General features: G+C 38.3%; 3 protein-coding genes and 1 long non-coding RNA gene across 5 annotated transcripts; all 4 read right to left on the reverse strand.

Annotated features, from left to right (window-relative positions):
- Positions 1-16333: 16333 nt before the first annotated feature.
- Positions 16334-73848, reverse strand: LOC135480203 (tyrosine-protein phosphatase 10D-like). Of its 2 annotated transcripts, XM_064759977.1 has the most exons (19): positions 35518-35631; positions 33863-33994; positions 33582-33718; positions 32602-32706; positions 32149-32215; positions 31585-31761; positions 30694-30816; positions 30318-30441; positions 29383-29456; positions 28440-28581; positions 27615-27704; positions 26821-26902; positions 26375-26465; positions 25798-25874; positions 24701-24835; positions 24345-24473; positions 20346-20494; positions 19625-19775; positions 16334-18683 (listed from the first exon to the last, which is right to left on the reverse strand). In XM_064759977.1, the coding sequence occupies exons 2-19, from the start codon at positions 33990-33992 to the stop codon at positions 18570-18572; spliced, it is 2097 nt and encodes a 698-aa protein (XP_064616047.1). In that variant the 5' UTR covers positions 33993-33994; positions 35518-35631; the 3' UTR covers positions 16334-18569. The 2 variants fall into 2 exon arrangements, with proteins under 2 accessions (XP_064616047.1, XP_064616055.1); XM_064759985.1 differs by lacking the exons at positions 33863-33994; positions 35518-35631 and adding an exon at positions 73792-73848.
- On the reverse strand, positions 35677-45609 carry LOC135479078 (uncharacterized). Its single transcript, XM_064758835.1, has 9 exons — positions 45512-45609; positions 44980-45031; positions 41649-41957; positions 41033-41086; positions 38430-38708; positions 37749-38027; positions 36643-36800; positions 36193-36370; positions 35677-35846 (listed from the first exon to the last, which is right to left on the reverse strand). The coding sequence occupies exons 1-9, from the start codon at positions 45575-45577 to the stop codon at positions 35677-35679; spliced, it is 1545 nt and encodes a 514-aa protein (XP_064614905.1). The 5' UTR covers positions 45578-45609.
- On the reverse strand, positions 58452-63634 carry LOC135462109 (tyrosine-protein kinase receptor Tie-1-like). The gene is made up of 8 exons (XM_064739468.1): positions 63464-63634; positions 62211-62312; positions 61523-61686; positions 61079-61195; positions 60787-60860; positions 60062-60199; positions 59502-59601; positions 58452-58608 (listed from the first exon to the last, which is right to left on the reverse strand). Exons 1-8 carry the CDS (start codon positions 63606-63608, stop codon positions 58534-58536), a joined length of 915 nt encoding a protein of 304 aa, XP_064595538.1. The 5' UTR covers positions 63609-63634; the 3' UTR covers positions 58452-58533.
- A 1877-nt stretch (positions 73849-75725) lies between the features above and the next one.
- Positions 75726-77544, reverse strand: LOC135467933 (uncharacterized). The gene is made up of 3 exons (XR_010444200.1): positions 77453-77544; positions 76772-77050; positions 75726-75839 (listed from the first exon to the last, which is right to left on the reverse strand). It is a non-coding gene; the product is annotated as an uncharacterized LOC135467933 (long non-coding RNA).
- Positions 77545-113457: the final 35913 nt, after the last annotated feature.

Below are 113457 nucleotides of genomic sequence, written 5' to 3' on the forward strand. Positions count from 1 at the left end.
ACAGACAGGCAAAAAAGGCTGTTGAATGCAAGGTTTTATGCCCAAGGTAACCGTATGCAAAATCTGAGACTTTGAAAGTTTCATGGCAACACCATTAAAATTTCCTAGTACATTTACACACAGTGACGTGCCATCAATGACATCAGTCTAACAAGCTAGCTGGAGGGAGGTACATGTAGGTAGAAACAAGCTATGCATGGTTAATGTACATTTACCAACACTATTTAACAGTATGGGAGTAAAATAATGGAGTATTTTGATTGTTCCTGTTACATTTGGGCATGAGACCAGGAGTGTGGAAACTCTGCACCTGTGAACCTAAGAGTGGCACTCTGGATCTAGGGGCAAATGTGCTCTGAATCTGTGAACAAAGAGCAGACGTGGATCTGTGAAAATAACTGTGGGACTCAGATCTGTGAGGGTAAGTGTGTCATGACAGATAGGAGAAGAAATGAAATGTGAGGAGCTTTCTGGTGCCTATAATTTTAGTGGAGTTATGGGTATGTTCAAGAATTGTTCACCGATGCAATCCCATAGAAAAGCCACATCAAAAAGAAAAACACATAAAAGAAAAACACAAAAAAAACACACCCCTCCCCCCCCCCATCCCCCCTCAGTAATGACACTACCACAGTGGTCCTGAGAAGACATTGTAACACTGGAATATTCAAGAGGAGTATAGAAGTGTGATCCATGTACATGTAATACAAGTATAAACAAATCATTATACTCACTACAATAATGGAATTACAACTTGACAAGACATGAGAATTCTTCACATTCATTATTGTCACATTGGAGACACCATCATCTTCTGTTAGTCGACAAGGCAAAAGTCAGAGAAGACGTGCAAATCTGACAAGACAACAGAAGACCAGCTAGCCTGGTAAACCTTAGGGCGCAAGTACAAGTGAGAAGGTGAGCAGGGCAATAATATTCACTGTAAAGGCTCGACATGGTGTAACATCAGGACTGTGTATGTTTTTTGGATGGGCTTGGAAAGGTCGACTCTGGATGGTCTTGGAGAGACATGCTGGCAAGCCAGCAAGCTGCACACACATGCTACAACCAATGCCTCTCCTTCCTGATTAAGCATAAACATGGGTCAAGGTTCCCATTTCAACACATGTACTCCTTACAGAACAATTAACGCAATCAAAGAATCACAGTAGGTCGCTTGAAGGTTAGTAAAACTGCAAAGATTACAAGTGATGATTAAAATTTTGACGCAGAAAGGCTTAATAAACCTTTGCAATCACTTATGCTTAGGATCTGAACAGAAAAACGTAATCGGTAGTTAACTATATATATATACCAAACAGATACATGTTGGAGGTAATAAAAGCCTTTTATCTGCATTCTGCATGTAAGCCCTCCCTCATATCCAAGACCTGTACAGAAAAGCTCAAATACGGTATACTTTCCCCATACATTTACATATACAGAAAACCTTAACCAGAGCTGAAAAGAAAAACCTTAACCTTTGTCATATATGGTATCCCTAAAGTCTGCATCTCAGAGTAGGTTCTCCCGTAGGCTGTTCGAGAACATGGCCACCGCCAACAATTGATCGCCAGTGGACATGCAACGTGACAAGAAATATGAGAATCCTGACAAGTTACAGTTCATAATTTCACACTGGTGATCACGTCCACAGCCTAATAGGAATGGTGGTGGGGAGACAAGACAATGCAAATCCTTCCCTGGGTAACTTCAGGACACTATAAGTCAGGAGATGAACATTCAGGGCAATCGTACATTCGGTTTAGCCACTTTGTACAAGCCCCAGCATCAAGTGTTTTGGGAGACTCCAGATGCTGTTGGACTGTCATGTTGGCGCAAGTCGCGCACATATGGATTTAAAGAATTGTACCTGCATTGCCTTTGCAATGATTTGGAAGACCTCTTAACATAACGATGTGTATAGCTGTAATGCTACGTTTTGCTGGCGAAAGGCAATTTCTGTAGTGATACAAATTTTACGGCCACGTGGAGAAAGAAAGAAAATTACAAAGCCAACAGGTCGAGGAGATATATGCACATGTAAATGTGTCCCAGACAGCAGAGGCATTTGCTTTTTAACGTTGCTTATGTCATTTTCCCTCAGGAAGGCGGTTGCTAGGGGAAACTAGTACCATGTGAGCTTGGCTTACGATGGTAAAAACCAAGGGTGTTTATACGCTTTACGAAACATAAGATGAATTATAAGGTAACAGAGTGTATGCGTGCATGTGGAAATGAGCAAAAATGAAACCCTCTGTATTATGTACTAACAATTAACAAAACCAAAGAAATACGTGTACATCCACACGTACATGTATTTATGTCATTTTTTTGGTCACTGATCATCATGGGCCAAGTTCTGCCAGCAACCTGGAGATGAGCACGTGGGTGTTCCTCGTGCTCTGCCCGGTTCCCTCCCACTATAATGCTGGCCGCCGTCGTGCGTGAAATATTCTTGAGTACGGAGTAAAACCCCAATCAAATGCTCTCAAATAAATAAATCATGGGCTCAAGCTCTGGTGTCAGTCAAATCTGTTATAACTCCTTCCAAAGCTAATTTACATACATGTTATAATCAGGCCGGGCTCTTGCCAAATGTTATGAGAGTAGAGGACTATTTTACGTAAAAGACTGTGGCATGGAGCGACGACAGGGTGTTAGTTGACAAATGGCGATATGTAACCGATGAAATCCGGCCTCTGGTCAATTTAAAGTTTAATTTTAACTGTTCATGTATATGCTTAAATAGTAGCAAATTTCACTGCCATGTACCAAGTGTTAAGCAGAATTACGCTAAAAACGCACTGACATTAATTTCAAATTATGACCTAATCCCCAGAAGGTGGTGTGAGGTGGTAAGGGAGGGGTCAGGTCTGGTACTGTAGATTTGCTACTGATTATCGTTAACTGGCAAAGAATGTTGTATCATATAGACATATGAAGCATTAGTTCAACGTCACAGATAACAGGATTAGGCAGAAAAAATATTTTAGTCTTACTTGGTGCTGGTGCCATATTGTGCACAAATCCATTTAGGGATATCTGAAAACCAGGAAAGTCAGTGAAGTTTACTTTGGTACATGTATATGGAGCAATCAGATAGATAAAATAACTGATATTATTTAAATGCATATGAATGCCTTCTGCAAAATATATTGTTTAGCCATACTTAACTTCTAATCTTTTAGAGTCAAAACAATGCACGTTCATTAAAAACAAACCCTGACAGCTTACCTTTCAATATCGTTTGGTCATTTATCATAGCCATTTTTTGTAATTCAGAAGCAATACATGGTCTGGAGTTCATACAATACATAGCTTCGCTATCTACAGTAACATCAACTTTTATTTGTTGGCAATGCGTGGTTGACTTCACCTTTCAACCTGTTTCGACTGAGTCTTCATTTTGATCGTGTATTTATTTAAATGGGAGGGGGCCGCCGTCATATAAGCGAAAAACATTTCAGTACAAAATAAAGAGGTATGTCGTGCTGGTGCTAGGCAATTAATCTATCTGTGGAGAAAAGACATAAAAATGATTACAAACATTCAGATACAAGAGCGTGCAAACTTATTTGGCCTAAAACTTGAAAAGATTCAGAACTCCAATGCAAATATATTTATTAAACATGTGATACATTAGATTTATATCATAGCCACGCGGGACAATATATACCAAGAGGTGATCATATGAGACACACTTGTGAGACATATACTGGTATGCACAGCTCATGTAAGACATATGCTGGTATGTACAGGTCATGTGAGACATACATGTGAGACATGCTGGTATGTACAGGTCAAGTGAGATATACATGTGAGACATGCACTGTTATGTACAGGTCATGTGAGACATACAAGTGAGACGTGCTGGTATGTACAGGTCATGTGAGACGTGCTGGTATGTACAGGTCAAGTGAGACATACATGCGAGACGTGCTGGTATGTATAGGTCATGTGAGACATACATGTGACACATGTGCTAGTATGTACAGGTCATGTGAGACATACATGTGAGACATGTGCTGGTATGTACAGGTCATGTGAGACATACATGTGAGACGTGCTGGTGAGACAAGTGCTGGTATGTACATGTCATGTCAGACATACCTGTTAGGCGTGCTTTTATGAAGAGGTCATGTAAGGCATACATATGAGACGTGTTGGTATGTACAGGTCATGTGAGACATACATGTGAGACATGTGTTGGTATGTAGAGGTCATGTGAGACATGCATGTGAGACGTGCTGGTATGTGAGACATACATGTAAGACAGGCTGGTATGTACAGGTCATGTGAGACATACATGTGAGACATGTGCTGGTATGTGAGACATACATGTGAGGCGAGCTGGTATGAACTGGTCATGTGAAACATATGTGAGACATGTGCTGGTATGTATAGGTCATGTGAGACATACAGGTGAGACATGTGATGAAATGTACAGGTCATATGAGACATACATGTGAGACATGTGCTGGTATTTGAGACATACATGTGAGACGAGCTGTTATGTACAGGCCATGTGAGACATACATGTTAAACGTGCTGGTATGTAGAGGTAATGTGAGACATACAGGTGAGACGTGATGAAATGTACAGGTCATGTGAGACATACATATGAGACTTGCTGGTATGTAGAGATCATGTGAGACATACATGTGAGACATGTGCTAGTATATAGAGGTCATGTGAGACATAGATGTGAGATATGTGCTGGTATATTAGACATACATGTGAGATGTGCTGGTATATACTGGTCATGTGAGATATACATGTGAGACAAATGCTGGTATGTAGAGTTCATGCGAGACATACATGTGAGACAAATGCTGGTATGTACAGGTCATGTGAGGCATACATTTGACACATGTGCTGTTATGTACAGGTCATGTGAAACATACATGTGAGACGTGTTGGTATGTACAGGTCATGCAAGACATACACGTGAGACTTGTGCTGGTATGTACAGGTCATGTGAGAGATACATGGGGGACATGTGCTGGTATGTGAGACATACATGTGGGACGGGCTGGTATGTACAGGTCATGTGAGACATACATGTGAGACATGTGCTGGTATGTACAGGTCATGTGAGACATAGATGTGAGACGTGCTGGTGAGACACGTGCTGGTATGTACATGTCATGTCAGACATACCTGTTAGACGTGCTTTTATGAAGAGGTCATGTAAGGCATACATATGAGACGTGTTGGTATGTACAGGTCATGTGAGACATACAGGTGAGACATGTGTTGATATGTAGAGGTCATGTGAGACATGCATGTGAGACGTGCTGGTATGTGAGACATACATGTAAGACAGGCTGGTATGTACAGGTCATGTGAGACATACATGTGAGACATGTGCTGGTATGTGAGACATACATGTGAGACGAGCTGGTATGAACTGGTCATGTGAAACATACATGTGAGACATGTGCTGGTATGTATAGGTCATGTGAGACATACAGGTGAGACATGTGATGAAATGTATAGGTCATATGAGACATACATGTGAGACATGTGCTGGTATTTGAGACATACATGTGAGACGAGCTGGTATGTACAGGTCATGTGAGACATACATGTGAAACGTTCTGGTATGTACAGGTAATGTGAAACATACAGGTGAGACGTGATGAAATGTATAGGTCATGTGAGACATACATGTGAGACATGTGCTGGTATGTACAGGTCATGTGAGACGTGCTGGTATGTAAACTTCATGTGAGACATACATATGAGACGTGCTGGTATGTACAGGTCATGTAAGACATACATGTGAGACGTGCTGGTATGTAAAGGTTATGTGAGACATATATATATATGAGACATGCTGGTATGTACAGGTCATGTAAGACATATATGTGAGGCATATGCAGGTATGTACAAGTCATATGAGACATACATGTGAGACGTGCTGGTATGTACAGGTCATGTGAGACATACATATGAGATGTGCTGGTATGTACAGGTCATGTAAGACATACATGTGAGGCATATGCAGGTATGTACAAGTCATATGAGACATACATGTGAGACGTGCTGGTATGTACAGGTCATGTGAGACATACATGTGAGACGTGCTGGTATGTACAGGTCATATGAGACATGCATGTAAGACATGTGCTAGTATGTACAGGTCATGTGAGGCATACATGTCATTAAATGCTTTATTTAATTAAATACTTTCTATGTGCAGTCAGGATATATTAATATCTGTTTTGAATGATCTCACCAGTATTGCCAGTGTCCTCAGAGTGAGCCACCACTTGTCACAGGACATGATCAGTGAGGCTGATCTCTCCTAGACTCATTCCACAACAAAACCTGGAAGTTCTACAGGCACCACCTGTGGGACAAAGAAGTGTTTAAAGGTCAACACATTCAACATTATGAAGAAATGTTAAGTATGAGTACATAATTTTTAACAGATTCTTCACCACTGTCAGATGCCGTTCTTTCTATCAGCGAATGTGCGGAAAAAGTTATGCATGGTGCACGGATTTTGACGGAAACTGGTGCACATACTGGCCTTGGCACAACATCTAATCTATTGCATTTTGGTGCTGATCCGAAACTGGATTCGGAAGTCTTAAAGCGATTCTTCACCACTGCGTTATACGACCCAAATGTACGGTATTACCTTTTTGTCTTCAGTGTATTGTACATTTAGCTGTTTCGGGGGTTTGCGCTCTCTCAGTGCCGTCTAGTGAGTTTGTGGTTGGCCATGAGCTACGGCCCAATACCCTCAACTGGATGCGTTTCAGGGAGTACAAAAACGCAGAGTATTGTAAATTTATGTCTACATTTGTCTAGAACAAAAGTTTGTACAATCGAAATGACATCTATTATTTTTACATACGCCGTACTGGAGAATTTTTAACTCATATACCAGCGGTGAGGTTTATGGAGGACCAGGAGGAAACCGTCTCTTTTCGCAATGTATTCTCAATTTACCTGAGAAAACTATACTGATTTCAAACCGTATAGCAGAAGCAGCGAGAGTTGCGTTCGCAAATGAGCAAAGGCATGACAGTCGCGGATATCCAGCGCTTTAGCCTTCTGAACAAGCGACAGCCCATTCACCTAATACTGAGGGGAACTTGAATACAGTGCGATGTAAAATGAGAGAGAGAGAGAGAGAGAGAGAGAGAGAGAGAGAGAGAGAGAGAGAGAGAGAGAGAGAGAGAGAGAGAGAGAGAGAGAGACTTCAGCCACTGCAGCACTTGTGTTTCATGGCCACTCATACTCCTAAAGATGTGAGGGACTACATGAGAGAACAAAAGAGTATATACTACTGAATCGCCGTGTTAACGGTCGAGCTTTCTTCAGAATGATAGGACTGACACATGAAATCTATACGCAAATCTACATGTAGCTCAAATACAAGATTTTACCTGACATGAAATTCATGCCCAAAAATTTATTAAACTTACAATAGGTTTGAACTTGGCCCTTTGCTTTAACTGTAATATACAACTGATTCAATCTTTTGCTGAATGGGATATGTAGCTACCAAGAACAGTCCTATTTGAAAATTTGTTCACATAAATGTTAACTTTAGGGAAAAGCTACAACCTTATAAACAAACAGGCTGGTCAACTCTACCTGACCAAAAGCTCGGTGTAAGCTTGAGTGTATATTTATTTATTTGGTGTATGTTCTACTCTGTACTCACGGATATTTTCACTTATACGATGTGATGTTATCATATCTACATGAAAACCAATTACGCTCAACGTAGGCCTATATGTATTTAGTATAACCCTGATCTGCGTCACGTGACTACGGTCAAATGAGCAGCTTCCGTATAGACATGAATAAGAATTATAGCTTGCGCAATCACAGACTTCGTATTATGGCGTCCTACAGCTGCACATGTACCTACCAGCACCTGTAACACATAAGGCTACCTTGTTGAGATCAAATTGTGATATTTCCAGTCAGGTTCTGATATATATAAAAAAGACCCTGATTGACAGTTCAGTCATTGTGTCAGTTCAAATTGGAATTACCCTGATTTGTTGAAGACAGAATCTTTTGTTCTAATCAGATTTTAAGTAATTCTTAATCGAGAAATAAATATCTAGGCTGTATCCCTTTTCTTTCATGTCTCCGTCGTCAGTGTCTAAAGTTTTTAGGTAAGACATTGTCTCGCTTTTTTAAAGTGAAATGTCATGAAACAGTTTGCCTTACCCTTCCTTGCACTCCTTAAGTATGCATATTAAACTCTCGCCGTAGGCCCTTGTGTGTCCATTACTTACCTTAAACCGTATGGTATTGTAAATAGGTCAGCAGAGACTCTGATCCACTTCCTGACTGTCTGGTTTTGGAAACGTAAAATTGTACAGGGCGTATTTACAGAAGCCTGATAAAGACATCTCGTCCTGCGCCTCGCCAGGATTCCGGCACAATCACCGTTCGGGCGACAGCCGTAGTGTCCTCCTTACACCACCTCGCGCCTCAGGTGTCTCCACATGTGACGGGCCACGCAAGGCGAAGACGCTACGGTTCTCATGTTGAATGAGTGAGTGCTTGGGGCTTAACGTCGCGCTCAACAATTTTTCAGTCATATGACGACGATTCTCATGTTGCGGGATAAATAGCTAGGGCATCACAGTTGGGTGATCGCATGCATCCGTTTGACGGAATTGGGCACGTATTTTGGGGGAAGCATTCTTAATCATACCATCAAGATGACCACCTGGTGATGGCACGAAGCACGGTGATGTGAAGTGAGGGCAAATAGCTTCGTGCCATAGTGCCATCATTTCGCACCATCGTGCCATCACTTCACATTACCGTGCTTCGTGCCATCACCTGACGATGGGACGATGGTACGATGGTACTATGATGGCCTTATTCGGCTTCCGTAGTTGACCCGTATAAACGCTGGTATTTGTTATCAGCATACACTGTAATAGTTGGCAATTGGTCCCACGTAACCCGTAAAATCTGGCTTCTTTTCAGTTTAGCTTTAAGTTAAGAGCTTTATAATAACTATTCATGTAAGTGCATAAACAGTAGCCTCTAACACACACATCCACCCCTATCACCATGTCGTGGGTAAACTTAAATAAACAAGTAATGCGGTGATGGTACATGCAATATATTAGACGGCGCAGGGCCCAGTTTCACGAAGATGTCGTACATGTATGATAATAGCACATATAGGACAATGGTACGGTAATAGTGACGTACAAAATAGCATACGACACATGTACGATAATAAAACGTCGCACGCCGCTTTGTAAAGCTAGGCCCTGGTTAGAGTGAATCAAGAATCTTACAATACATGGTTTCCTCATGGTCTGTCATAGACATCATAATACTTTCTCGTACAAACGCCCTTTCCGGCTTCAAATACAGGCTGATTAGTACCCGGGGTTATAAAATGCGTAAATCAATCAAACAGTGCTTTAACGGATTGCGCCATCATGCTCTGATTGTTTTCGGAGTTATCAACTGACGTCACAGCTTTTAAGCTCTGGTGATCTTATACAGTTTAATTTTTAAACGGGTTTAATCCTACCAATATCGGACGTCGACGTCTAGATTAAAGCAGTAGGAACTGGAATTGTACTCTGTGTCATCAAACTGATATACTGATGAGGACAGCGTATGTTAGATGCCATTCTACTGCTTGTCTTGTACTGTGGCTTATAGTGATATGACTGAAATAATCAAATGTTAGCGCATTAAAGCACTAAAAGTAACTATCAAAAGAATCATTGTTTTTCTTCAGACAAATATTTTTTGTTGCAGTACACGAATGTATTAACAGTTGCACAAGGTGGTATTTTCTGGTTCGTTTTCTAGTTCAGAACAAGTTATATGTTCCTTTGTTGATGTAGTCTCTTTCGGATCAGTATAAAATATTCAGATTCAGTTAAATGTATAGGTCTACTTTATACATATACATTACATCGTTGTTTAGATGCTGCATTTGAGCCTATTATTTATTTGAAACTGTAGGAAATTCTCGTGTTTTGGCCTAAAGAAAACACTATCCTCCTACATTGAGGAGCGGTTTAAAAATCTACCACCCTAGGATTGTTTACCGGTTTGTTTTATTCCCACGAGATTTAATATAATGCTTTTTAAACACTTAGGATCGTTGCCACCTTTTATATGTCACCCTAGGTTTGTTAGTCAGTTTGTTATGTTTGTTATTTTTTTGGGGATATCCAAAAAGTTAAGTATTCAGCTAAAATCTAGTGTCGGTGAAGGGCACAGCCTTTTGCGTTGATCAGTCAAATTGTTCACCGATTCGGGACGTATATATTTCATTTGTGGTGTAACGACGTGGGATAGCTTTATGGTAGGAGATAACCGGACTGTCCGGAGTGAGCCACTTTTGTCAGCTACCATACAAACCTCTTGAATCGAAACCACAGCAGAAGCAGTGGTAGCACAATGTAACATTTTAAGGCCTCTAGCTTAATCACTATAGACATCTCTCTTATGCCGTGTAGACTTTAGTAATGTAAAGACACCAGGCATGCCTGCGCTTTACAAGATAAAGAAACCTGTGTCAGTGTTTGAGATGGCATCACGCAGAGAGATAAAAGGAGGGAGTTCCCTGTTTCATACATCTATTAACACCGGCTTAGGTACATACACGTTCCTTTTACGATACTTTTCCAAGGTGAACAAAGGACGTCAGCAAGTATGTGATGTGTAGGGGAAAAAAGAGACGGAGCGAAAGGGGCCCGCATAGGGGGCACTGACATAGCACATATCATCGAATTATTATTATTTCATCGAATACTGGCAGAACATTTTTTTATCTCACGCACTACACGAACTATTGGTATCTGTAGACTGGTGTTTAAAACCGTGCTCAGAAACATTTCACTAACAGGACAGTGGTTTATGAATTTAAGAAATCGGAGTGCTTGGAGTCATCTACGGATGTAAACCCCCTTGCTGCGGATGGATTCGAACGCACGATATCATTGTGAAAGGGCCTCATAGTCAGGAGGGCGACAGCGTTAAGTATTTAGACATTTGCAACGATCGCTGATTTCAGTGCATAAGCATGACCTTGCCTGCCGTCCGTTAATCACTATACAGCAAATATTACATTACATCCTTTCATGTTTAAAACTCTGGCATTAGTTAGATCTAAACAGTGTTGAAGAGGCCTTTAGACCCAACGCTTTCTGAACTATTCTGGTTTCATTAGTCTACAGTCGATTTCTTTTGGCCAATCGCCTATTTTCAGCTGTCTGCAAAGTCAGTCATACTGGCTACCAAAAATGCTTTTCCTCAGTGACACCTCACACCACAAGCTCTACACCTTGAAATGTTCTAGGTCTACATTATTGCAAGGAAAATGCAGTTAGAATTCTTTTTCTAATTCATGGTGTTGAACTGCATTAGCCTTGTTTCAAAAGCAGGAACTCATCGCCTCTGGTGACGTCATAATTATTCAAAAAAAGTGGCATGCTGGACAATGAAAGTGGAGAGATCAGGGGAGGTAATACGGGTCTAGGTAGTTGACTATTGGCGCGGGGAGTAACCTGTTTGACAATAAAACGCAGGAACACAGCCCACACTTCTGTCTCAGCGAATAGACAACCTTGTTTTATTATAACAGAATTTCTTAACATCCAAGTCTTTAATCATATTACCATGAGATCATATACTACAAAAGATAAGATTCATTTATGAGTGTAATATTATACTATGCGAATAAGGTCAAATATGGCATTGTCAGAAAGAATGTTTAAATTAAGTCGAGAACAGTTTAGGTGTGGAAATTCGTAAAAAAATATGAAACTCTACCCAATATATCCAGCATGCCACTTATTTTAGAGTAATCATAACGTCACCTGAGTTCTTGCCGTCGAAACCGAGCTTGTGCAGTTTAACATTATTAATTAGATGAAGTCTTCTGATTTCATTTTCTGTGCAAGAATTTGGACTTCCAACGTATCCATGCGTAGAGTTTGTTTAGTTACGTGTCACTGACTAAAATTTTGGTAGCTAATGTGACTGATTTTACACGCAGCTGAATATAGGCATCTGACTAAAAAAAGTAGACTATAGTGCAGGCAATGAAATTAATTTGTGGATGAACAGCCCGTGTCAGCTTGTGAACTCAAGATATATTAGTGCGCAGTGATAAGTAACTCGGATATACTGATTTTTGTGGACTGATGTTTAGCTTCGTGTTTTGTTCCACCCAGAGTCTTTATGAGGAACTATGTGCCTGTGAATGTATATGACGTATATTTGAGAACGAAATATTCGGCGAAATAATTTTATTTATTTATTTGACTATAGCTTAACTGATTTGGAAATTGAAATTTTCCTGTTTTCGGGCAGTACCTGTTGTGTCGGCCAATTGCAAAACATAATCTCATTCTACAACACTGAATATATGACCTGTGTCCAGCCGTGGTTTGAGTCGGTGAGTATATATTCAGGAGGACTGAAAAATAAAGGAGAACTGAAATAGGCAGAGACCCGTGATTATAAACGTCATAACCTTATGTGCTGTATGAAGTTTTGTATGTTTTTGAATGTACTGCTAAATCAATAGGATTAAAATTTTATTTCTTTAATACATTGCTTTAAACGGAATCATTTGGTGCTAGTTTCTTTGACCACTTATTTAGTCATCGATCGCACCTGATTTTATCAAACACTCCAGGAGATCGCATGTGAGAACCTTTTATGTCTAGTGTTCCGGGATCGTAATACGACACACCGGTTATTGACGACAGCTTAGGTGGCATAACGAAGTCTTTGTCATTTAACCTGACGTATCATATAGCTGGGATGACCTTTTGGACGCGACATAACAGACACTGAAATAGACGCTCTTGCATATACTTCATCCTCAAGAAGTTTTTGTTAACCTTGTGTTGCTGTGCGAAGATACCTAACAGCACTACACACATCGATGTGTGACGGACAGCACGTAAAGTAGGTGCGGTTATCTGACATGTAGAATTGTTGGTATCAGAGCCGCTATCCTTTAGGATGAAGAGACGGCCCATCAGAGCTAGATGACGACGTACATATGTGGTAAAAAAGGCAAACTCAAGGCTTGATTTTCAGACATCGTACAACGTTATTGAATGCTGAATTGTTCTACAAACAACAAACAGTAAGAGCGTTCTAAATTAAAAAATCTACCATGGAAACCCGCCTCGAAGTAGTGACACGGGGATCAAACCCGGATCGCGTCATGCACAAAGACTTCAAAAGGTGGTGCTTGTTGCTTGACCTTCAACACTGACAGGTTACAGGAAGAAAACAAAGCCGGATGGCCCGGTATCAGTGTAATGTTATGGCGTTATTTCTGAAGTCGTCGGCAAAGGACAAATAACTTTTGGCAAATCTTCAGATTCCATCCATCAGACAAATTTACAATGGAACTTCGATTAACGTTCATCGGGTTAATTATTGTGATGAAACATGCTGAGAGACGATCAAACATGTGACCTTTCTGAAAGATTGGAGATTATATCTCATTAATGTTACTGTCAGAGCAACTCTTCTGACCTTGAACCAACCTCTAGCTCTAGATCCACATCTAGCGATAGGTCAAGGAGAAATACCAATGCATGTAGCTATCACTTTAATGGTATTGTCGGAGCAACTCTTCTGGCCTTGACCTGTTAGGGTATCGGTCTAATAAGCCAAAATCAATTCCCGATAACGAGCCTAACCTGGGTCAAACAGAATAACATTCTCAAACACTCAACTGGTTGGTTTAACAATTTAATAAATCAAAAAGGAAAATAATGAGTTAAACTACAAATAGCAATGCACAGGATATATATATTAAGTGTTACAATAAATGGCGGCAGCTTACTAGTATGTATAAAAACTTCAGGCCTGAGTTACGCTACAGTCCTTAACTTGACTTTCCGTCATTGTCCTTTCCCGCCCTGGAATATTCCAGTCCTGTCTATGGACGTCCGTTTCTTCTTTTATGGCGCAGTTTGTTGATCTCCCCCAAACATAACACGGTTAAATCCTTCGACTCGTCTTACCAAGGGGGGTCGATTCTCTTCTGGTATCGAGACCACAAATCCTCCAGCAGTCATACACGATGATCACAGTTCGCAAATAGCAGAATGTCCGCCAACAATCATCCGTTAGTCCTAGTCCGGCTAATCCAAATTACACCGGCTTTTCCACTCCACAGGTACTAACGATTTCTTCTGACAATAGCTGTGATGTATCGCCCGTAACTCCGTCAAAGAAGCCTTGTAGCGCTCCAAATCTCTGTTGATAACTATCACTGACTCTCCACTGACTCTCTCACTGACTGACTCTCTCAAAACCTACAAATCTGCCCCCTTATATACTGTCATCGAAGCTTCGAGAAAGAACAAAGAAAAAGATAAACACGGTCATTTTCCAGAAGCATCGGTCAGTCGAAACTGACTGGCTAGAAATTTACACGATGTTCTATATTTAGACTACCCGGCTGCGACTGAAATGAACACGTCACGTGACTAAGCCGCTCTAGAAAATCTACAGTTATAAACATGCAATGTATTGTTGCATGACAGACCTAACCTCTAGCGCTAGATCCACCTCTAGCAATAGGTCAAGGGAAAATACCAATACATGTACAACTGTGTATCCGTAACCATATATCCTTAAATGTTTTAATGTTTTGTTTGACTACCCAGCTTCCAGTGTTCTAAATCCAGTCGAATCTGTTGGTGGTTCATTCCCAGCCTCTGTTGAAACCAGTTAGAATGGGAATATTCAGTCTAAAATTAATATGAGGTCACAATTATGGGTAAGGGACACTAGAGGTCCTATGGTAGACCACCGACCTTGGACAAATTACTGACAAAGTTTTCTAAGTGTGAAGCACAGATCTGAAAACGTGGTCTTCATTAAAAAGTTAGTTATAAAGCTGTTTATATATCGTCACAAGGACCCATGAACAAAGAGAATGGGATTGAATGAACCCTCAACTCGTGTTCCTAGTGAAGTAGCTTACCGTGAGGAGCGGCTATGGTACCAAAGTAGACAGTAGTTTCCCCCAAGCGTATTCACAGAGAAAAGGTTCAGAAAACCCATGCCAAAGGCCGTCGCAGTCAGGATGTAATTTGACAAAGCTCTGCTTCAGAAAGCCAAGACACAGGGTAGAAGGCTTGACATAGTTTCTGCCGTGCTTTCTTGACATACTCATGGTGGCGTTGGCTAAATTCATTTAGTGTCTTACAGCGAATTTCAGTTTATAGGTTTGTAGCATGTGTGCCGTCTGGCTGACACATCATTTGCATCCGTTTACCGTTGCGGCGTCATATGACTAAAGTTAGATTTTACCAGTTATGGTTTTTAACATTCACAGCCTAACATGGTCTGGTTCAAGTGATGTAGACAATTAAAAAAAAGCAATATAAATCACTTGTATTCTTAGGTGTAATATTACAGGTTATTAAGTTCTAAAAAAATGCTATCATTATGGTCAATAACGTCAAACTTTCTTACAAATACCAGTCAAAATCCAACACTGTACATGAAATGTCTTAGTTGACCGTTCCCACCCTCAATGATTTATTTATTTATCTGACTGGTGTTGTACGCCGTACTCAAGAATATTTCGCTTATACGACGGCGGCCAGCAGTATGGTGGGAGGAAACCCTCACCCTCAATGATGAATGAAGGACGATATCGTGTCTAATGAGCTCCGAGTTATATCATGACTCTCACAGTAATCCTCTTCGGGTTGATGGATTCTTTCCACATCGCGGATAATTCCAACACTACAGGCGGAATAAGACTCACAGGACACCAAGAAGAATAAATGAGTGTAAAACTAACGGAGAAATTATTTATTTCTAAAATCGTTAAAACTTTGTTTCCGACTTTCTCCTTGTTATCATATATACAGTACACATATAGTTGTAAAAGTGTATTTGCGATCCTTAATTACTGAACTAACTTACCAGCGATAACCAGCCGTCTGTGAGAATCTGCACGATTCTCTTCTAAATCCATCAGTCAGTGTGTAGTTTGTAGGACCAGAGTAAGGTTCTCAGTGAGTGAGTGAGTGAGAGCTTGGGGTTCAACGTCGTACTTAACAAATTTTCAGTCACATGACGACGAAGGAATCCTTAGAATGCATGTAATGTGCCTCTTTGTGGCAGGACGGATTTCCATCGCTCTTTTATCTAGTGCTACTTCAATGAGACGCCTTACCGAAGGCAAGTAAGCCGCCCCGCCCGTTAGTGGGGCCGGTCAAGGCACAGGGGGAAAGTCATTGTAGCAAACTACCGTCAAAATAGACCATTAAGTACAAGCACGAAAAATAATAAACGAAAACAAATCAACGCAGTTTACTAGCTTTATTTAGGTAAAAGAAGACTTTCAGCGGACCTACCGATACATTAACACAAAAACGCAAAAAAGCAAATATCAAAACCACATACATTATAGAACAAGTCTAAAAACATGTAAGGTTGAATTGACATGACCATGTAACAAAGCCATCTCGGATTTGCCAGTTAAAAGTTTACATTTTGTCATTCTTATGAACTCTGCACTGATATGATTTTTCAAAATGGTGGAATACGTCGAAAACTACAGGGGGGCAAAATTAACATTTAATCTCTGACTCTTTATCGATATCGTTAATTTATTTACCAATATCGATAAATCATTTATCGACATCGATAAATAGATTAGCGATATCGACATAAAGTGTTCCCTGCTGGTTTCAGTGGAAATGACTGCTCCGTCTATGTTGCTACAAGAGGAAGGCTGAGAAAAATGCATGTATTTGCAATAGTCGACTAAGGAGAGTCCACGAATTAAGGCAGTAGAATCAAGGCTGTGTCACCTATATCCGTGATCCAATTCAACAGAACCACGGGAAACACGAGTGATGCGGGTACTCGTGTAATACCTGTACACATTTTGAAAATTTCCTTCGATTTACTCGGTTTAGCAAATTTTTTTAAAATCCGGCTTAATATATTACGAGATTTCAGGAAGAAGCAATCATTATAAGAAATACTCGTAGGCCTATTTATCGATATCATTAATTCATTTATGAATTGATATGTATTATTCATTTATCGATATCGATAAATACCAATAAAATTGTATATTGTTTATTATCGATAAATTGTTTTTTGTTTTATTGACATGAATAATTCCTTTACGAATATAGATATATCGTTTATTCTGCCCCTCATAGAAAACATGTCGTGCTAATCACGTAATCACGCTTCTGTTAGTTAGATGTTACAAAATATGTAACAAGTAATTTGGTGGATTCCGATTCAGCTTAAAAGCTGATTCGCCTTTAAGTTTCATTCGAACAATAAATATTTACCAGGGGCGAACTGAGGGCAGTCTTTTTGTGTATTTATACTTCAAACAATTTCTCTGGTAAACTGTCACAGTGACAACCACACTTTCCAACACCAAACAATAAAATAGCACTGAGAAACATTACATTTAGGAAACAGTGTTCTAAAGAAACAAAACAAAGCAAAAACAGTCACTAAACATTATGTAAGGTGATATACAATGATTACATCTATATAATAAAGCATAAAAGATTGAAACAGACTCGGTCAGTTGTATGTAACGAGTTTGGGCAAAGTCCGGGTTTTGAGAATATTTGAATATCAATAGGTGTCTTTAAAATTACACAAAAACGAAGAATGCCTTTTCTTCTGCGGAACTTCACCTAAAAAAAACCTATCCGAGCGTGCAAAATTTTGTGAACTACCATAAAAGCATTGTTTATAAAACCATATAAATTTATATATTCTTACAAACCATTCATTTCTGTAATATTACACGAATGTCTATCGCCACAAAAACTTAGAATATACAGATGCAAAGCAAAACTTCGTCTCAATGGTCACTTGTGTCAAAATTTGCGAGCGTATTTAGGATAATGGTCAGAAACTGAAAATATATACAGTAAAAAAGTAAACAAATTTCTAAATGATTTATGGCCAACAGTAACAATTTTTTTTATCAAAAATGCTAGGCCTACATGTATTATTGATTTTTTCCGATGTGTCAAATAGAATATTTCAATCTGTTCAATGCTATATAAAATAGTTTTCAACCATACCGTCGTAACGTTAAAATGTGTAAGAACTGAACGACGGGAGACAACTCCCATTAAAAACTACCAATAAAGCCCTGTTGGAACGTACCTCAATACGATTTCATTGCTTCTCTCCGTTAGCGCGGGTAGCGATTTCTACCTGCAAAGCTTAGTTTATCTTAAAAATGTAACAAGTTCATTCGTATGAAGTGTGACATTTGTCATCCAGTCAGAAGGATTACATTTTTCAAAACATGCTTCAGTTAAAAAAAAAAACATGGTTAATTTCAACAATGACACACATGGAGAATAATTATTTGCGTGTTTGCTTAATTCTAATATCTATGTCAAGAAAAGCATATACAGGTGAAAACCAGCAACCCTTGGCTTAAACGTCGTGTCAAAGACAAAATGAAGTAAATCTTAGAATTTTGACCTTTGTTGACGGCATCGGAACCCAACTTAAGCCAACAGGTCGTTTCTTTTGCCTTTGTCACAGAAATATCATTTTATTTGAAAACCTTGATTATAGTAAACGTGTTCGTCATCCGGGCAATCATCCAGCATTACCCGTTTGATGATTTCACACACACAGTCATGGATGAAGATGTACTGAGCCTGCAAAAGGGAAACATACACGGTAGAAAACAAGCCGCAAGCATTTTGTAAGTACTTTTTTCTAACCATTAAGTTTAATGAGCAGTCCAACAGTCTCATGGTTTGCAGGATGGTATTTTCCCAAAATGAGAGTCTACAGCAACTACAACTCATTTGTGCAATGTAAAGTTTGAGTTACGAGCATTAGTAAACTTAGACATCTGGAATTATTTTACATTCACTTGTTGAAACTGCTATCCAACAAAATCGTCTTCTTTAAGGTATTAAAATATCTGATTTGACTATGTGTGTCTTCTGAGGGCCCTCTTTGCGGTGTTGCCTGCTAGTGTGTTTGAGCTCAGGGCACGCGGCTAATTTCACAGGCATGACAGGGTCGAATCATGGTTCTGTTGCATTTCATACCTTTGGCAATGCTTGTCTTCCCGGCCAGTGAAGTATATATTGCTTGGTTTGTCCGCCAAAGATTTTGTCAGCGTTTATTTGTTATGCCTGTCTGCCATCGGCTTTGTAGAAACAATTATTGACTGAATTACCATGGCGCTACTAATTTTAAAGTATTCGTAAGGACAATTAGAATAAAATCCTAACTGGGATAAACTGACAAAAGACTGGATTGCACCGGTTACACCATTAAACAACTATCACACCATCGTGAGTGTGATGTCCTCCATGCTGTGGCTTTGTACTGGATGGAATTTTGGCCACAGCAATGGGTACCTGACCACTGTTTTATAGGTGTAATACTCTTGAGATCAGTGTAAAGGACCACCTCAAAAAATTAATACATAGCAGTAATTCACTACATGGTCCACAAAGACGAAAATGTTATTTTTCGTATGAGTTTTCGAAGTAATATCTTCATGCCTTAATAAACCGAGAAACTCAGTTTTAAACGCTCAGTGCACTGCTTGCAACCAAACCGCAGTAAGTATAGTGCTTACCTCAGTCTGTACCATGCGTGGGCGGTGACCTCTCATGTTCAGAACGATGCCATAGATGTCAATGGAGGGATCAGAGTCAGCTGTAGGGTCATACATGTTCTCACGAATCTGATCGACAGCGATGAATGTTCCGGATCGTCCAACGCCAGCACTGTGTATCAAATACATGTGTATTAAATTCATATAAATGTGATATTAATGCTAATTGTGGTTAATGTTACTACCAGTGGTAAGGGTAATGATAGTTAATGTTACTACCAATGTTTATGGTAATGGTAGTTAATGTTACTACCAATGTTAATGGTAATGGTAGTTAATGCTATTACCAATGTAGTGGTAACGGCAGTTAATGCTACTACCAACGTTAATGGCAATGGTAGTTAATGTTACTGCCAATGTTAAAGGTAATGGTAGTTAATGTGACTACCAATGTTAATGGTAGACCAAACGTGTTTCTACGGTGAGCTGTTTTGGCTGTTCTTTCATTCATACGGTGATACGAGACTCAACACAATCATATCATTACATATGCATTCACACACATTTGTTAAAATCTTAATATCTAATACTATTCTTGAGTACGGCGTAAAACACCAATCAACCGAATAAATAAATAAATAATATCTAACAACATGTGCTCTGTGAATGTCTTATTATTATTTTTTCGGGTGGGGGTGGCAAATCCGAATATAAACTGCTGAAGACATGAGTATGTTATTACCTGCAGTGTACGAGGAGAGGTCCACTCATGTTCGGTCTGACATGGCTTCTGACATCCTGAAGGAAGTTCACCATATCTTCACAGTTTGACACTCCAAAGTCTGGCCACGTCAAAAACTGAAAGTGTTTGATTTTGCGGACAGTTGTATCCTACAAACACAAAACGGAATACGAAACTCGAAAAGCATACATTTATTCGTTTGTATAAATGCGGTAAACGTAATAGGTAATGTAATGGTACCACTATCGGAGAGAAAAGATGAGAAACAACTGGTTTGTTTACCCCTGAGGACAGCGATAGGCCTTACAAAATATCACACAAAGGCACACGAAGACGCTTGAATAAGTTCAATACTTTATTTTATTTATTTATTTGATTGGTGTTTTACGCCGTACTCAATAATATTTCACTTATGCAACGGCGGCCAGCATTATGGTGGGAGGAAACCGGGCAGAGCCCTGGGGAAACCCACGACCATCCGCAGGTTGTTGGCAGACCTTCACACTTACGGCCGGAGAGGAAGCCAGCATGAACTGGACTTGAACTCACAGCGACCACATTGGTGAGAAACTCCTGGGTCATTACGCTGCGTTAGCGCGCTAACCAACTGAGCCACAGAGGCCCCTACTTATATTTTAACAAAACAGGCAAATAATACAAAACAATACAAATAATTACCAAATCTGTAGTCTCTTACTGATGAAAGTGTTGAAATGCGAATGGAATATTCCGGCTTCCAAAAGCGTGTAAGTAAACATAAATATGAATCCACACCTAACAGATATTTCTCAATCGAGGGATGACAGTCCGATAAGTGACAAGCTTTAGTGGCGGACAATGGTTTATTCCTCAACTGCCTGTGACGATGTATCTTCTCAGAACAGTAGCGTTCGTGATGCTGAGCTGTCGATGTATGTTTCACGCATAGGAAATATACATAATGTCACTTTTGGGGTAGACTGTGGTGAAATGTACGTAATCGCACAAAGAGACAATCAGCGATACGAGCTCCAAAATAATATCTCAAAAAATAGCAAGTGGCGACTGCTTTCACGTGAACTTGATTAAATGACTGAGACCTTCACAATTTCAACGCTCATATTTATAGACTAACGTAAAGAAAATTCTGGAAGGTTTGATCGTAAACATGTTTACAACACCAATACATATTTCCAGAATGTATACCGTGTGCACAGTGACAGTAAACTTATCAACACCGAAACCTGGCGAACACTCGACTCTATCATAGTGCTGGCTATAACATACACAAAGGGGAAAATGTAGGTCAGGCGATAACAAATAAAAAAAAATAATAATAATACAATGTTTAAAGACGGGGCTCGTAACAATTCTCCAACTAAAGAAAAGATAACTGTACAGTATGGTGATCTTTGTATCACTAAGTATAACATATATACAATATTAACAAAATGATGTTATAAGGGATACACAAATGTCAATCAAGCTCTGGATAGCAGGTCAGCCACAATGTTATCCTTACCAGTCATATGTACAATTCCAGAACATAAGGCTGTAAGGTCAAACACCATCGTAATAATCTCTGATTTTTTGTTCTTTAACTTCTCTAAGGACACCAAAGGGTTGTGATCAGTAAACACAGTGACATTACCAGAACAACTGGTCAAATACACATCAAACTGTTGTAAAGCCAACCACGAGGCCTAATGCCTCCTTCTCTATGGTGGAATAATTCTTTTGAAGTCCATTTAACTTCCTAGAGAAGTGACTCACAGGCTGTTCTATCCCATCCTCTCCTTCTTGGAACAAAACAACTCCTACTCCGATGTTACTAGCGTCCACAGCTATCTTAAAAGGACGGGTAAAATTTGGACCAGTCAACATAGGAGGGTTAGATAGAATGTTTTTTTTACCCATCAAAAGCTGACTGACAACTATCCGACCATACAAACCTGACATTCTTTTTAAGCAACTGAGTCAATGGTGCAGCAACATCGCTGAGATTGGGTACAAATTTGCGGCAAAAACCACACACTCCAAACACTCTAAGAATGTCTTTCTAAGAAGTAGGCACTGGTAAATCAGGTATGGCCTGGACTTTAGCTGAACGAGGGACTACTTGTCCATTACCAACCCTATGGCCAAGGTATGTCACTTCTCCTTTGGCATATTCTGTCTTCTTAAGACTACTCACTAAACTTAATGCAAACAATCTATAGAATATTTTCTCCCCGTGTTAGCAATGATTTTCCCACGTGTCACTCACAACAAGAATGTCATCTATATACGCTGCAGAGAATTCCATCCCTTCTACAACGTTATTGGCTAACCTCTGAAACGTTACCGCACTATTTTTCATGCCAAATGGTGTGACACGAAAGTGATAAAACCCCAAAAGAGTAGCAAAGGCAAATGTCTCTTTAGCCCTATCTGTTAATACCACCTGTCAGTAACCCTTAAGAAGATCAATCTTAGCAATAAACTTGGCATTTCCTACCATATCAATACAATTTGCAATACGGGAAATAGGATAAGAATCCTTCTTGGTCACAGTATTGGCCTTTCTGTAATCCATACATCGAGCTTAGGGAAAACCAGTCACTCTGGCTAGGCTCTATAATGCCGTTGTCTAACATGTACTGTATTTTCCAAGATCAGATGAGACCGAAGTAGCCAAAGTCATCCATACATTTACCAGTGTGAAATCAGTCCTATACCAGCAACGAGCCTGGACAGAAACAAAAGCTAGGAATCCTTTTCTTCTGGCGAATGATGGTAGAACCAGCAATTTTCAGCATCTGAAAATCGATACATTTATCGACGGACATATGTTACCGCTTGTTTTCGGATTGCCTCCCAATAAGACCCAGGACACATATGGGAGGATGTTCCAGTTTCTGATAGATGCAGCTATCCAGCACGGCCATGTTTTCAATCCGCCTTCCACTTCGAGGCAGCCATGTACAGAGCAGCTATAGAAGCTTTCCCAGGTATAACAGTTAAGGGCTGTTTTTTTTCCTCTATACCCAGTGTATCTGGAGACGAGTACAGCATTTAGGTTTGGCCAGTCTGGACCAGACTGGTGACGACCTGCACCTATTTGTGAGAGGAGCGGCAGTTTTACCATTAATGCCCAGAGACCTAGTTGAAGATGTTTGGCTTCAAGCTTTGGCAGATTCCCCAAACACTGCACCAGCTGAACTCTTTGCGCACTATGTCACTGAAACTTTGATAGAGGGAGCCTTCAGTCAAGAGACATGGAACCAATATGACACAAACGGACCAAGAACTAAAGGCCATTTGGAAAGACCATCGACTATCGAAAAGCTGAATCTCATGATGAAGAAAGCCCATCCGAACATTTTTTGAATTCATCACCATTATCAAGACCGAACAAGCAGCAAAATGAGGTGAAGATTTTGCAACTTGAAGGTCGGGCAGCTCCAGCCATTGTAGACCTACTACCCCCACTAAGTATCCGCATGCGGCGATAATCGAAGTTAATCATACCAGCTTATAGCACATCGGGGATCGTAGGCGTTAGCGGAATAAACCAAAACACCAATCAAGTAATTAAATAAACTCTGCTGTGAAGTGTTCGTCATGGACGCTCTTACACTAAGTAACTTCTAATATGCAAACATAGCGACAACAAATGGATTTGTATGTTTTTAACAGACTCATCGGACCCGGAGCATATATAAGGACAGGTTGTCAAGCTTGTATATTATAAACTCATTTATATGGTAATACCAGTCGCTTTCTAATAGATAAAGAAATGATGACTGATACGCAAGACAAAAGTTAATACCAGCCTGAATGTGCAATTCAGCAACTCGGCTGTGCATCATTAGACTGTGTTATAGGAATACTCGAGGCTGACATTCAGATATTTAACTATCTGCACTGTCAGTGGTATTAACTTACCAAATTTAGTGCCTGTGGGCTCGGTATTATTCACGCCAGACCATCTCACATTTGAAAACACATTCCCATTTGCAATAATGAGGCGATACTTACATGTATATTGGTTATGGTGAATTCCCGTAGCTCATAGGTGTTGAGGTTGGAGTACGACAAGCGTTCAACAGCAATATTTCCATACTCATGATTTCCGTCTTCATCTTGCCAGTACTGCACGCACTTCACCTGTAACACGCCAACACATAAAATATATACATGTATCACCTTTCATGGTTGGTTAATTCAAGTCTCCCGAATGGAATGATCTACTATTTCATGCAAACAATGGCGTTTTAATAATGGTCTACCGAACAATTACATTAGATATATGGTGTCTTCGGGAAAACTTTAGATTTTGTCATGCCTCATATTCCTTTGATGGATATTGATTATAAATAGCTTATTATCTCTACCATTCCTTTCTCTTTCACTTTCGTTAACATGACGATGATGGTGACTTTCTGTTCCCAGATCATTCTCCAGAAATCCTCCACCGTCGTCTCCAAAGGACCTTGGGCAGCAATGTACTCTCTCTGGGAATGGTAACCCTGTAATGGAAGTCATATCATGGCTATTACAGAGTTAGGCAGCTTACGGCACACAACAACCTACGTACACATCAAAGCACTCTTTGTAGAAACCTTAAATCATACCTGTACTCAAATATTTTGTTCAGATCAAAAATGGTGCAGATTAATTACATAATTCATTTATTTGATTGGTGTTTTATACCATATTCAAGAATATTTCATTTATACAACGTCGCCCAACATTATGAATGGAGGAGATCGGCTACAACCCGTGGGAATCCACAACCATTCGAAGGTTGCTGGAAGAAATCAGTTTAACCAGGCAACAGCCAAGTGAGAATTTCAGTGATTTGTCAACACCTGACTTTTAATTACTAAACACCATGGACTGAGATAAAGGTGATGCATTTTGAACTGTAATAAGGCAGTATACCGAATGTGATCCACGAAAGCACATTAGCAATATCTATATTTGATGACCTCCCAGCATAATGTCATCGTATAGGTGAAATACCGTTGAGAAGGGCGTTAAATGCCAATCAAATAAATAAATAAATACATAAATACATAAACAAATATGTTTGATGTCTGTACAAATCGTGACCGCGTCCTCTTAAAACAATGTTTTATTCTAGCGGACTTACATCAGAGGCGATCTGATACAGTTTATAATTCTGCAAAACTTAGTAAAACACATTAACAGTGAAAGTACAGGTTTCTGAGGCGACTGATGCGTGCAGGATCTCCATAAAACTCGAAAACAAAATGTGGTAGACGAAGATCAAACTGTAACTACACAGGTTTATTGATTAATTGATTGACTGACTTAAGAAGTTTTGCGGTTAACCTGGTATCAAATTCGAACACAACAGAGAATGGGAGTCATTGCTATATGCAAATGAAGCAAACAGGAGGAGATGGTTAACGCTAATAAATAAGATTTCGGATTGAATGTCTTCTAAGTAAAACATAAGCCTTACCGGAATGTAGTTAGCATTGATATAATCTGACGCCTCGTCGTCTTCCACCGGTAGCAGTTTTACCCTGGTATCGTCAACTACATGTAGCCAAAAACGGTGATTGTGAATAAATATATGAGAAAAAGGGCAAACATACATCCTAGAGTTTTTGGCATCAAAGTTTCGCGTCTAGACAATTTCGGTGGCTTTCAATAAAGTAACAATTTTAATTTACACGTAGATATTGGGTCAGTGAATGTTTGAACTAAAGCACAACCTGAAGTCTTATTATCGATATCAACTGGTTAACTTATTGGCATCACAATCGACATTGAGGTCATGTCATGTTAATCTGTGTAGAAACAATTTTTATGGAAGTTCTTGGAACTATATGGCAGTAAAAAGGCTTGATTGCGCCTGTCAAGCCGAAAAAAATTTTGAAGTTTTTCCAATTGGAAATCCAGGGTGGTTGTGTAATGACTAACCATCTTTGATTTTACAATTAATAATATATGAAATAAGATGCGGGTCAATCCCTTCTTAATAGATCACCGTGACTTCATACATCATCTTTGTAAATCTAATACGAATTTCTTACATGGCAGGACGTCTATGTAGCGATTCTTCAACATATTATCGTTCAGAACCGCAGCAGTGACAGGTAACTTGGGACTTCTTTCTTTCAACCACTATGTAAACCAAGCAGTAAGGAAAGACACCATGGAACCATTATATAGAAGAATTCATATTCATGTGCACATCAGTTGTACATAAAAATACGGACCATTGAATAATGACGCTGTAAATCGTTTCCCCTTTTCCATTCATCTTTAACATATGTAATCTTAACTTATTTAGAAAGATCGAACCTATTCCGAGAGATTGTGTACCACTGAAAACTGATTTAACTTATGATGGTAGAATGGGAGAAATTAAAACACAGCGGAGTAGTATCAAAAGTTACAAACCTACAGGATAAAGTGAGGCAAGGACTGCACGTACTCGAAATGTACATGTACGTTTACTAAAAAGGTTACATCTTACCAAATATTGTCTGGAATAGGCTAAGTTTGAATCCTTGTGTAACTCTTCTACAGTCTGAAAGAGCTTAGCCAAGGGAATTGGGCTGCAAAAGGCAACGTGTCGACAAAATTAATTTTTTTATATATATCCTAGAGACAACTTGTTTATACGTGTCAGTGAAATTCCAAATATACGAATTGGGTATGCTCTTCGATGGCAAAGGCATACTTCAGAAAAAACCCACAAATATCCTTATTCAATCTAATTTCACGACACGATGTATGTTAAACAAAATGATCAGTTTCATCGATTCGCTATCTTTATTCATCCGTTTTCCATGAAGACTAAGACAAGTCACAAGAACTGGGGCCGATTTCACATAGCCAGTTCTGACACAGGTCAAAATTTGAAGTATGATTTTAAAGCTTTATCTTAGGCATACAACATAAAGTTTGACCACCTCATCAATGTTGTCTTAAGACGTATGGGTGAAAATTTCAACTTTCATAACAAAAACTAAGTTTTGTGAAAACGTTTTAAATTTTGATTTAAGACTGAAATGTCTTTGTGGAATCGGCCTTTGTGGAATTGTGGTGCTTATCTTTAGTGCTCCGGAACATATATTACCTTTGCTGCGTTTAAGAATTTACACAAAGAGTTAAAATAAAACCCTAACTCAGGTAAAATGGCATGAGACCGGAGTACGTGTGAACATTTGCCTACTGTCACACAGTCGTTGGTGCTCTGCTGCTCTAGTCGTTTGGCATTTGATGAATATGACTCAGTAAAAACTCTGAGAGCTTGACAAGTCTTACTTTGATGTCTGGAGATCGTTGAGTGGTTGTTTGACTATCGGAGTGAACGGGATTGGGCAGTCACTGTCTGAACCAGAATCACTGGGGGTCCTAAACAGAAATACCATTGTGTAAATTATGTTGGCACCTATCTTACCTTTATGTACGCTTATTTTCTTTTAAGGGATTATGGATTTGCAATATAAAAATACACCAATTAGTTTTGGGATCTTCGTGAGAAACGCACACAAACAGTATCGATGACCTCTACAGTACCAACAAAAGCACACATTCATCTCACGCTCACATCAAAGTTATCTCCCCTGCGTATAATGGTACCATATTCCTTACAGCACATATGCCGCTCTAAACGCTCGTTTTACATCACCGATATTCCGAAATCTCGAAAAGCACCGAGGTCACTGGGGTCACACTGATAAGGTAGGAAGTAATTTCAGAAAACACAAAATCTTTGTCTTAGCTTTTGTTTATATTAACACTTTATGCACCTGCATTCTCTTTATCTCGAGTATGTTCAACATCATACTAACAACCACCTGACGCAATTTTATTGATGTAAAGCGTGCATCAAGAGCGGCACATGCGCTGTAAGGAGTATACAATGGCACCTTCTTAGTTCTATAAAGGGTTTCATGTTAAATAATGTCAAACACTTTCAACTTATTAAATGTCTTGTTTTGTGAAAACATAAAACGGAAATAAATGGGATTCTTGTAGATTTATCGTTTCTCTATCAACTGAAATATGTGTGGACCTAAAACGTCCCACACTTTAAAATCAAATAATGAGCAAACACACAATGAGGAACATGATTTTAAGCTTTACCTCCCTCTGTTTTTCTGACGACGAGCTCGCTTGAAGAGGACAACGACGACAACAATGGTGACGATAACAAGCACTGCACAAGATGCACTCACGGCTGCTACTACTGATACATAGGACTGGCTTGCTGCTGCAATAAGTCTGGCTAAAAATAAGATCATTTTTAAGATTTATTTATGTATTTGATTGGCGTTTTACGCCGCACTCAGGAATATTACACTTATATGATGGCGGCCAGTATTCTGGTGGGAGGAAATCGAGCAGAGCCCGGAGGAAACCCACGATCATCCGCAGGTATTTGAGAGACCTTCCCACTTACGGCCACTAGTTTAAGAGGCAACGGCGGATGTACATGTATGTATGCATTCGTGTATGTATCCCAGGCCCAGTCGCTATGCTGTATACGACTTCAATTCTGTTCTGCAAAATCAATTCTGTTAGCTTTAAAAAATATTTGTTGTAAAACTGTTTTACTTACATAATTTCCATGGTGCTAATTAAGAGGTGTACACATAGGGGTAATTACGGATTAAGTCATATCATGGCTTCTGGAAAAGTGGTTAAACCTAATGCAACAATTTTGTGACGTGACGTCACCTAACCAGCGCTTCGCGGCCGACAAGATAGGCAGGCGGTCCAACTTTAATATTTTTGTTTAAAGGGAACTAGGCTGCTAAAACAGTCCAACATAGCATAAATATTGTCCCTATCAAACACTTAGTATGAAAAGTCGTTAGGCATCTCTTTTAAAAAAATTTCGGTCATATGACGACGAGGAGTCATTAGCACGACGGATTGAACATTAGATTGTAAATCTACTCATACATGAGGCTATGTAACTGCTCTAAGCAGCTAATTATTTAGGTAAACATAGGTAAGACACGCAACCGTTTTACAATGGTAAACATTATGAAATCGTTACTGATGTGTATTACAAGAATAGTACCTTCAGAAGTTTGATAGCCAGATGTGTACTCCGTTTCGGTGCAGCCGCCATGAGTGCAGGAAAATGCCTTTACACTGTTCATATAAGTAAAACAGCTAATATCAAACTACATGTCCATCAGTTAAAATGAATTTTGTGATGACTGCAATCTACGTAAAAAGAAATTTAGAAATTGCAAAAGCTTCTTCAACAGTCCGGGTATAAGTCTGATTAATAATACATGTTAACCGAAATATAACAAATATCAGTCACATATGGAATCAATTACAACAACGGCTTTAATGCATTCTTCGGGAACGCTCGGAGAAAAAACAATGGAAGCGGAAACACATTTCATCCTGAACGCAGTTACAGAATGCTTTCATTAGACTTTCATACTCTCGGCTAAAACCAATGTGGAACCTGATCAAGGACGAAGAATAAATTTCGAAGAATAAATACGAAGAATATATTCCTTTTACGAGTCGAACCGCTATGTGATACTTTACTTCATTTGATACAGTTAACATTTAATATCAGCAAAAATTCTAATTTGTATAACAGATACTTGTTAAAGTTTCTTGAAGATAATTTTGTGCAGATGACCTCAAACACTCTAGGATAAAATATGACAAATTTAAACATTCTTCATGTACATCTTCTTTTCCTTGTGCATAAGTTAAAGCAAAATCCTTGCTTCCGTATGAAATGTTCTTTTCCAACTTGACAATAACATTATGTGGTTTTCTTCTTACGGTTACCATAGTAACCCATAACCAGGGTACTAAGAAAAAGGCCTCCCTCTGGAACAATTCGTTGAAAATACACTATCTTTTAAATACAAAGACAAAACAGTATGCTCTATTATTCAAGCCTTTTTAAAGACAAAAGATAACACAATCTCACCATCTTTCGTCATCATATCACAGCTTTATGATTCATGGAAAATGACATACCTATATTTCGTTGCTGGCTTCAATGGACCATTACAAAACGTGTCAATATATTCAGTACAATTTCCATCATTTCCAACTGTATACCGGAAAGAACCTGTTTCCCCTTCTGACCTGCTCATTATATCTAAAACAAAAGTCAACAAGTAGGCATAACAGCGAACGTGTTGGATGCGTAAAACTTAAAATAATGAACATGACTACGAAACAGTGGCTTTGGAATCGTTATAATGTTTGCATGATACACAATGTTATAAAAATTGACTCAACAATGCTCACAATTGCATAACAACCTCTGAGCTAGGTATTAGAGATGCAGATTTGCTGACTCATTAGCCTAAAACACGTTTAAAAAGGAATGTTCAAAGAGAAAAGTTACCACGTCGAAAATACCAATCAACCGGAGTAGCTCTGTAAGGAATGGTGAAATCTTTGCTATTCGCTTCGTGCCATTTCGCATAGTTCATGTAGAATGTATCCGCCAAGCTCTTGGAGGTAGACTCTGGAAGTAGAGTATATGGAATGAATCGTCCGCTTCTGGCAAGTCACTGGAGAGCTTTTTCCACATATCACACACATTGCTTCACCCCACATCGGGACCAAGTTTCTGAAGCTGTACTATATTAACATAATTTGTTTCGCCATGATAATGAATGAAAACTAAGTTTTGCACTCGCTGTGAGTTTAAGTCCAACTCATGTTGGCTTCCTCTCTGGCCGTAAGTGGGAAGGTCTGTCAGCCTCTGCCCGGTTTCCTCCCACCATAATGCTGGCCGCCGTCGTATAAGTGAAATATTCTTGAGAACGGCGTAAAACACAAATCAAATAAATAAATAAATATGTTTTGCACAGACTGTGTCATAAGGGAAGTGTTTTATGAGCATATCAATTTATATTCAACAACGAGGGGCCTTCGTGGCCGAGGAGGATTAGCACGCCAGCGCGGCGCAATGACCCAGTTGTCTCCCATCAATACAGTCGCTGTGAGTTCAAGTCCAGCTCTTGCTGGTTTTCTCTCAGCCCGTACGTGGAAAGGTCTACCAGTAACTTGCGGATTGTCGTGGTTATCTCTGGGCTCTGCCTGGTTTCCTCCCATCATAATGCTGGTAAGATAGTAGTGTAATATTTCCAGTAAAGTCAACATCTGCCGTGACCATGTTAAAATATGGAGTTTTTAATTATGTATGATGTAGTATCTAGCATAATACTCTTGTATCTATCTTCAAACGCGTTTGTTAATAGTAAACAGTTAATATTTCAGCGTAACTTACCTTCTTCAACAGAACTCGTCTGGATTACGATTAACCCGGAATCGACGATTTTCCCATTGGTGTCATCAGTGAAGAAGTCCATCCTGAGATTCAGCTGAAAGATTTGGACGGATTGGGGGACAGTTTTTTTGGTGGAGACGTCCGGGCAAATAACGCACTCAGTAGGCACAGGAGGCGCTGTGTCAAGGTGAAAACATCGTCGGTTTACTCAATAAAAATTTACAAGATTTACAGTTAAGGAGTACATCTGCGTGGCTGATTACTGACTGAATTAACTGAGAAAAATGTATTGGTATGTTAACATGATACAAGACTTACATCATCGACAGCAAAACCAGAAGCAGTGAAGCAGTGAAAACTCTCGTGAATTTTATTCTAACTGTTCGTGTAAATGTTTACAATTAGCAGCAAATTACACGCGCACCATGGCTTAAGCAGATAGGAAAACACTGCAAATTATTAGGAACCATTAGCCACTTGGACAAAAAATAACAAGGTTTGATTTTCTCCATTTGTGAAAAATGTCGTGAAGAGCGATATGACAAATTGTACGTATGTACTAACGTCCACGAGGTGCTAAGTACTCGACGTAAAGTATCTCTCCCATAAATCTTTTGCTAACGGCCACCAGCTGTCAGAAAAAAAGAAAAATATATTTCAAATTCAAATGGAACATTCATATTTATTTGATTTCTGTTTAACGCCATACTCTCCGGCGGTACGTGGGAAGGTCTGACAGCAACCTGCGGATGGTTGTGGGTTTCCCCGGGCTCTGCATGGTTTCCTCCCACAATAATGCTGGCCACTGTCGTATAAGTGAAATATTCTTGAGTACGGTGTAAATAACGCCATACTCTAGAATTAATTCCAGGAATAACAGATGGATTATTTCTATCCGGAACTACATTATTCAGCATCTACGTGCAAACAACAGTCCTCCCAATGTCTGACCCTACCAATTGTTCAACACAGAATCAGTTTAACTTCACATGAACTTCCGACTCGTTCTCGACTTACCGAAACGTTGTACTCTTCACCTGGTTCAACCTTCACTACTTTAGAATACACTTCATTGTCTGACTGTGACCAAGGGATGGTGAATGACGTCACATTATCGGAGACCTTGGAAAGAAGCAAATCTTGTTTTACATAACACCCATCATTATTTTTACTTTATCTAGCCTCATAAAATTATACAAATAATATCTGAGCAGGACACAAAGGCAGCTTAAAACTTCGTACATTTTTACTTTCTTATTTCACCAGTGCATTTCGGAACGTGCATAGGGCGAACACGTCTCTTTCACAGCTGATGAACTGTGGTTTAAACCGGTCTCTCCGGTGTTCAAATGCCGAATCTGACCGTCCTCACATAACTGACAAATTCTGAACAAGGAGTAAAGTTCTTATTAGTCAATCAGTCACCCTCTTCAAAAAAATTAAGTATTGTAAACCAGCAATATTCCCAAATGTCGTACATATGTATGCATTCTTATCTCACATATATAGTCGCCTGTACTACTTGTTAGCTGTATGTAAATGACAACGATGTAATCCACAAATCAGTTTAAAGAAATCTCTGTCAAATGCCTTGTTTCTGTCTTGATTGAATTTAAGGAAATGAAATTCTTTTACTGTTGGACAAGGACCCAAATATTGTCTTCACAACCCTGATTTACATTCTATTATCTATGTGCTATTTACACCTAAATAATTATAGTGGAAGGAAACCGGCCAAAGTCCGGGAAAAATTCATGACCATCCGCAAGTTGCTTGCAGACCTTCCCACATACCTTCGGAGAGGAAGTCAGCATGACAACCTTGTGTACACTGCACTAGTGTCTCCAGTAACAATTATTCCATTCCAGTTGCTCTCCACACGATATTTTTAAAGGTGGAATTGTTCGTCTAAAATTATTTAATAACTCGTCAGATGCTTTAACACATTATAAACAACATTTGTTAAACAGGATTCCATGCGGAACAACATACACTACCTTTTTCCGGTATTCGAGTACAAAACTTGTGATATTGGCATTTCTGTCTCTCAGCTTTGGAGGCTCCCAAGTTACATTCACGCTGGTTAGTAAGCCGTCCGGTACAATGAAATGAAGGTTTGTCACACGGCCCGGGGCTGTTAAACAAGAGATTACATGGTTGATGTAGAAATGTAAATGACAGTCATGGCAATATATCCCTTCATGTACCCTGGTGTAGCGTGAGATCTCATACCAGGAAAATACAGTACAGATATATATGTAGCAGAAACAATACGAACCTGCCTCTAGGGTCCTGAATTCCTCTGAGTCAGAAGTAGGTCCATCCCCAGCCTTTGTTGACGCCCGCACCCTTATTCTGTAGGGCCAGTATTCCTCCAAATCAGTAAACTCACCACAAAGGGGATCCATGTCTGAAGTGAATACACCGGTGACTACATTATTGAAAATTCCAGATTAAACAATATTTCAAATTTTAAAATCATACATCCGCCAAACTGATTTTAAAATTTACATGGAAAGAGAGAGAGAGAAAGAAAAACAAACAAACGAAGAACAAAAACATACAGATTATCAGTACACTGTGCTGAACTGCATCGTCGTATCGCGCGATAAAGTATAGTCTAGATTTGTATGTGTCAAAAATTGATCTACTTTACAAGTGAAGATGTAACTTGAAAAATTTACAAAATTAGTGAGTTGTACGCCGGTGTGGATGACAGAAAATCTTTCAAAACTTCTGAAATTTTTGCATAGGAAAGTTTGTCATCAAAGGTAATGGCTGTCGAAACTGTCGGTCAAAAATTCAAGTGGAATTTGCAGTTTGAGAAGGATGCTCCCAGGAAAATCCCTGCAGTTGTAGTCTATTTCTTTGGCGGTACTGCTCTGGTGCATTTGAAATGATGTGGCTCCTGCATACCTATACTATGAGAGACGACAGCGTAACTTTTGACGCTTGTAACATTTTTGTGACCAGTGAGATGCTATACCAGCACGAAGGAGTCGGGTACACGTAGTTTTACTAGCACTAGCACAATTCCAGTTTAGAAAGACAGGGCTTTCTCAGCCATAGGTCACCCGGTGCGAAAGTAGTTCAGCACTTGCGAATGTTCAGAGGATGGTGATACGGAAAACTACCGCACGGTTCTGTACCAGGCGGGTAATATGCACATGTATATGATAAAATCGTTTACAATTTACAAATACCATACGCTTTTCAAGCATATTAAACAGATGACGATCAGATTACACACAATTACATGTACGCTACCTTACCTACAATGACCAATGGTACAAGTGCGTGTAGCACTGTCGGTCACTCATAGAAAAGCTATCGTTTTTACACCCATGACTTAATTAGGGAGTATATAAATACCGCTCAAACTCGTGACATGTGAAATGACTGTCGTTACAATAGGTCACTCTAGCTGACTGAACAAAGTAAGAAGTAGGCGATCATTGCCATAGATGGTGCCAACAGAAGTCCCCGGAGCAGACCCTCCGAATTTGGTAAATAACTGACGGACTTTCTCACGCTTGACAGAAATATTTTCACCACAAATATCATGTGATTTCAAAATACGCTGAGGTGTCAGGTGACATAGAGCAAGATGCTTTGTTTGCTGTCTTTCCCAGCTGACCTATGAATTTCCCATCACATTACAATACGGAAAACAAGAAAAAAAGAATACAAAGAAAAAAATATTTGGGATGAATGATATGTTAGATGGCAACTACAGGCTGTTCCATCATCTGAACATATTCTAACCGACCTTGGATTACCTGTCTATCTAGCCATAGTTCCTCTCCCAAATCCACCAGAGTCAGTGTTTAGGATGCAGGACCAGGGAAAGGCTCTGGCGGACTCCAACATACGCTCACATTCTTAGCTCCGACGAACATCACACTTGTATTCTTTACTACTGAGCTCACTTACCAGCGATAACTTGCTCTCTATCTTGCTGTAGCTCCTCTCCCAAATCCACTAGAGTCAGTGTGTAGCTTGTAGGACCAGGGAAAGGCTCTGGCGGACTCCAACATACGCTCACATTCTTAGCTCCGACGAACATCACACTTGTATTCTTTATTACTGAGCTCACTTACCAGCGATAACTTGCTCTCTATCTTGCTGTAGCTCCTCTCCCAGATCCACTAGGGTCAGTGTGTAGCTTGTAGGACCAGGGAAAGGCTCTGGCGGCTTCCAGCATACACTCACATTCTTAGTTTCTTTCACTGTTACGCGAATATCATACACCTCAGCTGGCACTGTAGAAAACAATTGAGTTTGTTTCGTGCGAAAACCACCACATTCAGTGGATATGTGAACACTGAAATGACTCTCACATTCTATCAAACATAAACTTCAGTTCTCCCTATATTATTGAGACTTGTTATTTTTCTCTCACAATTTTGGTTAAAAGCTGCTGAATCACTGGGCACTGAGAGTAATCCGTTGATTTACGCAATACTTCAAATGTATTTAGGCCTATTGATATATACAGTATATAAATGAAATGACACTTGCCTGTAACGGTTACATTAATTTATTATTATTATGGATAGTTCGCTTTATATTAAATATGTGTTATATTAAATACCCATTTGTCTTTACCTCCCACTTCTGTCATAACGTTAAGCCGGCTAGGTTCGTTTCCCGACAGAAATGTGACATAGAGGGCTAACTGATATTCAGTGTAGGGAAGCAGTCCAGTGATGTTGTAGGTGATATCAGCATTGTTAACATCGAAGACCTCTGTTCTCACGGATACGCAGGGAGAGGTAGGATTTGGCTTAGAAAAAAAACAAAAATTCCACGCCATTTAAACGATTTTATTCACCGATATTTGGTGGAATTGTGCCAAAATAAAATATCCCACTTTTATCATCCAGGAGAGAACTGCTATGATACTGTATTTGGTTGAGGTTGCACAATGCGATAATTTACATTTTAAAAGTTTAATAGTTACTTTAATTCAGGAGAGTTTTATACAACTACTCGTTATGTCGTCTGTCAGCTCAAAGGTCTGTGTCCAGTTTTCCGCAGACCTGCATATAAACTTACGAAAAGAAGCTCATCAGCAAAATACACGGTCTGAACACAGCTTCCACCCCAAGACACCACCATTTTGTAACTTCTTATGTTGTTATCTGTCCTCTGCCAGTTCAGCTGTATACTCCGGGAAGTTTTAGACTGGACTGAGATGTTGACAGGGGAAGGGTCTGTTTGAAAGAGACATGTACATGTATAAAGTACAAGTGAAAATTCTCCGCCACAGCGAAATTTGTAAACTCCATTACTACAGACAAATGCATAATTCATTTGTGTGGTATCTATCTGTGGTGATCCATTTTCCCTCGAAATCGGATTGAGATTCCGATAGCTTTTTGGTCTTTAGCAAGTGAAAAACAGCTTTATTTAAAGTTAATGTATTGTAATTATTTCTTTTTTAAATATATTTATTGTTTACAGATAAAGGTTTCCGCGTGAGGATCGAAAACCAGAATAAACAGGTAAAAATGCCGAGAAGATGCCTTTACTCCATCATTTTTCATAAAATATAAGAAAATGAAACCATAAAAATAAGCAAATGTTAGGCCTACGTACTTGATACTGTCTAGCGCCGGACTAGCCTCAACGATGTTAACAATCCTTAAAGCCATAGTTTTCTCTATTAGAGCAAATAAAATAATATTACCCGACACAGGCTTACGCTTCTAGGTAGAGCAAATGCGTATCAAGTGATCTTGGTGCTTGGTGCTTACGCGCCTACTACATGTACAAGATTACACCTACAACTTTATACCGAAATGTTTTTCATGTATTTTTCATTCGTTTTCTTGTTTTGTCTATTCAGTGATCATGCTCCCGGTACAATAGTGCTCATGATGAGCAGTGTGAACGTCCTTTAAAGGTTAATATGCAAAGAGTTTGTCAGTAACAAACGCCCCAGGTACAAAATACCGCTATTTTGAACTATGCGGAATGAAAAATGTCCTTGGCAGAATAAAGAAAAATACAAATGTCACATATATTGCAGCGGCCAACCTTGTACATGTAGGATATACCAAGCAGATGTAATGATTTATATTTATATGATTTATTGTGATTATCAGTTCGCCCACTATTTGTATACGTAAGCTAGAGGACGCCAAAAATTATATACTTACTTAACGTTACGCTTGGAAATTCCACGTACGATGAGTTTAATTGTCCAGAATGTGACTTCACCAGCATGTTGTATACCCCAGGCATTGGAGCTTTGAATACATGACAATATTTATCAGTGGTATTCCGGTAGGGAACTTCATCTTCTTTTGACCAGCCCAAAGTGTCATGTATTCTCACATAGAATCTGTCTACAATGCCTCCTCCATTCCGCCATCTCACAGCAATAGTCTGATCTCCTGAAGAGGGAGTGATGGACAGAAGAACCGGCCGGGAAGGGGCTGGAATATAGAAACACAGTATATACAGTTTGTGATATTACAGTGGACACTGAGTTCATACTCATTAATATTGCACTTATACGATGGCGGTCAGTGTTATTGGCGGAGGAAGCCGGAGTTCCCGGTCAAAAGCACCGACCTTTGACAAGTTACTGAAGAACTTTTTCACATGTGAGGTACACATGTACTTGTAATTTATTAGACCTCACGTCTCAAATCTCTCAAAATCCTGTTTCGTCATGACATTTAATAAAGAATATCGGGATACATTAATCCTCGAGAACTGGTCAACTTTTAGCAACGCCAGGTCCTTCTAAGTGTGTACATGCAGTTGTGTCATCAAGTATCAGTTGTCTCAGCATAGAAAAGAAGTGGATTTTTATGGTATGCACGTGTACTCACTCAGTGTGACCGTGAGTGGTGAAGACCTGGAAGACTGGACACCTCTAGACTCTGCTATCAGCCATAGAGTGTAGGTCTGACCTTTGACCAACCTATCTGTAGGAATTGTGGTACTCTGTGGCTGGTTACCAAATACCGACACCTCCTTAGTGACAGGAGCACCACTTGAAGGCTGGGCAGTCACAATGATGTTGTAAAGCTGACCTGTGTCTGTTGTCCACGTGACCCGGATACCACCAGACTCTTCCACGGCACTGGCTAACGTGGGTGTTGATGGAACTAGAAATAAAAGAAAGTGTTGCACGTGTTTCATGTATTGGATCAAGCTACTGCATGTCTTGTTCAACTGATATTATGGATATTACCTGACTATTGAGAATAAGTTTGCATACCCGTATAGTTTTGGACACAGTCAATGGTTAGAATGGACAGTCACTTTGTAATTTTTGCAAAACCTATTGTTGTTGAAATGTGTGTTAAGTTAATATTATATTTAAAGATAAACAAATAAACCTGAGGTTTAGCTTCACAAAAAAATCTTTGAGGACAAAAACTTTATGAGGATCCTTGAAGAAGGTGGCGTCCTTAGCCATTAAAGTGGTGAACTTTTGTTAATATTATTTCGATAAAAGGGTAGAATTGTTTCAAATGTAAACATTCAAATAACTTGACTGTTGAGTCTGTAAGGGTACCACTATCGGAGAGTATAGATGAGAAACAACTGACTTGTTCATCTCCCAGATAACCGATAGGCCTTACACAAGATCAAACAAAGAAACACAAAGACAATTGAATATGTTCAATACATATATTTGAACAAAATAGACAAATAATACAACTGACACTGATATACAAAACAATACAAATTATTACAAAAAAGTATGGTCTCTTACTGATGACAGCGTCTATAACCAGATGGAATATTCCGGCTTTCAAAGGCGAGTCAATTCACGTAAGTATAAAATTCACAGTCAAGATGAATTCCTCAATATACTGATGATAGTCCGATAAGTGTTGTATTCTTCAACTGCCAGTGAATGTGTATCTTCTCGGCTTTTGATAGTAGCGTCCGTGATGCTGAGCTGTCGGTATATGTTTTCTCCGAAATATACACAAAGTCACCTTTAAGGTAAGCTGTGATGAAATGTATGTAATGTCACAAAGAGATGATGAGTGATACAAGCTCCAAAATAACGTCTCCAAAAATAGCAAGTGACGAAACACTAGCTCACAACGTGCAGAAAATGGAGGACAAATGACACCATTACATATTTCCAGAATGTACACTATATTTACAGTGACACTAAACATCGAAGCATCGAGAATGATGGACTGAATTTATTATGCAGGCTATAGCGTACAAAGAGAGAAAAACGTAGGTCAGACACTGACAAATATAAAAAATGAAAAAATATAATTCAATGTTTACAGGCGTGGTTGGTAACAAGTCATAACTGCAACTGACTAGTGTTTAATGCGGTAAACCAGATCATTCTATCAATCCACGGAGATCAGTTTCATGTGTGGAGGAAAACTGAGTGTACAGTGTTTAAGCCATCGGCTTGTGGCAGGCAAGTAATGTGGCACAAACTTTATGTAAGACTATCCTAGGCGACCCGAGAGATTAAATCTATCGGCCGCTCAAAAATTTCTATAACATGGCTGCGACCTAACTAACACCTCATGCTTCCAAGAGTTTGACAGTAAGCATTAAGCACAACGCCCTTTAAACAGAAGATAACCATATTTATGGTACGTTCACACTACGGTGCGGTCCGATACGATAGTCATTCTCCTCATGCGGTACTTATTCGGCTCATGCGAATTCCGCGTCAAGTCGTTCAACGCGTAAGGATTTCGATCAAAGAATTCACTTGGTGACGTGATTTTGCTTGATCTGAGTTGCCTTTTTTCCATGCATCAGATACAAGTTAAGGTGTTAGACATCACAGTGAAAAATCATTCGTTTTTCCATGAAACTATTTGACAGTGTGGTTTACCCACACTTGTGTATTAAGTGACCACACATAAAATGTCAAATAGCTAAGGGCCATTTATGAGCAAGCCATTAAAGCATGTGAAATCTCAAGAGATAAAGCAAAACCAGAAAACTTTATTAAGTAAACATGCACATAAATGACACATCTATGTGCAGGTGCAAATAAAACGAAAACTGTATCTATTTATTTACTTACTTATTTTTCTGGGGGAGGGAGAGTAATCTACACTTTTCAACGTGTGACGTCCATACATGCCTACATGTGTCACAATGGTGGAAACAAGTCGTCTCTTTTGTTGTGCAGGCTCTGTATTTGTTTGTACGAATACTCTTCTGAGCTTCGTCTGTTTATGCTGTGACGAACTTTCATCATACTTCTACTGTATTCTTCACGGCGACTTAATACTTTGCCGTTAATCAGTTTTCAAGGGAAATATCGACGTCTATATTTCACCACGTGTTCCCAAATACGTGTTTTCACTTTCAATTTAACATCTCAGAAACTGTCATATTCCTGAAGTAGATGGCAAGTCTTTTACTATATGTGGGAGCAGGCTTGTTAACATTCAACCAAATAAGAACAAGTTATACTACCCAGTCTTACCGTATACCGGAGTTGTTGTCTGCAGAGGGGCTGGAGTGGTGACGACGACAGAGCCTGTGAAGGAGAGTAGGAGAGTCAGACAATCAATGATACAGTCAGTTCAATTATTAGATGAGCAATGGTGTTCATTGGTTGTGAATTACACATAAGAATGCCTGAATAGTCACGAATTACGCCCTGTTTATTCTTCTCCCACAGATATTCAAACCCGGCTAAAAAGCACTTCTGCTTCATTCAAACTAAGTAACTAAATTGTCATGGGTACAATCATTATATTCTTGAGAACGGCGTAAAACTCCAATAAAATAAATAAATAAATAAATAAGTAAATCTAACAAATTTTCATCGAACAAAACTACTCAAAATCAAGTGAGTCGTCAATAATTTACAAATTTATCTCCGGAATGATAAAAGCGTCTTCCATTTATTTCCACCCAAGTTAAAAGTTAGCAATCTTTCTTTTACGAAAAGCTGTTTTTGTACATATATTTATCAATTGCTCAAAAATTGTCTTGTTGCTTGTTACTTGTCTAACCTCCATCCTATGAAAATCACAGCTTGTTTAAATGAGGCTGTAGGCTATCAAAAATGAGAGTAAACGAAATCCAAAGTGTACCTTGTTGCTCTATGACAGTAGCTTGCACAGATTTAGCAGAATAGCTGCACACAGATCCAGTTCTTGTTCTGGCGGTGACATCGTGGGTTTCGCCAACGGTTAGCGGATTGGTCAGATTGACTAAAAGGATTCCTGGTCCGAACGTGTGACGACTGAGGTTCACTGATCCTGACGACAGCTCATTTCCTCCGTCGTATATATACACATTAATTCCGTCATAGTAACCAGCTGACAGGATGACAGATGCGGCAACTTTGTGTGTAGTCAGCAGCGTAACGTTGAGAGCAATAAATGGTAAGAGTGATGTATCTGTGGTGGAAATAAAGCACACTTTCAAAATTCGGATCTGGCTGTATGCAAAAGCTATTACCAGCAGACATTCCGTAACATAAAATCCAGCATTGTCTCCGGGTAATCCGATTTAATTCAGATCTACATTCTGCCCCTTTGGTCTAAGTTAAAAGTCTTTAAGCCCGACGTTATAAGTACCAAAAATAAAAAAAAATGAATGCAAACTAGTTTTAAACAACACCATCCGTTCCAATGACTATAGGGTTCAACTTCACATCGGCAGTGTTTCAGTCATATTGTAGCGCGAATATGTTAGAACGAAACAGTTGTATGCCGACAGGAGAACATCACATCAGAACTAAAAGTAAATAGAACAACATAAAATAAATTCGTATAAAATTTGAAAATAACATAAAATCTACTTTTGTATACTTACCTTCAAAATGTGTTTTGAATATTTAACTGCATCATCGACAGCAATCCAGTCAAATAAAACCAATATAGTCAACTGTCACACGGAACAGTCAATTGTGGTTTAATAGATATGGACCTATTCTGTCTACAAAGCCCACGTGAGATCTTTGTGGATCATTAAGAAATCACCGATGGGGCGAGGCCCTTTAAGTCAGGAACAGAAGGATAAACCGAGGACGACGAACGGCAGTCGCAAGGAATCGGAAGAGAGAAGTAATATATCAGTAGGAGTTTTATATATAGGATGGGGCTTGTGAGGAACTCGCAAGGACATCATGTGATAGTCTTAAAATCTGTGATAATCTTAAAATTAGTACAGTAACGTACTACTTGATGAACCCGAAATACCGTCCCCAAAGCGTCTATGGGCTCACGTAGCTAGTAAAACATTTGTCCGTGCTAAATGCTCCCGATACGCCCTATGACGGGAAAAGATCGCCATGCCATCGTTATATTTGGCCAGTTTTCCAAGAAATTTGGATCTGTACAGGCGCCTTGTCATGTGGCCGAAATGACCGCCTTTTACGTCAAACTTGCAGAGGGCTCGTGTCCTGTTCAGGTTCCGTAACCTCGATGTAGGAAGTTAAACCTATCTGTAATTGGAAGGCACTATATAAGCTGCATTCACCTGTGTCTTTTACACAAAGATAAATCAACTTACCGACATCTCCGGTATTTTTCTAGTATTGTAGTAAAATGTGTTTAGTGATTGGTAATGCAATGTTTGCGCTGTCAACCCTAATTAATATCGATGATTTCTTGTGGAACGGTGTATAACATTGAGCTGTTTACATCGATAATTGAACCAATATCAAAGTCAAAGTACCCCATTATGTATGGCTGGAAGTAAGCGCCCTATGTTTAAGAATAGTTCATAAATACGAGTAAACCATCGGCTTCAGCCAAGTGACTGGCTTGTGATGCATATGTTTGCCTGTATAACTGACTGTCTGCCACGCCAGTTGGAAGGCATTCGTCAAAGTTCTGAATTGTTCTTTCCTCTTAGGGGAGGTTGGTGGGGGGATTCATGTATGGATATTTGTAAAGGTTATATTAAGAAAAGTTGCTTAAAAACAAGGCACATAATTATGTCCAAATGAACCATCTCTTAGTCATGAAATATTGAATGCTTCACGAGAAATGGAAATTTAAACATCAAATTTTCTATCCTTGTCTGGCGTGAAGCCATAGTCATTCATTCAGTCTATCCTAAACATTGCGTTTTGTGGAAACATGAAAGAAACAAAACTATGCGATGCCAGTCAACTTCTTTTTAATAATTCGCAAAATACAAAAAGAAAAAAAAATCAATTAAAACAAAAACAACAGCACACGTTTCGCAAAACATTAAAAAATAAGAAAATATTTTTACCGATAAAATTGTTTGAATACATCTCATTGTTTAAACCAAGGCAAACTGGTATGAAAATGTGGTAAGTTGGCACCAGATTCGTTTGTCTTTATTTGTTAATTGAATAAGAAATATCGTGCTGACACCAGATTCGAAATTCATGCAGATCTCAAGTAACCTGTTTGACATACAGTGTGTAGCACCGAGTTAGTCATTTGAATTCATCTACAGTAATGTACTAGTTCGAATATGGCGCTAACTTTTAGCATAGACTGAAAAGGGCCAGGGGTCGATTCCACGAAGACATTTCGAACTTAAGTAAAAATGTAAAACCTTGTCACAGTGTTTGTATTTTTCTTATAAAAGTTTTGATACATTTATCTCGAGATAACATTGAGCAGGCGGTAATGGCTGACCATTTTTTTTTATCGAATATGTTAACACTGTCGCCAATAGCTAATAAGGTTTTTTCCATATTATATTGTTTCTGCAATAAGTAAGAAAGGTGTTTATATTTAATCTAGTAATAAATTTTACTAATAAATATTCTTTATTTTTGAATTTATTACTTTTTAGGTAGTCCTGCCGTATTGTGTAAGCAAGTATGTAACTCTTCCAGAAAGATTTTACCAGTGGCCAGAAAATAAATAGGTTCTCAATGGTTTCTCTTTCTGCACTGAAAAAACTACGGGTATCAGAATCTTTCTTCCCTATTTGTAAAAGATACGAGTTTGTACAGATGATGCCATGGAGAAGAAAAGTCCTCAATTTTGCTTCTGCTGTACAAGAAAGAACTATAATATTCATTGAACAGCACCAATCAGTGATTATGATTTCTAACAGAATGAGTTCAGAAAAGTATCTGTAAAAGTAAAAAAAAAAGTTTTCTAAGTGATGCGAGAATGTATTCTGGCATTTGCAGCAGACTGATGTTACATATGACATACATATTATATTAGTTCAACAGATACATTGTATTAACTTAACAGGATGTTAATTTCAATAACAGAATATATTCTAACGTCACTCAGACTATATTTTAAAATCAAAATGTGAAACAGATTAGGTTTTAGTAAGCTTTTTCAACATTTATAGTCAGGATTAAAGGTTTGGCATAAACTCTACTTAAATGTTCATGTATCAACGTAAAGATAGATATCAACGTGATTCTTTTAACCATTCATTATATAGCAATGATTATAAAATTTGACCTACTATAACTGACACAGCCAAGCGAATCCACCACTGCAAAAGTATGTCGTGTAACCTAAAAACAAACGAAAAAGAGAAGTTCTAATTTTGTCCCCGTATATTAAGTATTTTTTTATACATTATGTTCAACGAATTGATTGAAAAAAATGTGGTTGACATTAAATGTACCCGAAATGAACAATAAATCCTTTGTTTTGTAGACATGTCACCAAGTAGTTTTGACGTGTCTCTATTAAGGCACATCTTGGCGTGTTTTGGCGTGTTTCCTAAATCATGTGCTGTATAGAAATCATTAACTTATTCGTGAAAATAGCTCTAAAAGAAAACAACACTTTTTTACTTGCCTACATGGTTAATATGATCTTTGTTAGTTTTAATAAATACTCTTCATTAGCAAAAGCATTTGGAATGTCTCACTCACGGTGAACCATTAGTGGAGAATTTGGGATATGAAGAAAACATTGTGTGTATAACTATACGGTCTTTAATATTGATCCATACTGCATTCGTTATTAAGGGATACTTTGTCTCTCACCAGAACAGTTACAATGGTCAGAGTGAGCCAGAGGCCATTGTAGACTTTCCGCATGTCTGGCTCCATGGGAGGGTTTTCCAAATGTCATGAATCACGAGACACATTTGTACACCTGTCAAAGAACAAACAGGTGCTAAAGATGTGTACAGTAGCCAGCGAAAAAAAAAAAAATTAAAATGGACTTAGAATTTCGCGTCTACAAGGGGAAATAAGCTATCGACCATACAGTAGTTCAAGAAATATCTAAAACTGTAATCTAACAAAATGATCACGTATTGACACAATGGCTTACATGTGTACACGGTGTCTTCTAATGGTGATATGTATCATGGAGTCAAATAAGTTATCAAACTTGACAGTATCGCTGTCTGGAGTTTGACACACGTTTGGAAGAGATGTAGACATGTATGTACTATTCAAACAGACTGACAGTAGCTGTAACAGTACTCCATTATATCCACTAAAATCTAACCTATCTGAGGATAAGATGCCATCTTACCTGTCGCCTTCAGTCTTTAACGGCTGAGGTTAACACTGCAGGGGGAGACAGAGATTAAACATTACCTGGGCCTGTATGTCGTCATATGCCACACTGATTGTGTACTTTTGCATTCTTCGTCCTTTCTTCCTGCTTGTCCAGTTTATCGTAACTTATTAAATGGACAAACCACATATGGAACAGAAAAAGGTTAAAATATAAATTTTCTTGTCATGTCGGCTATACAGTAAAGGTGTGCTATAGAAAAGAGTATAACTACTTTGAACTGGCCTTTCCCCATCTATGTTATGATTGTGATTCAGTATTCACCACTGGCGCACGTATACAAAATGTATGAATGATATATTAATTCTGAGGTGTAGTTTATAATATGTCCCACTACTCCTGGTTTGTATACAAGTGAATAAGTGAGTGGCTGTGTTAAACGTCTACATATGTGAGGAAGGGATGTACATACATGTGCATATATGTACAGTACTGTAGAGGTACTATACTGGCTGAGGAGAGAAACAGCGACATGCTACACGCGATGCAACGCCCTATAGTTACCGAGCAATGTGTTATGTTTGGAAGATCGCAATGTACGTCAACAAAAATTGTATAGTTTGGAGAAATTATTGAGTGAAATTCACCCTTATGTTTATATCTTTTTAACTGTAAGGCGGTGGTGATAGGCGCGGAATTATACATTAGAGTACTGCTTGTGTTAAAATTAAGCAAAATCTAAATTATTACTGGGTTTACTTCAGGATGGAATGTGAGAAAGTGCGATGGTTTTCTCCGGGCTTTGTCCCACTTTCTTTGTACTCAAGCTTGGAGACAAGGAAACGAAACTGCTCCACATCTTTCAGAAAAAACAAATTTCTCTTATATTATTTAAATGAAGCCATCGGGATATTCATGACAGGGAGGAAGAGGGAAGTTTAATCAAATTTTCAGTCATCATTACATTACAATGGCTTTTAGCACCTTGCCAGGTCTTGCCCAAAGCTTTAGAATCTTACATGATTTATCGACGGTTGTCCAACATATAACTTATGAGAAAGCTGGGGATGGGTGAAGTTGTGGGGTGGAGGGTTGGGACTAACGCGTCTCGCTCATCTCAGTCCATTGGCCAAACTGACGTTGTGGGTTCGAATCCCGCTTTGGTTGGTTCGGCTGCTGGTTTAAGTCAGGAATTTTGTCAGGTATGGGACTAATGGATTGGTTCCCTGGTTTCGGACCACAATAGCTCAGGTCGTAGTCGTACAAATGAAATATTCTTGAGGGAGGTGTATATCAATGACCCATTTCTATAACAAATTTGAAATAATCCATCCCACTGCGCTGTCGACCGTATCGGTCGCAACAGTTAAAAACTGTTCAAACAATAATGTATAACTACTTAGTGTATACAGATATTATTGTATCACCTTAACACTCAGTTTATAATTGGTTCTGAGATTGCTACATTGTGCCCAGTTATGCTATCCCATCATTCCTCAATGTATATGTCTTATACACGTATGTTCCGTCCGTCGAGTGATTACATTTAAATGACTACCATTCAGATTGTCAGTAGTCAGATTTTTTGTACCGATATACTTGATTGCTGGCGACTTTGTATTGTCCATGATCCTCAGTTTAGAAATCGTTTGAACATATTATGTATAAAATTAGACACACTACTGCATTTTATTGCCTGTTCAAGAGCCCCATCATCAACCTAAAGCTGACTATTTTCGACTTCAGCTCTTCAAACATTACCATAATCTTCCCTGAATTTTCTTCACATTTATAGTGATTTTCTGCGTAAACTTCATAGTAATGTCGTATGAAATGACCAGATATGATACGTTTGGTGCAGATTTCAAATTTACAGCATTAAAATAAGGTATGTATATGTAACATTTACATTAACTGTAGTAAAATGCTTCGCCCCTTTGCTTCCTTATGCACATATCACAGCGGCTAGGCTGTGTAAAGGTAGGTATGTATGCTGGATAGGTTAGCCCTATTTTGAGGTAGGTAAACACACGCATATAACAGCCTTAGAAACTATGAATACCGATACACAGAATCGCCTCCCAGACGCACGTTAGAGATGTACACGATTGTGTACATATGTAGAGATGAATGTGTGACTCACGGCTTTTATGAGGAAACATCTCACGTAACCCATTGGACTTTCTTTGACAGCGACCATTTAGAGTCTTCTTTTCTGACTAGTTCTTTTTAAACATTTGAAATACAAACCATTTGCATACAGAGCAATTCACCGCATCCCAAATATTTGTGAAAGGGTTCAACGAGAGGTTGTTGCGATGACAATATATCTTGAATTTCATTTGGCATAGGTATTGCGCTTACAGGGCTACTGACGAGCAGGCAGGTTTAAGCCTTGGGGCTGGAGGTGAAAACATTTTGAATGTGGAACTCAAGGGTGAAGCAACGTCCCAGCACAAAAAGGCGAATGTCAAGAGATTGAAAGTTCTTAAACACCAGATGTGTTGAGAAACACTCAAAGTAATATGCGAGAGAGTAAATTGAGAAGTTATAACAATGCGTATCAAGTGTCCAAGTCATAATGCATGTTTATCGGCATATTTTCTGAGACCCAAATGTACCGCAAAGGGTGGTCTTTGTTTCAAGCGACGAAGAACGTTTTCATCGGGAGAGTAGCTAAGCCTGAAGTGATTTCCGGAACTAAAACGGAAAAAAACAAAGCTTGTCAAGCACACAATACACAAGTATTTCAATTTGGTTTGCCAAAATCAAAGTAATATTAAACGTAATTCGGTGTTCAATTCATTCAGGCTGTATCTGTTCCGAATATTATCAGATTGTATCTGTTCGGAATATTATTCTTAGGGTTTCAAGCCATTCAGACTTGAACGTTTATAGTATGTGCTCGGGTTATTATTATTAGGGGTTCAAGCCGTTGAGCCTTATTATTATTCTTAAGATATGGTGGAGCGTTTTTTGACATTTACAAAACGTCAGCATGTTTTTAGTTAAGGACCTGAAGTTGTGCACTTTAACTTTTGGAAATGTTTGATCACGTCATTTGGCTGCCATGTTGGATTTGCTCATAAGGACTCTCTCAGTTGAAAATTCTCGGATGAAGCTCGTTGTTCAATCAAAATATCATATGTTAATCCTGCTAATAATTTCTACAATGTTGAAATATCATTGTGATGCAGTTTTGGGGACTTATTCCGCAAGAATTATGTGTAAAATTTGTATGCATTTCTAAAATATAGGAGCATTCAATTGTTTAGATTCATGATTATTGCAGAGACAAATTTGTCAAGACTTGAAAACGTTCCTAAGGATAGCTTTTTGTAACATGGCCATAACATTCTACCTTCAGTATTGGATGAGTTAAATTTACTGAGATTTACCTGTACATCTGTAAACACGGCAGCAAGTCTATAGGACAACATCCTCAAACTTTGGTCGTTCATGTAGGTCGTCCTTGGAACATTTCAGTGTTACACTGTAACTATAGACAGCAGTTTGCTGACTCTTAATTTTACTGTGATATAAATGAATTTCCATACCTCATGGCCAAAAATTGATTAATATGAAGGCTGCCACTGTAGGATACTAATTCTATGACAATACATGGGAAAATATTAACACTGATACGTGTTTAGTTATCGAAGTCTACATTTCAAATTTACTGTTGATTAGTCATACTGAATGTTTTTAAATAAAACAGCTCTTAAAATCATTTGATAATCCTACTTTTCATATACAGTTGAAGAACGCCCAAAAATTCTAAAAAGCGTCTTGTTTACTACAGTTGACCAAAAGGTCGGGTTCAAAGCTGTTGTGAGAGAATGCGGAGGAGGAGATATATTAGCGACGACAAACGTATCAGCACTGATGATAACGAGGACACTTTGATATAACTCTGACAACATCGAAGTCTAAATGCGAGAAAAACTGTTGTTATGAGGAGGATAACTAAGCCGAAAAGTCAAGTTTATTATCATCTGCACCTTCCAACAGAATAATACACTAATAGGCCTAAGTAAGTGTAAACTAATTGAGGGGATTTCATCACGAAACTATTTTAATACTGAGCAATTGTGTCAGCATCTTACAGCGGAACTTTGAGCAGATCAATCGTTAATCCTTGCGAAGATTTTTAGTTTGCGCCCTGTGGGCTGACGTAAAACCAAATTTTGCCAGTTAAGAGCTATTGTTGGCCAGATTTTAGACTGTCAGATAAAATTTACGCACTGGTTTTCACCATTCACATTTTGATAGATAACTTAAAATGTAAAATGTGAATCCCCATAAGCCGACCAGTTATATACTGGATAAAAAAAACAGCTCTTCCTAATATGTACTAGGTGTACTGTACACGATGTAATATACCGCACAATTTCCAGCAGACATTAAATAAAGCGTTATGATATACTTTTGCCTTGGTGTTAACACTTTTCTCAGCTGGTTTTGCTTGCTGTAACCCAGGATATCGGCTGTAAGATCCTTGGCAGCGAGAATGTTTCAAGCGCTAAGGTCTCCATGGAGAATCTGTAAAGAAAACCGAGGCTGTAGTTTGATGTTGTATTAACTATGGCTTATAGTGTGCATACTATGTAATCATGGGATATACGTGCATTGTTGTATGCATCACATTACCTTTTGATCGGTCCCAATAGCTCAGTTGGTAGAACGTAACATTCGGGGCGATACATCCAAGGTCAATCCTAGGTCGGGTCACATGTAAGACCTTAAAAGAGGAAGTTGTAAATTCTCGCTTGGCCTTCAGTATTAAGGGGATAGTGCAACGACTGGTTGACCCGTATCAGTATAATGGCTCGGACGGGGCAGCTTACTTACCTTCGGTAAGTCGTGTCAGTAAAGCAGCACTGGATAAAAGAGCGGTATAAATCCGTCCTGCAACAAGGGGGCACATCACACACACTCTCAAGGAATCCTTCGTCGTCATATGAGTGAAAAATTGTTAAGTACGACGTTAAACCTCAAGTACTCACTCACTCTCATAGCCTTTTGGGCCACAGGACATTGAGGAAATATCAAATCTGTGAATATTTTGTCATGCTTAGGGTTTAAATAAAAAAAGTTTTTATTGCAGGATAAAAATAAAACCAGCATCTGTTCACGTTTATTCAGTTTTGACCGATGCGCCATTCCCCGGGCCACGTCTTCAGTTAATTGCAACAAATTTGTTTCTGTCAGTCCGCCGTTTGCAGCGACTCGCCTCTTCTCCCTTAGAAATGTGTGTAAATTACCATTATGCCGAGCCCGTGTAGCATCAGAACTGTGTTATCTACAACATAAGGTTAGGTGGAATCCATGAGTAGCACCTGGCACAATTCCTGTGTGGGCTCACCCGAAGTTTCCCAATTTACTGTTGTACACAAACCAGATTTTTGATGTGCCTAATGACATCCTCTAATACACAAACTGAGTTATAATACAGTGTGTTAGTGAACATATCTTACCAAGGAGTAAGTCAAGAAGACATAACAATAATACCTGAAGTGAGTATTTATAACTGAAAAAAAAGAACAAATCGGGTATGATTGAAAACTTTAAGTAAAAAATTGTTTATGAGGCAAGCGCAAATGTGTTATAAATCGGGCGGGGGCCCCACTTTCTTAATGTCTACCTTCATATTGTGCATTAATGCCAAGTTGTATAATTGGCTGATTCTTGCTCTTTATAAATCTTCCGGAAGAAATTAGTAGCAAAGTCTTCATATTTATGTATTTTACTACTAATCCTCTTCCAGCTCGTAACCCAAAAAGGACACAATTTTTGGATGAGCTCCGCATGGTCGCGACTTCTTCTTGGCATCGCTCAAAACCGTAGTTACTTTCAACACAGAAATTCAAAAAAGTTGGCATAATGAGACAGACTGAACTTTTCTGTTACCTGCCTTATGCTGATAAAGTAAAGGTAAGTAATCTTGATGGAAAACTAAAAACCATGCGAACACAATGATTGCGTTAGGTTTAACATTATAATTGATTGCTCGCAGAGTTGTCTAAAAGTCTCAAGTTTCATACATTTTATACAATTTAGTACTGCCAAAATTGCAGCGTTTTAAATGCAGACATAACATGGTTTAAAAGTCTCCTATTCCTTCTTTGATGTAATTCATTCGGTGGTAATTTGTTAAGTTGCGTTACTTCATTTGTGACTTATTACATAAACCATTACATATGTGTGCTATTCAGATTGAGGAAAGACAGTCTGTTCACGGTTCATGGGCTGCACGAATTGATGAGTACCTCTGATTATTCTCACAGCAACAGTCCACAGATTACCGTTCAGCAACTCCAAGGTTCCCTTCACGATTTTGTGTATACCGTTACTCAAGTTGATGTTTGAGATCAATGTGCGGGATTCTGGTACCATCATGTGGCCTATGTCATCCTAATGGCTCTCGCCAGGTTTATTTAGCTGTGGCAAAGTAATCTCATGAGATACATATAATAGATATCCACTGGAATTTATCAATATCTAGCCTCACAGAACATTTGAAAGTGAATATTATTCAAAAACGTCGGGCGTATGACATAACATACACCTCAATGATTTGAGGTGGGAAAAGAACCTGTCTCTGTATCAAATTATGAACTTTTGGTTCTTTCTTCAGCTTGATTTCTGAAAATATATATGAAAAAAATGTATACTGCCTATGTGCTCCAGGTTTTTATGTGCTCCTGGTTTTCTCATAGCGTCAGCGAAGTCAGTGAAACCGATTCGAGTTTATTAAAATATAATTTAGTAATATCGTATGATAGTTAAAAGTACATGTCGCTGGCGTTGTACATTAAGGTTTTGCATTACTTAGCAAAGTAAATACAACGTCTGACTCTAAAATCTATCTTTTCATGTTTTTCATCTTTTTTACGTTATACACGTCATCCATTATTCGTCACAAACAAAGTGTGTACAGTAGCTTTCTGGCAGATCTGTTTGCCAATTTCTGTGCAGACCTTTACTAAAAATATAGGTTTGTTCATATTACTTAAATAGCACAGATCGTACTCGCTGGTAAATATATGGACGACTGACATGACGTGCACCTTCTGTTTCAAACATTTGACCATACATCTTTTCCATTTACCGCTGTTATTAAAACCTATCATTTCGTTTTTATGACACGTAATACCTCTGGTGAGGCCTACTCTTCGCCTTGAAACTTGGAGAAGATAATCAGATGATATTTGCTTGTGTAGAAAAGATACTCGTCTTTGCTTGCCTTTCAAGTGACTGTGACTATAACAATGAAGATAAGAACGACGACTCCACATGACATTTTGGCGGGCAGCACTGTTGGACTGGATCCAATTAGTTGTTCTGGGGAAACAGTAGTGATGAAAATTTGTGGCTGTTGGAAAATGGCACCTTCACACGTCCAAATAATACATAATAATCAGAGATTTATTTGGTAAGATGCTAAGATAAGAGGAGTTTCTGTTAACTAGAACTTGGGAAGAATAAATCCCCTGGGTTTTACGGGCAACATACAATGTGTGATTAAGTGTAAGATACGTCAAATGATATAAAGAAAGACCACAGTACCTGGGGTAGCTTTATAACCATGAATGTGGTCCGTTTCGGTGCAGCCGCCATGAGTGCATGCAAATACCTTCACACTGAACGTAAAAGCCAAACAGCATGTCCATGGAACACGTGGGTGAAACAGTATATATACTTATACAGTACATATACAAGTAGAACAACACCTAGTCCCTATGCAAACAAAAGATATGGAATAGGCCCTATTAACCATATAGGCCGCACATCACTTATTATAAGAGCGCCAATAACCTGTCACAAACAGGTCATGCTTTACCATTTTTCTTGTGAGATAAGACGTAAAAGTAACTCAAATAAATGTACGTGATTGACAGGTTCGTTACCACCACACACGAAACTACCGCATACATGCATGTAGGCCTTTGGATGTAGTTAACAATAGCTCTCTATTGGTTCCACGTGTCTTGAAGTATTATGGTGGATATGTTCGAACCACGTTCCATTTATTCATTTATTTATTTGACTGGTGTTTTAAGCCTTATAATTTTTTATGCATTATGGTGAGAGGAAACCGGGCAGAGCCCGGCAGAAACCCACGACCATTCGCAGGCTGCTGGTAGACCTTTCCACTTACGGTCGGTGAGGACGAACCACGTTCAGGATTTAGGGTCTGAAACATCACACATCGGTGACATGTCCAGTGTCAGGGTATTATGCACATTTTGAGTTAATACACTTTTGAAACCCACAGTTTAGTAGACCTGAATTAAAACGTTGCCTTTACATGCGTCATCAGTCATGAAGTTGATAGATGTCAGCATTACAGTATTATATCACTTATATTACTTCTGGTAACCAGAATATGAAACCAGAGGTTCAAGCAAGCGACTGTCAATAAGTCTACCAAAATCCCGCAGACACTCAGAAGTCAAGCCAGGGGTGACATTCAGATAGCCGGTCTCTGGAATGCATGAGGCAGTAAAATTCGCCGGCAGTTAATTCTTGGAAACGCTCTCCTGTTAGAATTGAAGAACGCCAATGAAGAAACAAATGAAAGAAGAAGGAAAGTGAATGTTTTGAAGTCAAATGTTTTTGGTAAAATCATAAAGAAGTACAGGAGCTCAAAAACTGGGTTTGGACGAAACAAAATTGAAAAAGTTCGGCAAAAGTGGGTTAACATAACTAAACAAAATATCGACAGGAAGTACGGAAGATGACATAATTCGTTCACAACTTAGGAAATCTGCTATGAAGAAATCTGACATACAGAAGACACAAACCCGGGTTGTAACTGATTACCTGTTAAATCTTCACGCAAAATTTCTGTCAGAAAACCCATCATTGGCAACGTTTTGTAGAATGCGTCCGAAACAAATTTTGTTAACAGGGTTTATAAGCCTGTTGCCGGTGTACTTAAACACCAAAATATGGCCGTTGTACCCACAGCTATGAAGCAGGGGGATGTAACACAAACCCGGAGGCTTACTTTTAAGGCATCGAACCAACAGACATGGATATTAATTCCAGATGGAATGCCAGACGCCATGAAGTATAAATGGACGGTGGAAGAGGGTATCAGTTACAGAAAAATTAAGGGAAAAGTCAAGAATGTCAGAAAGGATACTCGAGTCCGAGATTTGATAAGATACGACGGAAGCTCTGCCCAAGCATGATATTATACTACAGATAGACTTTGCGGAAAGCTTCAATTGTAAGTCAGTGGAGGAAATCCATGCAGTCAGCTTATTGGAACCAGACTAGCTATACTCTGCATCCTATTTTGGCTTACTTTCTGAACGAGAAAAGTGAGCTGGAACACAAAAGTTGTTCATTATTGTTTTTGACGAACTTTCATATTCCACCATGACTGTTCACTCAATATTGAAAGCGATAATACAAGAGATGAAAGCGACTGAGCCTCACATACAAGCTATGCATTACTGGACAGATGGTCCCACAAGCCTGTGCCGAAATAAGTAGATATTTTCTACCGTGGCAAATCCTGAAGAGATTAACGGGTAGCAAGCACAGTCGAGTTTTTTCGCGGTGGGTAATGGCGAGAGAGCCTTGGTGGCACTAATAAGGCAATGGTTGACGACGTTAACCGCTCTGAGAACGTGGTCTTTCAAGATGCGATTATTTTTTTCAGATGGGCAACAAATTCCAACATGGCCGCTGTTAAGTTTCTGTTTATATCTTCACAGGTTTGTATGCAGGTGTCAGACAGACTGGCCGAAAGAAATGTGGTAGCGCCTTGACACTTGTGTTGTATTGACACAAACTTGTGTTTTAAACTAAGAAAATTTCATTTTACAGAAGGCATTTTTGACACTGTAGCAAGTAGCAGACGGTCCAAGATGGCATGACATATTAAAAATGAACAACATACCGTCGTTTAATTGCCTTTCCAGGACATTTATGACGCCTAGGCATGTTGGAAACGGTCTAAGATGGCACTGAATATACAGATTAAACAAAATACTGACCTATATTGTCCATTACTGGGCGTCTGCGACTTGCGTTGCACGTGTTGTGACTCCTGGCTTCCTGACCACAACTATGCACCTTTACATACATGCACAGTTTCAGTTATGTTGCAAACAAAATGCCCTTTGACACTGTGGCAAGTTGCTGACTTGAGGAATATTGACTAAAGGACCTTTAGGACTTGAACTCTGTGTTAACTGACCGTAGAAATGTACCTCAAGGCCCGGTTATAGTTTACAGAACACCCATTTCAAGAAGGTATTTTTGACACTAAAATCGTTCGAAATGTGAAAATATATCTTATATTTCCAACATTGTAGGATTGCAGTAACAATGAAATTTGTGTCTTTTTGGATGAACTTTTAACTTCCTAAATAGCACTGTATTATACATGTAACATTCATGTACAGTATGTACCAATAACCATCTGAATGTTATTTTACAAAGTAAAGTTGGCACAATATTGTAACACAACCTTTGAGCTCCATATTCGCAGCTGAGCAAGCTGCATTTTGGCGAATATGGTATTGAATGTTGTGTTGGAATCTTGTGCCAACTTCACAGAACTAACGGTCCGGACATACTCCGCTTCTGACATTACCCGGGCTGATCTCCCCTTGAGCCAATAAACACAGCAAGATTAATTAACACCTACATATACGTATTTATATACAGACTCCAACAGTTTAACCCCTCTACCGGAACTTAATTTCCAACAGACATATGTACAATAGCAAATTATTTGCTTTCATTTATCTGTGGACACATGGCACTAAGACCTCCCTATAAAAATACAAATGAAAAACGCGAAGCATGAAGTCTCAATTTTTAGGAAGAACATGGCTGATCGAGACCCTCGAGAATGGATAACTCAGACAGAAAAGTTTTTGAGCGTAAAACACCAATAAACAAATAAAAACAAAACTGACTGTCGATGTAACAGTAAGAAATTCTTAACAGGGGTACAACTATCTATTGATCCATTAGACAGTTAGGTGTGCACGGTCAGTTTGTGTATCCTCATATTGAGTTTGAAATCAGCTAGATCAGTACATCAGTTTTGGATAATTAGTGACAAGGTCTACCTGGACTCTCAGGTGTTCTGTAAGCTCATATCTTGAAAACAGATTATAGGAGAATCATGAGTCACAGTTTAAATGTTTGTATGCACGTGACACCCCTATGCATCCGTCCATCTGGCATGCGCGTCATTTTCGATCCGTGGATCACGATTTCTATAATTTGCTTACGTATATATCTTAAAAAACATGATCTGAAAAGTTGCACCGAATAATGGGTCTGTGCACATAATTACCCTGGGCGTATGCTTCAGTACAGAGGTATATGGTGTATGATTATCAAAAGCAGGGGCGAGGAGCATCTCACTTTCTTTTTACTGTAAATCATCCTTTTTTACTCAGATGTAATGAATGACACAGTAACCTGACATGAGTAGAATGTTTGCGTTGCCCTGTTGCATCTGCTGTACAGATGAAACATTTTCATTCAAATTTGTATGTATATACAACTTCAGTCTGGTGCAAGGTAACTGGTTTTTGTGTTAAGTACATATTATAAGGCACGACGACCCGATATATCTTTGTACCTACGTAAGTGCTTTTAAACTGTTACACACTCCACAACGGAAATGGGAAGCATCTTAATAAAAATATGCCAATCTTACAAAGGCATGTTGTAATCTCGTGTAATTTACACTTCTTCAGAGTTCCATCATTTAGCGTAAGATTACTTGTCAGCATAACTCTAAATGTTTAATTATCAGAGAGATAGGGTGAAGATAAGTTTTCATAAATAATAAACGTATAAATTGTTTGTTTGGTACAGTAGTGAACCATAAGGGGTATACAAGTTTATATGATGCAGAAAAATGCAGCAGTAAAAAATTTTCTCAAATGACATATTTAATAATATGTATAGAAGAAAAGCTGTGTTTCGTTTAGGTAAATACATCACAAGCACTACATAACAATACAAATGAAAAGTAGTCAGTGATACGGGTGATTTAGTTAAATACATGGATAAACACACAGTCCATGGCACCTGTTACTGAGGCGATAACATACTTGTTAAACCATGCATTCACAAAAAGGACATTTGTTTGACATTTTATCTTACTCCCCAAAATATTTGATGAGCTGAAATCTATAATACATACTGTACTTTGTAACATGAGTATGTACCATACATAATATAAAAATATTGCAGACGGATAACTACGGATAACATTGATACACTGACTATAAATAGTTAAATTTCATTACAAATAACTCCCAAAATTTCACCAAAAATCAATATAATTTACACATGTATAGAGTGGTAAAACCGTATTTGAATTAAAACATATACCTGTGTAAAGCAACATATCTTTCATCAAGAAAGACACAAATGTATAAAACTTTACAAAATATATTAACACCTGTTGTTTTTCCACTCACATTCTAAGTCTATTGCTTTGCCCATAAGGGGTAAACCGAATACCTCAGGACATTTTAATATTCATTCCTTAGTAGCTGCTGTCTGCCCCCGCTTCTTCAAACGTGAAGTCAAGACTCTCGTATATTCCAATGTTCATGTATTGCTGAAACGTAAGAACAGGGAAACAATGGGTCATTGACGTTGTATGACTGATATACTTTCAGTCATTTTAGGAAAGTGATATCCACTAAAGGCATGTTGTAACAGTGAAATAATACTTTTTCAACATATGTTTGATAGCCGCCATTGTGTGAGTGAAAAATTATTCATCATGGCGTTATGCAACAATCAAATAAACAAATAAATATTTTTGATAAATGAAAATACTTGTGGAAACTTAATTCATCTTCTTGGCAACGATAATTTTAGAGTTAACCTGTTAACTTTAACAGAAAGTCTGATATCTGAGAGATGCTAGAATGTATTCTGTTGTCACAGCAAATTATTCTGTTAAAAAAAAAATACAAATATTCCACTGATTCAGCACAACCATTTTATTAGGCTAACATCATATTACGTTAAATATGACGCAATATTGTGTTGTGATAACAGAATACATTCTAGCATCATTCAGACAACAGCCTTTCTGTTAAATTTAACAGATGAATTGTTTTGACTTATATGGACTATGAAAGTTCTGTCTCATACTAATTTTGGATAGTGTGTTAAATCATTTGTGTGACATTTCGCACAGGTTATCAGCACAATAGTTACTCCAAGAGAAGAAGAACAGCCCATATCTAAACAGAAAGTTCCACGAAATAGATCTTTAGTTTCCAAACAGTAACTCCACTCAGTAATTTGGAACTTTTGGGGACAACACATCAAAGCGCTTGTGACATTCAGTATTCCCACTGTTGGGCCTTTTAATAATATTTATACTGACAAGACGTCAAGGGGTCAGACCAGGGAAAAACATATTGTTCTCTCCTGTAGGCCTACCGGTGTATAAGGGGACTAATGTAAGATTTTCCACTAAAAACTGTAAACGTGTACCTGTACGTGTGCTGTCATATCGGCCAGTCTGCGCGACAAATCCTGAAAGGAAGGTCGTTCTGCAGGGTCGTCTTTCCAACACTCTAACATTACAGTGTATCTGTGAGGGTGACAGAATGACCATGTTATCAGAAAATCTATAAACTTGAAAGATAACTAAAATATTCATGAACAATGGGTTATGAAAATATAAAGTAAATGAACAAGCACTCTGGAAGTCTATATTGCTTTTAGCATTAGCGGTTTGATCCCTCAGAATAATGGCTATGTTATAGTCTACAACGGAAACGGCCATCATTTTGTTCATATTAGACGGCACTGTCCGAATCTCGAACTTGACCTATAGCTTGTAATGGTAAAGTCGTGCACAAAGTATTGATCCTATGCGACGGACCGTTTTGATAAAATATACCAGCAAATGCTGTGTAGCTTACGGACAGATGGGGTCCCCAATGGACGGGGAGGAGATAAGTACAAAATTAAGTAGGACAACAGGAACAGCCATAAGCACTTATATCAAAATTCAATCACGGCAATATTTAAGCAAGTATAACGCTTACAATGGAATTTGGCAGGATTTAGGGCAGGCCAGACGACAGTTTTGGCTGAGAAGGCGGCGTATCTCCTTGGACTTCATCTTCCCATAAGGTGTCGCTCCGTAGGTCATGATTTCCCACATCAATACACCAAATGACCACCTGTGGAAGACAATAACCTACGCCTTGATATATTCCAGATAGTCAGTCAGTGTAAAAGGTGATACTATGAGATAAAATCTAAAAAGGATAGTTTCAGTCTACGTTGTGTATATAGTCTGTACGTTGATTTATATTATCACATTTCAGAGAGTTGTTTGGAGTTAAACGTGAAAATCCTGAGTGCAGTCCCTTTGTCCCGTCACAGTGCCATTCAGACAAAGTAACTGCTGTTAGGGACTACAGTTCATTTTCACCAATGTTCAGTAACCTACCTTGCTTGGTACTTTGTGGACTAAAACAAAACTTAAATTAAACAACTGGTTACACACCTACGGTATAAAGATTTTGTTTAAACAAAACGCTTAAATGCTTAAGTAAAATAACTTAGGCAGTTTAGCCTGAACTAAGATTAAAACGTGTGCGGCTTAAGTTCTATACTTTTGAACAGCTGGTTCATGACTATCCTATTTGCCCTTTCCATGATGTACAACGTCTACAGTACACAGTTCAAAGGGCAATTTCATGATGGAATGTCACATATTTAAGTCCAACTGCGGTATACGGTAAATTCAATTAAAAGCCCTCACACTTCACTTTGTTGTGTGTAGACCTTCCCCTCCAGAGTCTCAACCGAAGCCCATCTGCACAGCGGAAAAGTGAACTAGAACGAAAAATTATTTTCAGTATGAACTCAAGCATACTGTAAGATAAAATACATGTATTTCTTCGATACAAAAGTTGCTTTACACTTCAACTGACACTTAACATTAATTTTTCAGTAACTAAAAATACAAAACAACTTCGCTCAACTAAGGATATACCTGGATGTAATTATATGCTTACTCTTTGAATTTGCCACAGAATTCCTATCAAGTGTACCTTATCCACGTCTTTTGGCTCGAATCCGACCGGTCTTGCATGCTGGAAGCCAGATATCTTTGCCGTCAGGTCTCCACCAACCAGAACGTTCACAGCTCGCAGATCTCCATGAAGGGTCTATGGAGGAGATGTAGCAAAGGGAGCTTACTCAGTGCTGACAAAAACCAGGGAACATTTTATCGACACTAATATATATTTTTTGTTATTTTTGCATTTCCGTTTGGTTGAATTATGGCATTAAATACTTAATGTTCTACAAACTGAACTATCTGGACTGTAATGAAAAATAAACTAAAAACAACAAATGTTTTGGGCATTATGATTTGCCCTCGCTTACTAATACTTGGATAAACTGTGCAGAAATTAAGTGTCGCACCCACATAAAGTTCATGGTGGTTGCAAATACATAATGGTTGTGGCACTTGACCTGCGTTTCACCTATACCTCTAGCTGTGATAGATGCGCCATACCCTCGGCCACATTTTCAGCAAAGAGCAAGAGATTAGCTTCTGTCAGTTCTTTATTTGATCCACTTCGTCTTTTATCCCTCAGAAAACTCTGTAAATCGCCCCTTTCTTCAAAGCCGTTGATCATGAAAACGGTGTTATCTGCAAATTGGAACACATAGACAGCATTAACAGACAAAGTTATCTAAAAAGTTACGGCTGTCTGTTATCACGAAATGAACCTGTATATAAGCCATTCAACACGACTAAACAACTAACTACCTCGGGTCATTTCTTTATCCCTGTTACAATTTGTAGAAGAAATTGCAGCCACGTGTTAAGTTAAATGCTATCGGTCGAGTTTTCGGCAGGATGACACGACCTGATTTAATAATAGGTAGATATATTATAGAGACACTTTTCTTGAGTATGGCGTAAAACGCCAATCAAATAAGTAAGTAAATAATATGGTGCCAGAACACAAGCCCACCCTGTTCAAGCAATGCACGTTTTCATTTGTGCTTGGACGTTAAAGACTTGACAAACAGTAATGTGCTAACGTATGGCAAGACCAGGCTCTCTTCACATGAAATGACAGTAGTGACCGTAGTGTGATTGCTTGGCCATATTCGAACTATGGCGTTACTGATAACACCGGTGAGTGAGTAGATAAGACAAAGACTTACCGTCTTGTATGGAGTAACCCAGGAAGCACACGACGTGTGGATGGGCTCCAATATTCCGCATAATATCTATCTCTGCCTTACATCGCTCAAATGGACTGGTTCCTTTAATGCAAAATATGAACATACTGTAGTCATCAATGCACTACACCTTGACTCTAATTTTATTAATTTTCAGTGTATTGCTCAATTTTTCTGTAGACGAAGCTACTTGATGCGATCCATAAGCATGGTAAGAAAAGAAGAGAGTCAAAAAGAAATAAAGGCAAATTAATTGTAAGCAACTGTTCATCTCTGGTATTACCTCTTTTTGACTATTGCAATGTTGTCTGGACAATTACAAACTTGTTTGCAAGTTTCGCGGAACAAAGTCGCCCGAGTTATTTTAGGTCGCGCTAAACGTTGACATTTATACCGAATGCTCTCTGATCTCGACTGGTTAAATGTAAGAAAGAGACATGACTACAACACGAGTTTAGAAATGTGTGCACGACGCAGTGCCTGTCAACCTTAGTGATCACTTTAAATTGCACTCAAGCGCACGTGGACTAAGACTGAGACACAGCCAAAATATTGTAAGATGTTTAACTGAGAGTAAAATAAAATTAGCTGTCGTGGATCAACAGCTTACCAGGTAAGGTGAGGAACTCTCCATCAATAAGTTGTTTTAAACAGAGATTACTAAAATGTCTATGATCTATGTTTTAAATTTCCCATCTACATTTTTATTTGATCTCTATAAATTTTGTATATATCGTGTTTTACAGAAAGTTCTGTGCTTGTTTTTATTGATGTTTTCATTTTCGTGTGATTTAAGCTGAACTCAAGAATGTGTCACTTGTACGAGTATTTGTTACATTGAATTAAAAATTGGTATGTGACTTCACCTTGGCAGATTATGTACATATCAAGCTTTGCGATCTTTTGTTCTTTTTCAACGAACCTACGACCACTTATGGCTGGTCAGTATTGCGAAATAAAACTAGGTACATTGCTTCAAGGAAAGAAGTAATAAGTCATCTACTCTTCGGGGTTTTGGCAAACTTCGTTTATTTTCAAGAAAATTATGTTGACAAGTTTGTTGTGGACTTGAACATAATTGCTATTCTAACGTCTCATTGGGATGGACTGAACCAGCACTTTGTTTAGCATGAGTCACAATAACAACTAAAGTACAGGCTTGTTTTCCTATGTGAACTCTTTTTTCTCGAAACAATTGCATCAGTTAAGATGCTCATAATTACATTTCAATTTACCTGTGATTTTTCTGATGGCGACGCTCCTCTGATGCCCATCAGCCTCCTGAAGTGTTCCTTTTAGCACTTTATGTTTACCTTTGTTCACATTTTCATTAGAAACTCTCAGACGGAATGTTGATATCGCAAGTTGATCAAATCGCATACCCTCGTATTTACTCTCTGCATTGACTGGAGCCTGGAAAGTGATCAAGTGATTAAAAAAGAGATTTCCCGCTCAGAACTGAGCGAATATTTGTAATTTATAAACAGATGTTTTCAATACCGATCGGGCCAAAAAAACTGTCGCAAAATGTGAGTGTGGGAGCGCTTCGTGACCATGTTTTTAACATCGCTCATCATTCTTACTACATTATTTCGGTTACTTTTCTGCAGAGATTAAAGGCTGACATTTAGTCAGCAGGCTCTTCATGTGGACACCCCTACCTGTTAGGCATGTGGAATATTTTTTAGTACAGAATGTAACATCAAAGACACATATAAGTCAATAGAGGCAGATACAAATAAGGTATATCACGGATTTCACCTGACTTGTACATTATTAGCCTATACTTCAACCAGTATTTAAATTATCCTTCAAAACGAAAAGAACGGCATCTTAAATACATTACGCAAGACGTAGCCTATGGTTCTAATAACAACATACGATAGGCCATCAAAGTGTTACTATAACTACAACTGTCTTACTGGTTTCATAGTCTCGTAAGGGTCCATATTCAAGTCTTTAGGCCTAGGTCTCTGACGACGACGCCTGAAAACAAATATCAAAGATCACTTCATTCCCTATCAATCCTTCTGCAAAAATTCACTGTAAAAAGTCATCGCTGAAAATACAAATTTCAAATAAAAAATGAGGGTCACTAAATTACTTTTTTCTCAGAGGACAAAATAACTCTAAACATGCAAACATTAAAATGAACCAGGTCAGCTGTTTCCTGATGAACTCAAATGTCAAGTTCCTGTCAGTTAAGAGTCTTGACCAGAACTTTCAGTATGAAAGCGATTTTGAATGTAAACTAAGTATATAACAGAAGTAGACACATACAAGTATATGCAGAATCCTGGTGGGAAAATGCTGATCAATGCTAGCCAGTACACATAATGTACAAGGAGTCCATTACAGGCATTGATGTACATAATCATGTATATATGTATATCTGTTATCTGTAATTCTGTTACTGACAGAATGTTACTACATCATGGAAAACCCATGTGTATGAACATGCCACAATGTATGCTAATGTCCATAAAAAATCATTTTATTAATTTCTGCTGTTGAATACATACGTGTCCTTCTGTTTCTGATGTTTAAATCGCACTATGATCACAACAATAACGATGAGGAGAATGATTATCGCAGGCCACATGAGACGCTGACAGCAATGGTTACTGTCTTGTAATCCTTTTCCTCTGTAACATCAGATATAATCAGATCTTGAGCTCTGTGAACACTCTGCTATGTGTTTAATACAACATTATTTCACTATTCAAACATCACATATTAATGTCACATTATGTCCACATGTTGATTAAGGTATTAGACGCTGACATTTTACGGACAAAGGGTGTTCATCAATTTCATTTGATAAATAAAAAAAGGTTTCAAAAATGTATACCGGTGCACGCAAATCTTCAATTATAGCTGAAAAAATGATACAGTCCTTACCAATGCTCTGATTGAGGAAACACAAAGAACATGAAATGTTTTAAATTCTTTATTAGAATAAGTATTGCAGGACGAATGTTGATACAGTATATAGATCGTACATATAATACATTATTTATTATGCTACTTATTATGCTGTTCATAAGTACATAAATAAGCAGTTCATATTCATGAAAGGCATATCGACATAACGCCATCTACAAGTCCCCATTCTACACACTTCAATGCATTGATAAGGTAATGATGATGGACACACGGATGGATGAACTAAGTCACAAATAGAGAGACAAGCTAGACAACCTGATCGCTATATCCATCCATAACATATGACGAGATCTTCATATCTTACGCACAAAATCAACCTGATTTTCAAGCCTGAACTAAGATTTCACAATGTGACGTGCACAAAATTTATTCTTACCTAGGACTAAATGGAGTGCAGCTTCACTGCAATACCAAGACTGTATCAAAACATAAGTTCATCCCCTCAATGTAACATGTACTAAAATAATATGGAAAATACATGAACGTTTGTTTTCATAGCATACGACTCGAACAAGTTCAACATGCTAAAAAACAAGTTTATGATTTTCAAGTCAAATTTTCATCCCATTAATTTAATGGCACTTGTGCATCTACATCAACATACATGTAAATATATCATCGATGCTTTCATTTTTTACCCAACAACTTTTATATCCTTGTTTATGTGGCCTGTCGAAGAAAGCAAAATCTCTTCTAGTAAGTTGAATCATGATACGAACACTACTGTTGACAGTTTGATTAAATCATAAAATCATACATCATGTTTCATGATGGTGTATCTTCAACTTCATCATCTTCAACGGCCTGTAATTGGGCACACAGGACTGTTTGTATCGGCTAAAATGAAGAAAAAAAACACACCAGCTACATATATGTTTGTATCAGCTTTAATGTTTCATGTGTTACATTGGTATCGTTAGAAAGAGCAGATTTTATAGTATCTGTGTTCTTCCAAATTGTTATTTAATATAACACTATTTCATAGAAATTACGGGGCTTTTCGTTATGTTGGCATGGGAAAAGTTACGCTATGTAGCCATATTAGTTTCGCTGTGCATGTCACAGCGAATCAGGCAATCAAAATGTAGGAGTGTTGGTGGTTAGCACAGCCTACTTTGTCTACACGCTATAACAGGGCATCGATCATGGCGTCTGACAGATGGTCCTTGAGGTCTACGACAGTCAAGACAAGGACAAAGGCAAGATCAAAGCAAAGGCGAAGGCACGATCAAGGCAAAGGAAAGCCAAGATCAAGACAAGGCTCAGAGGGATTAGTTAGAAGATACCTCGGATGAAAAATTTACAGCTACTGAAGTACACAGGCAGCTATACAGTCTCAAAACAGTCTCAAATGTATATGCGATCCGCGGGAGAGTTGCTCGATCTGGCGGCAGATCGTTCGATCTGGCGGGAGAGTTGCTCGATCCCGGGCCGGGGTGGGGGGTGTTGGGGGGGGGGGTGGGGAGCAGATTTGGTCGATCCCATGGGAGATTCGCTCGAATCTGGCGGGAGATTTGCTCGATCCGCGGGCGATTTGCTATCTTTAGTATATTACGCAGGGATGATTTAGTGTTATACTGAGCACTGTGACTATGGGAGTCAAAGAGTTACTGTTGCATTAAAATATACCTGAGGATTACGGTTAGGTAGAAATTCCAGCACATATACCTGTCGTAGTAGTTTTAAATTGCTGAAGACTGTTCACCGTCTATACCCGTGTCAACAAGTCGCCCAGAGTTATTCTCCCTGAAACTCTGTCTCGCAAATGGTATTGCAGATTCTGAACAAATATTTGCTGATTTGACTGTATATATGTGAATAAATGGATTTCACTGTTTAGTGTTCGAACTGGAAAAACAAATCTTCGCATCTTCTATTAGGCTGTTCTTGCCTATTCACTGAAATAAGTTGTAAGTCTTGAGTTTTCCTCCAGGAGTTATCCCGGAACAATACAGACTGGGAATGCATTTGGTGTATTAAATAGAATAACGACATTGAATTAATGATTGGAGTATTGAGAGTAAATCCATATTTCTGTATTGGGGTCTCCAAATACTTGAAGTAAATATCAGTCTTATACGTTACAAAAATATTTAAATTGTTTTTACCTCGGAGTTGATAGAGATTAACTGGTGATAAGCAGAGAGCAGAGCAAAGCCTGTATTATTAATCTCTAAAGGTCACAAGACCGGGCTATAAAGAAAAATCCGCTACAGTACTATCCAAAATTAATAAAGTTACTTCTGAAAGAGTCAACTGTTGCCAACAAATCCGAAAAAAAAAAACAAAAAAAAAAACAAAATAAAAACTCACAACAATATTTATTATTGCTATAAATTCCTATTTGCTACCCACAGGGGAGCACCTCAAAATATCATAACATAATAGTGGCCTCTGAAACTCAATACTACATGTAAAAGTACTAACCTTGACGAGCTTTCAGTGTGATCTCTGCTCTGAAAACACGCGCGTTGAAATATGGTGAACAGCACTCCGTGTATTCTACTAGATGTTGACAGTTTATGCGGAGTTTAAATTTTCCACACAAAAAATGTTATTAAAATATGCACATATTATGGTTTTACTTTGAAACGTTGAAACTGGCATCACATAAATTTTGAGTAATATGTCTAGAGAAAAGATTTTCACAGCAAAAATGATACCGGTTACCAGGTACATGGTATTAATTTTACACATCTCTGATATTCTATATTACATAAAATATATTTCAAAGCTTAAATTTTTTATTCGTTTACTTATTTGTTGGCGTTTTAGACCGTACTCAAGAATATTTCACTTATACGACGGCGACCAGCATTGTGGTGGGAGGAAACAGGGCAGAGCCCGGGGGAAATTCACAACCATTCGCAGGTTGTTGGCGGACCTTCCTACTTACGGTCACTACTTTAAGGTGCAACGGCGGATGTACACCTATGTATGTACATGTATGTATGTATTCGTGTATGTATGTATGCATGTAGTGCGTGTGTGTGTGTGTGGGGGGGGGGGGGGGTCCTTATCGTTGCAGATAGATGGTTTGAAAACGAAAGAAAAACAGTAGAATATGGTGATCAAACATCAGAAAATCTACTCCACCACGATTGGAGTTGTCCTTGTGACGTCACGGCAGTACACACCCTGCAAGCATGTGGGCTTCTCCACGTTCACAACACATACCACAGGAGACAATCGCTATACTTTTACAACTAATTTCCTTGTCGACGTGTGACTGCAGCAACACAACGCAGGATACTGTTACATACATAGCCTAAAACAGTCACAGATTGAGAAAGTATGGACCAGATATCATGAAAAACACCTTTCCATTACAGGGGGACTCGGTTGTGGTCATGTGAGACTTACTAACTGAGCCCTGCCTACTGCAGGAGAATGCCGAAGGAATAGGCTTTCATGAGTACTACCATAATTCCATGGACGCCAGACAGTACCGCGCTTGTATCATCTATGGTGACCAGTATGTTAGCGAAAATCTGTCATGGTATACGGCCCAGTCACAATGCTGTATACGACTTCAATTCTGTTCTGCAAAATCAATTCTGTTAGCTTTAAAAAAATGTTTGTTGTAAAACTGTTTTACTTACATAATTTCCATGGTGCTAATTAAGAGGTGTACACATAGGAGTAATTACGGATTAAGTCATATCATGGCTTCTGGAAAAGTGGTTAAACCTAATGCAATAATTTTGTCAGTGCATTGTAGAACTTTTTGCTACATAAACCCGTCAGGTTCTCCTGGCATGACGTCACCTAACCAGCGCTTCGCGGCCGACAAGATAGGCAGGCGGTCCAACTTTAATATTTTTGTTTAAAGGGAACTAGTTAACATAATATTTTTTTCATAAGGCTGCTAAAACAGTCCAACATAGCATAAATATTGTGCCTAGTAAACACTTAGTATGAAAAGTCGATAGGTATCTCTTTCGGTCATATGACGACGAGGAGTCAATAGCACGACGGATTGAACATTAGATTGTAAATCTACGCATACATGAGGCTATGTAACTGCTCTAAGCAGGTAATTATTTAGGTAAACATAGGTAAGACACGCAACCGTTTTACAATGGTAAACATTATGAAATCGTTACTGATGTGTATGACAAGAATAGTACCTTCAGAAGTTTGATAGCCAGATGTGTACTCCGTTTCGGTGCAGCCGCCATGAGTGCAGGAAAATGCCTTTACACTGTTCATATAAGTAAAACAGCTAATATCAAACTACATCTCCATCAGTTAAAGTGAATTTTGTGATGACTGCAATCTACGTAAGAAGAAATTTAGAAATTGCAAAAGCTTCTTCAACAGTCCGGGTATAAGTCTGATTAATAATACATGTTAACCGAAATATAACAAATATCAGCCACATATGGAATCATTTACAACAACGGCTTGACGCCTACTTTGGGAACACTCGGAGAAAAAACAATGGAAGCGGAAACACATTTCTTCCTGAACGCAATTACAGAATGCTTTCATTAGACTTTCATACTCTCGGCTAAAACCAATTTGGAACCTGATCAAGGACGAAGAATAAATTTCGAAGAATAAATTTCGAAGAATAAATACGAAGAATATATTCCTTTTACGAGTCGAACCGCTATGTGATACGTTACGTCATTTGATACAGTTAACATTTAATATCAGCAAAAATTCTAATTTGTATAACAGATACTTGTTAAAGTTTCTTGAAGTTTCTTGAAGATAATTTTGTGCAGATGACCTCTAACACTCTAGGATAAAATATGACAAATTTAAACATTCTTCATGTAAATCTTCTTTTCCTTGTGCATAAGTTAAAGCAAAATCCTTGCTTCCATATGAAATGTTCTTTTCCAACTTGTCAGTAACATTATGTGGTTTTCTTCTTACGGTTACTATAGTAACCCATAACCAGGGTACTAAGAAAAAGGCCTCCCTCTGGAACAATTCGTTGGAAATACACTATCTTTTAAATACAAAGACAAAACAGTATGCTCTATTATTCAAGCCTTTTTAAGGACAAAAGATAACACAATCTCACCATCTTTCGTCATCATATCACAGCTTTATGATTCATGGAAAATGACATACCTATATTTCGTTGCTGGCTTCAATGGACCATTACAAAACGTGTCAATAGATTCAGTACAATTTCCATCATTTCCAACTGTATACCGGAAAAAACCTGTTTCCCGTTTTGACTTGCTCATTATATCTAAAACAAAAGTCAGCAAGTAGGGATAACAGCGAACGTGTTGGATGCATAAAGATTAAAGTAATGAACATGACTACGAAACAGTGGCTTTGGAATCGTTATAATGTTTGCATGATACACAATGTTATAAAAATTGACTCAACAATGCTCACAATTGCATAACAACCTCTGAGCTAGGTATTAGAGATGCAGATTTGCTGACTCATTAGCCTAAAACACGTTTAAAAAGGAATGTTCAAAGAGAAAAGTTACCACGTCGAAAATACCAATCAACCGGAGTAGCCCTGTAAGGAATGATGAAATCTTTGCTATTCGCTTCGTGCCATTTCGCATAGTTCATGTAGAATGTACCCGCCAAGCTCTTGGAGGTAGACCCTGGAAGTAGAGTATATGGAATGAATCGTCCGCTTCTGGCAAGTCACTGGAGAGCTTTTTCCACATATCACACACATTGCTTCACCCCACATCGGGACCAAGTTTCTGAAGCTGTACTATATTAACATAATTTGTTTCGCTATGATAATGACTGAAAACTAAGTTTTGCACTCGCTGTGAGTTTAAGTCCAACTCATGTTGGCTTCCTCTCTGGCCGTAAGTGGGAAGGTCTGTCAGCCTCTGCCCAGTTTCCTCCCACCATAATGCTGGCCGCCGTCGTATAAGTGAAATATTCTTGAGAACGGCGTAAAACACAAATCAAATGAATAAATAAATATGTATTGCACAGACTGTGTCATAAGGGAAGTGTTTTATGAGCATATCAATTTATATTCAACAACGAGGGGCCTTCGTGGCCGAGGAGCATTATCACGCCAGCGCGGCGCAATGACCCAGTTGTCTCCCATCAATGCAGTCGCTGTGAGTTCAAGTCCAGCTCTTGCTGGTTTTCTCTCAGCCCGTACGTGGAAAGGTCTACCAGTAACTTGCGGATTGTCGTGGTTATCTCTGGGCTCTGCCTGGTTTCCTCCCATCATAATGCTGGTAAGATAGTAGTGTAATATTTCCAGTAAAGTCAACATCCGCCGTGACCATGTTAAAATATGGATTGTCAGTTTTTAATTATGTATGATGTAGTATCTAGCATAATACTCTTGTATCTATCTTCAAACGCTTTTGTCAATAGTAAACAGTTAATATTTCAGCGTAACTTACCTTCTTCAACAGAACTCGTCTGGATTACGATTAACCCGGAATCGACGATTTTCCCATTGGTGTCATCAGTAAAGAAGTCCATCCTGAGATTCAGCTGAAAGATTTGGACGGATTGGGGGACGGTTTTTTTGGTGGAGACGTCCGGGCAAATAACGCACTCAGTAGGCACAGGAGGCGCTGTGTCAAGGTGAAAACATCGTCGGTTTACTCAATAAAAATATACAAGATTTACAATTAAGGAGTACATCTGCGTGGCTGATTACTGGCTGGATTAACTGAGAAAAATGTATTGATACGTTAATATGATACAAGACTTACATCATCGACAGCAAAACCAGAAGCAGTGAAAACTCTCGTGAATTTTATTCTAACTGTTCGTGTAAATGTTTACAATTAGCAGCAAATTACACGCGCACCATGGCTTAAGCAGATAGGAAAACACTGCAAATTATTAGGAACCATTACCCACTTAGACAAAAAATAACAAGGTTTGATTTTCTCCATTTGTGAAAAATGTCGTGAAGAGCGATATGACAAATTGTACGCATGTACTAACGTCCACGAGGTGCTAAGTACTCGACGTAAAGAATCTCTCCCATAAATCTTTTGCTAACGGCCACCAGCTGTCAGAAAAAAAGAAAAATATATTTCAAATTCAAATGGAACGTTCATATTTATTTGATTTCTGTTTAACGCCATACTCTCCGGCGGTACGTGGGAAGGTCTGACAGCAACCTGCGGATGGTTGTGGGTTTCCCCGGGCTCTGCATGGTTTCCTCCCACAATAATGCTGGCCACTGTCGTATAAGTGAAATATTCTTGAGTACTGTGTAAATAACGCCATACTCAAGAATTAATTCCAGGAATAACAGATGGATTATTTCTATCCGGAACTACTTTATTCAGCATCTACGTGCAAACAACAGTCCTCCCAATGTCTGACCCTACCAATTGTTCAACACAGAATCAGTTTAACTTGACATGAACTTCCAACTCGTTCTTGACTTACCGAAACGTTGTACTCTTCCCCTGGTTCAACCTTCACTACTTTAGAATACACTTCATTGTCTGACTGTGACCAAGGGATGGTGAATGACGTCACATTATCGGAGACCTTGGAAAGAAGCAAATCTTGTTTTACATAACACCCATCATTATTTTTACTTTATCCAGCCTCATAATATTATGCAAATAATATCTGATCAGGACACAAAGGCAGCTTTAAACTTCGTACATTTTTACTTTCTTATAACACCAGTGCATTTCGGAACGTGCATGGGGGGGCCAACACGTCTCTTTCACAGCTGATGAACTGTGGTTTAAACCGGTCTCTCCGATGTTCAAATGCCTAATCTGACCGTCCTCACATAACTGACAAATTCTGAACAAGGAGTAAAGTTCTCTTTAGTCAATCAGTCACCCTCTTCAAAAAAATTAAGTATTGTAAACCAGCAATATTCCCAAATGTTGTACATATGTATGCATTCTTATCTCACATATATAGTCGCCTGTACTACTTGTTAGCTGTATGTAAATGACAACGATGTAATCCACAAATCAGTTTCTGTCTTGATTGAATTTAAAGCAATGAAATTCTTTTACAGTTGGACAAGGATACAGATGTTATATTGTCTTCACAACCCTGATTTACATTCTATTATCTATGTGCTATTTACACCTAAATAATTATAGTGGAAGGAAACCGGCCAAAAGTCCGGGAAAAACTCATGACCATCCGCAAGTTGATTGCAGACCTTCCCACATACCTTCGGAGAGGAAGTCAGCATGACAACCTTGTGTACACTGCACTAGTGTCTCCAGTAACAATTATTCCATTCCAGTTGCTCTCCACACGATATTTTTAAAGGTGGAATTGTTCGGCTAAAATTATTTAATAACTCGTCAGATGCGTCAACACATTATAAACAACATTTGTTAAACAGAATTCCATGCGGAACAACATACACTACCTTTTTCCGGTATTCCAGTACAAAACTTGTGATATTGGCATTTCTGTCTCTCAGCTTTGGTGGCTCCCAAGTTACATTCACGCTGGTTAGTAAGCCGTCCGGTACAATGAAATGAAGGTTTGTCACACGGCCCGGGGCTGTTAAACAAGAGATTACATGTTCGATGTAGAAATCTAAATGACAGACATTGCAATAGATGATATCCCTTCATGTACCCTGGTGTAGCGTGAGATCTCATACCAGGAAAGTACAGGACACATATATATGTAGCAGAAACAATACGAACCTGCCTCTGGGGTCCTGAATTCCTCTGAGTCAGAAGAAGGTCCATCTCCAGCCTTTGTTGACGCCCGCACCCTTATTCTGTATGGCCAGTATTCCTTCAAATCAGTAAACTCACCACAAAGGGGATCCATGTCTGAAGTGAATGCACGGGTGACTACATTATTGAAAATTCCAGACTAAACAATATTTCAAATTTTAAAATCATACATCTGCAAACTGATTTTAAAATTTACATGGAAAGAGAGAGAGAGAGAGAGAAAAAAAAACAAACGGAAAACAAAAACATACAGATTATCAGTACACTGTGCTGAACTGCATCGTCGTATCGCGCGATAAAATCGTTTACAATTTACAAATACCATACGCTTTTCAAGCATATTAAACAGATGACGATCAGATTACACACAATTACATGTACGCTACCTTACCTACAATGACCAATGCTACAAGTACGTGTAGCACTCTTGGTCACTCATAGAAAAGCTATCGTTGACTGAACAAAGTAAGAAGTAGGAGGTCATTGCCATAGATGGTGCCAACAAAAGTCCCCGGAGCAGACCCTCCGGATTTGGTAAATAACTGACGGATTTTCTCACGCTTGACGGAAATATTTTCACCACAAATATCATGTGATTTCAAAATATGCTGAGGTGTCAGGTGACATAGAGCAAGATGCTTTGTTTGATGTCTTTCCCAGTTGACCTATGAATTTCCCACCACATTGTAATAAGGAAAACCAGAAAAAAAAAGAATACAAAGAAAAAATGTAACCGACCTTGGATTACCTATCTATCTAGCCATAGTTCCTCTCCCAAATCCACCAGAGTCAGTGTGTAGTTTGTAGGACCAGGGAAAGGTTTTGGGAAACTCCAACATGCTCTGTCAACTAGTCACTGTCACACTTGTATTCTTTATTACTGAGCTCACTTACCAGTGACAACTTGCTCTCTATCTTGCTGTAGCTCCTCTCCAAATCCACTAGGGTCAGTGTGTAGCTTGTAGGACCAGGGAAAGGCTCTGGCGGACTCCAGCATACACTCACATTCTTAGTTCCATTCACTGTTACGCGAATATCATACACCGCAGCTGGCACTGTAGAAAACAATTGAGTTTGTTTCGAGCGAATACCAGCACATTCAGCGGATATGTGAACACTGAAATGACTCTCACTATCTATCAAACGTAAACTTCAGTTCTATTCTATATTACTGAGACTTGTTATTTTTCTCTCAAAATTTTGGTTAAATGCTGCCGAATCACTAGGCACTGAGAGTAATCCGTTGATTTATGCAATACTTCAAATGTATTTAGGCCTATTGATATATACCGTAAATAAATGAAATGACACTTACCTGTAACGGTTACATTAATTTATTATTATTATGGATAGTTCGTTTTATATTAAATATGTGTTATATTAAATACCCATTTGTCTTTACCTCCCGCTTCTGTCATAACGTTCAGTCGGCTAGGTTCGTTTCCCGACAGAAATGTGACATAGAGGGCTAACTGATATTCAGTGTAGGGAAGCAGTCCAGTGATGTTGTAGGTGATATCAGCATTGTTAACATCGAAGACCTCTGTTCTCACGGATACGCAGGGAGAGGTAGGAATTGGCTTAGAAAAAAACAAAAATTCCACACCATTTAAACGATTTTATATATAAACGATATTTGGTGGAATTGTGCCAAAATAAAATATCCCACTTTTATCATCCAGGAGAGAACTGCTATGATACTGTATTTGGTTGAGGTTGCACAATGCGATAATTTACATTTTAAAAGTTTAATAGTTACTTTAATTCAGGAGAGTTTTATACAACTACTCGTGATGTCGTCTGTCAGCTCAAAGGTCTGTGTCCAGTTTTCCGCAGACCTGCATATAAACTTACGAAAAGAAGCTCATCAGCAAAATACACGGTCTGAACACAGCTTCCACCCCAAGACACCACCATTATGTAACTTCTTATGTTGTTATCTGTCCTCTGCCAGTTCAGCTGTATACTCCGGGAAGTTTTAGACTGGACTGAGATGTTGACAGGGGAAGGGTCTGTTTGACAGAGACATGTACATGTATAAAGTACAAGTGAATAGTCTCCGCCACAGCGAAATTTGTAAACTCCATTACTACAGACAAATGCATAATTCGTTTGTGTGGTATCTATCTGTGGTGATCCATTTTCCCTCGAAATCGGATTGAGATTCCGCTTTTTGGTCTTCAGCAAGTGAAAACAGCTTTATTTAAAGTTAATGTATTGTAATTATTTCTTTTTAAATATATTTATTATTTACAGATAAAGGTTTCCGCGTGAGGATCGAAAACCAGAATAAACAGGTAAAAATGCCGGGAAGATGCCTTTACTCCATCATTTTTCATAAAATATAAGAAAATGAAACCAAAAAAATAAGCAAATTGTAGGTCTAGGTACTTGATACTGTCTAGCACCGTACTAGCCTCAATGATGTTAATAATCCTTAGCGCCATAGTTTTCTCCATGAGAGCAAATAAAGTAATAAAACCCTAGATAGGCTTACGCTTCTAGGTAGAGCTAGTGCGTATCAAGTCATCTTGGTGCTCGCTACGCGCCTACTACATGTACAAGATTACACCTACAACTTTATACCGAATACATGTTTTTCATGTATTTTTCATTCGTTTTCTTGTTTTATCTATTCAGTCATCATGCTCCCGGTAGAATAGTGCTCATGATGACCAGTGTGAACGTCCTTTAAAGGTTAATATGCAAAGAGTTTGTCAATAACAAACACCCCAGGTACAAAATACCGCTATTTTGAACTATGCCGAATGAAAAATGTCCTTGGCAGAATAAAGAAAAATACAAATGTCACATATATTGCAGCGGCCAACCTTGTACATGTAGGATATACTAAGCAGATGTAATGATTTATATGTCTTGTGATTATCAGTTCGCCCACTATTTATATACGTAAGCTAGAGGACGCCAAAAATTATATACTTACTTAACGTTACGCTTAGAAATTCCACGTACGATGAGTTTAATTGTCCAGACTGTGACTTCACCAGCATGTTGTATACCCCAGGCATTGGAGGTTTGAATACATGGCGGTATTCATCAGTGGTATTCTGGTAGGGAACTTCATCTTCTTTTGACCAGCCCAAAGTGTCATGTATTCTCACATAGAATCTGTCTACAATGCCTCCTCCATTCCGCCATCTCACAGCAATAGTCTGATCTCCTGAAGAGGGAGTGATGAACAGAAGAACCGGCCGGGAAGGGGCTGGAATATAGAAACACAATATATACAGTTTGTGATATTACAGTGGACACTGAGTTCATACTCAATAATATTGCACTCATACGATGGCGGTCACTGTTATTGGCGGAGGAAGCCGGAGTTCCCGGTCAATAGCACCGACCTTTGACAAGTTAGTGAAGAACTTTGTCACATGTGAGGTACACATGTACTTGTAATTTATTAGACCTCACGTCTCAAATCTCTCAAAATCCTGTTTCGTCATGACATTTAATAAAGAATATCGGGATACATTAACCCTCGAGAACTGGTCAACTTTTAGCAACGCCAGGTCCTTCTAAGTGTGTACATGCAGTTGTGTCATCAAGTATCAGTTGTCTCAGCATAGAAAAGAAGTGGATTTTTATGGTATGCACGTGTACTCACTCAGTGTGACCGTGAGTGATGAGGACCTGGAAGACTGGACACCTCTGGACTCTGCTATCAACCACAGAGTGTAGGTCTGACCTTTGACCAACCTATCTGTAGGAATTGTGGTACTCTGTGGCTGGTTACCAAATACCGACACCTCCTTAGTGACAGCAGCATCACTTAAAGGCTGGGCAGTCACAATGACGTTGTAAAGCTGACCTGTGTCTATTGTCCACGTGACCCGGATACCACCAGACTCTTCCACGGCACTGGTTAACGTGGGTGTTGATGGAACTAGAAATAAAAGAAAGTGTTGCACGTGTTTCATGTATTGTATAAAGCTACTGAATGTCTTGTTCAACTGATATAATGGATATTACCTGACTATTGAGAATAAGTTTGCATACCCGTATAGTTTTAGACACAGTCAATGGTTAGAATGGACAATCACTTTGTAATTTTTGCAAAACCTATTGTTGTTAAAATGTTTGGTAAGTTAATATTATATTTAAAGATAAACAAAAAAACAAAAGTTTAACTTCACAAAAAAATTATTTGAGGACAAAAAACTTTATAAGGATCCTTGAAGAAGGTAGCGTCCATAGCAATTAAAGAGATAAATTTTTGTAAATATTATTTCGATAAAAGGGTAGAATTGTTTCAAATGTAAACATTCAAATAACTTGACTGTTGAATCTGTAAGGGTACCACTATCGGAGAGTAAAGATGAGAAACAACTGACTTGTTCATCTCCCAGATAACCGATATGCCTTACACAAGATCAAACAAAGAAACACAAAGACACTTGAATACGTTCAATACATATATTTGAACAAAATAAACAAATAATACAAATGACATTGATATACAAAACAATACAAATAATTACAAAATATATGGTTTCTTACTGATGACAGGGTCTATATCCGGATGGAATATTCCGGCTTCCAAAAGCGAGTCAGTCCACGTAAATATAAAATTTACAGTCAAGATGAATTCCTCAATATACCGATGACAGTCCGATAAGTTGTTTATTCCTCAACTGCCTGTGAATGTGTAACTTCTCGACTTTTGACAGTAGCGTTTGTGATGTCAAGCTGTCGATATACGTTTCCTCGGAAATATACACATAGTCGCCTTTAAGGTAAGCTGTGATGAAATGTACGTAATGTCACAAAGGGATAATGAGTGATACAAGCTCCATAATAACGTCTCCAAAAATAGCAAGTGACGAAACATTAGCTCACAAAGCGCTCTGTGCAGAAAATGGAGGACAAATGATGAATGTCGAATGGTATGAAACCCGATATATCCAAACCCAGCAATATCCTTCACAATGAATGAGAGTAAATGTGACTGCTCTCAAATGGACATTAGTAAATGACTGCTTACATGTGGATAATAATGAATGAACTCCGTCGGTAAAATGTATAGACTAACGTAAAAGAAAATTCGGAAAGATGTTACCAATACATATTTCTAGAATGTACAGTGTATTTACAATAACCCTAAACGCATGAACACCGAAGCCTCGAGAACGCTCGACTAAATTACAGTGCAGGCTATAACGTACAGAAAGAAAAAAATGTACGTCATACAATGACAACCATAAAAAATTAAAAAATATAATTCAATGTTTACAAACAAGGTTCGTAACAAGTCAAAACTGCAACTGACTAGTGTTTAATGCGGTAAACCAGACCATTCTATCAGTCCACGGAGGACAGTTTCATGTGTGGAGGAAAACTGAGTGTACAGTGTATAAACCATCGGCTTGTGGCAGGCAAGTGATGTCGTACACAGTTCATATAAGACTATCCTAGAACACCCGACAGATTAAATCTATCGACCGCTAAAAATTTCTATTATATGGCTGGGACCTAACCAACACCTCATGCTTCCAAGAGTTTGACAGTAAGCATTAAGCACAACGGCCTTTAAACAGAAGAACCATATTTATGGTACATTCACACTGCGGTGCGGTATGATACGGTAGTCATTCGCCTCAGGCGGTACTTATTGGGCTCATGCGAATTCCGCGTCAAATCGCTCACCGCGTGAGAATTTCGATCAGAGAATTCACGTGATTTTGCTTGACCTGAGTTGCCTTTTTTCTATGCATCAGGTTCAAGTTACGGTGTTGGACATCAACGTGAAAAAGCAGTCGTTTTTACATCTTTTTGACATTGTGGTTTACCCCACACTTGTGTATTGAGTGACCACACATAAAATGTCAGATAGCTCAGGGGCATTTATGAGCAAGTCATTAAAGCATGTGGACTCTTAAGAGAAAAAACAAAACCAGCAAACTTTTGTTAAGTAAACATGCCCATAAATGATAGATATGTATGCAGGAGCAAATAAAACTAAAACCGTATTTATTTATTTACTTATTTATTTATCTTTAAATTGGTGTTTAATGCAATACATTAATACAAGATTGCTGTCATTTTTCTGGGGGAGGGAGAGTAATCTACAGACCATAGATAATGCACTGACGAACTTTTCAAAATGTGACGTCCATAAATGCCTACACGTGTCATAATGGTAGAAAAGACAAGTCTTCAAGACACTCCGTGCTTGCACCCGCGTCTCTTTTTTTGTAAAAGCTCTGTATTTGAGTGTATGACTTCTCTTCTGAGCTTCTTCTGTTTGTGCTGTGACATACTTTCATCATACTTCTATTGTATAGATGGCGACACAATACTTTGCCGTTAAGCAGATTTCAAGGGAAATATCCACGTCTATATTTCACCACGTGTTCCCAAACATTTTACACCAAAGCTACACGCAGATGAACTAAACAAGAACACATTTTCACTTTCAGTTTAACATTTTATCTCAGGAATCGTCATATTCCTAAAATAGGTGGCAAGTCTTTTATTAAATGTGAAAGTAGGTTTGCTAACATTTGGAGGAACCAAATAAGAACAAGTTATACTATGCCGTCTTACCGTATACCAGAGTAGTTGTCTGCAGAGGGGCTGGAGTGGTGACGACGACAGAGCCTGTGAAGGAGAGTAGGAGAGTCAGACAATCAAGGATACAGTCAGTTCATTTATCAGTTAACAGCATTGGACGTGCTATATCAACAAAACACAATGTTCATCGAACAAAACTGCTCAAAATCAAGTGAGTCGTCAATAATTTACAAAGTTATCTCCCGAATGATAAGAGCGTCTTCCATTTACTTCCACCCAAGTTAAAAGTTAGCAATCTTTCTTTCACGAAAAGTTGTTTTTGCACATATATTTATCAATTGTTGCTTATTACTTGTCTAACCTCCACTCTATGGAAATCACAGCTTGTTTAAATGAGGCTGTAGGCTGTCAAAAATGAGAGTAAACAGGATCCGAAGCGTACCTTGTTGCTCACTGACAGTAGCTGTCACAGAGGTAATATAATAGCTGCACACAGATCCAGTTCTTGTCCTGACGGTGACATCGTGGGTTTCGCCAACGGTTAGCGGATTGGTCAGATTGGCTAATAGGATTTCTGGTCCGAACGTGTGACGACTGAGGTTCATTGATCCTGACGACAGCTGCTTTCCTCCGCCGTATATATACACATTAATCCCGTCATAGTAACCAGCTAACAGGTTGACAGATGCGACAACTTTGCGGGTAGTCAGGGAGGTAACCGTGAGAGCAATGGGAGGCAGGGGTGGTATATCTGTGGTGGAAATAAAGCACACTTTCATCAGCATGATCATTACCATGACACACGAGTTATAGAAAGGGGGTTACGTATCAACAAAATTCTGATCTGGCAACATGCAAATGATATTACCAGCAGACATTCCGTAACATGAAATCCGGCACTGTCTCCGGGCAATCCGATTTAAAGTTGAATGTTTTTAAGCTCGACGTTATAAGTACCAAAAATAAAAAATTAATGCAAACTACTTTTAAACAACACCATCCGTTCCAATGACTATAGGGTTCAACTTCATATCGGCAGTGTTTCAGTCATATTGTACCGCGAATATGTTAGAACGAAACAGTTGTATGTCGACAGGAGAACATCACATCAGAACTAAAAGTAAACAGAACAATATAAAATAAATTCGTATAAAATTTTAAAATAACATAAAATCTACTTTTGTATACTTACCTTCAAAATGTGTTTTAAATATTTAACTGCGTCATCGACAGGAATCCGGTCAAATAAAACTAATATAGAGTCAACTGTCACACGGAACAGTCAATTGTGGTTTAATAGATATGGACCTATTCTATCTACCAAGCCCACATAAGATCTTTGTGGATCATTGAGAAATCACCGATGGGGCGATGCCCTTTAAGTTTTTCAGGAACAGAAGGATAAACCGAGGACGACGAACGGCAGTCGCAAGGAATCGGACGAGAGAAGTAATATATCGGTAGGAGTTTTATACATAGGATTGTGAGGATCTCGCAAAGACATCACGTGATACTCTTAAAATCTGTGATAATCTTGAAATTAGTACAGTAACGTACTACTTGATGGATCCGAAATACCGTCCCCAAAACGTCTATGGGCTCACGCAGCTAGTAAAACATTTGTACGTGCTAAATGCTCCCGATACGCCCTATGACGGGGAAAGATCGCCATGGCTTCGTTATATTTGGCCAATTTTCCAAGAAATTTGGATCTGTACAGGCGTCTTGTCACGTGACCGAACTGATCGCCTTTTACGTCAAACTTGCCCAGAGGGCTCATGTCCTGTTCAGGTTCTCGATGTAGGAAGTTAAACCTACCTGTAATTGGAAGGCACTATATAAGCTGTGTCTTTTAGACAAAGATAAATCAACTTCTCAGGTATTTTTCTAGTATTGTAGTAAAATGCGTTTAGTAATTGGTAATGCAGTGTTTGCGCTGTCAGCCCTAATTAATATCGATGATTTCTTGTGTAACTATGTATAAAATTGAGCTGTTTACATCGATAATTGAACCAATATCAAAGTCAAAGTACCCCATTATATATGGCTGGAATTAAGCGCCCTATGTTTAAGAATATTTCATAAATACGAGTAAATCATCGGCTTCAGCCAAGTGACTGGCTTGTGATGCACACATGTTTGCCTGTATAACTGACTGTCTGCCACGTCGGTTGGAAGGCATTCGTCAAAGTTCTGAATTGCTCTTTTCTCTTAGGGGAGGTTGGTGGGGGGATTCATGTATGGATATTGGTAAAGTTTATGTTAAGAAAAGTTGCTTAAAAACAAGGCACATAATTATGTCCAAATGAACCATTTCTTAGTCATGAAATATTGAATGCTTCACAAGAAATGGAAATTTAAACATCAAATTTTCTGTTCTTGTCTTGCGTTATTCCATAGTCATTCATTCATTCTATCTTAAACATTGCGTTTTGTGGAAACATGAAAGGAACAAAAACTATGCGATGCAAGCCAGCTTCTTTTTAGTAATTCGCAATATACAAAAAAAAAAAAGAAAAATCAATTAAAACCAAAACAACAGCACACGTTTCGGAAAACATTAAAAGATAAGAAAATATTTTGACAGATAACATTGTTTGAATACATCTCATTGTTTAATATTCAAAGCAAGGCAAATTGGTATGAAGATGTGGAAAGTTGGCACCAGATTCGTTTGTCTGTATTTGGTAATTGAATAAGAAATATCGTGCTGACACTAGATGCGAAATTCATGCAGATCTCAAGTAACCTGCTGCACATCAGTATGTAGCACCGAGCTAGTCATTTGAATCCATCTACAGTAATGTACCATTCACATATGGTGCTAACGTTTAGTGTAGACTGAAAAAGACCAGGGGTCGACAAACACATTTCGGACTTAAGCGAAAATTTAAAACCTTGTCACAATGTTTGCATTTTTCTTATGAAAGTTGAAATTTTGATACCTTTATCTTGAGATAACATTGAGGAGGTGGTAAGGGTTTTAATGTACATTACTCAAAAATAAACTCTAAACTCATATATCAAAGTTTGGCTTAGGTCAAAATTGGCTTTGTGGAATCGGCCACTGGGTACTAAGTTGCGGTTTTTAAAAATTATTTGTACCTATAGCTCACGGAAGTATGTATTTCTTTGAAGTGGGTTTAAACTTGATTTTGAACAGGATTTAATTGATTGGTATTTTATGCCGCACTCAAGAATATTTCACTTATACGAGGTCGGCCAGCTTTATGGTGAGGAGAAAACGGGGCAAAGCTCAGAGCGACCGCATTGGTGAGAGGCACCTGGGTCATTGTGCCGTGCTGGCGTGCCAAGCCCCTCGGCCACAGAGGCCCCTGATTTAAACTGTCAGTGACCAAAGCATTGTAATCTATAGTCACTCCGTATGTCATCTCGCATTAAATATAGGCCCATGATATTTTTTATTATTATGACCTGAGCTGCAACATATATACATAGTCCACATACATGTATCATTTATACATCATATACGTGAAGGCACACATATTTACTCATGGCATGAACATGTATACATACACATGTATACATACATAAATACCTACATGTATACATAGATACATATATAGCAGGCCAAGCATTGACATAAAACTGGGAGTTGTTGTTTGTTAATGAATTTTCTCCACATTGATATAACTAATTAGTTAAGTTGGCCTCTAATGGCTGACATTTTTTTATCGAATATGTTAACACTGTCGCTCATGGATGCTAAAGTTTTTTCCATACTATATTGTTTCTGCAATAGGTAAAGAAAGTTATTTATATTTAATCTAGTATTCCCAAATTTACTATTATATACGTATTTCTTTGCAAAAAGTATAATAAGATTTGTTAATTAAATATTAATTATTCTTGAATTTATTACTTTGTTGGGTAGTCCTGTAACTCTTATAACTCTTCCCAGAAAGATTTTACCACTGATGCTCAATGGTTTCTTTTTCCGTCCTGTAAAAACTACAGATATCAGAATCTTTCTTTCCTATTTGATAAAGATACGAGTTTGTACAGATGATGCCATGGAGAAGATTGTAACGAAAATTCCTCAATTTTGCTTCTGCTGTACAAGAAAGAACCACAATATTGATTGAACAGCACCTGTCAGTGATTATGATTTCTAACAGAATGTCTTCACAAAAGTGTAGGTAAAAGTCAAAACAACTTTTAAATAAGTAATCCGTTAAATTTAACGGGGACTCTGTTTTCTGAGTCATGTTAGAATGTATCCTGGCATTTGCAGCAGACTAATGTTAAATATGACATATACATTAGATTAGTTCAACAGATATATTGTATTACCTTAACAGCATGTTATGGTACAATAACAGAGTACATTCTAACATCACTCAGACTATCTTTTAAAATCAAAATGTGAAACAGATTTCTTTTCAGTAAAACTTTTTTTTAATCAGGATTCAAGATTTGGCATAAACTCCAAAATGTCCATGTATCAACGTAAAGATAGATATCAGAGTGATTCTTATAACCATTCATTATATAGCAATGATTATAAAATTTGACCTACTTTCACTGACACAGCCGAGCGAATCCGTCACTGCAAAAGTATGTCTTGTCACCTAAAAAACAAACGAAAAAGAGAAGTTCTAATTTTGGCCACGTATATTAAGGATCTTTTGATACATTCTGTCCAACGAATTGCTTGACAAAAATGTGGAGGACATTAAATGTACTCCAAATGAACAATAAATCCTTTGTTTTATCGACATGTCACCAAGTAGTTTTGTTGTGCCTCTATTGAGGTACATATTGACGTGTTTTGACGTATTTCCTAAATCACGTGCTGTATAGAAATCATTAACTTATGTTGTCTTCTTGAAAACAGCTCTATGTAAAACACTTTTTTTTACTTGCCTACATGGTTAATATGATCTTTGTTAGTTTTAATGAATGCTCTTTATTATCAAAATGAATTGGATTAACTCACTCACGGTGAACCGTCAGAGGAGAATTTCGGATATGAAGCCAACATATTTTGCATAACCATACGGTCTTTAAAATTTAGCCATGCTGCATTCATTATTAAGGTGAGATGCTTTTTTAGTCTGAAGAATATGAGATACTTTGTGCGTGTATAGATATAGTTCCTCTCACAAGAACAGTTACAATGGTCAGAGTGAGCCAGAGGCCATTGTAGACTTTCCGCATGTCTGGATCCATGACAGGGTTTTCCAGATATCATGAATCGCGAGACACATTGGTATACCTGTCAAAAACAAACAGATGTTAAAGATGTGTTCAGCAGCCATCTCAGAAAAGTGAAAATGAACATAGAATTTCGCGGTGTTCAAGGGCAAATTTATCTATCGACGATACAGTAGTTCAAGAAATATCTAAAACTGTAATCTAACAAAATGATCATGTATTGACACAATGGCTTGCATGTGTACACGGTGTCTTCTAATAGTGATATGTATCATGGAGTCAAATAAGTTATCAAACTTGACAGTATCGCTGTCTGGAGTTTGACACACGTTTGGAAGAGATGTAGACATGTATGTACTATTCAAACAGACTGACAGTAGCTGTAACAGTACTCCATTATATCCATTAAAATCTAACCTATCTGAGGATAAGATGCCATCTTACCTGTCGCCTTCAGTCTTTAATGGCTGAGGTTAACACTGCAGGGGGAGACAGAGATTAAACATTACCTGGGCCTGTATGTCGTCATATACCACACTGATTGTGTACATTTCCATTCTTCGTCCTTTCTTCCTGCTTGTCCAGTTTATTGTAACTTGTTAAATGGATAAACCACATATGGAACAGAAAAAGGTTATATATAAATTTTCTTGCCATGGCGGCTATACAGTAAAGATGTGCTATAGAAAAGAATACAACTACTTTGAACTGGCCTTTCCCCATCTATGTTATGATTGTGATTCAGTATTCACCACTGGCGCACGTATACAAAATGTATGAATGATGTATAAATTCCGAGGTGTAGTTTATAATATGTCCCACTACTGCTGATTTGTACACAAGTGAATAAGTCAGTGGCTGTGTTAAACGTCTACATACGTGAGGAAGGGATGTACGTACACGTGCATATATGTACAGTACTGTAGAGGTGCTATATTGGTTGAAGAGAGAAACAGCGACATGCTACACACGATACAATGCCCTATAGTTACCGCGCAATACGTTATGTTTGGAAGATCGGAATGTCTGTCAAGAAAAATTGTATAGTTTAGAGAAGTTATTGAATGAAATGCACCTTAATGTTTATATCTTTTTAACTGTAAGGCGGTGGTGATAGGCACGGAACTATACATCAGAGTACTGCTTGTGTTAAAATTAAGCAACATCTAAATTATTACCAGGTTTACCTCTGGATGGAACGTCAGGAGGTGCGATGGTTTTCTCCGGGCTTTGTTCCGCTTTCTTTGCACTCAGACCTGGCGGCAAGGAAACGAAACTGCTTCACATCTTTCAGAAAAATAAATTTTTCTCATATCATTTTTTAGCAAATTATTCTCGTTTACTCAAATAACGCCATCGTGATATTCATGACAGGGAGGAAGAGGGAAGTTTAATACAATTTTGAGTCATCATTACATTACAATGGCTTTCAGTACTTTGTCAGGCCTGGTCCAAAGCTTTATAATCTTACATGATTTATCTACTTTTGTACAACATGTAACCTATGAGAAAGCTGGGGTGGGTGAAGGTGTGGGGTGGAAGGTTGTGACTAACGCGTCTCGCTCATCGCTGACTATTGCCCAGACTGACGTTGTTGGTTTGAATCCCGCTTTGGTTTTTCGGTTGCTGCCTTAACAAGGAATTTTGTCAGGTGTGGGAATAACGGATTAGTTTCGGACATCAATAGCCCAGATCGTATTTGTATAAATTAAATTTTTTTGAGGACAGTGTAGGCCGTAAGTGGGAAGACCTGACTGCAACCTGCGGATGGCTGGTGTAGAACCCCAATCAAATAAATAAAAAGATAAACTGAGGACCGTGTATAGGACCCATTTCTATAAAATACTTAAAATAATCCATCCCATTGTGCTGTCGCAACAGTTATTTATTTATTTATTTTTTTGATTGGTGTTTTACGCCGTACTCAAGATTATTTTACTTGTACGACGGCGGCCAGCATTATGGTGGAAGGAATGCGGGCGGAGCCCTGGGAAAACCAACGACCATCCGCAGGTTGCTGGAAGACCTTCCCACGTACGGCCGGAGGAGAAGCCAGCAAGAGCTGGACTTGAACTCACAGCGACCGCATTGGTGAGAGACTACTGGGTCATTACGCTGCGCTAGTGCGCTAACCAACTGAGCCACGGAGGCCCCGGCAACAGTTAAAAAACTGTTCAAATAATAATGTATAACTATTTAGTGTATACAGATATTATTGTATCACTTTAGCATGCAGTTTATAAATGGTTCTGAGGCTGTTACATTGTGCCCAATTATGTTAACCCACCATACCTCAATGTGTATATCTTATATACGTATGTATAGTGCGTCGAGTAATTACAATTAAATGACTACCATTCTGATTGTCAGTAGTCAGATTTTATGTACCGGTATACTTGATTGCTGGCGACTTTGTATTGTTCATCATTCCCATTTTAGAAATCCTTTGGATTCATTGTGTATAAAACTAGACACACAGCTGCATTTTATTGCCTTTTCAATAGCCCCAGCACCAAACTATAGCTGACTATTTTCGACTTCAGCTCTTCAATCATTACAGTGATCTTTATAGTCATTTTCTGCGTGAACTTCATAGCAATGTCGTACGAAATGACGAGGTATGATGCGTTTGGTGCAGATTTCAAAATTACAGCGTTCAAATAAAGTGTGTAATAGCGTAAATAGCTATTTACGCTAATATAGAGTATATAGTATGTGTATATAATATATACATACATATATATGTGTATATAGTATATAATATAGAGTATGTGTGCGTATACCATGTTTAAATGCTTCGCCCCTTTGCTTTCTTTTGCACGTACCAACGTCGGCTAGGCTGTATAAATGTAGGTATGTATGCTGGATAGGTTAGCCCTATATTGAGGTAGGTAACACGCATATAACAGCCTTAGAAACTGTGAATACCGATACACAGATTCGCCTCCCAGACGAGTGTTACAGATGTAAATGTGTGTGTGAATCTACAGGTAGAGATGAATGTATAACGCACGGCTTTTATGAGGAAGCATTCTCACGTAACCTATTGAACTTTCTTTGACCACCGAGAGTCTTCTTTTCTGGGTAGTTCTTTTCAAACATTTGAAATACAAACCATCTGCATGCAGAGCAATTCATTGCATCCCAAATATTTGTGAAAGTGTTCAACGAGAAGTGGTTGCCATGATGATATGTCTTCATCTTCATTTGTCATAGGTACTGCGCACACAGGACTACTCACGAGCAGGGGATTAGGCTGGTTTAACCCTGGTTGGAGGTGAAAACATTTTGAATGTGGGACTCAACGTGGAGCAGCCTCCTAGCACAAAAAGGCGACGGTCAAGAGGTTGAAAGCTCTTTAACACCAGATGGGTTGGGGAGCATTCTAAGCAACATGCGCGAGAGTAAAATAAGAAATTATAACAATGCGTATTAAGTGATTAAGTTATAATGCATTTTTATCGGCATATTTTCTGAAACCCAAACCAGAGGGCGGTCCTTGTTTCAAGCGATGAAAAAGGTTTTCAAGAGTAGCCAAGCATGAACTGATTTCCCGGACTAAAGCGGAAAAAAACATAGCTTGTCAAGCACACAATACACAAGTTTTTCAATTTGTTTTACCAAAATCAAAGTAATCTTAAATGTAATTAGGTATTCAAGTCATTCAGGCTGTATGTGTTCGGAATATTATCAGATTATATCTGTTTGATATATTATTTTTAGTTTTTTCGGGCCATTCATTCTTGAATCTTTATAGTATGTACTCGGATTATTATTATTATTTGGGGTTCAAGCCGTTGAGCCTGATTATTATGCTCACAAAAATGGTGGAGTGTTTTATGACAAACGGACATTCATAAAACGTCAGCATGTTTCTATGTAAAGTACTGAATTTGTGCACCTTGACTTTTGGAAACTTTTAATCTCGTCACTTGGCTGGCATGTTGGTGTTTGTGCAAACAGACAAAAAATATTTTTCTCCTTGGTCATGTAAATCTTGCAAATAATTTCTACACTGTTGAAAATGTCACTCTGATGCAGTTTTATGGAGTTATTCTGAATGTGGAATTTTTGCAAAACCAGAAGTGACATGATTAAAACCGGAAGTGGGTATTTCTCCCTAACAAATGAAGTTAGAGGCACAATCTTAAGGCAAGGCAAGGAGACACATTTTACAGAACTGAGAGTGACGTCTGCCAATTGGAATTAGTAAAAAATCACACTTTTTTGCATTTTTCAAAACTGGAAATCTTCAGCCAAAACGGCATGGCAGAAATGCGTGAAAAGATGTGCGTGGCCTGAGTAATGTGAACTGGCGCCCGTGCTGAATTATGGAAGTATTTCAGAGTCATTTCTTTCCAGAATCCAAGGTTCGATCGACTTCAACTTTAGAACACGTGAAAGTGATCCATATAAACTATGAGGAAAGGAAAGAAAACAATGTATGAGCAAGTCAGGTATTAGCTGATACAGCGGAAGTGATGTCAGGTGAAAACAAAAAATTTGAATTTGAAGATTCTAAACATGTAATACCTGATGTAGTCTTATTTGCGAATTCCTATGTTGTATACTTTTGTCGTAAATTGCCATGAAATAGTTAAGAGCCGAAATTTCTCCGATATTTGCGGGTAATGTGACAGAAAACCCCTAAATTTGTCTGTATGCTAACTGAAAATAATTCAACACAGAGATTTAATCCTCAAAACTTGTACAAAGGCCGACTTACTTTATTTGTACATGCTACATAGTGTACATACATTGCATTGATGGCTGGGGAGATTGTACACTTTCTGATTAAGTTGTTTACCCTAATTCTTCTGATTTTTGGAACAGATATAAGTAGTGCTGAGATCAGAATATTACATTTTTTCTCAGCTTTTTGGAAAAGCAATAATATGAGTATGTTGATCATTAGATGGACTAACCATGTGAGAAAAAAAGAAAATAAATGTTCCTGCTCCAATTACAGGGATACCGGCGAAAAAGAGCAAAGCAGGTGTCTCAAACAAAAGTAATGGGGGGTATATCCCAAGGTATAAAGACACCATTCAACTAACCGGAAGAGGCGCCGCATAGGCATAAAATACCAGCTTGAACCCCGGCATCGCTGCTGTAGCAGCTATATTTACAAGATTGTTTTGTACTAATCCAACTGAAAATCTGTTCTTTTTACTTGTCCAGGCTGATCATTTTGTGTGGGGTGTGGAAATGGGGGCTAAGCTACATTAGCCCTTCCCCAACATTAATTTTTAGGGGGGACGTACTAAATATTTCAGGGGAAATTTGATATTATATCATTGTCATATTATCACTAAGGTTTTTTATCACTAATATTTATAGCCAGCATTAGTTAGTGTCAGTCACACGATAATTAGCTATTTCAGTAGAAATGCTAATTTTTCACATAGCGGAACGCACATGCCGTTGTGGGTACGAGAGCGGATTGGGTAGTGGGTGGGGCGATGAGTGGCGTCCGAATCCCGGCAGCTGCAGTCATAATATGTGTATGCAAGTCTCTATAATTCCAGCACGTAATACGCTCGTCGAGTTTTCATTTGTTGAGGAACAGAAAACAGCAAGAAACCGTGTAGCCGTCTGCGACTGGTCATTTTAAAAGATGACCCGGTTACCACAGTCAGGATGTCGTCGTCACCCAACATACTTTGTCTTACTTTTCAACAAAATTACCTAACCAAGGCCATTAGCATATACCACGGGTTGCTTGTTGGCTCAGAAGCTTAGAACGCCGTATCAGTGGAATTGTCTTGAGTAAAACACAAATAAAACAAATAAATCAAATAAATACAACGCGTGTTCGAATCCAAATCTCTCTGCTTCGACTGTGTTTTTAAACCAGAGGCATTATCAGGTAAACAGGTTAAAGGCGGCCATTTACTCCATTTCCTCCATTCCTACACATGACCACTGTCATTAAGCGAAAAATCCTTGAATACCGCATTAAAGACCATCGTTCATTCACATGATGGAAATTATGAATATCTATTGGCAGGTTTGCGTGGTTGTAGATTCTGGTGTCTTTCTGATTACCCTCTATATCGCAATAACTCGTTTACATTTTGGAATACAGGGGCAAAATTACTGGGAAGTAAATAATGCGGGAAAACAGCATTATTAAATGTGATACCGTATGACCTTTTGTATTCGCAGCTGGAAACTTTTGTCTCTAATGCATGGTATGGTGCCAGTGTGGGTCAAAAGCACACATTTCAGACACATTTACGAGCGCTATCTATATTGATTTACCTTTGTTGTTAGCTATGCAAGCCTTCAGGTTATGATATTTCCAACACAATGCCACACATGTTTGTAGGTCTATATGCACTAGCGCCAAGAGGTACTGGTTTAAATGGTCACAGGCTTAAGCAATCTAAGTAGACTCCTTTTTTCATAAGCTGAGATTGAACTGTACATGGCATGGGATTTTCCCTTAAAGTCTATTAAAATGTTTATAGACATTTTAATAGACTTTAGGCTTTTTAATGTGGGAATTATTGCCAAAAAACAAAACAAAACAAAACCTCACAACACTTCATCATACACATGGCGTCTGTGTACGGAGAAACGGTTTTCTCTTACATCCTAAAATAGAACTCGTGCTATTGTGTTCGTTGCGACGGCGACCTTAACATCTTACATGAGCACCTTGTTTCACTACGATCTTGTTCACACTGAATTTTAGCTTGAACAATAAGACTGAAACTTATCTGTCTTTCTATTATGGATAATTTCGGTTTACTTTTGAGGGCTTGCAAGTTACAAGGATGACGAAAGAAAACATCGATATGACGGAAGTAATAGGAGAAGCTTATCAGTACATCTGTCAGCTGGACCTAGGCTTATAGAATCAGTGGTTTGTTTTGTGTAATCTATCATACCTGGTCATAACATCAGTTTATTTCCCGTAAGACAATATATATGTCCTTCCTTTTCCATGTGAAGGTAAAATAAAATCCATTACCAAGTTATGTAAAGTGATATTCCCCTAACTAAACAGTTAGCCACGGATTAATGCGTATGATGACCCCGGGCCTACACGATAATCCACCGTCTGGAGCTGGTCTAATGCACCATTGAAACGTCTCAATATTGTTCCCACAGAGTTACTGCCCCTTATAGTGCTCCACCCATGTAGAGATGCTCTTTGCACTCACTACAAAACAACTGCGAATAAAGTAGTAGACACTGACACAGTAGTGGCGACGATCGACGCCGATGACACTTTGGCTAAGAAATTTTCACTTTTCTCAGAATTTAAGGAGGCTGTTAAAATTTAAAGGATGCTACAAACAAAAGCCAAGCACCTACATTCGTGACACTTAATTATTATCCTGCATTTATCTCTGAAATAAAGACTTGTGATATAATGCACTTTACTCAAGCCACTTATAGTGTATTTCTTTTAGCGAGTCGCCTATATTCGGCTTCTGTAAAATTAGTCAACCTAGCTACAAAAATTGCCTTTAATCAGTGTCACGTAAACACCCAAGTTCTACACATTGATACGTTGGACGTCCATGTTATTACAAAGAAAATGTAGTTAGAATACTTTTTCTAATCCATAATGTTAAAGTCCATAGGTTTAGTTTCGACACCACATTGCCCCGGGTGACATCATAATCATTCAAAAGCAAGTTGTGGACTTTGTGGACTCGCCCTCCGTTATATCCAGCATGCCAATTGCTTTTGAATAATTATGACGTCACGCGAGGGAATGGGTTCTTGCCGTCGTAATCGAGCTTGTGGGCTTTAACATTATGAATTAAAAACAGTGTTCTAACTTCATTTTCGTTGCAGGAATATGACCTTCAAACAAATCCATATGTAGATCTTGTGTTGTTACGTGTCACGAACTTGTCAATCTACAATGTCAGTGAGTCGAAAATGGATTAATTTTTATTTGGCATTTACTTGGAAGCGACATAAGCCCAATATTTCCGATCTCTGGCTTGGCCCTGGCGGACACATTCGTATAGAGCATTGGTTTAACTTCAGAAGATCAGTCACTGATTTATTAGGCCACACTTTGGACACCAGCTAACGAAGCTAACTACGTGTACTAATACTGAAAGCTGGATACTTTTATGTTGCTACTGTTGGAATTGCTTATTCCCGTTACATATGTACAGCTACCATTCTATACAATTGCAGATTTATATATTTCTAGAGACAGTGACCAGTATCGTAACACTCCGACATATATGCGTTTCACAAATCGTTAGATTGCACTAAAAACAGAAAGCCTAGAGTTCACGTTTGAGAAGAATTTACATGGCTGTCATGATGCTCATGCCCTGACTAGGAGATGAAATCATAGGAAGCGATCATTTTGTGATACTGACGGGACCCGTGCGATTTTGACGATCATTACGTAACATCTCTGACCTATGGATAACTGAATTTAAAACAAACGGCCATACTGTGATCAAGTTGGACGCAAGGTTCCGAAACTAAAAAATGACCTGTAACTAAATATGGCGAGGCCTTACACCAAGTTTGAATTCATTACGATGAACAGTTTTCAAAAAAAGTTCGGAAAGCTATTTGGACAAAATTAATTGTATTATTGTGCATTTTGAACATTTCGGGTCGGAACTTAAACGTGGTGTGTAACTTGTTATAGGAAAGCCATGTAACAAGTTCCATTCCGATATGAAAGACTGTTGTGAAAAAAGAAGTTCTGAAATTTGTTTGTACGAAATGGTCACAACTGTGTCCACATTGTACGCGGGAGCTGGGGTGGGGTTGGGTGGTGGGGCTCATAAACAACGGCCATTATGTTGCCAAGACATGTGCCAAGAATCAAATTCAATGCTACCATCCATTTTGAAAAAAACTGTGTACACAAAACAGCCATAATATGGTGTCCACAACAAGAACAAGACCGAAAACTTTTCATGGTGAAGCCATGTACACAATTTCAATTCAGTACGAGGAACCATTTTCATCCAGCTTTTGGAAAGGTGTTGTGATGAACTGACAGACTGACATACTGACAGACGCAGATATACTTAACCGGATGCCAGTTTGCGACTAATACATAAAGCCTAAAGCAATACAAATACATTAATACATCCTCACATACACCCAAAAATACGCCCAGCCAACGTATTCCGAAAACCACAGGATAAGTGAAATCAAGTGAAAGTTATACATGCAAAAACATGCAGTTATTTCCGTTGGTAAACCGCTTGATGTGTCATCTTGGAATGATTTAGTCCACTTAGTCTTTGGACTGTCATTCTAAAGATATTTCATCAATCGTCAAATATGGACTATAAATGTGTCATTGTGAAATAAAATCTGTAATAATTCAATAACGGATGCCATTGTCAACGCCTACTGAAGTAATTATTTTTCAGACCTTATTGAAACAATTACATCAATAGATGTAATTTATATCAATAAGAGTTGCAGCCAGTGCAGGTAGGTGCATAAAAACTCTAAAATTTTTGTCAATAGTAAATTGAAGTAATAATTATGAATCTTTTGCAGTCATTTTTGTGTGAATCTGGTGTAAATTTGTAAAATTAAGGTGAAACAAGATTGCAAAACAATCATAACCTGTGTTATTGTATTGACGATTAATAAAATGCAGGTAGTCGACACTTCGCATATAAGTGTGACATACACTGACATGTATAACGGCAAAAATCATTTATTTCTTAATTAACAAAAGGTGCAGATCATTATCCGGACAAAAAATTTATTGACATTATTTATCAAAGATAAATTCTTTGTTTTCGTACTCTTCACACACGGACAGGTTGATGTAAGTGTTGATCGAAATACATAATAGCACTGGCGGGCGGGGGGGAGGGAGGGACTTGGTTTGGTTTTAGCTTTGTTAGGCTCATATTTTTTGTTAATTTCTATTATCACCATACCTCATTATTGATTTCAGTCGTCTGAAACGTCTACTTTTATTTGTTTAGAAAGAGAATAAAAACAGGAAAGAGTAAACCCATTACACTGATCAGCAGTCATTTACAGGGTGTCTAAGTTGTCTCTCTCGTTCTTTGATTTTAGCTTCAGTGTTTACCTATATCCTTGTCAAGACAAAGAAGAATTTGTTGAAGTGATCATGTTAACATGATTATGTTAAAGATTGTTTAACAGTTGTTTATACCGAGCCCAATGACGATCGCCTGTCTGACAAATATCTTTCGGTAGTCTATGTCAATAGTCAGAATCCCTTCTAACATCGTCAACAGTTTTGTAAATCATGATGTTCATGAATTGCTGAAAAATAGACTGCACTGTTAGATTAGATTTAAGAATTATGTGTAAAATTTGTATGAATTTCTATCATAAAGGAGCATTCATTTGTTTAGATTCATGATTCTAGCAAAGACAAAGTTGTCAAGATGTGGAAACGTTCTAAAGGATAGGTTTTTGTAACATGGCCATAACATTCTACCTTCAGTATTGGATGAGTTAAATTTATAGAGATTTACTTGTACATTTGTAAACACGACAGCAAGTGTATGGCACAGATCCTTTAACTTTGGTCGTTCATCAGGGTCGTCCTTCCAACACTTCAGCATTACACTGTAACTACAGATATCAGTACTCCAAAAGACCATCTGTGAAAACAAAATGACGTGTTATAAATGTAGTTACAGCTTTATGTTTCCCATATTTTGTTCCGCTGGGCAGATGAATTTCCTAATTTGTCTTGTACATGCGGAACCCAGGGAGCTCAATAAAAAGCGAATAAACCTGCTTAAAACTTGTGCTCAAAACAATTTTATCGCTTGTAATGAGCTACAGACATGAAGTCGATAAGGAAGGCTTACACTTCACTGTGTACTGTGAAGATTTTGTTCTCTAGAGCCGCTATTGGTGCACATCCGTGTAGTGGAAAACTTCTCTGAAATCAAATAAATAAGTCTTTATACCGAGTATATTTCTTACAATATACTGTGTTTATACAGCTGGTTTTTGCAGTTTGTGCCCTGTGGACTGACGTAAAATCAAACTTTCCCAGTTAATAGCTGGTGTTGGCTAGATTTTAGTCTGCCAGATAAAATTTGTGCACTTGTTTTTACCATTCACATTTTGATAGATATAGTACAATGTAAAATGGAATCTCTATAAGCTGTAATGGACAACCCGTAATGTTCATGTTCCTCCGACCAGTTAAATACTGGATAACGTACAGCTCTTTCTAATATGTACTAGGTGTACTGTACCCGATGTAATATACCGCACAATTTCCAGCAGACATTAAATAAATCGTAATAAGATATTTTTCTCCTCGGCTTTAGAACTTTCCTCAGCTGGTCTAGCTTGCTGTAACCCAGGGATTTTGGTTGTAAGGTCCTTGGCAAAGAGAATGCTTCAAGCGCGAAGGTCTCCATGGAGAATCCGCAAAGAAAACCGAGGCTGTAGTTTGATGTTGCGCATTAACGATGGCTTATAGTGTGCGTACTGTTTAATCCTGGGATATACATGCATTACCTTAAACGAGGAAGTTGTAAATTTCTCCCTTGTCGTTCAGCATTAAGAGGATAGTGCAACATGTTATTTTCATTTCACATCCATTATTCGTCACAAAAAAGAGTGTACAGTAGCTTTCTGCTAGATCTGTTCGCCAATTTCTGTGGTGACATTTACTTAAAATATTTATTTATTTATTTGATTGGTATTTTACGCCGTACTCAAGAATATTTCACTTATACGACCTCGGCCAGCATTATGGTGGGTGGAAACCAGGCAGGGCCGGGAGAAAACCCAGATCCGCAGGTTGCTGTCAGACCTTCGCACGTACAGCCGGAGAGGAAGCCATACAAGAATATAACTCTTGCCCTGTTCATATTACATAAATAGCACAGATCTGACTCGCTGGTAAATATACGGACGACTGACATGGCGCATACGGTACCTTCAGTTTTATACATTTGACCATGCATCTTTTCCATTTACCGCTGATATTAATACCTGATCATATCGTTTTATGACAAGTAATATCTCTGGTGAGGCCTACTCTTCGCCTTGAAACTTGAAGAACATAATCAGATGATATTTGCTTATGCAGAAAAGATACCAGTCTTTGCTTACCTTTCGACGAGTTAGCAGGCGGTAGACTCTGACTATAACAATGATGATGAGAACGACGACTCCACATGACATCCTGGCGGGCAGCACTGTTGGACTGGATCCAATTTGTTGTTCTGAAGAAACAATAGTGATGAAAATTTGTGGCTATTGCAGAATGGCACCTACACATGTCAAAATAATACATAATAATCAGAGAATTATTTAACCATGATTTATAACCATGAATGTGGTCCGTTTCGGTGCAGCCGCCCTGAGTGCATGCAAATACCTTCACAATGAACGTAAAAGCCAAACAGCATGCCCATGGAACACGTAAGTGAAACAGTATATATACTTAATATACAAGTAGAACAACATTTCAATGGACATATAAGTACAAGAACATGTTCACTGAACGTTTAAATAGAACGGTATGTGCACTACTAAAATATGTACGTAAAACTGCATGAATTAGACTCGGTGTATTGTTTTATGCACTAATGTCCGTAAAGTTTTGCAATACCGGGTAAGTTAGAAATGTCAATCTAAAATAGTCCTTCAAACCTTTTTATCAAGTCTGTAGGCCTAAATAAAATTAATGACGGTGCAACCTTAGGACAAGAGATCATTTTAGCAATTTTGAAGTACATTTTATATGTTAAACTGATAACACCCAGATGATGAAACGTTTCATTGTTTAATGTCTCCCTGCTGGGACGTTAGACAACTAAAGACGTCTGATATAATACTGTCCAAGAACTTTGTCTACATAAAACGCCATACCTGTTTTGTCTGGCCGGATGTATATTGGATGAAATGCCACGTTTCTTTTCTTGAACGGTTCATTAAAACTAAATAACACAAAAAAAAATAACACACAAATCCCATCTATACTGAGCCCGTAAAACGGTTGTAAAAAGAAAATGATGATGAAAGAGTAATTTTGTTGGTTGATCGGTCTAAAGTTGAGAAGGAAAAGATGTATAAACACGTACTAACAAGGCTGAAAAGACCAATCAATCCAAGTAGCTCTGTATGGAATACTAAAGTCTTAGCTGTTTGCTTCGTGCCAGTTCGCGTACATCTTGCAGTATGCATTCATCGCTTTTGGGGAAGTCGGCTCTAGAAATAGAGAAACGAGAATAAACCACCGGGTTTTGGAATGCAACTTCATCTGAAAAGGGAGATCAATACCCATGCTGTATTACAGGAAGGCAAGTGTTCTTCAAGACACTTTATGTTTACGACTATACCAGCCTAGCAGGTTGTTATATGATGACGACGAGAGCTCACTCTAAGAACGTTAAAGGTGTCTGTCCTGTGGAAAGTGGTTTATAAGCGGCAATATTTAACACGTGTTCATTAGCATCCCATGTATAGCTAGTAACCAACACGGTATTACTCCAGTAAAACCTGTGGTCTTCAGATGGCTATACAAATTTTCGAGCTTTTTATTTCTGTTTTTTTTTTACTCTAGACAATGCGCAAACCTCTGAAATAATGGAATAAAACATTACCTTTTGTAAACATGTTTAAATGTTTAATATCACTGTGGTAATGTATACTTGATCAATATACAAAGATAATCAATTAGTAGGAACTTCACTGAGCAAACTGTAGCGAGGTTTCAAACCTGACATCTTTAACATCTGTACATGTGTACTGGTATATTAACTCACAAAAATGGAAATACACACTTGCTATATTGATTTCTCAATCTTTCAGTTTCAATGAATATAATATATAAGATGAATGTCTGACACTTCTCTATCATTTTTAATTCGTCTGATTGGTGTTTTAAGGCGTACTCAAGAATATTTCACTTATATGACGGCGGTCAGCATTGTGGTGGGAGGAAACCGGACAGAGCCCGGGGGAAACCCACGACCCTCTGAAGGTTGCTCACAGACCTTCCCATGTGCGACCGGAGAGAATGTCTCTATCATACAAAACACACTACAAAATATGGATGGATTGGATTGGTGTTTTACGCCGTACTCAAGAATATTTCACTTATACGACGGCGGCCAGAATTATGGTGGGTGGAAACCGAGCAGAGCTCGGGGGAAACCCACGATCCTCTGAAGGTTGCTGGCAGACCTTCCCACGTACGACCGGAGAGGAAACCAGCATGAGCTGGACTTGAACTCACAGCGACCGCATTGGTGAGAGACTCCTGGGCCATTACGCTGCGCTAGCGCGCTAACCGACTGAGCCACAGAGGCCCCCTACAAAATATGCAACAGGATACTTTTCGACCAGATATGTTTTCATAACAAATTAATTTATATTAGTCTGTAATGCAATAAAACGGTAATGTAAACTTATGAAATACATTTAGCCTTTCGTATGTGGGTGATATGGTTGGGAATTAGTAGAGTGAACAAAATGTAGTGAAGCATCAAGGTGGATGAACCATTAATCTCTATGACAAGAACAAGTTTACAATACTGATACATATTTCCAGAATGTACACTTTGTTTACAATGACTCTAAACCAATAAAGGCAGAACTGTGTACCTATATCCATGCATCTGCGAAAATGTGGTAAAATGCTCGGAGTCCTTTTTTATTATTAATCGAGCGTAAAAATATCGTATTGTGCCATAAGTTTGTATGTTATGTTAGATGGGAGATAACTCAGGGTTTAATGGTGTAAGCATTGCGCAATCTCAATTCACTATGCTGTAAGGGACACTCCCAGCGCTCTTCACACCAGATGTTGTTACATCTTCGTCATTTCCCTCTCTCCAGGTGAGACAACTGTAGAGTAATTGTGCTATTGTTTTTTTTTTTTAAGGTATATGGAATATGTTTCAGTGTTGTAACTCTCATCTACGTAGATAAGCAGACTATGTAGAAATTACATAAGTAAGTTGTCAAAGTGCTTTATAATTTTTCGCGCGAGCGGATATTAAAGAGGTCTTGATCTGTTAGCGTTTCCCAAACATAGTTTTGTAAATAACCTTCCATAAATTTTCTCACCTGAACAGAGATTTTGTGAGTAATTGAAATGGTTCTATTCTAGGTTCATTTTGTTGACATTGTTGGTCATTCGTGTTAGAATGCTAGATATTGATCTTAAGTATCATTTGCTACTGGTAATGTAAGTTCATCAACGCAAAAAGTGCCGTTCAGGGGAGATAACTCTTCTGTACAGGTTAATCTATAGTGTCGATGTCTATGATAAAGGATCAGGTAAATTACTGTTGTAGTAAATGAGAACTGACAAAGTTCTCTAAGTATGATGCATAGACCTGAAAACGTGGTCTTCGTTAAAAAGTTAGTTATAAAGCTGTTTATATATCGTCACAAGGACTCATGAACAAAGAGGATGGGACTGAATGAACCCTCAACTCGTGTTCCTAGTGAAGTAGCTTACCGTGAGGAGCGGCTATGGTACCAAAGTAGACAATAGTTTCCCCCAAGCGTATTCACAGAGAAAAGGTTCAGAAAACCCATGCCGGAAGCCGTCGCAGCCCGGATGTAATTTGATAAAGCTCTGCTTTAGAAAGCCAATACAGAGGGTAAAAGGCGTTATTGTCATGGTTTCTGTCGTGTTTTCATGACCGTGTTTATGGTGGCGTTTGCTGAATTCATCTAGTGTCTTACCGCGATTTTCAGTTTCTGGGTTTGTAACTTGTGTGTCGTCGGATTGCACATCATTTGCACTCATTTACTTTTGTGGCGTCACATGACTAAAGTTGGATTTTACCAGTTACGGTTTGTAACATCCACAGCTTAATATGGTCTGGTTCATGTGATGTAGACAATAGTTAAAAAAAAGAAAACGGACGCATAGCTTCTACATTGTTTCCCCCTTCCCGTGGGGACGGGGACATAGGGTAGAGAAATTAATAACTATTATGACCATAATGCTGTGGGTCTCCAAGGTAAAATTTGGCAGGAATTGTAATGATAAAGGTCTTCAGGGATAAAGCGGACGATACGACATGCATTATCGCGGATCACCCTGTGTCATGATGATGTATATGTATCATACCGTCAAACTCTTTCATATTTAAAATTTAAGCTGTCAAGGGTATTCTGGTCATAATACCACTCACTTATTCCCATCTGTTAATTTGTCTACTGACATACGTCTCATGTATTTGACAGATTGTGGCCCGTGGATGCAAGGAGGACATGCCAGTAATTCATCGAACTGTATGCCTGTTTTACTATGAGAAATAATGTAATCCGTCACTCAGGTTGCTTCAGTTTTAACATCTTATACAGCAGTCAAATGACAATATGCTCATTTTTTCCTTATTTACAGCACTGCTTGTAAGAAACAAGTGCGCCATATGTGGGAAAACATGTCTCTAAAATGAACCAGATTATGACAATAGCAATAACCGTTTGTTGTTGAAATTGAACATCCAAAGTTTGTCCTTTTCCAGAGCGTCTCTTGTAGCTCTCGAGACTGGGTGAACTAGAACTAGCACGAAGATGATATGGAAATGGTTGGTAACCATGAAAAGGGGTGTAGTATTGCAGGATATTTTGATTTTACATATTATATATACTTTGATTCCGTTTAGACCAAGTTAAATTTGGGGTCTGTGAACTTGGGGGAGTTTTGAGAGATGTGGGAATTGTAATAGAACGAGTATTCCACTTCATATGTTTAACTGTACAGAAATTTCTTTTAATCTTACATGTAGTCATCCCATGCACAAAGGCATCTGGAAATATGTGAAAAACAGAATAAACAATGAGGTTTACTTTCCTGCGAAGTATTTTATATTTATTCCCGCTATAAAACTGTACAGTATAACCATATACATTGTTTAACCGCTAATGTTTTAAAGATAAAATAACCAATAATTATTAAAATGAGCAATCCGAACAGTCACATTACAATGTGTTAGAACATAAACCAAAGAATCATAAAACATAATGTCAAAGAAGGAAAGAATTTCTGTTTGAAGTAACATAAATACCAGAAGTTTAATATTGCATTTGTTGATTTTCATTTGTTGGCAGAATTGTGTGGGTATTTTTGTCATTTGTTACTGTAATAAGCAAACTGACTGTTTTATCATAATGTTACTAAACACAGCTGAAATGAAAATAGTTGATATTTATGCATCATTATGTAGACATGGAAATGTTAGCTTAAGCTATGCGTAGATTGAAGAAGACAGCTTAATGTGCATTTCTCGCAGCGCTAATGAAATAATATAAAGGACTGACAGCATAGAGTAAATCCAGAGCAGCGACGACAGTGATAGTCGGCGGATGGTCACACGTAACCGTTAAAATGCCACCTCTTGTCAGTTTACATGCATCTCAGTCAGGGCTTTATTGTAACTGTGATGTTAGTTGCATTTCATTTGGCTTCACTGGTCTAGAATTACTCATCATTCACATTTAATATACAATTACATTAAAACAATGCAAGGGACCAGCCTTCGGGTATGCCTAATTCACCAGCAGAATCCTGATTTATGTCTGGGAAATGGCCTAGCTATATTTTGACCTGGAAGGTCCACCTTCGTTGACGGTTGTTATACGAAAGTCTGTTTCGACACATAGATACAGGAATACAATATAAACGGCTGACAGGTAGATCAACGGGGGATATTACAAACATGACCCAGAATATGGTTAATTTAGACTTAATTTTGTGGCACTTTGTTGTTAAAATGGAAGGTTGGTCCCGACTCGCGTACTCGACATGGAAGTGATCTCTACTGTCATAAAAGACTACCGCCTACATTGTAAACGGAGGGGTTGTATGAATTCATGAACATTTGTACATGTGCCGATGATGTCATGTAAACATTATCAGCAACATTAGATAGATTTGATTTGGAATAATTAAGAATATTGTGCATTTGAGCTTCAGATCCACAAGTACCCCTCTACAATACACTAAATGTAGAATCACATCAACTTTCAAAGGAAGCTGCTGTAATTACTAAGTTATTTAAAGTCTATTAGGAATAAAACCCTAATTATAACTGTGGTAAAATTGTCAGATTTCACGAGGTATTTGAAACTAGACGACTAAATAACCCATTGCCATTAAATGCTATGGCTAATAATTTGTATATGTAGTCAGGATATGCTTATATCTGTTTGGAATGATCTCGCCAGTATGACCAGTGCCCCCAGAGTGAGCCGCCACTTACATGACTTGTCACAGGACATGACTGGCGATGCTGTTCTCCCCTAGACTCGATCCACACATTCCACAGTAAAACTAGGGAGTTTCAGTACCAGACATGTCAGAAATAGTATAACTAGCCTACATAACACAATTATAACTCCTACTTCAGCATCATATTTATTACCTCATCCAAACAAGGCCATATTTTTGTCGCCTATTACCTTTACCAAAGTAAGCTATATTTTTGCGGGCGTTTTTTACAACAGCCAATTAATGTTCATTATCTCTTCCGAACATGACTATATTTTTGCCGGCGTCTATTACCTCTGCCAAAGTAAGTTATATTTTTACCATTGTTTACGACATGTTACGCCATTGGTGTTTTACGCCGTACTCAAGGATATTTCACTTATACGACGGCGACCAGCATTATGGTGAGAGGAAACCATCCGGAGGTTGCTGGAAGATGGAAAGAAGGCCAGCATGAACTGGACTTGAACTCACGGGAACCGCATTGGTCAGAGGCTCCTGGATTATTGCGCCGCGCTGGTGCGCTAACAATTTCGGCCACAGAGGCCTAAATGCTTAAAATGTAGCCGCTTATATCTCTCCAGGACTGTGGCTTAAGTAGAAGACCATAATTTCGGAATCATCACGAATAAGCAAATCACTACGCAGATCATCAAATTTGGGGGTTGTCGCCTGCTTTTTTACACACAAACGAAAAGTAGTCCGGCAGTTGATGTCAGATTGCTGACAGAAAAACAGGAATAACAAAGGTGTTTGCAATTAAAGCCAGAAAATTGAATGCATGATATCCACCGGAAGAAGAATTGTGCAATTTTGCCCCCCCCCCCCCCAAAGATAGCATCGCCCATTCCATAATACATAGGCATGAATTGTACTGTTTGGTCTAGTATTGTGTTTGTTGAGATGAGCAGAAATGTATCGTACGTATGTTACAGGTAAAAAATATTCTGTGCATTTTATTAACTTGCAATTTTAATCATTATCTAAAGGAAATTTGAAATAAAAAAATTGCTCAAAAATTTTCTTTTCCGAAATTATATCAGCACCTCAATCATTTCAATCTTTGCAAAGCGCGTGCGTTGACTGTCAAAATTATATTGGTCATTTCCATCACCGGAACTTTCATGTATATTCTTGCATTTGGCATGATTCATCCAATACATAACTCATTCATACACATGTATTGGCTACCTGATAAATTATTTACAGAGGAGAACGAATTTTCTTGTGCCATTTTTGTCGTCCAAAACTGACACTAGAATATGCAAATCATAAAAATCAATAGTCTCGAGTATTTGAAAAAAAAAACAACTAGACTTTGCATTCCGTGTAACCGCTTCATCTCAGACAGCGATGTTAGAGTGAAACCTATCACACAACTACAATACTGACCGCCATTGTATAAGAAAAAAAGTCATGAGTATGGTGTTAAACAACTATAACATAAATAAGTAAATAAATACCACACAATATTGAACGGTTCTCTTAGAGACCAACCACAAGCCACAAGATAATCGCTGAAACTATTTCTTTGTGAACACACATGCCTGTATATTAAGTAAACGAAAACAAATCAACACAGTTTACATACTTTATTTAGCTAAAAGAAGGCTTTAATCGGACCTACCGATACATTAACAAAAAAATGCAAATATCTAAACCACATATATTATAGAATATATATGTAAACATGTAAGGTTGAATGGACAATAGGACGTTACACAATCACCTCGGATTTGCCAGTTAAAAGATTACATTTTGTCATTTCTATGAACTCTGCATAAATATGATTTTTAAAAATGATGGAATACGTCGAAAACTACGGGGGGTGGGGGGGGGGGCGGAATTAACATTAAATCTGTAACTCTTTATCGATATCGCTAATTTACTTACCGATATTGATAAATCATTTATAGATATAGAACAATCTTTTATCGACATCGATAAATGGATTAGCGATATCCGTAAAGAGTTAGAGATTAAATAGTGTCCCCTATTGGTTTAAATGGAACTGCTCCGTGTACGCTGCTTAGAAAGAATGACTGACAGAAAATGTCTTTATTTACAATAGCGGACACAGTAGAGGAAGTAAGGTAGTAGAATCAGGACTGTGTAACCAATGCCGGTGATCTAACCCAGCAGAACTACAAGGAACACGAGTGACACGGGTACTAGTGTAATGCCTGCTCACAATGAGCAGTTTTCATGCGATTTACTCGGTTGTTACGACCCAAACTGTCTGTATTATAAAGAGATGACCTGTTCGAAATACACGACAGTTTAGCCGCACAAAAAAGTAACCAAAACCAGCAGATTTTATTTTACAACAATTTATTAGCTTAACAAGAACAGATAATAAGACTTATACAAATACTAAAGTACTTAAGTTTAACAAGAAAGGATAGCAGTATCTATACAAATACTAAAGTACTTACGGTGTCAAGTCCAAACGGAAGCATATATTCCACAATATATATACCACACAGACATAAATGCTCAGAGGCAAATTCACAAGAGGGAAAATCCACAGTATAACTGAGTGTATGACAAAATATACACAAAATTCCACAGACAGGGTCCGTTTACTAATAGGCACTGTGTATACAAGAGCACAAATTAAACATACAAGTTCATACTGAACAAGTGCTCGGTGGAGATAGGATATAACAAAGCCAGAGGCTATAAGGACACCAAAATTCAGCACAAAAGGCCTACTAAAGTAACACACAGCGAAAGCATCCAAAACTCTCAATAATTCTCCTTTCTCACCCTTTGACCTGCTTTTATAGGTCTTATATAGACTGGTGGAATTATCTAGAATAAGAAAATTCTTGCACACTTGTTGTAAACAAACAGGCCCCGAACTGAGGGTATTCTGGAACATTCTAAGGCAAAGGCAGACAGCAGGCCCTGAACTCAGCATATGTAAACCGTGGCAAGCTAAATTTAGAAGCTGACGGCAGTTGTGCACATAACAAACTAGCGAGAGCTGGCGTCCAAGGTGTGGCCTCATAAATCAGTGACCGATCTTCTGCAGTGAAACCAATGCTCTATACGAATGTGTCAGCCATGGCCAAGCCAGAGATGCACAGCAAAAGCATCCAAACTCTCAATAGTTCTCCTTTCTCTCCGTTCTCTGTTCTCTCCCCTCAGTTCTCTCCGTTTGACCTGCTTTCATAGGTCTTATATAGCCTGGTGGAATTGTCTAGAATAAGAAAATTCCTGAACACTTGATGTAAACAAACAGGCACCGAACTGCGCGCATTCTGGAATATTCTAAGGTAGAGGCAGACAGCAGGCGCTGAACTCAGCGTATGTAAACAATGGCAAGCTAAATTTAGAAACTGACGGCAGTCGTGCACATAACACGGTTCAGAGAAATTTTTTTAAAATCCCGGCTTAAAATATTACGAGATGTCAGGAAGGAGCAATAATTATGAGAAACAGTCGTATTTGTCGATATCGATAATTCATTTATCGATATCAATAAATACCACTCTTTGTAATTATGAATAAATTATTGATTGTTTTATTGATGTGGATAATTCATTTATGGATATCGATAATTGTCGATTAAACGTTAATTCGGCTCCTCATAGAAAACATATTGTACGAATCACGTAATATCGCTTCTGTGAGCTAGATGTCAGAAAACATGTAACAAGTTATTCGGTGGATTCCGAAGGATTCAGTGAGAATATCGACCTTCCGTACTGAATATATGTGTCTTCTGACGTTCAATCCCTCAACAAAATGCCTGTCTATACATATGGCTTTTGTCATTCTCTCTTGCGGTTGTGTACATAAATATTCTTAAAAACAGCCTACGTTTCGATAGATGTATTAGATGATAAATGTAAGTGTTATCGTTGATTAATAATATCATAAAGTCTGATCCGTCATTAAGTTTCATTCGAACAATAAATATTTACCAGGAGCGAACTGAAGGTAGTCATTTTGTGTATTTGTACTTCTGAAAGTTTCACTGGTAAACTGTCACAGTGACAACCGCACAGATGTATATAACACCAAACAATGAAATAGCATCGAGAAACAAAATAGTGTTCTAAGCAAACCAAAACAAAGCAGTAACAGTCACTAAACATTATGTAAGGTGATATACAATGATTACATTTATGTAATAAAACATAAAAAAGTGAATCAGTCAGTTGTATGTAACTAGTCTTGGCAAGGTCCGGATTTTGAGAATATTTGAATATCAATAGGTGTCTAAAATCACACAAAAACGAAGAATGCCTTTTCTTCGGAGGAACTTTACCTCGAATAAACCTATCCGAGCATGCAAAATTTTGTGAACTACCATACAAGCATTGTTTATAAAGTCCATTAAGTTTATGTATTCTTACAAAACATTAATTTCCCTAATATCACACGAATGGCTATCGCTAGACGTATGCCACAAAAATCTCATTTAAAATATACAGATGCAGGCAAAACATCGTCTCAATGGCCATCTGTGTCAAAATCTGCGAGCGTGTTTAGGATAATAGTCAGCAATTGAAAATATATACAGTCAAAATGTAAACAAATTCCTAAATGATTTTTGGCCAACAGTAACAAAAACGCTAGACCTACATGTATTATTGATTTTCTCCGATGTGTCAAATAGAATATTTCAATCTGTTCAATGCTATGTAAAATAGTTTTTAACCATACAATTGTAACGTTAAAAGGAGTAAGAACTGAACGACGGGAGACAACTCCCATTATAAAATTACCAATAAAACCCTGTCGGAAGGTACGTCGATGCGATTTCATTTTTTCTTTCTGTTAACCGGGGTAGCAATTTCAACTTGTAAAGCTTAGTTTATCTATAAAATGTAACCAGCTCATTCGTATGAAGGGTGACATTTATCATCCAGTCAGAGGGATTACATTTTTCAGAACAGGCTTCAGATAAAAAAGAACATTAGAACAAAAGAACAAAAGAAGTTAATTTCACCGATCTGACCAACAATGACACACATGCAGAATAATTATTTGCGTGTTTACTTAATCCTAATATCTATGTCAAGAAAAGGATATACAGGTGAAAACCTGAAAGTTTAGACTTGCTACCGGTAAGAGAATGGTAACATTTGTCTGAAATCATACAAAGGGTTATATATTTTACTTTTAAGCTGAAAAATATATTCCAAATTAAAACCATGCACTGATGTACATATTTAAAATTCAAACCAACGTTACTCATCTGAGTTTATATTTGTGTTATGGGCCAAATAAACTTATTAGAATTCCAGACTGGGATGATGTTAAGGCGTCCTTCCTCACATTTGCAGGACTTCGTACATCTATATGCAGACAATGCTTGTAAATCAACAAACAGAATTCCTTGTCTGTTGAAGTCTTTCTAACAACTCCTTTCTTATATGCTTTATAGTTAAAATTTATATGCCAAATAAATGTGAAAAATGGTTTTGGAAAACAATGTATATAGAAGTGAAAAAATTGATATTTGTGCCTTTTTTCACATTGATATGCATGTGCGATTTTACTATAGCTGTTGTACAGCTATCTATGTTTTTATTTGTGTTACACATCTATTTGTGTTACAAATTGTTTGTTTACCCCATTAAAACAAATAGAATAAAAAGCGCAATACCAGTACAGAGTTACGTGTGAAATGTCTAATGCCTGTTTTGCCCCCGACGAATATGGCTTAAAACGGACTTTTCTCATCTGAGCATTTTTTCACCTATACTCTCGCAACCGTCGACACATGAGGTTCCTGGCTATGTTTATAATGAAAGTTTAACTAGTCTATTTATTATAACATGATCGTTTGTACATTATTCATGGAACTATAATGAGACTCTCACTTGAACCTCCAAAGTTAGCTAGTCCATTTTGCCCCACTTCTCCCAAGCAGCAGCCGTTAATAATTAATTGGTCAATTTTATGGTTAATAGACTTCTGACATAAGCCTGCACCAGCGCAAGAAATGGTTTTATTTTTTTAATAAAACATAGTGGGAAAAAATTCATGGTGACTCAAAACAATGTGTAGGCCCCTACTCCCTCATTCTCAATTAATGAATGAGGGAATTGTTGTCACCTAGTCTCGAGAGTTGTTTTTTCCACGTGTTTGCAGATCCATAAATCACTGTGTGTTCCAAGACATTACACTATTGCAGGTCAGGATCTAAAGTCCGCTTTGTTCACAAATCGGTGTGCATTTTAAAACGAATGAACCTTAATGTAACGTTATTGTCACTGTATGTAGGCTGCCCAGAGATGTTTGAGCTCAGAAAACGATAATTATATAATACTACAGATATGCCTAATTAAACTAATTAAGTAATAGAAGTCAAAATTCCCGACTAAAGACTCACTGTTTTATGCGCTGAAACATGCGAAAACGGTTCAGTATTTTCTCTGCAGCTTTTGTACGTTATGTCTTCCGTTTTCAGCATTGAATTACTTATTTGTACCATAAAATAGAAGTTAAATGACACCTATACATGAATGACACTCATTTTAAACTATCTTTGAGGTATTATTTTACAACAAAGAATCAAATAATTTCCGCTGCGAACTCATCTTCCCATGTCTTCCTTTACCCATCCTCAGCACAGAGCACAGAATGTAGGCCTAACTTACGTTTGGGCCTACCTAGTCCTATACAAACAAAAGATATGGAATAGGCCCTATTAACCATATAGGCCGCACATCACTTATTATAAGAGCGCCAATAACCTGTCACAAACAGGTCATGCTTTACCATTTTTCTTGTGAGATAAGAGGTAAAAGTAACTCAAAGAAATGTACGTGATTGACAGGTTTGTTACCACCACATACGAAACTACCGCATATATGCATGTAGGCCTATGCATGTAGTTATCAAAAATTTCTCTATTGATTCCACGTGTCTTGAAGTATTATGGTGGATATGTTCGAACCACGTTCCATTTATTCATTTATTTATTTGACTGATGTTTTAAGCCTTATAATTTTTTACGCATTATGGTGAGAGGAAACCGGGCAGAGCCCGGCAGAAACCCACGACCATTCGCAGGCTGCTGGTAGACCTTTCCACTTACGGTCGGTGAGGACGAACCACGTTCAGGATTTAGGGTCTGAAACATCACACATCGGTGACATGTCCAGTGTCAGGGTATTATGTACATTTTGAGTTAATACACTTTTGAAACCCACAGTTTAGTAGGCCTGAATTAAAACGTTGCCTTTACATGCGTCATCAGTCATGAAGTTGATAGATGTCAGCATTACAGTATTATATCACTTGAAATGTTCGTTACTACTGGTAACCAGAATATGAAACCAGAGGTTCAAGCAAGCGACTGTCAATAAGTCTACCGAAATCCCGCAGACACCCAGAAGTCAAGCCAGGGGTGACATTCAGATAGCCGGTCTCTCGAATGCACAAGGCAGTAAAATTCGCCGGCGGTTAATTCTTGGAAACGCTCTCCTGTTAGAATTGAAGAACGCCAATGAAGAAAAAAATGAAAGAAGAGGGAAAGTGAATGTTTTGAAGTAAAAGTTTTTTTTGTAAAATCATAAAGAAGTACTGGGTTTGGACGAAACAAAATTGAAAAAGTTCGGCAAAAGTGGGTTAACGTAACTAAACAAAATATCGACAGGAAGTATGGAAGATGACATAATTCGTTCACAACTTAGGAAATCTGCTATGAGGAAATCTGACATACAGAAGACACAAACCCGGGTTGTAACTGATTACCTGTTAAATCTTCACGCAAAATTTCTGTCAGAAAACCCATCATTGGCAACGTTTTGTAGAATGCGTCCGAAACAAATTTTGTTAACAAGGTTTATAAGCCGGAGAGTTGCCGGTGTACTTAAACACCAAAATATGGCCGTTGTACCCACAGCTATGAAGCAGGGGGATGTAACACAAACCCGGAGGCTTACTTTTAAGGCATCGAACCAACAGACATGGATATTAATTCCAGATGGAATGCCAGACGCCATGAAGTATAAATGGAGGGTGGAAGAGGGTATCAGTTACAGAAAAATTATGGGAAAAGTCAAGAATGTCAGAAAGGATACTCGAGTCCGAGATTTGATAAGATACGACGGAAGCTCTGCCCAAGCATGATATTATACTACAGATAGACTTTGCGGAAAGCTTCAATTGTAAGTCAGTGGAGGAAATCCATTATTGGAACCAGACTAGCTATACTCTGCATCCGATTTTGGCTTACTTTCTGAGGGAGAAAAGTGAGCTGGAACACAAAACTTGTTCATTGTTGTTTTTGACGAACTTTCATATTCCACCATGACTGTTCACTCAATATTGAAAGCGATAATACAAGAGATGAAAGCGACTGAGCCTCACATACAAGCTGTGCATTACTGGACAGATGGTCCCACAAGCCTGTGCCGAAATAAGTAGATATTTTCTACCGTGGCAAATCCTGAAGAGATTAACGGGTAGCAAGCACAGTCGAGTTTTTTCGCGGTGGGTAATGGCGAGAGACCGTGTGATGGTCTTGATGGCACTAATAAGGCAATGGTTGACGACGCTAACCGCTCTGAGAACGTGGTCTTTCAGGATGCGATTATTTTTTCAGATGGGAAACAAATTCCAACATGGCCGCTGTTAAGTTTCTGTTTATATCTTCACAGGTTTGTATGCAGGTGTCAGACAGACTGGCCGAAAGAAATGTGGTAGCGCCTCGACAATTGTGTTGTATTGACACAAACTTGTGTTTTAAACTAAGAAAATTTCATTTTACAGAAGGCATTTTTGACACTGTAGCAAGTAGCAGACGGTCCAAGATGGCATGAAATATTAAAAATGAACAACATACTGTCCTTTAATTGTCTTTCCACGACATTTGGAACGCCTAGGCATGTTGGAAACGGTCTAAGGTGGCACTGAATATAAAGATAAAACAAAATACTGACCTATATTGCCCATTACTGCGCGTCTGCGACTTGCGTTGCATGTGTTGTGACCCCTTGCTTCCTGACCACAACTATGCACCTTTACATACATGCACAGTTTCAGTTATGTTGCAAACGAAATGCCCTTTGACACTGTGGCAAGATGCTGAGTTGAGAAATATTGACTAAAGGACCTTTAGGACTTGAACTCTGTGTTAACTGGCCGTAGAAATGTACCTCAAGGCCCGGTTATAGTTTACAGAACACCCATTTCAAGAAGGTATTTTTGACACTAAAATCGTTCGAAATGTGAAAATATATCTTATATTTCTAACATTGTAGGCTTGTAGTAAGAATGAAATGTGTGTCTTTTTGGATGAACTTTTAACTACCTAAATAGCACTGCATTATACATGTAACATTCATGTACAGTATGTACCAATAACCATCTGAATGTTGTTTTACAAAGTAAAGTTGGCACAATATTGTAACACAACCTTTGAGCTCCATATTCGCAGCTGAGCAAGCTGCATTTTGGCGAATATGGTATTGAATGTTGTGTTGGAATCTTGTGCTAACTTTACAGAGCTAACGGTCCGAACATACTCCGCTTCTGGCATTACCCGGGCTGATCTCCCCTTGAGCCAATAAACACAACAAGATTAATTAACACCTACATATACGTATTTATATACAGACTCCAACAATTTAACCCCTCTACCGGAACTTAATTTCCAACAGACATATGTACAATAGCAAATTATTTGCTTTCATTTATCTGTGGACACATGGCACTAAGACCTCCCTATAAAACTACAAATGAAA

This window comes from Liolophura sinensis, chromosome 1, assembly GCF_032854445.1.
Source record: "Liolophura sinensis isolate JHLJ2023 chromosome 1, CUHK_Ljap_v2, whole genome shotgun sequence".
NCBI classification, from domain to species: Eukaryota; Metazoa; Mollusca; class Polyplacophora; order Chitonida; family Chitonidae; genus Liolophura; species Liolophura sinensis.

Excerpts from the sequence above, each read along its gene's own strand:
- LOC135480203 (XM_064759977.1), bottom strand. The coding sequence starts at position 33,992 with ATGGATCCCCTTTGTGGTGAGTTTACTGATTTGGAGGAATACTGGCCC. Across the intron at positions 26,903-27,614 it reads AACGATCTCCAGACATCAAA|CCCAATTCCCTTGGCTAAGC; the intron begins GTAAGACTTGTC and ends TGCCTTTTGCAG. Across the intron at positions 24,474-24,700 it reads AAGTGAAAGAGAAAGGAATG|GTGAAGTGCGTGCAGTACTG; the intron begins GTAGAGATAATA and ends GGCGTGTTACAG.
- LOC135462109 (XM_064739468.1), bottom strand. The coding sequence starts at position 63,608 with ATGCGATTTGATCAACTTGCGATATCAACATTCCGTCTGAGAGTTTCT. Across the intron at positions 61,687-62,210 it reads GGGTTACTCCATACAAGACG|ATAACACCGTTTTCATGATC; the intron begins GTAAGTCTTTGT and ends TCCAATTTGCAG. Across the intron at positions 58,609-59,501 it reads ATATGACAGCACACGTACAG|CAATACATGAACATTGGAAT; the intron begins GTACACGTTTAC and ends CTTACGTTTCAG.
- LOC135479078 (XM_064758835.1), bottom strand. The coding sequence starts at position 45,577 with ATGGAGCCAGACATGCGGAAAGTCTACAATGGCCTCTGGCTCACTCTG. Across the intron at positions 45,032-45,511 it reads TGACCATTGTAACTGTTCTG|GTTACACGACATACTTTTGC; the intron begins GTGAGAGACAAA and ends GTTTGTTTTTAG. Across the intron at positions 35,847-36,192 it reads CGTTATGACAGAAGTGGGAG|TGCCAGCTGAGGTGTATGAT; the intron begins GTAAAGACAAAT and ends TGTTTTCTACAG.